Here is a 124,911-nt window from a genome sequence, read left to right as displayed (position 1 = left end):
AGAGGGTTGCTCTCCCCCTGCTAAATTTATGAGGACACTATTTTAAGAGGTGTCTCTTTGCCCAGTTGGCAGGGGTAACTAGTACTCCTACTTTACACTTATCTACTGTTCTCAGAAAGACTTGCCAGGACTTTCCATCTGCCTCATATGTTCTTACAATGAGTGGCTGCTTAACCCATTTCTACCCAGCCCACAGGTGTACACATTTGATCCCTGTTAGATATATGCATAACAGTTTACTGTAGATAAGACATCCTTTGGTAAGATCATTGACATTTCTGTATTCATTCATAAATGTAATCATAAATCTGAGGCAAGCTTTTTAGTGGTTCTGTGACATTAAATGCAGAAGTACCTGAAAAAGACTTCCGCCTTCAGATGACAGTTGAGGCCAATTACGGCCTGGGAGTGTTCTAAGCCTGCCATTTATTTGAATGCTCATTATTATTGAATGCTTATTATTATTATTACTCATTTTCCTCTACTCATACAGGTGTGTGACTAGAATTCTTCCTGGATGCCTATTTGGATTTACCTGCTATGTTTGCAAAATCTTCAGTCTTTATAGAAACTAATAGTCTCTCAGTAGAAGGCAACTTCCTGCCTCTCGATGGAATCTAAGCTTTTGACACTTGGCAACACTGGAACAAATGTACAGTATACATTCTTTAGCAGTTGCTGTCTAGATTCCCTATAAAACCACAACAATGAAGTTGGTAGCTTTCTTAATAGTGCCCCTAGCAATACAGCAGCCAGGTAGTAATAGGCTGTGGCTAACAGGCCCGTAGAGGTCTGTTGTGAGTCCTTGGAAAGTCTTAAGTGGAGGTACATGTCATCTTGTTCTTGATTGTCTTTTACCAAGCCTGGTTCCTTGATTGGTCACTGGGTTTTAATTTTACCATGCGTGCATATCTCCCTCTGTCGTGTTCTGTGTCTTTTAATACATAGATGACAGTCAGGCAAAGCTGGTGCCTGTCTTGGGGCTTGTGTATTCTGCCCTATTAGCCGACTTAATCTGATTGTGATGTGATTAGACAGCCTACATAACTGGGGGAGAATAGTCGCTATAACCAGAACAGAAACCTCAGAGACAGCCTGTCTATGGTGGTTAGGCTTAGGAAGATAAAGAAACCACAAAGTTGAAAGAGACAAGTGGGGGGGGGGGGTGTGGAATGGGGAGAGATGCACAAAACAGTTATGCTAACAGAAAGGAAGTTTGCAAAGGATTGACAATAAATGGTGTGTATCCAGCAAAGCCCTATCTGGCTGTGATAAATGATTCAAGCCACGAGGATTGGGAGAGAGATCCTTGCAGGCTTATTGAAGGCATTTGGTTACAGAAATGCAGGTGAGCTATGAAAGAAATAGCTGATATTGTGCAAGGAGGTAAAGTGCTGTATGAAAAGTCACACAATGCTCTGGCTGTGTTCATGGCCAACTTAATCAAGTGGTGTCTCCTTGCTGCTTCACATGATGTCCACTAAGAAGGGGAAAAAAGTTCTCTTGCACAGGGTGTTGAATATTTGGCAGAAAAGCAGAACTTCAGGTGGGGGGGGTCTAACAGGATTTCTGCTCCTTGTACTTGTTTGACAGAGGGCTGCAGTAGCACACATTTTGAGTGGGAAATAGTTAGGCCAGATGTTAATTTAAGACACAGATACCAGAATGTAAACATGCATTGGGATGGGCTAACTCCTACAAGTTAAATTTCACTGAAGTGTGCAAATGAACCTGCCTTAGCTAATATAAAGGTACTGAAGACGGGCTTGTCCAACAGACACATTTGTTTTTGATATTTAGGGCAGTGTTTTCCAAACTGTGGGTCAGCCTGATGCATCATGAAACTGACAAGCTGATAGCCAACAAGGAAAGCTGACTGAGCCCCCCTATGGAAAGTGAAACTGAGCAGCAGGTGCACATTTACTCATCAATAGGCAAATGTGCCTTAGCTCTTATCAAAGACCAGATAAGGAGGGACTGCAAGGCCACCAGAAAGGTCCTGATCCAACTAACGTGGCACTCTACAAATGCTCCAGAAGACCCCCTCCACCATTGTAAAAAAGAAAAAGGGAGGCTTGAATAGCTGGTAAAGCGAAACTTTTTTTAGTCTTGTAAAGGTAGGTGGGTCCCACTAGAGTGTCATTTTAAAAAGTGGGTCCCAGTGTGTTTCCAAAGTTTGGGAACCACTGGTTTAGTACATTATATTTTACAACTTTTGAAAATGTAGAAGTGCAAAGTGAGGAGAAATCATGCAAGGTAAAAGGAGAGTGCTTTTTCTTAGGAAGTAGTGTTTTGGCTTTTGTCAGGCAGTGGGCAAGGCTTCTGGAAGAATATGAAAACCCAGAGCCATCTCAGGACAATGACCAGGTTGAGAGAGAGGACAACTCTGTTGTGGTGAAAACATAAGCACACTGAATCAGATAAGGCACACAATTGCCTTGAACTTTGTCCTTCCTTGAAGCTGCATCATTACAATGTGATGTCCAACCCTTTCATGTCCAACTACCAGCAGCAGACCATATATCATATAGCAACACATGTGAGAACAGAAAATGCTGCTAAATGTTCACTAAGAGAAGTATTATGTAGTCAGGACTACATCACCTAATGTCTCAGGTAGAAGTCTTTCCAGGTAGGGTACTATGAAAATAGATAACGTTGAAGAATTCCTAATTAGATTTTCTGTGTAAGCTTTCCAAAGATGTAATATCACACAATTTGCTATCCCTGCATTCACTATTGCTTTGCAATAAGAATGTTCAAATGTGTCCTAACATGAACCATAGGTATGGTATGCAATTTACACCGCATCTAGGCAGTATGCGTGAATGCATATGGTTTCACAGTAATGGTTTTTTTTGTCAAGCTGGAGATTGAGTTGCCCAATTGCTTCATTGCCAATAGGAGTTCCAATATATCAGCCGTATAGGATCTGTCTCCCTTGTACACAGAAGTTCCCTATGTCTGAGGACAACGGAGAAGATGCTCCTGCAGTCACTATGAAATATCTGTTGCTTAGAAGAGACTAAGGCTGTTTCCAGGACGGAGTAGTGCATGAATCTAGGTGGTCTGGAGAGCTGAAAGCTAGACAGGCAGATGGGTTTAGAGTCTCAGCAACTGGAGATAATATCTGGCAGTGCTATTATTTTTAATACATTTGTAAAGCAGCTATAAAGGGATCCTGCTTTACTAGTCACACCAGGACACAAGTCCTGTTGTTTTTTTTACTGCTGACTGATTAGTAGGAGGGGGGCAGGGGGCAACAGCAGCAAGATGCAGATTGAATAAGCTGGAGAAGCCTCACTGTTCCTGCTCATTTGTTAGATTTCTGTTACATTGATATTATCTGGCATTATGCCAGGTTGTTGGAGGTCATGGGACAAAGTCCTGTGCTTAACAGGTAAATGGGAGCATCCTGTAGATGTCCTGCAATGATGCAAAGGCCTCTGAAGAATGCTCACATTTGTAGGTGGGGGCATGTGGTGCAGTCGCAGCTGGGCTGAATAGTACACCTGTGAGCATCACACACAGATGCTCTCAGCTCTCCAGACCACCTGGGTTCATGCACAACTTTGTCCCTAAAACAGCCTCTCTGCCTTGTAATGTGAACCATGAGCCTTGCCACTTATCCTCCATCACCTTAATGCTACCTTCTCCCTGTGGGCTGTTGTTAGGTAGTCCTACATATTTTTTCCCCACCACCAGGTTACTTATGGCATGGTAAAGAGTCTAACATACACACAGAGGCCTAAAAGAAAACCTTACTTTTCAAATATGTGATAGTCCAGGAAGCAAAGGTATACTGGCAGGATGCTTTGTGCAACCCAGTTATGGAGGGTGACTGTTTTGTTTTTATAAGCACACACATAAGTTCTCACACACGCACAAGAAAAATATGTGCATATCAATGCAGAAATGATGAACCGTGTCCAAAGGCTTCTGCCTGACCGGTGCCATGAGGCAGGCCATGAAACTGTAGGCTTGCTGTGCCCACTTGCCATGCCCCTGACAATCCAGCCACAGCTGAGGGAGGCCACCCAGAGGCCTCTCTCCTAAGCAACTCCACAGACAGGAAGGTGGCGACCCTGCCACTAGAGCAACAGAGATTCCCTTCATCAATGAGGGTGGATGGTAGAGGGAGAGGGAACCTGCAGAGTGCAGCTGGAGATTTAAACCCCTGCAGCAGCCCATGATGAGGGTGCTGGGTGTGATGGCCTGGAATTCTTGCTAGGGAGTCATAGGAGAGTGAAAGGAGGCCCAGGGAAGCAGCCCAAATGCTGGGAGAAAAAGGAGCCAGGGTGGAGACAAATCCCTTCCCCCCCCTTTTGAAGAGTGATGGGGGGGAGTTCCTCCCTAGGAAATATCACCCTGCTGGCAGGGGGCACCTTTGGCTCCCTCCCCCACTTCGAATTCGCAGAAGTGCCCCAGGATTTTCAAGTATTACAAACTTAGCTCAATCAAGTTGTAGACTAGGTTAAAATATTTTTTCTTCTTCAAATGAATAAAGCAAAACTACAATGTTACCAGCTTCATAGCTAGAGAAAAAAAGGAACAATTTAATGTACTGATATTTTCTTTTCAACTTTTTTTTTAATTAAAATCATATTTGTAAAATGTCCATTTTCACTCTGTTGTCTTGGAGGTGACAACTTTTTATTTGTCAAAATATTTTTTTTCCAAAGTTCATGCTAAAAATAAAAAGAGATCACACTTTTTAATTTATTTGATCTGCATCATTCAAAGTATTCCTCGAAAAATGTGTTTTTTTTCTCCTCTCCCTGCCAGGAAGAACAAAAATAATTGCCATATTTATACAAAGGGGTGAATAGCTGTCATATACAAAGGAAAAATGTAAGAAACTGTAGAAGGGGAGAAGTTTACATCTGCTTGTACCATACCCTGCTGAAACCTGACCTGATAGAAGATTGTCCAAGAGTTCCATAAAAATTGTGGGATTTTGTGTATGCTTTAAAAAAAACATTTTAAGAATCTATACATCTTTGAGGTCATTGTTTAACAGAGTGTTTCCCCTCCTTCTCTGTGGGGAGGGTGAAGCCTGAGGACTTCAGATTACAGAAACGTTTCGTGCTGGCTCTCAACTCATGCATTTTTCCCCCCTAACAAATATTCAACTCATTCTAATCCACGCAAAATACCCACCTAGGGATGGTTTTAAGGGCCTCATTAAAGCTTAAGAATGTTCCCTTTGTGAAGTGACTCCTTTTTTTGTATTCCCAGGGTGGCCCAAAGGATTATGAATCTGGGACCTTGTTTAACTTTTGCTTTTTGGATTCCAAAGATGTGTACTTGTCAATCACTGGTGCATTTTGCTGGAAGTGAATCACTGGCTTTATCTGAAAGACACCAAAGCTTTCTTGATTCTTCTTGTTGTAAATATTCACTCGGTGTTCCAGTTCAGGGCTGGCTTTCGCAGACCCTGCTGGACTTGGCAGTTTAAGGTTGACCGGATCCAGTCCTTTTTGCGTCAAGCAAGAATCTTCAGACAAAGATGAGAGCAGCTCTTGCACCACAGCATTGTTGACCCTGTGGGTAGAAGGATCTACCTGATCGCATTTGGCTACATTGTGGGTCCTCTCCAAGGGGCAATACTCGGAGGACTCCTCCCGGGTTGTACTGCAGTCTGTGGAAGAGCCAAATGTCTGGCTGCTGTTGCTCTGGGCCCTGGTGATGGAGCTGTCTGTGGACCTGGAGGCACTGCCTGATGTGACACTGGTGGAAGTCCCGTTGCTTCCAATGATCTTCATTGGCACTTCCACTGTGAAGAGGTCTGAAGAGATGTTGGGCTGGTGCACATCAATGGCAGCTGTTGTAATAACACAAATAGCAGCTTCAGGAACACCACTGTCTGTAATGCAAGCAATAAAAGATATACAAGGTTACAAGAGCCTTGCTTTGGAATTCAGTGGAGATACCAAGAAAGCAATCAGAAAGGTACTTCCTTACCAACAGTCACCTCTCAGAGCTATATTCCTTTTTAAGGTGATTAAATTAAATGAAAAATATTAGATCTGAAGAAGATTGCAAATTAGGTGTGAATGTGCAGGGTCAATCTGTACATGAGGCTGATTAAGGTGGTTGCCTTAAGAGGTAGATTGGTGGGGCACATGCCTCTGTCCACCTCTCTCCACTAACTCCCTGAATTTTAAGAGGAAGAAAGGAATGGGGCGAGACAAAGTGTGAAGGGAAGAAACAGGCTAGAGCAGTGGTTCTCAAACTTTTTAGCAAGAGGACCCACTTTATAGAATGACAATCCCCCGAACGTGATGTCATTAACCTGGAAGTGACATCATCAATTTAGGCTTCAAACCTAAGTCACAATCAGCCAAAAGTCCCATTACACAGCCGCTCATGCTGCTATTTTGTGTAGCGCAGAATTCAAACATTCTTGTTCAAAGTAGAATGCAAACCTTGATCCTTCTCCAACCACACAGTCCTCCCCCTTTCCAAAATCCCAACATCTTCCAATCTATTCAGGGCAAAGCACCATGCCTCTTTCCCATGAGGAGCCCGCCCTGCCCAACAGCTCTGTACCTTATATTTTCAGCTCTGTGTTTTCAATGGAGGTTGAGCTATTGCTATGCGATCCACCTAAAATTGGCTGGTGACCCACAGTTTGAGAAACACTGGGCTACAGTGTTGGAGATGCTACTGCCTACCACTCTCTTCTCCTCCACCCTTCTCTTCAGTTCCATTTCCCTCTTTGTTTTCAAATTCAGCAAATGGAAGAAGTGACAGAAGGTTTGACACTAGGTAACGCAACGGGTGTTTGGTATACTATCTCAGACAGGCTGTGGGACCAACCCTATCAGTGTGTGACAGATCTATGAAACCCAATAGTCATTTCTGGAATGTTAGATTTCAGAAACCACACTAAGCTTCTCCCCCATATATGTAGACATGGGAGCAAATGTGTCAACAAAACTGGGGTGGGGGATAGAACTCTTATGAGTTGATTCTAACAGCGGCATAACTAAGGCAGGCAGGAGGGACATTACTCCAGGTACCATGCTTTGAGGGGCTGTTTTAGAGTGTTTTTCGGAGTCCTCTGTCGAATGGGGGGGGTGTTCAAAATTGGGGAGGGATGTTTGGGGGGGGTATGGGGGTGTTAAAATTTTTTGTCCCCCCAGGTGCCAGATGCCTTAGCTACACCAATTTTATTCCTACCATCTACAAAATTCACAAGTTTTGGTTGCAGTTTTTTCCATATGTGCATACAGACTCTCTTCTTCGGCTTCAAGCTATAGTCACAGAAACTTGATGCATCTCAAATTTATATATAATCTCTTCCGTTGCAGTCAAGTAAAATGGCTGCTGACTGAGGTGGTTCTGGGAGGAGAGGAGCCAAATGGTGCCTCCAGGCCAGGCTTCTCTACTTACTACACATGACACACAGATAAATGTATACACTGCATATTGGAATAGGATGGTTTTCAAAAATGAAAAATTCCACTTTATTAATAAGTTCCACCTAAAAATCGGTCGTCACCATTGGATGCATACCATCTAATTTCTTCTTTCCCAATTTCTTTCTCTTTTTTTTTTTAAGGCGGAAGTGTGGGTACTTAAGTATAAAACATGTACAGGGTATGCCACTTTCAGAACAGTATCTATTGCCCATGTAGAGAAACTATAAAGATAACCCATGGTGGGGGGACGACAACAACAAAGAAAATCCATTTCGAGTATGACCCAGTGACTCCTCCAACCCTGGTCTTCCTTGGTGTTGAGTTATTTTATCCTTCGTTCATTCAGTTTAACCCTTTTAAAAGGTTCCCAGCAGGAGACACAGCATTTGTTTCCCCCATGGAGAGTTTTTTCCTTTATTTCCGCCCGAGGCATTGAATTCATAAAATAAGCTGTTTAGACTTCAATGTGCTGTTGAATCTTACAGTCCACTCCTAAGCTGCACCAGTGCCAAGTGGAATAACAACGCCGAAATGGCCAATGCTGTATCCCAGAGGGCCAGGGCAGACACTGGAGTCTCCTCAGGGTAAGGGAACAAATGTCAAGCCCCATGCAAGGCAATGGGTCTCCTCAGATCTGTACCCGCTATTTAGCAGACACAGAACTAAGGAGGCCTGAGTCAGGCTTCTGGGCATATGGGATTTGGTGGCAGTTTGCTGTTGTCCCCACCCTCCCTCCTGGGTCCGAACCTCTCCTCAAGCCTTTCCACCCTCTCACACCCAAAAAAGCCTTGTCGCCAACCAGCAGAGCAACCTACCACTGGCACTGAGGCCCAGTGCTGACTAGCCTCAGTGCTAGCCTTATCACCAGTGCCAGATTTCCTAACAGCATTTTCGTGATGGCAGTTGGCAGGGCAGCGCAGCGGCTGTCAGCACTGCCCCAGCATAGGATTGGAGCCTTTGAGTTATTATGACTGGTTTCAAAGTGAGCATTGCCCTGCCAAAAATGCACAGCCATATTATGGAAAAGGTGGTAGCTCCTAGGTTCAAGCAGGGTACCGCTGGCTCAGGTTAACCAGGATGTTTTCATCCACAAACCCCACTGAAATGAACAGAAGCTGAAGAGCTCCTATTTATTTCTATGGCAGACTAAGTTGTGCTACTGTGTGTTCTCCCCTTTCCATCCCTACAAATATTTATTGGGTATGAATTGTAAGAAACTCGTGATGCCAAAAATGAACTTAAACTTGCCATTTCAGTTCTCTTGAACAATAAAACTCGATCCTTCTTCCTTTCCCCAAGTTAGAAAGGAACTATGTACTAATTTATGCCTTAAGCGGGTAGTCTTCAACTTGTCTGGAGATGAGACTCACCTCAAACTCCCAGGCTGCAACAAGGGACCCACTTGTAAGAGCCCATTAGCAGAGCCTAGCAGTAAAAGGGCAGAGCCCACAGAGAAATACTTGCCAAACATCTTGCAGCTATTTACTTACAAGGTACCTTTTCATCATCCTCTCCTTCTTTCTCCTTCTTTTTGCCCTGCCTGGCACTGGTCAATCAGCCTGCGTTGTTCTACCCTTTACAGGTTGGACCTCGGTATCTGAATGGGCTCTGTTCCTGGATCCCGCAGCACATACCTTAACCCACGGATAATGGAATCCATGGGTGGGATCCAACAGGGCCTCTGGACGCGCTTTCCAGTCGCATCCAGAGGCACAGAGAGGGCACACGTGGTGCTTCTTGCTGAATCTGGGAGGTCCTCTGTGGGTCCTCCAGACGTGGATTCAGAACCTGCGGTGGGGCAAATCCACAGGTTCCGAAACTGCGGATAAAGAGGACCCACTGTATTTACTACTGGGTCAACTGGAGAGAGAGTAGGGCCAGTGTGTGTCTGGCAACAACACACAATTTCATTCTGAAAGATGGAGTGAAAAAGAAAAGCAGGGTAGAGCAGAAGTGCAATTGCAGGAGAACAGGTGGACGGGTGAAGATTGGGGTGGCTAAAGAAAACACTGCAAAGCCTCCTGCAATATTTACCTCATCCAAGGCCCCTAGCCCAACCATAGGCCCATCTAGTTCAGCTTCCTGTATCTCACAGTGGCCCACCAAATGCCCCAGGGAGCACACAAGACAACAAGAGACCTGATTCCTGGTGCCCGTCCTTGCATCTGGCATTCTGACATAACCCATTTCTAAAATCAGGAGGTTGCACATACACATCATGGCTTGTAACCCCTGATGGATTTTTCCTCCAGAAATTTGTCCAATCCCCTTTTAGAGGCATCCAGGCCAGATGCCGTCACCACATCCTGTGGGCAAGGAGTTCCACAGACTAACTACATGCTGAGTAAAGAAATACTTTCTTTTGTCTGTCCTAAATCTCCCAACACTCAATTTTAGTGGATGCCCACTGGTTCTGGTGTTTGTATGTTCTAACACACCTGAGGTTTCTGGATCCAGACCCCACCAACTGATGACCTTAAGCCTGATTGCTTGTAAAATCTTAACTTCAGCTGGTGCAGAACATGGCAAGCAGGCAGTTGAATGGGGCTCATACTGTGAATATACTACACCTATCATTAAGGAACTTCACTGGCTCAATGGTCATTTCTGAACACGTCAGAGTGCCAGTTTCGATCTTCAAGGCTGTAAATGGTTGCAGACCAGGACACTTGAAGTGTTCTCAGAGAGAACACTCTAGTGTTCTCTCTAAGAGCTCTGTGCTGCTGTGTGGACCCTTGCAGCTGCTGTGCAGGAGCCCTGCAGCATTTCCAGACACCCCACAATGATGCTACATGTCATCGCTGGCCTTCCAGGAATGCTGAGCTTCAAACTGCATGAAGCTTGGTTTTCCAGGGCTTCAAGTTCCACAGCTCAAAGGGAACAGCGGTCACCTCCTCCTGTACAGGAGCACAGAAAGCTGCCATACATGGAGTCAGGATCATTTGTCCATTTGGTTCAGCTCTGCCTATGCTGATTGGGAGCAGTTTTGTAACCTGTTGAAGGACACCCACTCTGTGGCGTTTTCTGCTCAACTAAGCCCTTTTGGGTTGAAAGACTGCTTTACCTTCAAGAAGTTCGTAAGCTTCTTATTCTGGCACGTTCTGAATATTTGTTTTTCCTCAAGTGTTTGAATGTCTGTTTAAATTTAAGTGTTAAAATTCAAAACAAACTTACCACTGCTAGGCTCGTTGTAGTATTGACTGATGTAGTTGTTCATGTCGTCTTTGACCATGGCCTCTGGGGACATAAAACGGAAGTGTCAACAGCCAGATTCCAGCTAAGCAATATATTAAATTTCTCCAGCATGTAGGCCCTTAATGCAAAATATAGGGGGGACTCTAAGTCTTTCATATGATGTGGTGAAGAGGTGCATTTTGACAGCATAGACATTGTGAGTTTGCCAGATGATGCTGTAGAGCCAAATTTCATTGTTTTAAATTTCCTTTAAAAGATTTTGATGCTGCTGTTCTGTTTCAAAAAATATTCAAAGCCGCTCACAACAAACTAAAACACAAATCTATGATACAATCAAGGAAGGCAAGCAACAGTAAAACTTAGTCTTCTATTATTTAATTTTAAGATTCAAATCTTGAAAGCAGAGTTCTATAAAAGCAGCAGTAAAAACCAACCACTAAAAGCCTTGGAAAATAATAAAAGTCATTACTGCGATTAAAAAAAAATCCATTACAGAAACAACTTCAGTATTATGTGCAACATGAGGAGTGTTGCATTTTCCACAATTGTGAATATACTATTGTCCTACAAAGATTATATCCACACAGGATCATCGCATGAAAAGTTGGCCTATTCTCTGTGAATTCTTCTAATTCATTCTATTATGGCTGCAATCCCATACACACCAACCTGGGAGTATGCCCCTTTGAACATAGTAGAATTACATCTAAGTAAACATGCATAGAATTGCCATATCATGTGGCAGTGAATTCAATAAATTAACAACGGTTTGCATTACTGAAGAATTTTGATCCATCTGTCCTGAAGCTACTCTCAGCCATTTTCACCAGATAACTCCAATGGTAAGAGAGAAAAAAGAAATTTTTCTTTCTCCCAAAATGATTAATTTTATAAATCACTGATGCAGCTTTCATCAAAAGCATTACATGTTTTCCAGTAAAGATGCTAAGATATTTATAATTTTCTGCAACAGAAAGTGAAACAAAACAAAAATTACTAAATTCTTATGAAACCTACTAAAAAACGCATGCCACAGAGCATGTGGCAGGAACATCAAAACTTAAAAGGTAACCTGATATGCCACTTTGTGCATCCTCTCCTTTTAAGTGCTCTTTCTGATATAGTGTTTCAGGAGGGGAAAAAAATCCTCACTCATTTCTTTGAGCCATATTCTCCCACAGCCCCCTGGGTCTCTGTGGCTACAGCCCTGCCATTTTCACAGCACATTGTGGTTTGCAGGTGAAAGAAACAGATGTTTTTTTGTGGCACACTTCTCCACACAACAAGGCCCAAACCACTAAGCACTTGGTACCTGAAATAGCTGCACTCCTAAGATGGCAATCTAACCTGACATTGAAAGGAAACATGGCGGCCTTCCTGGTTGCATTGGCTCTTAAAAGCTTTTTTGGCCTCTGTTGATCTTTAAATGCCTGCAGTCAGAGGTGTGTTTTCTGCTAATGCCTGAGTTTAAGAAGAAGCCTCAGTTTTGCTCAAGGCAAGATCACTGGATTATGAGTACATTGCAACGCTCTTCAGCTATCTGCTGTTAAAATACACTTCATTTCAATCATCCATAATTGATACTAGAAATGCCATGTAGCCGTCACAATCTATACTATGACTACAGAGATGGCTCAAAGGCTGGGCTTGACTCTTTTGTATGTTAGCACTGCAGATGCTGGGGAGCTGTAAAATATCTGCAACACAGAAAAGACATATCTAATGTAATCCCCACCCCACAAAAAATTTGGAGAATGGAGAATTTGGAAAGCTGGGGTAAGAGATACTCTTATCACAGCAACTTGAATTGAGGAAGAATGTGTAGATTTGAATGTGCAGGCTAAATTGTTATATTACCATTAAGAAACTGTTTATAGCACTTTTCAGCCAACCATTCTTAAGGCTACTTACTAGTAAAGTAAGTAAAAAAAGGAAGTTTCTTTCTAAGGAGTTCACAATCTTAAAGATACAAGAGTGTCACTGGAAGGGACACTATGCTAAGGAAGCAGGATGGTGTAGCGGTTGCAGTGCTGGACTTAGCTCTCGAAGATCCAGGTTCAAATCCCAAATCAATCATGAAGCTTCCTGGATGACTTTGGGCCAGACAGTATCTCTCAGCCTCACCTACCTCACAGGGTTGTCATGAGGACAAAAGGCAGGAGAGAACCATGTACAGCACCCTGAGCTCCTTGGGGGAAGGGTGGTATAAAAATGTGAAGAAACAAATAAAAGCAATCTCTCTACCCCACTAAATATAAAGGATACCACTTTAATTGATTAGTTACTATCAGGTGACCCATGATCTTTTTCATAGATGCACATTTTAAAACTATTACTTAGCAGTAGTAGTGCTAGTATTTGAGCAGCGCAGAAACCTTGTGCTATGCAACTGCATTCAAAAGTCTTGCATGTAATTCCTCACATTTCTTTGCCGTTGCTAATCAGGCAAAGAGGCAATTTTTTGAAGTATCCAAAAAATAAAATACTGTTTTGTGATACATCCTTGCTATACTTTGACATTCCAAAAGAAACAGCTGCTTACATTCTATTGATTTTTCTTACACCAAACTCTAGAATCGCAAACCACTCTTCCTATGCAGGTGACAGCTTTTCAGAACCATTGATACAAGATGGTGCTGAGCCACTACCAAAAGCTGGGAAAAAGTACTTGAGAATCCTGCTCTTTGGCCCTGCTGCACATGACATTAAACAACTTCCCATTTAAAATGAGTGTCATTATCTACTAATAAAAAGACAGATGACTGATCATCAATAGCCCAGTCCCAAGACTAGGTGAGCCAGGTGCTTAAGTTGGGGCAATGTGACACCAAACATCAGAGTAAACCAGGAATTTTGCAGAGGCAGGCTAAAAAGATGAAAGAAACCAGCCAGGGGAGCACCAGAATCCTCGTGAAAACCTCGCTAATCTATATAATGTATAGGATTGTAGCCCTAATGGGGAGCTGCAGCCAGAGACCCAGTAGGTCAAGGGAGCTGCCAGTTGAAAAAGTTTGAGAACCAATGGTCTACTTTTTTTTTTTAATGAGGTGACAGCCCTGCTGAGAGAATAAGTTATTATTATTATTATTATTATTATTATTATTATTATTATTATTATTATTATTATTATTAACAGTATTTATATACCGCTTTTCAACTAAAAGTTCACAAAGCGGTTTACAGAGAAAAATCAAATAACTAAATGTTAACAAATGCTATCACATAACATAAGAACATAAGAATAGCCCCACTGGATCAGGCCATAGGCCCATCTAGTCCAGCTTCCTGTATCTCACAGCGGCCCACCAAATGCCCCAGGGAGCACCCCAGATAACAAGAGACCTCATCCTGGTGCCCTCCCTTGCATCTGGCATTCTGACATAACCCATTTCTAAAATCAGGAGGTTGCGCATACACATCATAGCTTGTACCCCATAATGGATTTTTCCTCCAGAAACTTGTCCAATCCCCTTTAAAGGCATCCAGGCCAGATGCCGTCACCACAACCTGCGGCAAGGAGCTCCACAGGCCGACCACACGCTGAGTAAAGAAATGTTTTCTTTTGTCTGTCCTAACCCGCCCAACACTCAATTTTAGTGGATGTCCCCTGGTTCTGGTATTATGTGAGAGTGTAAAGAGCATCTCCCTATCCACTCTGTCCATCCCCTGCATAATTTTGTATGTCTCAATCATGTCCCCCCTCAGGCGTCTCTTTTCTAGGCTGAAGAGGCCCAAACGCTGTAGCCTTTCCTCATAAGGAAGGTGCCCCAGCCCAGTAATCATCTTAGTCGCTCTCTTTTGCACCTTTCCCATTTCCACTATGTCTTTTTTGAGATGCGGCGACCAGAATTGGACACAATACTCCAGGTGTGGCCTTACCATAGATTTGTAAAACGGCATTATAATACTAGCCATTTTGTTCTCAATACCCTTCCTAATGATCCCAAGCATAGAATTGACATTCTTCACTGCCGCCGCACATTGGGTCGACACTTTCATCGACCTGTCCACCACCACCCCAAGATCTCCCTCCTGATCTGTCACAGACAGCTCAGAACCCATCAGCCTATATCTAAAGTTTTGATTTTTTGCCCCAATGTGCATGACTTTACACTTACTGACATTGAAGCGCATCTGCCATTTTGCTGCCCATTCTGCCAGTCTGGAGAGATCCTTCTGGAGCTCCTCACAATCACTTCTGGTCTTTACCACTCGGAAAAGTTTGGTGTCATCTGCAAACTTACCCACTTCACTGCTCAACCCTGTCTCCAGGTCATTTATGAAGAGGTTGAAAAGCACCGGTCCCAGGACAGATCCTTGGGGCACACCGCTTTTCACCTCTCTCCATTGTGAAAATTGCCCATCGACACCCACTCTCTGCTTCCTGGCCTCCAACCAGTTCTCAATCCATGAGAGGACCTGTCCTCTAATTCCCTGACTGTGGAGTTTTTTCAGTAGCCTTTGGTGAGGGACCATGTCAAACATCTTCTGAAAGTCCAAATATATAACGTCCACGGGTTCTCCCACAACCACATGCCTGTTGACCTTTTCAAAGAATTCTATAAGGTTCGTGAAGCAAGATTTACCCTTACAGAAGCCATGCTGACTCTCCCTCAGCAAGGCCTGTTCGTCTATGTGTTTCAAGATCCTATCTTCGATGAGGCATTCCACCATCTTAACCAGTATAGATGTTAGGCTGACCGGCCTATAGTTTCCCGGGTCCCCCCTCTTTCCCTTTTTAAAGATAGGTGTGACATTTGCCATCCTCCAATCTTCTGGTACCGTTGCCGTTTTGAGGGACAAGTTGCATATCTTAGTCAAGAGATCTGCAACTTCATTCTTCAATTCCTTAATAACTCTTGGGTGGATGCCATCAGGGCCCAGTGACTTATTGATCTTTAATTTATCAATGAGGTCTGAAACATCTTCTCTTTTAACCTCTATCTGACTTAACTCCTTGGTCAGGAGGGGCCGTTCGGGCAGCGGTATCTGCCTAAGGTCTTCTGCCGTGAAAACAGATGCAAAGAACTCATTTAATTTCTCTGCCATCTCTAAGTCTCCTTTTATCTCCCCTTTCCCTCCCTCACCATCCAGACGGCCAACCGCTTCTCTGGCGGGTTTCCTGCTTCTAACATATTTGAAGAAGCTTTTATTATTCCCCTTAATGTTGCTGGCCATGCATTCCTCATAGTCTCGCTTGGCCTCCCATATCACCTTCTTACATTTCTTTTGCCACAGTTTATGTTCCTTTTTATACATAGGTCTCACTTGGAGCTTTAAAACACAACCATCAAACTTTGTCAGTACAGGTCTTCCTTTTTTTAAAGCAAAGATTTGTCACTGATGCATCAGCTTTAGATAAAACACATTCTAATGTCATTATTACCTTCATTTTGGCTGCCTTATTCCTATTACTCCTTATTCCTATTCCTTATTCATTTAATGAGCTAACTAGTTGTCTCTGGGGGCAACATAAACACACAGTCAGAAGTTCCAGGAAATTGGTACAACAAGACAATAATTGTTTTAATGGAAGACAAGACAATGTCTCCTGGTGGCAGGAATTAAAAAAGGAAAAACAGGATAGCCAAAAGAACCAACCCACAGGAAATTACTATTTCCTATCCCTAAGATCTGGCAAAAAATAAAAAATAAAAAAGGAGGTTGTTTAGGAATTCTCACAACAACTCAAGACTATTCCACTTCACCTATCCTAAAGTTCACAGGATTGATGCCTTAATTTGCATATTTTCAAGGGAAGGGGGATATACAAAAGAAGAAAGTATACAAAATATGGAATTTCTAAAAATGTATTATAGCAAAGACTAAAGGATAATAATAGTTTAGAAAGAAGTATTAATATCTTCATGAGCCACCCTGATCATGTAATTCTATGAAGCCCAGGACTTCAATTTCAAAGCTCAAAGAAGACTTAATCAGAGCAAATGTAACAGAAAAAAAGTTGCTTTTGTCCTGACCGTACTAATTGAGGCTACTCTTTAGAACAGGTTCCCAAACTGTGAGTCAGGACCCACCAGTGGGTTGCGACCTGATTTTGGTGGATCCCAAAACTGAGAAGCTGATAACTGACAAGGAAAATGTACTAAGCTCTAAGGAAACCAAAAGGAACAGAATGTGCATATTTACTCATGCATACATAAATGTGTCTTGGTTCACTATGAACCAAGTTCGCTACAGGGATCCCCAACAAACTTTTGAGAAAGAAGTCGTCCCCCCCACTCCAAGCTGAAAAGAAAAATGTATTGAGCTCTACGGAAAGAGAAACTGAGCCAAAAGAAGTTGGCTATTATTCCATCTAGCTCAGTATTGTCAACACTGACTGGTTGCAGCTCTCCAGGACCTCAGAGAGGAATTTTTCTCCACTCTACCTGGAGTTGTCAGGGACTGAGCTGGGAATCATGTAAAGCATGTGTTCTTCCACCAAGCTACAGTCCCTTCCTAAAACTATTACAATCAACTAAAACCCAGATGGAAAATATAATTTTTGAAGGTATTACATGTGGAAGTTAAATGAATCTCCTCCAGTAATACACTCAGTAATTATGGGTCCATGGCTGAGAAGGCCATGAACCTGTATCAGAAGCTGGACAGAGAGCAGAGCCTGACATGATGATCTTTGTATTTGGACAGGTACCTATGGATTTTTAAAATGAAAAAAACAACCAGAAATATACTTTTAAAATATTATCAATGAGGTTTCAGACCTCATTGATAAATTAAAGATCAATAAGTCACCGGGCCCTGATGGCATCCACCCAAGGGTTATTAAGGAATTGAAGAATGAAGTTGCAGATCTCTTGACTAAGGTATGCAACTTGTCCCTCAAAACGGCCACGGTGCCAGAAGATTGGAGGATAGCAAATGTCACGCCAATTTTTAAAAAGGGAAAGAGGGGGGACCCGGGAAACTATAGGCCGGTCAGCCTAACATCCATACCGGGTAAGATGGTGGAATGCCTCATCAAAGATAGGATCTCAAAACACATAGACGAACAGGCCTTGCTGAGGGAGAGTCAGCATGGCTTCTGTAAGGGTAAGTCTTGCCTCACGAACCTTATAGAATTCTTTGAAAAGGTCAACAGGCATGTGGATGCGGGAGAACCCGTGGACATTATATATCTGGACTTTCAGAAGGCGTTTGACACGGTCCCTCACCAAAGGCTACTGAAAAAACTCCACAGTCAGGGAATTAGAGGACGGGGCCCTCTCGTGGATTGAGAACTGGTTGGAGGCCAGGAAGCAGAGAGTGGGTGTCAATGGGCAATTTTCACAATGGAGAGAGGTGAAAAGCGGTGTGCCCCAAGGATCTGTCCTGGGACCGGTGCTTTTCAACCTCTTCATAAATGACCTGGAGACAGGGTTGAGCAGTGAAGTGGGTAAGTTTGCAGATGACACCAAACGTTTCCGAGTGGTAAAGACCAGAAGTGATTGTGAGGAGCTCCAGAAGGATCTCTCCAGACTGGCAGAATGGGCAGCAAAATGGCAGATGCGCTTCAATGTCAGTAAGTGTAAAGTCATGCACATTGGGGCAAAAAATCAAAACTTTAGATATAGGCTGATGGGTTCTGAGCTGTCTGTGACAGATCAGGAGAGAGATCTTGGGGTGGTGGTGGACAGGTCGATGAAAGTGTCGACCCAATGTGCGGGGGCAGTGAAGAAGGCCAATTCTATGCTTGGGATCATTAGGAAGGGTATTGAGAACAAAACGGCTAGTATTATAATGCCGTTGTACAAATCTATGGTAAGGCCACACCTGGAGTATTGTGTCCAGTTCTGGTCGCCGCACCTCAAAAAAGACATAGTGGAAATGGAAAAGGTGCAAAAGAGAGTGACTAAGATGATTACGGGGCTGGGGCACCTTCCTTATGAGGAAAGGCTACGGCGTTTGGGCCTCTTCAGCCTAGAAAAGAGACGCTTGAGGGGGGACATGATTGAGACATACAAAATTATGCAGGGGATGGACAGAGTGGATAGGGAGATGCTCTTTACACTCTCACATAATACCAGAACCAGGGGACATCCACTAAAATTGAGTGTTGGGCGGGTTAGGACAGACAAAAGAAAATATTTCTTTACTCAGCGTGTGGTCGGTCTGTGGAACTCCTTGCCACAGGATGTGGTGCTGGCGTCTAGCCTAGACGCCTTTAAAAGGGGATTGGACGAGTTTCTGGAGGAAAAATCCATTATGGGGTACAAGCTATGATGTGTATGCGCAACCTCCTGATTTTAGGAATGGGTTAAGTCAGAATGCCAGATGTAGGGGAGGGCACCAGGATGAGGTCTCTTGTTATCTGGGGTGCTCCCTGGGGCATTTGGTGGGCCGCTGTGAGATACAGGAAGCTGGACTAGATGGGCCTATGGCCTGATCCAGTGGGGCTGTTCTTATGTTCTTATGTTATGTTCTTATCAGGAGTCAAATGGTACAAAAGTAGCAGGAAGGCAAGATGGGTTAAGCAGGACCTATGACACTGTTTAAATCAGAGTTTCTCAAACTGTGGGTCAGGACCCACTAGGTAGATCCCATGCCCCAATTTCAGGTGGGTCCCCATTCATTTATATATTTTATTTTTAATATATTAGACTTGATGCTACCATGGGATGTGACTGCATTTGGGGACATGTTACAGATCTGTACTTTTAACAAGTTACTATCTATATTCTTTTAACAATGACAGTAAATGGGACTTACTCCTGGGTAAGTGGGGATAGGATTGCAGCCTAGGATTGTTCAACATTTTCCTGCTTAATGATGCCACTTCTGCTCATGACATTACTTCTGGTGAGCCTTAACAGAGTCTCATTCTAAAAAGTGGGTCCTGGTGCTAAATGTGTGAGAACCACTGCTTTAGTAATTCATGTTAAAAGAAATACAGTGGGCCCTTAATATCAGCAGATTTGAAACCTGCAGATTTGATCATCCAAATCCATGGATCTGAGCCCATCTGGACCTGACCGGAGCTGTGTTCCAGTTGCATCCAGAGGGTGATCTGAGGCCCTTTGGCTTCCCCAGACCTCAGAATGACTTATAAGGGCATACAAAGTCAATTCTGTTTCGCCTTGAGAAACTGGAAATCACTTTTTTTGTCTGAAACAGGCATTCTGAGGGTAGAGGAGGGCGTACGCGCCCTCAGATAACCCCCCCCCGTCAGGTTTGGAGGTTTGGGGTGCCCAAATCTGCATATCTGAACATTCATGAATTTTGGTATCTGCAGGGGTTTAGGGAATGGAACCCCCACAGATAACGAGGGCCCCCTGTAAAGATGGGCAGAGATTTAAAAAGCCATTTCAAATATACATGCATTGTCTGTTTCAGCATTTAAGTTCACATTGCAATTCTTTTTGGAAGCTTAGGTCTCCACAGAGCAGCAAATACAATGAGATGCAGTGGGTTCTTGAACTTCCATGTCAACACTGTACAGAAAATTTCAGTTGCTCCCTGTGGAGCTTTAACTTACAGGCTGCCCCATAAAAATATCACATGAAGAGGTGCAGGGGGGAGAGAATCAGAAGTCTAACATTTCTTTGGAATTTGGCAACCCTGCCTGGTGAAGTCGTCCATGCTGAATGTTTCCTTTGTTCTTGATGGGCGGACGAAAAATAATTGGTTTGAGAGAGAGTATCCCATTTCTCATGAATGAAGCCATTTTAGATCACTAGCAGCTGATTGTTCAAGGCAGAATTTAGGGTCTCCAAACCTGAAAGATCTTTGGGGGGGGGGGTCCAGAAGCAAATTCTGCACAGCAAACAATTACGCTGCCCATGTTATAACGTCAGTTCTTCAGACATCCCTATAAATGCTTCGCAGGTCCCAGATGCCTAACACACAATCGTGAACTGACCCAATGCAATGTAATGATGGTTTGCCTTCAGGCACTTTCCAACATGCAGAGGTCTGAGTGAATGGGGATCGGACACAAAGATCTCTAAAGCAAGACCACAATTTCCAGAGGGGTAGTTGTGTTGGTTGTCACAAACACACCAAGAACCTGAGAGCACGCAAACCTATAGTCCAACGATTTTCAACCATTTTTATCACCATGGGCTTGGTATCTCAGTGACCAAAAGTCTTCTGGGCAATATGCAGTAATGGACTAACTACATCTCTGCACTGCAGAGATATTCAACATAAAGATTTAATGTTGTTCATTACATTTCCTTATGACAACCAGTGCAGATCTGGTCTAGAGTTCCCAACCAGCTCCTCCTGCTTTAAATTCTATGTCTAGAACAGTGTTCTTCAAACTTGGGGTTGGTACCCCAATGGGGTCGCGAAGCCTTAGTTGTGGGTCACAGCAACTTATGAAAAAAGGTTGAAGATCACTGGGCTAGAGCACCACCAGGTAAAGGGGGAGGCATGTGGTATAGCCCATCAGGTACCAGAAGATTGTGTCTCAGTCCTACTCAGACTGGATCAGGTCAAGGACCTGTGTAGATCAACATAACGTTTTCTGCAGTGCCCCCCCCCCCGTGTCCCATGGATCAATGGACTGATTCAGTAGGAAGTAGTTTCATGTATAAAGAGACAATTATTTTTACATCCTGCCGCCATTCTATACTAAATGAGGTTTATTCTGCATTCCAAAGAGGTCAAACAAAAGGTAGAATAGCACAGATACTGAGGTACCAACTTCGAACAAAACTTCCATGCCTTGCTTTAAAAAGAGCATTCATGTTTTAAAAAAACAATTATGATCCTCACATTAGGAGAAGTCTTCTCAGACCAGCTAACAACTATCAGAGAAAATGAATGAATGAATGAATGAATGAATGAATGAATAATTACTACAGGAAACCTCGACATCACACAAAGGCATGTGTACAAGACTATAATTTCTTTTTTAAAAAGGTATAGTTCATACTACCTTAAAGTCAAAGCTTTAAGCCACCTGGGTTTCCATCTCTAAACATGGAACACTGGAAAATTAAGTCCTACTGATCTCAATCAAACTTACTTTCAAGCAGCCTGTGATCCTAAGCACACTAATGTAATGGAAAGACATTCAGAAATGATTTATTTTGCTTGCCTAACTGCTATGTTTTATTCATGAGCCAGTCTCCATAAAGAGATGGAAACAACATGCGCTTGTGGCAACCTGGAAACGTAGTCTAAAAAGTATAAAAGTTTAAGGCTGACTCTCAAAAGCACAATAATTCCAGCAAACCTACTTAAAAATGTGCATTGCTCTCGTCCATTCCTAACGTAACCCTCAAGGAATATATGCATAAATTATAAAAGGATCCTCATGAGGAACATACTAAGAAATCTTATTAAAAAGGGGGAAAGAGGCTAGATGCAAACCTGGTTTGGAAAGTGGCACAGTAACAGCACAGCAAATCATGTGAGCATGGATTGCCTCTGTACTAAACTTCTTATGGGATAAACTATCAGTTTCATTGCATTGCTGGTGTTAACTGTGCACCATTCTGGGAAAACCAAATAAAATTTAAACAAAGCCAAAACAAGTTATCATTTTAGATATTCAGACTGCATCTAAACCTCAAGTTTTAGATTTAGTTTTGAACTTTAGATCAACTAGTAAGAATTACATAAAATAAAGCATGCGTTTACTGTAACAGTAGTATACTGTTTGCTACTGTTTGCTACTGTAACGGTAGCAAATCAATTCATCTAGAAAGCGAACAGGACAAAATCCAAATCAAACATGAGTACTTGACGTAGAAAACTAACAGGATCTTGATTTTGTTTAGCATGTGCTTAAATCTACAGGGCCAAAAAGGCTTGCATCTTGGCTGGATTGCAGCCACATTTTAAAAAAGTCACAGTTCTAAATAGCAGCACTACAGTCAAATGTTCATTATAGGACCATTTTATGAAGTTAAATATAGTGATTCCACTCTAAAAGAACACTCCCCCAAAAGCAACAGAAAATAGAGCTCATGGATCTATCAGTGGCTTACACCCACCCCAATGTTTTCCTGACTTCTCAGAAAGTCCTCCTTATTACTTAATCCTAATACGCTCATCAAGGATTTTGGGTGAAGAGCTCTGATGAAATCATGGTGCACCTGTGTGTGTGTGGTGGTGGGTTTTACACACCAAGCGGACTTTACAGAACAGGTACATAAACATATGCACCTGGTTTAGCAAGACAGGTACTATGTGAGACATACCCTTGCTCACTGAAAGGAGCCAATTTTGTGGATTTCTGTTGACTATATGGGAGATTAGAAGGGCCTGAAGCACCCCACACATCTTGAAACAGAATGGTTGAAACAGCACATAATTCCCTATAATAGCAACTTTGTATGATAGATTGTAGTCCAAGTGAGACCACCCACATAGAAGATGGGGGTTTCTGAGTATATACTGAACTCCAGAGGTCTGCAGAAGCCAGAAACTTCAAACCACCACAAAAACCAAGGGCATAACCACAGAAAAAAAACCACTTTGCTTCCACAGGCATCTAAGGGTTAAAGATAGAGAATCTGGATTCCTAGAAAGGCATTGCTATACTCTGGGAACTTCTTGTAGGTGGGGGGGGGGAATTGTTTCAATTACAAAGTCAACATGAGAAAAAAATCTGAACAGCAGAGAAGAGGGACACCTTGGAAGCAGAGGGAGACAAACCTGTTGCATGGTGGTCTCCAGCTCAATCCCTTCAGGGTGTGATCATGGCCATGATTACTCTGAGGTAGGTACCACTGTGCTCAGTGGGACTTACTCACAGAAAGATGTGTATACTTCATTGGGGGATCCCTCTTGTCCAGTTCCAAAAGTTAGAGCCATCAGGACATCTCATAGCAATTGGGTCTGACAACCTGCTGCTGCCGGAACCACCCTTTCCAAGTGCCAAAGCAAGGGTGCTGCTTTGAAGGCCCACTTGAGAGATAAAGTGGGATGTAAATTTGTAAGCTCTGAAATGAATGGAGACTGCTTGGCTGGGTTACATTCAGTAGTGTTAAGTCATGGCTCTACAGCTTTACACTCACCTCGAGGAGGCCGCAACTCAGTGATATTCTCAGTAGCATCATCATCAGAATCTCCTCCGGCGGCCACAACTTTGTACCTGTTACTGCTCTGTTTGTTCAGCATATGAGGGACTTGCAGGGCAGCTTCTCTCTCTGCAGCCAGGTCCAGATCCTGCTGGGCCAGGTGAGCCCTCAGTTGTCTAATTTCAAACTAGGGCAAAAGGGAGGGAGAAGAAATGGAAAAGGTCCAAAATGAACAAGCATGCAGAGGTATACGGAAATCACTTCTTAAACAGCTAGTGCACAGACAATTGAAAATTCGTGTTTGTATTTTCAACATCTGAGAGTCAGTATTATACTGCCTTTGGGATCCCCATTCAAATTTCTGAATTCAAATTCAAAATTCAGAGACTGTGGAGAGCTCAAGGTGCTAAATTTCATTATGGGAAAAGTGGTAATTGGGAATGAGCATCTTTAAGCACGTAGATTTTTGAGGACGAGAGACCACTTTGTCATGTGTATAAAATGTCATTCTCAGTTGGTTTTCATTTATTTACATATCATATATAAACAGACACACACAAATTGAAAACAGTGAGGCCAAAGGCCATGAAATGCCAGATACAGCCTCCTTCTCACAGCCATGCTTTGGCTATGAAAAATCAGGTGCCCCAAATTTAAATGGCCCATTTTCTAGGGGCTACGATTCAACAGTCATCCCTCATCATTCATGGTCAAGCCACCCACAGATTCAACTATCCACGGATGACCATGGAGCTGTTTCTGGTTTGCCTGGAGACCATTTCTGGGATGTGCCAACCCTACAACCCCGTCCCTTGGCCCCGGAGTACCTCAGAATAAATTGTGGAAACGTTTGGAAATGCTCCTGCAGTGCATTCTGGGGCATGCCAGGGCCAAGGGAGGGGGTCGTGAGCCTCGGCACAACCCAGAAATGGCCTTCAGTAGTGCCAGAAACTGAAGTGTAGTGCTCATCAGGCAACCCAGGGTAAGGAACACTATTTTTCTTTTTTTCTTCTTTTTAAATGGGGCTTCAGCATCTGTGGATTTTGGTATCTGCAGGGGGACCTAGAACTGAACCCCCATGGGTACAATGCCAAGGGACCATTGTAAAGGAAAAAGAACACTTCCATTGGCTGCATTAAATGTACACTAGAACTAACAACGTGTTACAATGTATGGCCACGAAGCCATGTATGTATCCACGAATGTATGTATCCACGAAGCCAATAGGCAGCTCAATCCTATGCTCACCAGCGACAAAATGATGGCTGCTATATCCTGCCAGCACCAGGTGTCTCCTTGAGGTAAGGGAGCGTTTGCTTCCTTAATCCAAGTAACGCTGTCATGGTGCCAATGAGTATCCTTGGATCTGCGTCTGCTTTTGAGTGGGCACAGAACCAAGGAGGTCCTTGTTGGGCTGCCTGGGCTGGGAGGGAGCATAGGATACAGTGGCAGAGCCTGCTGCCTCCCTTGGATCTGATCCTCCCCCCCAGTTCTGTTCTGCCCTCCCCCACCATCCCCCCCACTCCACCACCCAGCAGTGCCACCATGCTGAGTCCTCTTCCCAGCACTCAGGCCTAGTGTCAGTGCTCCTTCCTCTGTGTGCCGCAAATGTACTTTACAGTACATTTGTGACACCCAGTGCAGTGGTACGCTCATACTGCTGGCGCTACAGAGCTCCGAATTGGGCTCTGAAGTAGTTTGCCTCAGGCAGCATATTGGTAGGGGTGCCTTCCCTTCATTTTTCTGTTCCTTGAATATGAAAAGGAAGACTGAAATGGAACAGAAGAGGAAGTATGGAGAAGAGAGTGGTGGGCTTTAGTGAATCTCCTACAGACCACATAAGAAGGCTGGGACTGCATGGTTTTTCCCAACTCTCCATCCTCTCAGTTTGGCTAAGTGATAAGCAGGCCTCATTATCTCCTGTACTTGTCCTCTAGTGGCAGGATTTTGCTTGGCAAACTAAGGGCGCAATCCTAACCTTTCCAGCACTGACATAAGGGCACTGCAGCTCTGACGTAAGGGAACCAACATTCCCTTACTTTGAGGAGGCCTCCGTAAGTGACACCCAACTGTAGGATGCAGCACATGTCCCACTGGCATCACTGTGCCAGTGCTGGAAAGCAGTGACATAAGGGGTTAGAATTGTGCCCTGAACTAGTTTCATTGCATGCTGGAGATCTGTAACAGGGTGAACGCAACAAACACTAACCATAGGTCTTGTGCCTATAAGATAAGCTTTTTGGTCCCTGAATGACTCAGAACAAATTAGTAAAAACTTTCAAAGGAGAAAGATATACTGTATCTTGAATGCAAGCTCTCAGATGGCAGGTTACAGCTAAAGCAGATTTAGGAGTTAATTTAATACAGTGCTAATTACAGTTTTAAAGTTTGGGGTTTCCATGGTGGCATTCAATACTGCTGCTTCATTGGTGTTTTCTAAGATTACATAAAATGCTGCTGCTACAAAGATGCATTGAAGCTGCACAGAAAATGCAGTTTTCAAAAAGAAAGTTCACACAAATCAAAGTGATAAATACAGATTACATTTTAGACTGCAAACATAAAACATGCTTTGCTTTAGACTGCAAACATAAAACATGCTTTAAATGTTTTAAATTTAAAACATTTAAAGCTGCAATATGCAAACACATTTTTTGCCTTTTTTAATCAATTCCATTATATCCACAATAAAAGTCTTTTTTTCATTTAAGATACTCTTGGAAAATTTAAAATGACAAGGGCCAGCCCATCTGTCGTCTTGGGTGCAGGATCAGTGGAAATACCCACTTCTATTGCTCTTCCTCATGCAAGTATAGGAAGCACCCTCATATCCAGTCAGATCACTGGTCCAAGTACCACAGCATTGGCTGAACTGACAACACTGCTCAGGCAGGGATATTTCTAAGCCCTATCAGGAGATTCCAAAGATTGAATCTGAAGCCTCCTACATGCAACGTGTGGACTTTACCACCAAACTCCCTCACTGGAGATGTTCTAGTCGGCCACTCATCTCTCCTTCATGCTTCCTCTTCTGTTCTGTTCTTCTCTTCTTATTCAAATCTAGGTAATAAGAGGAGGTGGAACAGCAAAGCCAGACAGAGCCAGGTGGTGGGTGTGTCTTGCCAATCTGTTGCCTGCAATTGCCTCAGTTGGCCTTCCAGATGAACCAACCTTGGCCTCAAGGAGGATGTTGTTGTAGGGGCAACCAATAACTCTGGCAACAGTGCCACCAGGTCACTATCACCAGCTATTCAACTAACCCAAGATCACCTAAGTCTGCTGCAAAGCATTTATTCAGAAATAGCCTATTTCTGCTTCTCCCCTTGCATTATCTGACATGGAAACGAAAATGCTGGTAAGGTTAACTAGAAACATAATTGACAGACACTAGAAAACTTGGCATTCCAAAGATAAACAGAATAATGAATTGAGCAACTGTATAAATGAAATAAGTGGCTTTGCTGCCACCTTATGACCAACTGATAAAAATGCAGCCATGCAGTCTTGTTTTCTGATGGAGCATCTGTTAAAGACAACACTTCCAACTCTGCTGGTTCCATTACAGGATTTTTCTTGCAGACAACAGGAAATGTGTTCTCTTGTTTTATTGCCTTGATTCCAGACAGGACATACAAATAGTTCAAAGGTATGCTTATCTCCTTTGCAATTTCTCCATGTGAGGCATTAGGCTATCAGAACAGAGAATGATGTGTGCTTGGGGTTTGCCCCTCCCCCAGTTATTCAGAAGATTTATATCATATGTTTCCATTGAATGATCTTATATTATCATTGCAATCAGGAATTGTGGGAGGTGGCAGTTTCCCCTTGCCAATCTGCTGCCTGAGCAAGCTTCTATTAGCTGTGCAGGTGCACGGACTCACTCACTTCTGCTTTGTAAGAATTTTCTTTTTGGAAGCTGAGCACAACATTCATGTACATGCTCAATATTCTACACAATGCATGTCGGTATGAATTGTGCTTGTGTATTTTTTTGTTACGGCGCCTTAAAAATATATGCAACTATATAAGCATATTTGCAAAAATATGTAACTACGGATTTATTTTTCAGCAGCACTTATGTGTTCTTTAAAGCAGTGAAAAACTGCACACATGTACATTTCACATGTGCGTGAAATACAAATATTGTACATTACAAGAATAAAACCAGACTCCTATGAATGGATTTTAGCGCTCACTCTGGCAAGAACCAGAATAAAAATGCTCTTCAATTTACCCCTACCACCCCCAATAGCGCATTGCATCAAGCAATTATTTATAAATAGTCATAAAAAGACAAGGACCAAGATGGGACTGTAGGGACCACCTGCCTTTTATGACTAGACACATAAAAAGGGCCACCCCATCTTGTCTGGTGTTTTACAGCATCTATATATGGATAGCTCTATCAGTGAATCATATAGTTCTTCCCTTTAATGGCTGAGCAGCAGAGAATGATTAGCGTAACATTGGACAGATCAATGATCACTTTAAACCAGAAATCTGCTCCCACTCTAATGCAATGGTAATAATTTTGCTCCATCCTATTAGTGTTCTGTGGAGAGAATGCCCTCTCTGAAACTCAGCTGCCACTGGGAGATCGCCTAATGTTTGCTTCCATTAGGTTAGGCCACTAAAAACAAAACCCATCCAAAAGAAAAAAAGGCAGAAGACAGTTGCTCACAAAATGATTTATGGGCCAGAATTAAAAGCAAGATGATCTTGGCTACCTTCCAGTGGCTAGGAAAATGACTAGTAGTTAGAAATAAATTAAAACTATTGCAAAAAGGGCAGAGAACATTACCAACATAAATAGCACTACCATTTAAACCAGAAGCTGTTTCACAAATTACCTACCATGTTGAAAGGGAACAAGAATTCCTCAACTACTAGTTATGGTTATTTTTTGTATAAAAAAAATTAAAATGAAAAGGGGCAAAGTCATGTGGATTGACCAAAGGATTGGGACTCTCAATTACTGCAACAGTTTGCAAGTTGTTTTAATTGTATCACTCATCCTCACCATTTCTGTAGGAAACAGTATGTTCGTCTGCAGCTGTTGAGCTCTTTCCCTTCAAATCCTTCCTCAGAACTCATCTATTCCACGAAGCCTGTGAATCGCAACTGAAAATAAGGCTGCAGAGCCCATTACTCAGAAGCAAACCCCACTGAAGCTGCCATGGAAAGACAGAGCAGAGCCTCCACAGATTATCTAAGTGTGTGGGTAAGCTTATACGGGAGAAGGCTCTCCATATCCTGCATTCACACTAAAGGTGGCCCATATGCAGCCCAATAATTCAGGGTTAATTTCCATCTTTGTAAACGAAAAAAGGTTTGACCAGAATTCTTCACCAACACATGGTTATTTCTGCCCAATATTACAAATACGCAACAGGGACCAAATGTGTACACCTGTGGGCTGGGTAAAAATGGGTTAAATTGTTAACTTTGGCAGGCACACACATACAGAGTGAACATGCAGATGTGCCTTACCCCTTGCTCTTGGCAGATCTGTGTTAGTCTTTCCAGTTGCTCATCTTGAATGATCTTTGCCTTCTCATATTGCTGAATTACCATCTCCATCTCCACCTTAACTGGCAGTACGTAGGCTAGAAACCATAACAAAGTCTTTCAGGTTTATCAGAAAAAGTTGGCCCTGCACATGCTACAGGCAGCTAATCATGTGATACATTTCTGAACCATCTGAAATTGTTTCTGAAATGACTGCCACAGACTTTAAAATGCTTGAATTTGGCAAGATTGTACCCATATTGAACAGATGACCTATACATCTTTATGCAGCAATTCCATATGTTTCCAGGCTCCCCCCATGCACCATTCACAATTCCTATATTAGGTTCCATAGAAAAAATATATTTAAAATCATATTTCACATTATCAACACAATCCCCTGCCCCACCGAATGCATTATGATTGTTTTTAGGATAACATTCTAGATAATCTCTCCTTATCACTGCTTTGATAAAACTGGAATCCTATAAAAGAAAAAGACACAGGAACACAAGAAGAGCCCTGCTTGATCACACCAAGGACCCATCACACAGTGGCCCTCCAGGTGTCTCCAGAAGCACACAAGCCAGCAAGATACCTGAATCCTGCTACCACTCCTTTGTATCTAGAATTCAGAGATACACTACATCTAAAACCTGGAGGTTGCATATGGTCATATCATGGCTTGTAACCTGCGATTGACTTTTCCTCCATAAATTTGTGCAGTTCCTTTTAAAGGTATTTAGGACCAGGTGCTACCAGCTTTCTGGGGTGAGGAGTTCTACAGATTACACACAGTAATTTGTCATGATTTTCACTTCAGTCATCTGACTAAATTCTGGTTTTATACCTAAGGCAGGGCTGTCAAGTATAAGGCCCATGGGCCGGATGCAACCACCGGAAGTTCTTTATCTGGACTCTGATATAATTGGGTTCTCCCAAGCACCTATCAGCTGCTGAGCTGCAAAGTGGGCACTGCAAAGTAGCACTGCTGAAAAGGTGGCCACATTCCCCGACATCTTGACAATATGATCAAGATCTGCTTATTTTCCCTTCTGTCATTTGCAGCTGATGAGTTTCTACTTCAGAACAAAATGCTTAATCCTGGCCATCTGCTTCATGACATCACTTCCTGTTTAATGACATCTCTTCTGACTCTCAGCAGGAGCAATGAATGCTATTTGGCCTGCTATATGAAATGAGTTTGACACCCCAACCTAGAGGGTACAGAGTAGCAGGCACCAAATACTGGCCTGTGGGCCAGGTTCGGTGCCCACTGCAATCCTTTCCAGGTGAAGAGAGTTTACTGTTTCCCCCAGGGCCCTCTCTGTTGCACTGCAGATTGCCCCCAAACTTCACGCTGGCCAGCCACTTATGGGATGTGTCACCTAAGCAGGCTTTGCACCCAGATTTCCAGGCATGCATGGCTGGTCAGTGTGAAGGTCGGGGGCAAGCTCCATCCACACCAGGGACACCTTTACCGGCAAGCAGCAGTCTCCACTTTGAAGGCTGCTGGTATAGAGTAATTGAAAAATATTTTACAAAGAACTAAACATCACACCCACAATTGTGGCGGGATACGAAGTTATTAAAAAATTTAAACCAAATTATTATGATGAGTTACCGTCAATAATTCTCTTAACTCTCCAAATACGTAGAGTGATAATAAGGCTGATAGCATCCCATGGACTGCTTGGACCATTGGCCACTGTGGATGCCACCATAGGAGCCAAGGATAAGATGATCACAGCACCATCAAATACCTAATATGAGAAGAATTACACAAGCAACATTGACACATATTCTTTAAAGCAAAATATCAGATTTAGAGCACAATCCTAAAAAGTCAACAGGCTGGTGCAAGTCCCTTGCACCAGTCTACCGGTGTCATGAAAGAGCCGTAAAGCACTTTCGTGGAGGGCTGGCACACAGACGTGCCCTGGCCTCTGGAGGCTTGCACGAGCCCCACTCAGCTGGCTTAAAAGGTAAGCCCACACCGGCCAAGCTAAGCCAGCGTGGGGTGTGGGGGGGGGACTCTGGGAGGATGGGAGGGAGGGTAGCAGGGCCAGGAACCAGCACTTATGCTGGATTCTAGCCCCTTTCCTGGGCAGCCTGGGGCAGCCAAGTGGCGCAGATCCGAGTAACCCCACTGGGGCTGCTGCAGCGTTACCCAGGGTAAGGGGAAGCTATTTCCCTTGCCCTGGGTTGAACTGCTTTCGGTCACAACCCTACCTTGGATGAGGGGGCAGGCCCATTGGCCTGCCTGCTCCAGGATAGGTTAGGATTGGGCTGTTAAGCAAATGTCAAGCGAGGTTCAATCATCCCTCTGTTACAATTCAATTCATGTTTAAATCAGTCAAACATGGTTTTCAGGAGTAGCTGCTCCAACTATATTTTATTGCAGGGCTCAAATTCTAGATAAGATATAAATCAACCATCAGGAAATGGGAGGAGCTGCTAAATGAGATGTACTGCATTAACAAGACCCAACAGAATCCCCTGAAAGGGGTTGCAGTTTTGGAGAACTGTGCAACAATATGCTTATGCTATGGATTTGAAATGTACTACATGTTTGATTGGTTTATAACATGCTTTGAAGCCATTCTAGACTACTTCATTTTAGATAATCTCATGCAGGGTCCATGGGGCCAAAGATCTCCCATATCTAATCATATAATTGGGTTGTATTCTAAATTATCCTTTCGCTTGCATAAGGGGGCTTGCCCATATTCAGGATTCTAAAATGGCTTGGCAGCATCTACCTCACTTTAAACTAAGTTATTTTTTCTACAAAGATGGTAACGAAGTCAGGTGTTCATCAGATAAGAAAACAACTCCAGCAGATGCCAGTGAAATTTTTTTCCCTCAGGTCAAAACATCCTTGATACACTCTGTTAAGAGGAACTGCTATAAGATACGACTAACTGCAAAATCTAAAAGCAATCCTTAAGAGCTTTCAGATCTCAGTCCTGATGTGTAGAGCATCTCAGCCCAATGAAATTAGCAAGTGGCAAGGACTGGCAAGTGACAATATATGGCTGGGCAACCCAAAAGTGTGCCAGGTTTTCCCTAGAATTATCTTAGTGCTTCATGTTGCATATTACAGTACCCCACTGGAAACATGAACATCTGGAATGATCCCAACAATCACAGCCAAGGTGCAGAAATCACTTGACATAGTCCAGGGGTGTCAAACATAAGGCCCAGGGGCCAGATATGGAACATGGAAGCTCTTTATCTGGCCCTCAGCTTCTCCCAGTACCACCATTAGCTGCTGCTCTCAGCTGCTGAGTTGGGTTCGAGGTGTCACTGCTAAAGAGCAGCCTACATGATAATTGAGCTCTTGCATATCCAATAAACAGGATCAAGATTTGCATATTTCTGTAATCTGCAGCTGAATTCCTAAGTGAGAAACAAGTGCTTGTTTCTGGACATGACCTGCTGAATGATATCACTTCCTGCTTAATGACATCATTTCCGGCCCTCAGTAAGCATCATTCAGCCCACTGTAGGAAATGAGTTTGACACCCCTGGTGTAGTCCATCATGCTCCTGAACTGCTAACACAGTGGAGTCCCAAACTTTACACAATATGGGTATGCTGTTAGGATTAATTTTACTTACCTCAATTTTGTTTTCAATGTAGTCCCATATACCAAGAACCACAATTCTCAAAATAGTCTAAGAAAAAAACATATTGAAAGGAAAGGGGGAAAAAAGCAATTAATATGCATTCATAATAAAGGACTTATTTTAGCAAAACAAAAATGACCTTTGTCATAAACATGGGTGGCTTAAGGAATCAGCCAGGTTGATCTACGACCTGCACCAAGTGGAGGGCCCATCTAGGCAGGCTGACCCCTAAACCCTCAACTCCTGGTGAAAAGCGAAACACCCAATGCACCATCAGGGATCAGGTGTGGGATGCTGTATGGGTCCAACTCAAGGTTTTGTCCCAGGATTTCCTGCAAACTGGGGCCAGCTTTGAATGAACTATTAGATTGCGATATTTTCACAATGATTAAAGGGTTGTTTTTTTTAAGCACAAGTCTTCTAAAGAAAGAGCTGTGTCAATCTCTCTTAGGGAAATAAGCCTCAACAAACAAACCAAAAAGAAAGTTTCTGAAAACAGGAGAGCAAATGGAGAATTCCTATGTAAAGTTCTCATTGGCCTTCCTTGACAGATGAGCAAACTTTCATTATTGTATTATAGAAGGTCAATGAAACGTTTAAACAAAGTTGTACTGAACTCTTGCAAATTTACAGAGTCTCCATACTTTATGTGCAACCATTAACCCCCAAATTTAAGAATACTATTTTATTGAAAAGGATTAAAAATTCATACAGCTTGCAAATTACACCAGTACACCATTTTTAGAGAAATAACTTAGTAACTGCTATATAAGCAATACTGTTGACAGAAAAAGGCAGTGTGGTATCAAAATGACTTGGGGCTTCCAGAAAATTTTGAATTTTTCAAAGTCTTAAATCGACTGGGATCCAATTTAGCTAACTCTTAGTCAAAATAAATATGCTAACAAAACTAAACACATATGCCCTGTTAATTTTTTTCCGCACTAGATAAATATTAAGACCAACTACCATTGGAATAACTGTTGAGAAATTTACACAGCCTATAAAATTGATAAAACACACTTCATGGCATTTAAATATAATCAAATACATTCAAATCCTTATTTTTTTAGTATTAAGAATATTTATATACCACTTTTCAATGAGAGTAGTTCACAAAGCAATTTACATAGCAAAATAAATCCATAAATGGACCTCACTATTTGTGCTATTGGATACATCTAGATGAAAAACATGGTAGTAGGAGAAGAAGCATTTTGGGTTGAAAGTAGGACCTGAGAGGCAAGGATGCACTTATTATCTTATCTGCCTGATCTGCTTACAGCCATCTCAGTTCACACTAACTGCAGGACCTGTTGTAAAAGATCAGGAACTTACAATTGCATAAAAGAGAAGCTAAGGAATTGGCATAATGATGATGGTGATGATCAGCACAGATTGCAGCACCTCTTCTGTTACACTATTTGTTTCCTTGTGATGAACAAGATACTTCTCCCAATATCCTTACCTCAAAAACGTGAGTGCAAATTGCTCCAGCTGGATGTGTATTGTAACAGGTACTCCAAAATCACCATGGCTCTTTCAATAACCACAAACTGATTATGCTGAGAGCCTGGACTGAAGACCCTTGGAGTAAAACTACACATGATTTTACAGTGTTAATAGCCCTGACCAATGTAATTTTCTTGCAGTCAGTAACAGGCATCCAGACAGTCAATTCCAGTCTGAAAACCAAGAGATCCCCTAAGTAATAAGCATGCTTTTGAAGCTCCTCAAAATCATGGCACTTCGAAGCAAGATGCAAAAATCAGACCTGTGTTTCCTGCTGGCATCATTCCAAACACCCTACTATTTTTCTCTCCTGACAAAAAGGCAGAAAACAGAACAACAATTTCAGTCCTAACTCTTCTAGTAGGTATTACTTTACAGATACTAACTGCTCAAATATCTTGGATCATTCAGAAACATTTGCATTTCTCTTAGAAAAGGTTATACTGTTGTGCCTCAGCATCAGCAAGCGTTATGTTCTTGGAACTCCCAGATGCTGAAACCCGAAGATAAAGAAATCTGCGGATTAGGGTACACCAGACCTCTGAACTTCCGGAGGATGTTACATGCAGCTGCATGCAGCCTCCCCAGGCCTCAGAAGACCCTCTAAAGCAGGGGTGTCAAATGTAAGGCCCGGGGGCCGAATGCGGTCCCCAGAAGCTTTTTATCCGGCCCTCAGGCTCTCAGATGCTGAGGTGTTACTGCTGAAACAGCAGCTCACTTGAAAATTGGGCTTTCCCAAATCTTGAAATATGATCAAGATGTGCATATTTTCTCTTCTGTCATTTGCAGTTAATGAGTTTCTCTGAGAACAAGGTCTGGCTTCTAGCCATTAGCTGCTTAATGATGTCACTTTCTGTTTAATGATGTCACTTCCAGCCCTCAGCAGCAGCCCTGAATGCTAACTTCAGCCCTCTGTATGAAATGAGTTTGACACCCCTGCTCTAAAGCCTCTGGAAGGGTTTGGAAAGGCACTTCTGGTTTTTTGGGAAGGGGGAACGGAAGTGACATTCTAAGGCCTTGCAGAGCCTCAGAACACCCTTTGGACACGTTAGGAGTACAACATCATTTGCATTTGGAGGGTATAGGCTGCGGGGACAGTAATTGAGTCAAATCTGCAGATGCAAAATCCACTGATGACAAGGTCCGACCTGTACATGAATGAAACAGCTGAATAAACTGGTCATTCATCAAACTGGTCATTACCAAGCATCAAATACAATAGATATCACTTAGGCATTGCATTTCTTGAGCACCTGATTTCTCCTAACCCTTTCTTAATGTTCAGTGGTCATCTCTGATCAATTTCTAACTTATCCCAGTCTAACATCCATAATGTTGACTGTAAATTCTCTGGACAGGTTCAGTATTATTTTTTTCCCTCTCTCTTTCAGCATCTAGCACACAACTGGTATTCATTTCACAAATCTCATTGCTGGGACCAATAATTATTGCTTGTGCTTAATCCTCCAATGAAAGCGACAGAAAGTGTTCATTAGAATCAATTCCTCATTTTCCATTTCCTTTGGCATCCATAATGCATTTGCTAGTTCACTAAGGACAAGTGCAAGCAGGACATCCAACACCACCCAGACCCCTTCTTCAGAGAACTTGTTTCCACTGCTATTTTTGAGACCCTTCCAAGCAGCTAGGGAGCTGCTCCTCACGGTCTCCATATCTTACTATAAATGAAAGAAGAATTCTGCTGTCTGCCAAACTTTCTGCACATGACAAAGGACTCTAAGGAGAAGAGGGGGTTCGAAGCAGTCACAAATAATTACTGTGAGAAAGTTACAACCACATTTGTGGACTCCTGAACTTGTGCATTATCATAGACAGAGAAGATACCCTGATTGGGTCCTCCGCCTTTTAATGCCAATGCAGTTTTTAAGCACAGTGGTTATATAAAAACTACCATCTGAAGGCTGATGGGAGAAGAGAATTCGAGAATACAACAGCTTCAGTGATGTGCAAAATGTTCTGGTTTCTCTGTAATATTGTGCTATTGTCAGCTCTAGTTCTCTGCAGCAAATGTGACAATTGACTGCATGGTTGTGCAGGATGTGTAAAAAAATTCAAGATGGGGGAACTTAGCCATGTACTTTTTGAACCAATCTTGTGAATTCCCATCATCTGTGTGAATTAGCCACACTAATTAGTTCACCGTGCTGGACATTCAGTAATTTAAAAAGAAAAAGAGAGGTTTTGTCCAGCTAATGTATAAATTGATGACTCAGTGATATGCCGAGTCAACTTCATGCTTTGCTTAAAGTACTGGAACAAAAGCATTTTCTAATGAGGGATGATTCCGATTTGATATATTTTGTTTAATGGTTCAAAACCAGTTCCTGAGCTGCAGAAAGAAGAGGTCACACTCACCAGCTCAAGAGTTTGTACCCACAGCCTTGCAGCAATCGCTAACACAGGGCCAGTCCAAGACCTTCCAGTGTCGAAAGTTACGTGCCAAATTATTACTAATTATTAACAGTATTTATATACCGCTTTTCAACTAAAAGTTCACAAAGCGGTTTACAGAGAAAAATCAAATAACTAAATGGCTCCCTGCTCCAAAAGGGCTCACAATCTAAAAAGATGCAAATGCACTTGCCACCATTCTTCTTGAGTTGGGCATTTGCAGCTATCAAATGGATTTGCTTTGTTTTACATTCTGGCTTAGTTTCGGAAGGGCTTCTGGTGAGGTTAGCATCCTAACCTAAGGCAGTGGTTCCCAAAAATCTCAGGGAGAGTCTGGGAACCAGTAAGTGTTTGCAGGGGAGGAGAGGGAGCAGCAAGGCAATTGCCATGATCACACTGCTGCCAGGGAGGAAAGGGTGTTTTTTTTAAAATTTTCTTGGGGGTCGCTATGGCTCTCTGGAGGATCTGGGGAGCCCTCAAGCCCCTCTGCAAGCCTCCCTGAGCCTCCAAACTGCTGTAAAATACTTTAAAAAGCCACTTCCAGTTTTGTCGGGAAAACAGAAGTGGCTTTCTTACAGCAGTCTGGAGCACAAGGGGAGGCCTTCAGAGGTTGAGGGCTCCCTGGACCCTCCAGAGAGCCATAACGACCCCCAGGTAAGAAATTAAAACTGTTTCTTCCCCTGCAGCAGCACAATTATGATGACTATGTCACCACTGTCACTCCACCCTTAAGGGGGCAGCGACAGAGATTCCCTAGCTGGGGCATTGCAACACCCCAGTTTGAGAACCTCTGATGTTTGGGAACCACTGAGGAGTAAAATGTGATATCTAAACAATATTAGCAATTATTTGCCACCATTTCGCATCTCTTAAAATATCATCCGTGGCAATCCTGGGGTACTGCTATTATATTTATCATTTATATAGCACCATCCAAGTGCGCAGAGCCTACAGCTTCAGCAAAAATACAAGTCCCTACCCAAAGGAACTTACAGTGTAATGTTTTGATGGGGGGGACAACAGAGGGAGAGGAGGAAGACTGGAGGCAAGGGTAACAGTGGAAGAATGCAAGTAAGTAAGCCTCAGGAGACCAACAATTCTGGTAAACAGAGGCGCCAAAGTAAGCACTCTGTTATACTTCAGAGGCCTACAGTTCTGATTGCGATTGATCATATCCCCATTTCCGACGCTTTGGGTGAAAATGGAGTAAGAGGATAGATCTGTCAATACATGTAGCTATTTATGGCCCTCTCTGTGTACTTCACCAGGACATTGTGTGATCTTATTCTGAAGCGCATCGGTACAATTTATGTGTTCCCATCTCCTCTACCACCTCCCCTTGTAACATTAAGGTCAGCCGGGGAAATCCTGCTTGGGGAACTAAGCACATCTCAAATCTCAATGAAAAAGATTTATGTGGGAAGGGACGGAACACTCTCTGCCCACTTTACCTATGTATTCATACTGGCTTACAAGTAAGATCAGTAACTTCATTAAAAATTGTAACAAACCAATAAAATATCACTAGCAATCCAGACATGCACACAATGCACAGAGAAAAAGGAGACAGCAGATTAATCAAAGAGCACCTCAACAGGCTTACTGGAAGGGAAAGGCATAGAAGCCCATCTAAACTTGTAAGATCTGGGGTTGATAGGTTTTATTGAGAAGACTGTTTAAATAACAATCCTGAAGCTGCTTACAAATCCATACACATTACTGGCTGCGAATGAGACTCCGGATGCATCTCATTCTTTCCTAACTTCTTACAGAAACTGATCATAAATTTGTTTTAAAAACCCAGCAGAGCATATCAATTCAAAGTCAAGGTGCTGCATGGTATCTCAAAAACTTGGTTTGTTACAGAAACAGGGAAAAAACACCCACACTCAAAATATTTGCAAGACATCTTGCAAATTTAAGGCAACCTTAAGGTCGAAAACCTTAAGGCCTTTTCAGCCACACTGGACGCTGTGCCAGAACCACCTTTCAGAGCGCGATACCATAGTCTTTCGAGACTGAAGGTTGCCAATACCAAGGCAGAAAACTGTATTCATTTCAATAGTTAAACAGACTAAATAGTTAAATAGTTAGACAGAAAAAGTGCTTATTTCTCTAGGAAATGGGCAGATAATCACATGTAGTTGTATAACAGTAGCTCTTCATATGTGCCAAGAGACAGAACAGCCTGACCTCTGTACACACCCTGCTCCAACAAGAGTCTTGATGAATGAAATCAACAGAACCAGCCATTTCAACATCCTGCTTCCCAAAGAAGTGAACTAGGTATCTCTAAAAAGCCCACAAGTAGAAGACAACAGTGTTTCCCTGTTGTTCTCCCCAAGCATCTGGTACTCAAAGTTAAGCTGCTTCTAAATCAGTGTTCTTCAACCTTGGGTTCGAGACCCAAGCCTTAGCTGTGAGGCCATGGCAACTTACAGGAATGAGAAAGGTTTAAGAACACTGGACCACTGTTTTACTGGAACACTGAGCAGGACTTGGGACACAATCCCCTGGTACCTGAAGGGATACTCCAGATGCCTTCTCCTTTACCTGGAGTACCCGTTCAAGTACCAGGGGATTGTGTCCCAAGTCCTGCTCAGGTTCTTAACAATGGGGCTAAAATAGCTTTCATTAGTGCCAGACTTCATGGTAACTTTTTCTGCTCTCTCAAATAAGACCAAATATTTGGTTACAGTGACAGTGCTGGGAGGGTGTTATAGGGGTGGGGGGTCGATGGTGATGGGGGTGGGATGGGTACATAGAGTCCCAGGAGGGGGGTGGGATTGACTTTGGGTACAATCTTTGACTATATGTATGTATTTATTTGGGTTGTGGCACAAAAAATGTTGAAGACCACTGTTCTTTTAAACCATTTAGCTCTCATGGAAAATAGCTGCTGACAGACCTAACCACTGTGAATTTGTCCCGTCTCTTTCTAAAGTCAACTAAAGTTAGTAATCATCAGAACATCTTGCAGTAATGAATCCCATTAAGTTAATCACATGCTGGGTGGAGAAATGCTTTTAGGGTAGTCAAAGGGGAAAAAGTACCGCAAAATCCATTCTATTGCATGAAACCAAAGTTCTATACCAACCCAAAACCAATATGGGAAAGGGAGAAAAGTTCTTTCCATTCACTTTCTCCACACTACACTTAAACTGTGTACACTACCTCTCGTTCATCCACCACCTTTAACCGTCTTTTGTTCTATGCTAAAAGCCACCCAAATGCTTTATCTTTTCTTTAAAGGGTAGGTGAATCAATCTCTTGATCATTCTGGTTGCTTTTTCTAAACCAGCTTCAAGGTATCTTTTTGAGGTGCTATGATCAGTACTATGCACAGTAATCTGGTCAAACTACAGATTTCGATAAAGACAATACATTACTGGAAGTTTTTCATTTCCAGTTCTTCCTAATAATCCCCAACAAGTATTACTTTTTCCCACCACTGCTGTTTCGTCTACCATGGCCCCAAGATCTCTTTTCAGATTAGCCACTACTTGTCAGACCTGTCAGTCCATATGTGAAACTAGGATTATTTTTGGCCCCAGTAAATCTAAAGTGTTACCTACTTGGTCATAAGACTGACTAGGGGAGGTGTCTAGGACCTGATACAAGAGGTACTCAATAAAGCCATTATGTGTAACACCTAGGGTGCAATCCAGAGACTCCCTTGGACCGATGCCAGTACCTTGCACTGGCCCAACATTGTTCTGAAAGTGCCATAGAGCACTTTTGCACCAACATAAGGGGAGATAGGCCAGCACATATCTGTGTGTCTGCGCCCCCCGTGCTGACACTGGACTCGGGGATGAATGACTTGTGTTGGCCAAGCTTGGCCAGCACAGGGGTCTGGGGGGAAGGTGGGAGGGGCTTCAGGGGAGGGGGAGGGCAGGTGGCGGGGCTAGGATCCAGCAGCTATGCCAGTTCCTAGCCCTGTTCCTGGGTGGTCCAGGCTGCTTGGATTTGCACCACCTCCTTAGGTAGCATAAATCCAAGTAGCCCCATTGGGGCTGCTGTAGCTCTCCCCGGGGTAAGGAGAAAAGCCTCCCCTTGCCTTGGACTGACCCATGAGCAGCCCAAAACTTGCGCTGGATACAGCACAGGCCCGCTGGCCTGCCTGTTCCAGAGCAACTTAGGATTGGGCTGCCCAATGTATATGCGCAACACCTAGATGAAATCTCTCTCTTCTCCATTTGCATAGAGAGGCCATGGAAAACTCTGGGAACATTTTCACATCTTCTTTCTGTTATCTTTAGAGTTATTACATTTATATGCATCAGTTCAACTGTCTTCTGTTCTCATACAATTGACTTACTATTCACACTTCACTTACCTCTGAAAAGAACACAGAGAGGATAACTAGACTGATCCAGTGAATAACTCCAGCAAACTGTGATGCACTTGAAACTGCAATTAACATAATACAACAGACAGTTTTAGTACACCAGCAAGCAAGTTACAAATTCTATAAACATCCAGCACTTTACTGTTCAAGAAGTGTCAACCTCAAGCCTGCTTTGTAACAGCTGGACCCAGGAGCATACAGGTGGTCACTGGAAGAAGAAACAGTAAAAGAAGGGACAGCAGGCAATACAACTAGCATCAGCATCCCCCCCCCCCATATCCATGGATTGGTATCTGCTGATTCAGTAATACGCAGATCGGGGCGGGGCTGCAGACACACCATGTACTCATAACACTACCTTCGTTTTTGTTTAGAAGCAATGGAAGCTTTGGGTGTTCCTTGATTAACAAGGAACATTCTTGCTTAACTGAATTTGCAGGCAACCACCCTGCACACTAGAGGGAGACTAAATGAACATTAACAGGAAGCAGGAACCGTCCAACTTCCTGTTAAAGTTCAGTTAGTCTCCTCCTTGTAATGTGCAGGCTTGTTGCCTGCATGTCACGTTCAGTGAAGCAAGAATGTTGCTTTGTTAAGCAAGAAACACCCATGCTTCCATCACCTCTAAACAAAAATTAAGGTAATGGGAGCAGTGGTGCAGGGGAAGAAGAGGAACAGACAATTTGTTACTGCAGACAGTTACCCTGGACACAGCCACAGAACAGGATGTCAGAACAGAACAGGATGTGACATCACAAGATGCAAAGACCATAGAGGTCACTGCTGTGTGACGAAAAATGTTGAATATCACTGATTTGGAACCTTGGGCATTCTAGAGCTCAAACTGTGCAAAGAAAGGGTACCCAAACTCAGCATTGCCTTCCCTCAGAAGCTGAACTTAGGGACAATGCAGCATGGAGACACAGTGCACATGTAACCCTAAACCATGCATTAGCAATGCAACACCAAACCATGTTTAGAGCAGGGCTGGCTAGCACACTCCTGTTCCTCCTGTATCTGGAAACAGTGTACTCCGATATATGAAAGCTGAACAGATCTACTGTTGGTACTAATTATGGTTTGCAACCCCACTTCAAACCTGTGGCTTCCAACTCTCATTTGCTGGCAGTTTGGTAATCACTGTTTGTCTAGTCCAGGGGTTTCCAAACCCCGGCCTGGGGGCCAGATGTGGCCCACGACAGTCCTCTATCCGGCCCACGGTCAACCTCTGATCCCGAGAGCCTCTGGCCCAGTTGACCCAACACAACCAAAGAGTTGTGCTTGTGGGGTGGGGGAATGGGGGTCCATTTAAGTGTGCGCTTTATTTCTTGGGCTGTGTTTGTGCTTGAAGAAGTCCTGGACATTTGAGCCCATTCATCCATCTCTAATGTATTTATTTAAATTTTATATTTAATTTTTCTTCTGGCCCTCGACACTGTGCCAGCTATTTGATGCGGCCCTTTCGCCGAAAAGTTTAGAGACCCCTGGCTAGTCCAACATTACACCTAACTACATAGTTAACTCTGTTGGACTCTGAATTGAGCCACAAGCTCCAAAACCTAGTGACTGGCTACTGAAACAGATTATTGAAATTAGCCCTGGCTTACATTAAATGCATCACACAACTACTCCCTGAATGGCCCTTGCAATTTCCATTTAGGAAAATAAGTAGCATCCGAAATATTAATTGAAGGGATCACATTGAAATGACCAGGGCAAATTCAAAAATGCAGGGAAAGTAGATTTTTCGCAAAGCATAATGCTCATTCAAACCCAGAGACAGAACTGATAAGAAATGTTTAGCACAATGGCTACAGAGGTAGCCAAGACCCCTTAGTGCCTGAGGTAGTGCACCAGCGGCCATCTCCTGCACTGCCACTCCTCTCAATCACTGGATTTGAAAAGAGGGAAATGGAAAAGAGGAAGTGTGGAGGAGCGGGCTACAGTGTCACAGTTCTAGTCCCTCATTCTCCTTCACACTTCCTCGTTCACTCTGTTCCCCTCTTCCTTTTCAATTCCAGGGAGTGGAAGGAAGAGGAGGTGTAAAGGTTGGTGGATGGAGATAGGTGCCCCCGGCCAATCTGCCACCTGAGGCAACCACCGCAGCCTCATGGTCAGTCCCAAGTAGCCCTTTGATACTTCTGAATTGTTGCATTAAAAACAATGATTGCCAGCACCAAAAGAATAGCCAAGGACAGATGAGAATTCTGGCCTTTTTTTTTGTTTGTTTTAAACTGGGTCACCTCTGTGGTGAATTCCCACTGCTGGCAAAATACCAAATCAGAATGTAAGAGTTCTGTCAGAGATTTCATTTGCATGTCCTTCGGGCCCCATGTTCCAGATGCAATATTACATCAGCTACTGAAATACAACAAAATGTTACAGGGCTATTTTAAAGACAAATTGTGCTACTTTCTGTGCATGTTCCATTACTAAGTTGTAAAGTCCTCCTGCCAATCTTACCTTAAAGTGATAAAATATTATTATTTCTCTTTAGCAGTGCAGCCTGTGCATGCACATCATGCTTCTAGTAGGCCATAAGAGACAAGACAAGGGAATCCATGACCGGGACAAAATTTTTAAAGCAGCTTCTGTGGTTTCCAAATTGGATCAGAACAGCAGCACTGAGGAAAGTTTCCAAAACTAGACTGCCACCCACAGCTGTTATAAGCCCTGCAGTGGAAAATGTAACAGCCGCTGGAGACAGCTGATTTTGATCAAGAAAACACTGAGAAAAGGGTTAACTCCCTCCCAAGTCACTGCCCCATATCTGCTTTTAAATTTTAATTTAAGGGATTCAGTCACAGATCTTCTTAATCTCGACCAGTGGTTCCCAAACTTTTTAACACCAGGACCCACTTTTTAAAACACTCTATCGTGACCCACCTAAGTTTACCAGACTCTTAAAAAGGAGACCTAGAAAGATTTATTTATAAGTAATAATATCCAGAAAAATACCCTCAAACTTTATCTATTTACACATGCTTACAAACTGCAGGAGCTCAGCTCCATGTAGAGAAATAAGCAGTTATCTGGCAAACTGCTGGAGCTCAGCTCTTGGCAGGATAATTAACTGCCACAGTATCTGATTTTTCAATAGCCTTAGATTTGAGGCAATTCATTATCTGATTTTTCCAACACATCCTGGCAAGCCACCAAAAATCAGGTCGTGACCCACCAGTGGGTCCCAACCCACAGTTTGGGAATCACCGATCTAGGCATTATGAACTCTATAATAGAACTACTATGGTAAGGCTTCTCAAAAATAATAATTAGAAGACCCTTAACTGAGATATCCATTTGCTGATTAATTGCAAAACAGGCTCTGATGGAAGCAAATTTTCAAGGTGGAAATCTACCCATGTAGATCCTGTAACAAAATGTTAACTTCCAGCATACTGTGGTTTGCAAATTGGGAGCCAGTCTCAGGGATACCTATTCCCTCCTCCTGTGAGCTAATTTCTCTCAAGCTTAACCTGAGGATTAGCATTACATGTTCACAAGCATTTACCAATAGTGAATGCTAATCAGATTCTTTCTCAAGCAGGAATTGCAAACCTTATTCAAATTGTGCTTAAGACTGGAGCTCCAATTAGTGTGAACCATTGTTAGTATTGTAACACTAAACCATGGTTAAGACTTCTAGGGAAAGAAGGATGTTTTCACCTTAGAAAGGGAATGGGGCTTGTTTGGCATCAACAGTACACCTGCACTGGGCCACAGTCCTTTGAATCAAGCTGAATCTTTTTTCACTTTTTTTCTGGGAGGCTACTTAGGGTTTTGGATTTTAAAATGTCAGAAGAAGAACCTTAAAACAAATGTCTGGTTCTAGACTAATATATTCTTTAATCCAACAGAAAATAATCAAACCACAAAGGTTACCCTATTTGCATGAGTTTCACAAACCACTTGACATTATAAGTCTTTCTGAGATTGACTTAAGAGATAAAAAAGCACACAACAGAGTGATGAGTGAGTGACCATGTTTAATTCTGAATTTTTCTGAAGCAAATATACTACTCTTCATCCATCATGCACTTTTACACAGTGTAAAATGCTCTTCAAGAAACTGGATGTTGGCCTGATTCTTAAGATGTGTAAAAGTTATGTTCAACAGCTGTTGTCTGCCAACACATCCTAGAAACACATTTGGCATTTGGTATAATAGTCTTTTTATAATTGCCAGGAGAGTTCATTCCACCCTTTTAATTCAAATTAATTGCTTGTATGCATATTTTTAAAATAGTTTTCAGAGTACATAAGAGAGCAGCTTTGTTTTCAGGGAGCAATGTATCAGGTTGTAGAAGAAAGAATGTTAAACCATTAAGTGAATATGGAGTGCAAAAACAAAACTTCATGTTAAAGATAAAAAAAAAAATTCCATAACTCAAATAATGAATGTACATATAAACTTATAGTTAACCTGCACTAGGAAAGGCACATTTAAGAGCTGAACAGCCAGATAAATTGCACCATTTCTACAGAATCCTGATGGTGCAAACATCAGAATTAGTCAGGGAGAAATGCCTACCACTGTAGAAATCCTTACTGTTCTGTTAGATCATGCCATCTTCTGGCTGCCCTCTAGTGTGCAAATAGAGATATACACAATGCAAAAAAACTATAAACAGATCCCAGAATCTCAAGGTGCATTCTCCTCTGCAACACCACTGACATGCTGCAGCTGACAGGTACACCAAAGGGGGGGATTAAATTAAAAATACATTATGTGAGAAAACACTCTTAAAATCTTCGGTACAAGGACTGCTTGACGCCTCCACAAGATAAGCAATTTTCCAGTTTTCAAAAGTATTATCAACCATAAGTTAATTGCTAAAATGGTGTGCGCGTGAATTACTTTAATAATAGTATTTTGAATCATGCCAGATGCAGAGCAAATTTATAAATATTAACATTAATGACCAGCAATATATTTATGGCCACTTGGTTTAAAAAATGTAACACAGTGAAATCATCATAGTACTTTGGCTGAATATTCAAAATGTATTAAACATTCCAGGTTACTATTCAAAAACATGAGTGTATTTTGTGCCTGAGTGATAGCTTCAGGTCAGTAACTGGAGGGATCAAACCTTCAAGAATAAATGAAATGACTGAACAGTGCCCTATAAAACCATTTCCACCAGATGACCCAGAAGGATACCACGTTCAGTGGTACAGAATGCTGCTCCAGCATACAGAAGAATCAACAGGAAGCACTCCTCTGTCTATCTCCTGGTAGAAGTCATCCATCAGGATGACCAAGGAATTTTCCATTCCAAAACATTTCACATGCCTTTTTTAGTTGTTGTCCCTTCATCTCAATGAATCCTGCTTCCCATGAAACCAGAGAGCCAGAGACAACTTCCTCAAACTAGAAGAAGGAATTGAACTGTGTTTACTGCCTGTGTCATTTCCCTACTCCAGAGATTAACCAGGGCATCAAGAGAACCAAACTTGTTGATAGCAAGTTGTCAACAGAAATCAGGGATCTATAAGGATCCATATGCGTTTGGGAATACACCATCTTAACAGGTCTCCCAAATCTGCAGAGGTCCATTGCTGTTAAGAGATTACTACTTGGAAATTTATGTTCAGAAACAAATTAGGCTCCCCGCTCCAGATTGCCATCATCTCATCAAGTACAACACAGACAGATTGAGTTGAGCATATATCCAACCAAACATGTTAGACCAGACAAAAATCTGAGACTGGCACATAGTTGCCATCAGGGCCATAAACTCCTAAGCCACATCAAACAAGGGGGCTTCATTATGTCAAACATTGTTTGTTCATTCCAAACAATGGAATTTAAAGTTTCTTAAGATAATACACTGCAGAGTTTCCAGCACCATGACTGAATTCACCTTCATCAGGGAGAGATACCAGTAGGTTGCAGAGCAGATGACATAGGATTCCTATTCTGTCTCATGAGCCCAGCAGACATTTTCTGACCAGGTACCTATCCTGTGAGATGGAATCATGATGGACAATACGCAACCCACCAAACAAATTTATGCTGAAATGAGAAACCTGGTAGGTAAAGATGGGAGAGGTTCACTCCCCCCACCTCTCTTTCGCCCAGAGTGGGTCAGCATTTTCAATCTAGGATTACTTATTTTCAAGTCCTCCTGGCATTGAAAATGAACAGCTTCCAGCTCGATGAGCTGTCTACACTGCAACTCAGGAACACAAGGTAAGATAGCATGAAAATGTCCAGAACATCTTCCCCTAACCTCACTCATCTGACATCCACCACTATATCTCTCCCTGACCAATGAATGGATAATAGCACACCACAATTTTCAGAAGTACCCCATCCCCCAGCTACCTAATTCTTCAGGCACGTATTCAGCAGGCAGGAAACACATGCACATAGAAAGCTGCTCCTGGATTCCCAAGTGGCAGCTGTTTCCAGAAGGGTCTTTGCTCAGCTTTGGCTGGTGCACCAGCTGCAACAGTACATTGATAGTGTAAATCTAGCCATGGTGGTCCATGTCACCATAACATCAAGACTAGACTATTGCAATGCGCATGAGACCACCCTTGGAGGTGGTTTGGAAACTGCAATTAGTGCAGAATGTGGTGGTCCACATAAGTCACTGGAGGTGGACAGTTCGACTCTGTCATACCGCTTCTTAAGCGACTGCACTGGTTGCCCATTCGTTTCCAGAGGGTGCTGGTCTTGTCCTTTGAAGCCCTACATAGCTCGTGGCCAGGATATTTGAGGGACCAACTACATCTGTACAATCCAGCTCGTCCTCTCAGTTCATTGGAGAAGGCCCTTTGTCATGTGCCGCTGCCTAGGGAGGTACAGGGGGCGGCAGCAAGAAATATGGCTCTCTCAGTAGCAGCATCAACTCTTTCGAATTCCCTCCCTCTTGAGCTATGAACTGCTCCCTCCTTGCAGACTTTCCAGCATGGCCTGAAGGCATTTTTTATTCAGGCAAGCCTCTTAATACCTGCCTTTTACAGGTTTGTCCTTTTTCTGTGTTGCTGTTGCTCTTCGGATGTAAGTTATGTTTTATGGTTGCTTTAAAGTTTTATGGATTTTTAAGGCAGAGTACAATTGTTTTAACTGTGTTTTTACTTTTTTGTACCTGCCCTTTTGTAAGCCACCTGGAGTCCCCCACGGGGAGAAAGGGGGGGTAAAAAATGTCCCCAAAAATAGAAAGTAAAAATATTAGAAATACACCAGAATACTTCAACAAGCAGCAAAACAAACCTAAAAAAATTCAAGCAACTTCAAATTGTTTTTCCCTTCTTAAAACTAACATGAAGTATAAGCAGACACTAATTCAAAAATCAAAGAATGGAATGGAGCAGAAGAGGAAGTGTGAAGGAGAGAGAGAAGAGAGGAGGCCTAGAGTGGCAGGGACATTTATTTAATGCTTTGGTTCAAATGGTTTAATTGTCGGCTTTCTATAGCATTTCTGCCAGGTCATCATCAAAGGATTTGCTCCCAGCCATTCAACCACAGATGCCTGTAATACCTATAGACCTAAATTGTATTCTAAACACAAGGATTACATCATGCAAGAGAGAGATTTAGAAACTACTGCCACCACACATTGCTTGGAAAACATTTGAATGAAGCATGTGGAGAATACAATGTGCAATAATATGTTGGAACTGGCCAAGAAAAAAGACCAGTGCACTGGGGCTTCACCACATTCTGAACACTTGATAATGTTATATGTTCTACAAACTGCTTATATGATAAACCCACTCCACCCACTACCCCCCTCAACCCACATTCTGTTAACCTGAATATATCAAGTCTTTGATTTTAAAAATGTCAGAAAAAAATAAAAGCCTGCTACTCACACTGGAGAAGCTTTATATCTATTAGAAGTTCCAGAGTCAGAAGAATCACCACCAATACTACACAGGCTACCAGGAAACTGTTGAGACTTGCACTGAGCAACAATACCTGCCACACAGCCGCTCGCCTCCCACAGCACGGTTTAAGCCAGTTAGATCTGAAGAAATAAAACAGGAGGGAGGAGGTGGGAAAAGAAAGAACAGAAAAAGGAAGATGGATAAAGAGAAATAGAACAGAAACATTTGGGTGGTTGGGGAGATTCTGAAGGAAACTCTCAGGAACGTTGACTTTATTCTTAGAAAAATATTGTTTATGTTTTGTTTGTTGGAATTTTCAGTTCTCCTACAGAATTAGCATACAATTCAGGTGCATGTTTCCGTATTGTAAATACAAATTCCAGAGAGGTGGAATTTAGACCCAATCTACATATGATGCAGAAGGAAGTGGTAGAATTCTGAACCATTCCACTTCAAACTGCATTTTTTCCTCTCTCCATATTTTTTAATCCCTCCACAAACAAAGAACAGATTGTATCTAGTAAACCAGCAAAAGAGGCAGAGTGCTCTAATGTACTCCTTTTTGACATGCAGTGAATGGTCATTTCTTTTGCAGCTGGGAAGCATTTTAGAAATATGATCCCATACTTGCACCCTTAAGTGAAACAGTCCAGAATTCTATGATCTCAGTTTATTGCTTCACTTTGCATAATGAACAAACTAGGTCTCAGTCTGTTACAGCGCGCACATGCACAAGAATCTTGCAAAACTTTGAAGACTAGCAGATTTAGCATGGCATAAGCCTTCCTGAACTAGATCCAACTCCATCAGAAAAGTCCAATTGCGCCTGCAGTAGAGATAATACAGTCATTCCACAGCTCTTCTGAATTCTTCCAGCTTTTCCACAGCCAATGCAATCCAGGACACCTTTATATATTACAATTTAAAGATACAGAAATTTAAATATTTTCTCCTGTCTAAACAAGTCTCTTACTGGAGCAATTAACACATGCAACTCTGTATTATTACATACGTTTGGCTCTGCAAGCATGGGAATGTATACCACCAATTCAGATTGTAGTATCTGATGAACCCAAGTTTTCCTGTAATTAGCATGGGTGGGTTCATCTGTTGCAACAAGAACAAAGAAGTCTTATGGCATCTTAAAAGAAAATCAGACTGATCATAGCAGAAGCTTCCTCGGACTATCTCCCACTTTATCAAACGTACCAGCCCTATCCTCTGTTAGCAGATATATAAATTTGTACGCTCTTTCTTTTCTTCACTGTGCTGGAAAAAGCACGGTCTGCTGGAAGCTTAGAGACTAGAAGCATGGGGCCTGGATATAAAACTCCAGGAGATGGAGTTTTATATCCATATACATCTACAGTTCCTTTTTGTTTCTTAGGGAGGGGCTTTAAATCAATTGCAGACCTTATGGCTTCGCAAACAGAAGCGATACCAGGTTGTACCAGGTTCAATCCTTGGCATTTCTAGATAGGGCTGGGAAAATTTCTTGCCTAAAATCCTGGAGAGCTTCTGCTAGTTACTCAGACAACATTGACCTTGGTGGACTGAGGCAGTTTCCCATGTTTCTCCAAGACCAATCAGTGCATCTTCCTGTCAATCACTGAGGTCAATGGAAGCTGATATCTAGTACCAAGGTGTAGTCATTTTCATCAGGGCCACAGCTGAAGGGAAGGCCCCCCAACATCTTAATCCCGATTCCTCCACCACCCGCAGCTTGTTATGTTTATCATAACAACCTCAAAACCAGAGATGAGTCTCAAAACATCATGATATGAAAATCAGAATCATGGAAGCCCAAATTAAACACAATACATATACTCAAATACATTATCTTTGCATAAATTACTTCTACTGTAAAATCTAAAAACAAATAGAAAATAGTATTTTGGAAGAACCAGGGGCTGTGAATGTGTGTGGCACACACGAAATCCTTTAGACAACTTGAGCAACACAAAGAAATGTGAATTGTACAGTGACTTCTAAAGTGCTGGATTTGAGGAGTTTCTGGAGTTAGCTGTACGAACGGGGGATTACAACAGAAGGATTACCATACCTTTTAGTGTCCCCGTGTATTTAAATCATGATGTCAGAAACAGCCCTCTGACCATACAAACATTGTTTTCACCCAGATGATCAAGGCCTGAGTTGTGGCTGCCATTCCTTCTCAACCTCTGACCATATTTAATAAGCAACATAACCACTATATATTATAGGACATAAGCCTTTACTCTTCAATTTAAAGTTTTAAAACAAGTATTATCCAACTACTACTGTCACAACTGCATAGATTACAAAGACCAACCATTCTGCAATGGGATGCTTAGTTTCGATTTGGAAACCCTAGATTCCAATAATAATAAGTGTTTGTATACACTTTCCAAGCATGCATAAGCACTTCACATGCATTGTCTTGATGCTCACAACAGCCCTGTAGGGGAAGTATTTTTATTAGCATATTGCAGCTGAGGCTGACAGGGAATGACATGCCTAAGGTCACCTAGTGAGTTCTCTGCAGAGTGAAGATACAAACCTTGGAAATTCTGACTTGCAGTCCTGTTTCTTCATCGTCACAACATTACATGAAATTAATGATGGATTTGCTGGGTGACTTTGGATAAGCCACTCTCTCAAGGTCTCAGTACTACCTATCAAAGAGATACAACCTTCATGGGTCTCCCAGGCAGGGTTGCAAAGATTAAGTAAATAAAAGTTTCAGTTAAAGTGCTAGACAAGAGCCAACACTAGAAAGAAAATTACTAATATGCTTTGGACAGGGAGACTCTTTACAAAGCCCAATACTTTTATAGATCTCCAATATTATTTCTTATTAAATCAACATTCTCCCACATTCCTAAATTCTTGGCTTTGTGACTAGCTGTTTAAACGTAAACAAATGGGTTGGTTCTGTACACATTCTTTGCAGTATTTCATTCTTGATTTTTCTTCTTCCTGTTTTACTACTGTGGCTTGCATCCTAAGTTTAGTCAATTATGACTAAAGCCCAAATCCTAACCAACCTTTCCGCACTGACACAGCTGTGCCAATGGGGCATGTGCTGCATCCTGCAGTTGGGTGGCAGTCATGGAGGTGTCCTCAAGATAAGGGAATGTTTGTTCTTTACCTTGGACCTGCATTGTCCTTACCCTAGTGCTGGAAAGTTCATTAGGACTGCACCCTAAGTCCCACTGATTTCAATGGGGCTTAGTCACAACTAACTAAATATAGCATACAACCCAACATTCACATCCTGCCTTACCTTTTAAAATCATTTTTCATAAAAAAATTCCAAGATTGGACAGCAGAGGACAGAGGTGCATATATTTACAGATACATTTGCAAACATTTTTTATTCTAAAGGAACATAGGTTCTAAAGTCAATCTGCCTAAGACTGCTTTTTGCCAAAAAGTTGAGAGTGGAAATGAAATTGGCATGGGTTTGTAATGCCAACAACAAAGATATAATAGCTGGCACCGATTGAAAAAACACATCTGCTACTCACTGGGAATGCTCAAATCGACAACGCATAATCTAAAAACAGCTAATTAACATAAACAGTAAAAACAGCAGAGCAGCACAGATCCAAGATATGTCATCTGTAAAAATCACCACAAACTTTCCAGAACAAAAAATATTTCCAATTTGTGGTGAAAACTGTAGAAAGAAGATTCTCCTTGGCAGCAAATTCTAAAGTTGGACTCAGCAATAGGTACAGATAATTGATCACAGTAAAAAAAAAAAAAAAAAAAGTGAAGCACAATTTCTGCTGCTGGTTATAGAATATTTTATGCACTGCTTTCCAACAAAAAAAAGTTCACAAAGCAGAGTGCATAGCTAAAGGAATGAAACAATGGTCCCCTGTCCTAGAGAGGCCCACAGTCTATTTTTAAAAGAGAGAGACTAGACTGGTTGCTACTTCTCAATACAAGGTCATATAAGCGAGTTTTGCGGTTTAGTGGAGATTTGAACCTAGGCTTACATGATAAACGTCTATTACCCAACCCACAACATAGGACCTCCCAGTGCCCGAGTCAAACACCACCACCCTGTACTCAGCAATGAATACAGTGTTCTCCCTCCTGCTTCCTCGATTTGAAAAGGAAGAGAACGAGCATAAAAGGAGGAGTCATGGACTAGAGCGTCACTTCCCCTGGTGCTCCATTTCCCCCTTCCTTTTTTGATCCAGATATTAGAGAGAGAGAGGTACAGCAGCAGTGGAGAAGACAGGAACACCTGCCAGTCAGTCATCTGAAGTACAGGTGAGTGCTGCTTAATGATAAGGGTGCATTCTCCAATCCCTGCCACTAAGCAACCTAGGCAGGGGTCCCTGAACTGTGCATCATGATGCTTGTTGCAAGGTACAGTTTGGGGAACCTTGAAGTCATGCTTCCCTTGATCTGAAGCCTCCAGAGGTTTTTCTGAGCCTCACAGAGCCATGTATGTCCACCCACTGCCTTTGCAGGGCTCAGAATGGCCATTTTGGCAAACACACACTCACACACCACCTGGTTTCCAGAGGAAAACTGGAAGTGACGTTTGATGCCTTATAAGGGAAGCCCTTCAGCACAGCTTTGCAGTGTTCTTCCAATCAATAATGGACCATCGTATATGCAGTCTGTCACTGATTGGAACATCACTAAGTAACACTGACCTGTACCTTCCTCAGCTAGCCTTATGGATGGGCAAATCTTGCCACTGCACTACACTCACTGTAGCTCAAGCACCAATAAGTGACAATTGTTAAGAACACTTAATAACCAGTGAGTCACGACCCAATTTTTGGTGGTTTGCAAAACTGACAGGGTAGATTAGGCTATGCATCAAGGGTTAAACAACCTGCTACTTGGGGGAAGCACTGCTGCCCAATAACTATTATAGCCACAGAGGCTTGAGCAGCTGGTAAAGTGAAAAAGTTTTTATGTGAGTCTAATGCTACAAAGTTTGGGAACCACTGTACTAAGAGGTAAAGATCAGGAAGAACTCTTTCAGAGGAGTGAAAAGCCCAACTTTCAGTCTGCCTCTATACAGAGCTGTTACCAGCTGACACTTTTGTAATAACTGCCTCCCTCTTTAGTCAGCCCTGTGCCAATAAATCACCGTAGATATAAACCTCTGGGTTTTGCTATTATAAACCCCTGGGCAGAGACCTGTCTTTTTTGCTTTAGGTAAAACACCCTGCATATTGATGGTGCAATAATGATAATAGTTACTGCAACAATATTATGGTGACTGTAAAGATTATCCTTACATATTAAGTTGTATGTAATTGGAAGTTGTGCCTCACCTACGCAAATAGCAACACTGGAAATAAATACTTGGCTGTCCATTCACCATGCAGCCAATGAACCCTAAACTGGGTTTTCATGGCACATGGTGGTGAGAATCTTCCATACGGTGTATGTGCGTAGTTATGGCATAGAAAATAGGAAGTGATTGAGAGAATCAGCTCACACAAATACAAGCATAGAAAACATAGGGATTCTAGGACTACAACTGTTTCTTGTTCTAATCCTAAAGCTAAATATGGCATTCAGCATTGGCCTGAGATCTGGCGTCTGAGGCAGTGTGCCAAATGGTGTTATCCAACCCCTTCCCTTACTCGACAGCACACCAGCTGTCACTCCTCCTCCTGCTTCATTCAGGATTTGAAAATGTAGAGATGAAAAGAACAGAAAAGGACATGTGGAAAAGAGAAACAACTCTTGTCTTCCTCACACTTCGTCTTCTGCTCTATTCATGTTTATCTTTTCAATCCAGGGGGTGGGAGGAGGTGTGGAATGGACAGAGGTGGGCATGCCAATTTGAGGCTACCTGAGGCTACCACTTCAGTCATCTTCATGGACAGGCCGGCCCTATGCTCTGCAGAGTTTGCAATCATCTGAGGTAGTCTCAGTAGGTCTCATGGATGGACTGGACCTGAAAGAATCCCACAATTCTTGACCCAATTCTATATACTCCAACTAGTTGCAGATGACCTGGAAGATGAAAACTACTAAACATGATGACCTGGAAGAAGCAATGATACAACAGTAAGAACACTGCATTCCAATTTAAAGCACTGCTTACTGACTTGCAACAGACAGTATTGAAAAAACAAAACGAATCCATATGTGAAGTTTCATCTTATACTATAGATTTTGAGCTGGTTTGCTTTTATACTCGTTTGTTGTTTGTCTGGTTTTTGGATTTTTAGCATTGTTTTTGTGCATTTTGGGGGGCATTTTTTTTTTTAAATTGGAAAGCCAATATTATGTACTTTAAAAAAAAATTATTAAGTTCAGATAGAGGTTCACCGTAGCTTTTCAAGTTAAGAAAAATCAGAGCAAAACACAAATGACTGCAGTCCTTCTCAAGAGTCTCTGAAATTTAGGGCAGTGGTTGCGAACCACCAGTCTGGGAAGCACTTGAGCCTGGTCCCTTAAGGGATGGGGAGGGAGAGAAGGCAGCAATGCTATTTCAAAGATCATGCTGCTGACAGGGAAAGGGGTTCCAACTTACTTCCACCTGCGCTGGCCTCTGGGGGGGTGCATGGAGTCCTGCAGACATCTCTGCAGGGCTCCCCAAGCCTTAGAAATGTTAAAAATAGCAATTGGAAACCATTTGCAGTTTTCGATCATGAAACCCGAAATGGTTTCCAATCACTATTTTTAACATATCTAAGGCTTGGGGAACTCTGCAGAGATGTCTGCAGGGTTCCCCGCATCCCAGAGGCCAGCACAGGCGGAGGTAAGTTGAAACCCTCCTCTGTCCCCAGCAGTGGGATGATCCTCAGGATCATGTCACTGCCTTCTCCCCGCCCCTGCGAAGACTTAAGTGCTTCTCAAATTTCCAAGGAGAAGTTTGGAAACCACTGTCCTGTTCATGTTTTTTCCACTCAGGCAACACAACATAACTGGAACATGGAAGCTGCCCTATCAGATCATCAGTCCTTCTAGGTCAGGTCTGGCTGCAGAAACTTGCAGCAGCTATCTAGGATTTCAGTTAGGGGTGTTTTCCCTATCCTACCTGAAGATGACAGGAACTGGACCTAGAATCTCCTGCAAGACAAATAAGTGCTCTGACAGCAAGCTATAGTTCTTTACATCGTTTCCTGTTTCTAGCAACGCCCTTGGATTGACAGCACTGTTGTCATTAAAACAGGGGGAAAAGTCCTATATAATGGCTGTTCTCAACACTCAAGGTGGGAACAATGTCAGACAGAAGACAATATAGCGCTTCCACTCTCTAAACACTTAAAAAAAATCTACCCTAGGGACAGGTTCATTCGGGAGCCAGAAATTAATAGATCGGAAAACACCAGAGATTAACAAAGGAGAAATGACATCAGAAGTCACCTGCACTTGGCATTGGTGGTTTTGCAAAACCTCAGGAAACTGTAGAACAAACTTGCCTTTAGCAGTTTAATATAATTTATAGTAGTACTTTATTGTGATTCTGACTCTCTATCAAAATGCCCTGTCCTTCAATTGCTTCACCAAGTGTAGTTCATTGAGACAGGATAGGGATTCTGCTGGTTCACCCTGTACCCATGACCCCAGTGCACAGTGGCCTCCCTTCCAGAGTTGGCCAAGGTGGTCTCAAGGATGGCGGTAGCATCCCCTAGACTTTTTTTTTGCAGGGGGGAGGGACGGACATGGGGAATTTTAAGATCCCCAACATTCCTCCTCATGAAGGCTTAAAAGTTCATGGCTCCCCAATAACCATGGGCCTCTTTCATCCAATATCTGTGCTGGGTTTGGTGTTTGTTGCTGACCAGGGTAATAGTAAATAATGATTATCATAATAAATGCTGAACATTGATATAGCACTCTCTGGACTAGATGGGCCTATGGCCTGATCCAGCGGGGCTGTTCTTATGTTCTTAATGAGCAAAGTGATTTATGTGTGCTATATTTTGATGTAGTTCATACAACAACCCTGTACAGTAAGTTACTACCACTCCCATATTATATTTAGGGATGGCTGATAGACACCACCTCTGATTCACCACTGCTGCCTTCATGTGTGCACCCCACCCCCCAAAAATGCTCCTTACCTCCTCATAGCGCTCTATCCTCACACAGGTTTATGTGATGTGTTCCCTTCAAACCTGTGCAAGGAAGAGTTTGGGGAGGGAAGTGGTTGATCCTATTCCCACTCACTTTTAGTCTGAGTAGATCAATGTGGCTCATGTCTTCAGTGGGGGTGGTAGAGGGCAGTGGCAAACTCAGGGTGAAGGGAACGCCAAAACTTCTATCACCCGTTCCCCCCTACCATCTACTGCTGATGCAAGCCACAACAGCCCGTGTCTAGATTGGCCATGCTTACACTGCAGATGAGAACCGAGGCTTAGAGGGAAATGGTTTGCTGAGGCCACCTAGCGTATTCATGGCAGAAGCAAAATTCAAACTGATTTGCAACTCAGTTTTTTAGGCACTATGCTGCACAAGCTCTAGTGCAGGATGGTGATCGGTACATAGGAAGATAATAACTGGGATCCTTGGGCACAGACAAATCACTACTTGATCAGGTTCAGATTTGACAGTCCTCTTACCCTGGAAGGGTGGGATGGCATTTAAGATGGTCTGCCCACAGAGACAGACAAGTTTGGCTACGTTCCTGAGTACTCTGGAAGACTTTGCCATCACCATGGCTGGCAGCTTCTACTAATGCCTTGGTCAACTGCTAGTACAGGGAAATTGATACTATCACTTCTATACATCCTTTCCCATCTGGTAAAGTCTGTGTTCCTTGGTTTTTTTGAAAAACTTGAATAAAATCAGGGAAAACAATGCTAGGAATAAAATCATCTAGATGACAAGAGTGATACTGCAGAAAAACTCACAATAAGCCCAACTGAAAATAGACTAAGGCTTGGGTTAGTGCGTGGAGGGGAGGGCAGCAAAGAAATTTTCCACCACCATAGCACTAATAGTGCTATACTTGAGATACAGCAAGTGCTTAAGGACCCTTTGAGATCTGGCCTCTTGTGGAGAGCAGAGGAATCATTGGTGGTCTGCTATGATTTGTTCTCCAGAGGAGAGGGGAGTGCAGCTCCCCTTGCATTTAGAGGCTCTGCATAACATCAAGTCTCTTTTGGCAAGAAGGATGCTGGTCCGCATTCCTGTCGCTAAGTGATGTATGACTGTATTTTAAATGAGGCAGTAATAAAGGTTGCTATTAAAAAATAATAATAATTACTGACCTGTCTCCAACTTGCAATTCACAGGCAGTTATTCACAGATAAAGGTAACGCACATCAAGGCTTTCCTAGATTAAACTAATTATCTCAGTCATTTTCAATGCAGACTTCATTCCAGTTTTGGGGTTGAGACTGGCTTATTTACTTGGTAGACAACTTATGTTGGTAACTAAACAGAGAAAGCATGTCCTTGTTGGTTCTGCTGAACTTCTCAGCAGTTTTTGATACCATCAACAACTGCACCTTCCTGGTTCACCTAGTTGAGAAGGAACTGGGTGGTGCAGTGTTGCTATGGTTCCAGTTCTACCTAGAGGGTAGATTCCATAAGGTGGTACTGGGAGACTGCTGTTCAACCCCTATATAGGGTTCCATCTTGCCCGGTATGCTGTTTAACATTTACATGAAGCCACTATAGAACGTTGTCTGCAAATCTATTTAATGCGGACCAGCGTCCTTCTTGCCAAAAGAGACTTGACGTTATGCAGAGCCTCTAAACGCAAGGGGAGCTGCACTCCCCTCTCCTCTGGAGAACAAATCATAGCAGACCACCAATGATTCTCTGCTCTCCACAAGAGGCCAGATCTCAAAGGGTCTTTAAGCACTTGCTGTATCTCAAGTATAGCACTATTAGTGCTATGGTGGTGGAAAAGTAAAATTTCTTTGCTGCCCTCCCTCCCTCCATCAGTATGATGATACCGCATAAAACAAATTTCCAGACAATGTCCTATAGTGGCTTCATGTAGATGTTAAACAGCATACCGGGCAAGATGGAACCCTATATAGGGGTTGAACAGCAATCTCCCAGTACCACCTTATAGGATACACAACACTCCCTCTGTTTCATCTGAGCCCAGGGAGACAGAAGAGGTTTTGAAACAGTGTCTGAGCTCAGAGACAGAACTAGATGTGGGCAAAAAAAAAACCTGAGACAATCCAGACAAGACAGAAGTGTTGCTGATTACAAGGAAAGCAGATCCAGAATTGAGAATAAAGCCTTTTCTGGGTGAAGCTGCACTTCCCTTGAAAGATCGAGTTTGCAGTTTCAGAATCCTGTTGGAGGATCAGGTGGTGGCGGTGGGGAAAACTGACACGGCACAGTTTTGCCTAGTGCTTAAGCAGTGCCCTTATCAGAAGATGGTAGGTCTGGTTAGTGTGGCACATGCCTAAGACCCATGCTCTGCATAGGACTATCCCTGAAAAGCATTCAAAAACTTCAACTGGTACAGAATGTGGCACTTGGGTTTTCATTGGGTTTCTTAGCACACTACTTTCAAACTAATCTGCATTAGTTACCAGTTTCTTTCTGGATGCAATTCAAAATTCTGGTACTTGCCTTTAAAGTCCTAAATGGTCTGGAACTTGGTCATTTGAAGGACTGCTTTTCCCCACAGGATTCTGCTCGCCTACTTCAGCCAACAGAATCCCTGCTTTGCATTTCACTGCCTTAGAGGTCCAGCTGGTGGGCTTAATGTAAACATTAATATATGTTTACAGCCCTTTCCATGAACGTATCCAGTCTATGGAATTACCTCCTCAGTAAAGTCCACTTGGTCCCTTTTGTGGTGTCTTTAAAGCATCTTGCCACAGCTTTTTATTTTACTATGCATTCGTTCTGTCACACTATCCCCATATGATTTTAGGATCCGCAAGATCTCAGCATTGCTTTCTCAGTTTTAACTGGTTAATTAGTTTTAACTCATTATTATTGTAATTATGGATTTTTAATATATCTTTTAAAATATTTTTAATCTTTAATTTTTTAAATATTAATGTTTTTAATATTACTGTTTTTAAATTTGACCTGTTAGGTCAAGGGGGCCAAAAGGTGGAATAAAATACCTCAATAAATAAATTTTATATACAAAAAACAAATCTCCTGTTTTCCTACTGCATTGCAAGCTGCCTTGAGCTTATGGAGAAAAAAAAACCAGAAAGGTTCTGTGATAGTCATTTCACACTTACCCTTCTCTTTGGTACTCCTCGTCCAAATTTGACAAGAGCTGGGAACCTGCTACAGACAGATCTAGCGCAGCTAGTGGTAAATCCCGATAAGCAAAATTAACAAGCTGTACAGGAGCTATGCTTTTGGTTTCTTCTTCTACTTGTTGTGAAATTATTTCAACTTCTGAAACTCCACCTTCTATAGGAAGCCTAATGAACAAGAACAAACAAAATGTGAAACATACAATTAGAAAAATATGGCAAACTTCTCTCCACTAAAATCAGCCCTCAGATCTATTTTATACCATTAAGTAACACAATTTTCATCAGTTATAAAGACAACATTGTAACAAGCTACCTAAATGGAGACAGAATGCTTCCCACAACCATCAAAGATTGCAGCACATATGCAGGAGTGCAACATTGGATGAAAGGTGTGAAGCCAAAGTCTCTGCTTGAAAGTATCACTGTGACTTGGATATACAAAGGAATGTGGTGCACAAATGCATCCATCCACCTAGTTTGCACCCCAAAAGGTCTCAGCTACTACAAAACCAATTCCAGATTATTGTGGTTCATGGCACTGTTATGGAGTAAGCTGTGACTTATGACCAATTCATGCAACTCATCTGCTTGTTAATAAACGAATCTCTCTGGCAGTCATTACTTGAAGAACACCACATCAGAATCCACTCACTGATATTTATAGCAGACTTCATCCCAACACATTACTGCTTGATTCTTTTATACAAAGAGATACAAGACAAAGACATACAAGTACTAGTATAGTTACAGTATTTGGATTTTTCAGGATTCCATCATTGTAAAGTCTGAAAATTGTACTCAATGCCAGATCAATTTGTCCTAGCCTTAGGACATTTAGCAGGAAGAATCTAAGCTTTTGAGAGAGTAATCTGACCTTTTACTACTCCACAGCCAATAGAAACTTTAGGACCAGTTTAAATCAAGAAAGCAGCACAGAGAGAAAGGGTTAACGTCTGTACGCACACACCCACCCACCCACCCACCTTAAGGAATAAACACCTATTGGGAAAGACATGATAGATCTCCCACATGTCATAACCAGTTTGGCCCTCAGTAAACACAGGTAAGTTTATTAACATTTTGAAGGAACACTGAGCCACACTCACATTTTCTCTGAAACAATACAATGGCTGAGAAGGTCTATTTGTTTCCTTGGGGAAGCGGTTACAACAATTCTTCACATCTGACTTTTCCTTTTATGATTTGGCTGCAGACATTGCACCAAATCCTCTCTGAAGCAGGTGATCAAAATTCTCTACTGATTTAAAGTGACCTAGATAGTCATCTGGATAATATTAATAGTTTGCGTTTTACACAAGGGACCAAATAATTTGAACTTTTTATTGCAGGAACAAAGTTTCTGATATAAAAGCCAGGAGCAAAAATGCAACTGAAAAACTGGAAAAAGTAAATGCCACCCAGATAACATTTTTTAAAAAAAACATCTCATTTTGCTAGATTATTAGGGAGGAGAAAACAAACACTTGGATCACAGGGAAAGAACACAACAAAACAGAAAAGCTTTTTTTGTGATTTATGCACAACTAGGATTACCTCATAGGACATAGCTGAAAGTGCTAAAATCTGGTTAAAAGAAAGTCACCTGTATCACAGCAAAGAACTACTGCATTGCTTACTTTAAGATGCCTCAGAAAAACAGAACCTCCAAAATGTCCAAAAGAAAAACATTACATTTTTCACTGACTTTGTATTGGAGGCCAGCCAAAAGCATTTGGCTGGCTGGCCATTTTTGGAAACAGAACACTGGGACTTGGATAGACAAAAGGCCATTCTTGCACTCCCAGGAGCAAAAAGACCAAACAGACAAAACTGCACAGACAATATAGACATATCATAAGAAAAACAAACAAAAAACTTATTCAATTTTATAAATTGTGTTTCCAGTTTTGCAAGTGCCCTAAGTGATGTACAAAGGGAAAAAAAGATAGACAAACACTTAAACTTCAACATACGTTAATGCTTTAGAAAGAAAATCTGGTAGATTTTTGTTCACTGATTAAATTTGTGCAAAGCATCACTGAAATTGGGAATTCTTATTGATGTACACAGTAGTGCAAAAAAGTGCTATTAAAAATTGTGGCTCAGTCACACATTTTGGAAGCACTTAATTTTATCAGGCAGTAATTGGTATGCAATTACTCATACATAATCTCTCATACGTAGTTGTACTTACTGGGGATTGGTCATGTTGGAAGATGCAACCAAAGCAGCACCTGTTTAGCTAGGTCCAGCTCCTCTGTTGTGACTGGCTAGCATGACAAAGGGAGGTTTCTTTAAAAGAAAAAGAAAGCATACAGGAAAATAAGTAACTCAGCGGCAGTCTCTTGTTACGCCATAAATATGAATGCAAGTGCAGCTATATATACAATTTATTTTAAAAACACATGAACATAACTGACATTTATAGGACAACAAAAGGTCAACCTGCATGGGATTTTGGTTTGTGGCGCTTTGTAGGGCCAACCAGTTGTTGCTCTCCTGCTTGTAACGACATGCAGAACTGAAATGGTGCATCCACATATCAGTATAGATAGGGTACTTTGGGGACACAGTAGTAGACTGACCTTCCCCCCTCCTGTTTATCATTCGGTTTGCATAATCTGGATGTACATCTTTCAAATAAGGCAAAACAGTAGCACAATGGCCTGCATCTCTGGCTACTGCACTGCTGTACCACATTGTTCATTAATGAACTTTTCCCACTAATGGACTTCTTCCAATAAAAAAGGCAATTTAACTCTGGGGAAAATACAGACAACAACATCATGCGAACAACCCATAAACAATGTGTCAACAGTGCATACAAAACATCCCACCTGGAAGTACCCCTTCTTGCATAGTGGGAGTTCATGTTTAAAGTCAACAGGCTCAGATGCTATCAGCAGAGTGAAATATTTGCTAGTACAGCCCCCCTTATCTGCGATCTGTTATCTGAGGTTTCATTTTTCTGCAGGCAGTCTGAATGGTTGAAGAGACTATGAATGCTAACAGGAAGCAGGAAATTAACTGCTTCTGGTATTTGTAGTCTTTTCAAGTACTCTGGCTGCCTGCAGCCTGCCTGTTGCGCAATAAGCTTGGAGGATTCTAGCAACCTGTAAAATGAAGAAAGCTTGCCACCAGTGATAAGCCTCTAAACAACATTAATGGGTGCAGGAGGCCACAGAGATAGGGTTCCCCCATATCAGCTGTTTCAGTATCTTGCGGGGGGGGGGGGGCTCAAACAGATCCCCTGCAGATACAGAGGGACATTTGTATTCTCCTTGCCTCTGCCTACATCAGCAAGGGCTAGTTTAATCCGTATTCCTGCAGCCCAGAATGATATGGGACAAATACTAGGGTTCTTAGAGTTTGCCATTAATCAGCTTCCTCCTTCAGAATTGCTTCTAGCAAACTGTGAGAAGTACCTGTTCCATCTCAGGACAAGGGGAGCTTTCACTTGCCTTAGCTGAAATCTGCAGTGACATTGGAAAGCTTTTCGTAGCCAAGTCTTCTCCTTTTGCCAGAAGCAATCTTTCTCCTACAGGAAAAAGGAAAGAAAAACAAAGTTTGTTTAAGGCAAACTGGGAAGACATCATTCACCTCTGGTCTAAACAACCTTGAATTCAGGTTTCTGACTGTAGAATACCGCTGACCCACAGAGAAGATGGAGGTTTCTGGGAACACATGAACGCCAGCAATTTTGAACTTAAAAAAAATCCAAACAGGGAAAAGCAAGCGCTAAAACAATTTGCTTTTTGGGAAGTCTAAGGATTAAAATGGAGAGTCAATATTCCTGGACAGACATCACTATGCTTCACAACATTAAGTTTGCAGACGACACCAAACTTTTCCGAGTGGTAAAGACCAGAAGTGATTGTGAGGAGCTCCAGAAGGATCTCTCCAGACTGGCAGAATGGGCAGCAAAATGGCAGATGCGCTTCAATGTCAGTAAGTGTAAAGTCATGCACATCGGGGCAAAAAATCAAAACTTTAGATATAGGCTGATGGGTTCTGAGCTGTCTGTGACAGATCAGGAGAGAGATCTTGGGGTGGTGGTGGACAGGTCGATGAAAGTGTCGACCCAATGTGCGGCGGCAGTGAAGAAGGCCAATTCTATGCTTGGGATCATTAGGAAGGGTACTGAGAACAAAACGGTTAGTATTATAATGCCGTTGTACAAATCGATGGTAAGGCCACACCTGGAGTATTGTGTCCAGTTCTGGTCGCCGCATCTCAAAAAAGACATAGTGGAAATGGAAAAGGTGCAAAAGAGAGCGACTAAGATGATTACAGGGCTGGGGCACCTTCCTTATGAGGAAAGGCTATGGCGTTTGGGCCTCTTCAGCCTAGAAAAGAGACGCTTGAGGGGGGACATGATTGAGACATACAAAATTATGCAGGGGATGGACAGAGTGGATAGGGAGATGCTCTTTACACTCTCACATAATACCAGAACCAGGGGACATCCACTAAAATTGAGTGTTGGGCGGGTTAGGACAGACAAAAGAAAATATTTCTTTACTCAGTGCGTGGTTGGTCTGTGGAACTCCTTGCCACAGGATGTGGTGCTGGCGTCTAGCCTAGACGCCTTTAAAAGGGGATTGGATGAGTTTCTGGAGGAAAAATCCATTATGGGGTACAAGCCATGATGTGTATGCGCAACCTCCTGATTTTAGGAATGGGTTAAGTCAGAATGCCAGATGTAGGGGAGAGCACCAGGATGAGGTCTCTTGTTATCTGGTGTGCTCCCTAGGGCATTTGGTGGGCCGCTGTGAGATACAGGAAGCTGGACTAGATGGGCCTATGGCCTGAGCCAGTGGGGCTGTTCTTATGTTAACATATACATCCTGCTCTGAAACCTGGGGTGGAGAAGAAAAGTCTTTCGGTTTCAAGGAGAATACAAGAAACAATTTGAAGTGAAGATGTAAGGCTGAAATAAGGAAAACCAGAGAGGTAAATAACAGAGAAAAGGAACAGCCTGAGAAGACTGATAAACAGAGAGAGGCAACACTGCCTGTTCAATGTGAAAGACTTCCATGCAGACCCTGCAGCCTTACAGTTTGACAGGGCATGTTTCCGTTGAAATAAGGCCCCTTGAGTCTAGTGGAGCTTACCCTTCAAGACGATGTGCATATAACAACATTTTGTTGCATGGCCTGCCTTGTTACCACCTATTGAATTCATCTATTATCAACTTGCGGCTCTACTACTTTATACATTAAACTCAACTTCTCTGTATTTTTTCACTTTTAAAACAGGGAGTTTTAAAGTCACTAGCAGTTTTTAACCCAGCTGCAGGATTCATATCTATATCATTTGCTTGCACAATTTATACTTACATTTATGTACATTACTTTGTTTGTTCTGAATAAATTTGTGTATGTTGGATAGGATTTGGCTTGTTATCTTGCCCTTGATGATAGCTTTACTTATTTGCATAAGGTCAAGGTTATCTTTTTATTTTGCAAGCTTGCCAGCAGCACCTAGTAGTTACTGCTGGATACAGTGCGGGACTACATGAACTATTGGTTTGACCCCAGAAAGTAACCCATGCTCTTTGTGTTAACAGATTTATGGCCCAATCTTATCCAGCATAAAGTTCCACTGGAACTTTAGAGGATGCACTAAATTTACAAGGAGATATACAAGGATGAAATGCTGATGATTGGAGGCTCTAGCCCCCCCCCCCCCAACATGATAACTTGAGAGATGTACAGAGTCTCCCACCACATGTAGTTATGGGACTTTCCCAGTGCCAGGCCCTCCTGGTGCCTGAGGCAAAGTACCAAATGCTATCCCCACCTTTACCAGGTGATGCACCAGCCTCTGTTCTTCCCAGTGGAGGAAAGTGCAGAAGACAGAAGTGGGTGCTTCCCTACCACCACCAATTTGCTGCTTGATGTGACTGCTTCAGTTGGCCTCATTGATGGGCTGGCTCTGGGTCTTCCAATTGTACTCAAGAGGGCACTGTGGAGCAGCAAGGTCTAGGTAAGACAGCCTTTTACTCCTACAACCTTCCTGAGTACTGCTGAGAGCAAGATGCCTGCTACCAAAATGCCAGACCTAAGTCTAAGGAAGCTTCCAAGGAGGAGAAGCAAAAGGAGCAGATCCCTACATGAAGCTCTTGCTCTGACCACAGTCCAGCAAACACAACAGCCTTGGCAGACGATTCAGAGGAGTTCCTGCAGAACTCACATTCCAGTAAGTTATTCCTTCAGTTGCTGCTGTTGAATCCATTGCTCACATGCAAGTCAGAAATCACTGTTAGCTTCTCCATTTCAGGTATTAACCAAATCTTAATAAGGGTTTCATTTACATGCGGTTTATCATTACATTTTTTTAAAAAAAGTTAAATAGGCAGAGTGGGAGAAGCCACATCTCAGAGGTAGAACGTGTGCCTGCAGAGGGGCTCAATCCCTGGTATCTCCAGGTAGGGCCAGGATCCTTGCCTGAAACCCAGAGTTGCTGCAAGTCCGTGGTGACAATAATTAGCAAGACAGATTAATGGTCTGACTCAGCAGCTTCTTGTACTCAGACTGATCTTTTATTGTGGAATATTACAGACTCTAGCCCTAGCCCCCAATTTGTATTAGCTGTTTATTACTGAAGGTGGCAATTGATAGCCTCCATCTTAAGAAAGCAGGCCTTTGGTTAGAAGGGTAAGAAGGACTGATTAAAGAGTGACTCAACAACACAACTCTGTTCTTGAGCTAAGAAAAACATCCTTAAAGAGTCACAGTTATTACAAGTCTCTCTCTCTCTCTCTCATTACAGAGTGTTCATACTTCTGGCCCCAGGACATGGGTTCTAGCTGAATAGCTCGGAACCTTGAAACAGTAAGATGTGAGTATGAATGAAAGTTAAAAGATGCATTTAATGCAATCTGTATTGAACAAACAATTTATAAGCTGTACACTTACAGTCACACTGTTCTGCTGTGCAAAGTGGGAAAAAGGCTCTTTCCAGAAATTTGAACGGACTCATAGTTGATGAATGGCAGTAGACTTGCTTAATGGATAATTTGGCTGCTCTCGATCATAAGTCAGCCTGGAATTTACCTTGAGAGACAAACTACATATGACTTCTAAGACGTTATTAGCCTCGACAGGCTGTTTTTCCTTAAAGAATAGTAGCTAGATTGCATGCATGCATGTATATACAACTGCAGATCAGGGTTGTGACAGATAGGTCGGAGAGCTTTAATTCTATCCACAGTACTGAGATAAGTAGAGTGTCGGGGGGAGGGGTATGGGGTCCCAATCTGGCTGCTATTCACCCCCAGATAAAATCTCCCATTGGAACCACAAGCGAACTGCATTCACTGTAGGACAGGAGGGGGAAGGAACCAGAGTTTGTGGAACATGAAGAGGGGAACAGGTTGTGTTCTTTTTTTAAAGTCCATTTTGCCTGTGAGCCAGTGTTTGCTCTACGACTGACACAGATTTCCTATATACTGTACTTGTTTTTGTAATGCCTGCCCAACTTATAATCACTGTAAATAGTAATCATTGTAAATAAATTGATTATTGCAAAGAAGACAATGTCCTCTACAATGTTCTGTCCTCCCAATGAAACTGATGTTGAAAATATTTCCCTGAACTTTTCATTGAACAGGTGCAAAACGATAGTGACACCCTAAACATTTCTGGGAAAAGAATGGTTGGGAGACAGCACTAGGCCCCTCCCAACAAGCTTAGAGCATCCAAGAATACTGCTCCTCTATTTTCTCCCCCATCAATCAAGACAACCAATTCCAGATGTTTCCAGATGCAGACGTACTCCAGCAGCTACTTTCTTTGATTTCCAAGACATCCTGCACATCCCATGTGGCCAGAAAGCTTAACAGACTTTGAAGGGAATTGCAAAATATTATAGCAGAATTGCCTCAGCTTTTGCTTGAAATGTGACCATTCATCAGCGGGCCCTTCAGTGAACAAATAAAGGATTAAGAAAGAGGAGATTCTCCCTTGCAGCTAGAAAGAATCTATCTGCCTATTTGTATATGATGAAATGTGAGGCTGAATTGAGGCATGTCAACAGCAAAACTACAGAGAAAATAAAAAGAGTCCCCGCATAGACCTGTTTTGCCACACATATAAGCTTTCTCCTCACATTTGGTGGAAGGTGTGCATTTCTTTTTTAAAGAAAAGCATTGAGTTTGGAAGGATTCCCATTTTTATTACTTTTTGTCATTGGTTTACTTGGATTGAATTCGTTCCTCTTGAAATTGTTTCATGAATGGTTCAATGTGGCCCTTGAGCTCAGGTTTACAAATCTTCTGACCCACAGACTGATCTATGGGCAGCCCAATCCTGAGCTGCCCACACCCAGGGGTGCAACGGTGCCAAAATAGCTGCCGCAGCACCCTAAGCAGGCTGGGCAGCCACTAGTGGCTCCTCTGGGAAAGGAGACATTTGTCCTCTTCCCCCAGGTAAGGTAAAAATGTCCTGCAATGGACCTACTCGACTGTGTGTAGCTGGCGCAGAGTAAAGAAGCCCCGATGCAGGGCTAAGGATCCAGCGGTCTCAACCCTCCTCCCCCACCCCGGAATGCCTCCCCCAATGCCCCCACTCACCTCTCCGCTGCCCAGCGCTCACAGAGCGCCTCCATCAGGCACCAGCCCAGTGCAGGCTCACACCAAGCCTGCTCCAGCACTGGGCCAGCACTAACTGCCGCAACTGTGCCTTACAGTATATTTGCAACAGTGCAGGCTGGTGGTGGGACCAAAAGTGTACACAATGTGAGCTGGGCAAAAAATGGGTGAATGCCACTCTCACTTCTAATTTAAAACAAACCAATCAAACACAGTGCTGTCTAAAATCATTCCTACCAACCAGTATTTACCACCTACTCCCAAATCTGAACTGATGAAACTACCAAAAGCCAATGGGCCAGCTAGAGCACTAAGTAAATCCTAACTGGTAACTGGGCTAAAAGTACTTGCAAACCGCTATAGCGTAGTGACTATTAGGATTTTCCTGGTTCAAATGACACCCTTGACAAAAATTCACTAAGGGATCTTAAACAAGTCAGTACCTCAGGTACAATACTTGGCCTAATTGGGCTAATCTTGTACATGGGGGTCCTTTTATAATTTAGCAAGGAGAGAATTGCACCTATTCACTAAAGCCCAGCCACTGGAAAATATGCCAGCCGTTAGTATCTCTTTTGTAGGGTGGTTGTTTTTTAAATCGTGAAAAATTTCTGGGATAGGGAACCATCTTTCATTTATTTTACCATTTAAACACTTTATGAACTTTTGTTGAATGCGGTCTATAATTTTCTTTTTTTAATAACAATAAATGGTAATAATAATACTTATTGTTGTGGGAATTTCCATAAAAATAATTCACGTGAAGCCCTTCGCACACTCAGAGAGCACTGTACTAAAGTGTACTAAAGTAAATAGAGCACATTTATAAAGTGAAGTCTTATAAATGCCACTCTAAAGCATCTCAGGGTTGCTTCCTATCTGCAGTTTGAGTGGGCTCTCAGAGACTGCATTTATTCCCACTTGTACCTTGTGGTGCAAGGTGGATACACCTATTTCTCTTTGAGCACAAAGACAAACTGAAGTGAACTACAACTGCCCTAACAGACTGCAGCAGGTTGTGTTTCTTTCACACCCCACTGCCCCCACCTTTGTGCAGGCATAATTTAAAGTAAATGCAACATGCTAGTTCAAAAGTTAGAAGGGTCCACTTTGTGTGCAAGTTAAATCTCCAAGGTATGCATTTTAAAATTGATGTTTTTTTATATATATAAACATTTTTTTAAAATGGTTTTCCAAATTCTGGTATCTGATGAACTACACCTCACACCTGGGGAAGCTATGCATTTTATTACTGAGGTACAGCTCATTCAACAAAGAGAGGGACTAGAAATGAGGAAAAAAACAGAACATATTAACTGCATGAGTAATGCCCCACACTGCCAGACAGACATCAGAGAGACATGTTTTTTCACAGTAAATGAGGTTTGGATTGAGGCAACAGGTGTTGCAAGCCCAAGCAGTACAAAGGATTGATGCCAGATTTATTCCCATGCTCTGCAGCTGCTCATAAAGGTAGAGACAGCATTGTCATCCTTCTCCCCACCACCATCCTGTACAAAGAGGGACAGGAACAGCTCATTAACCAACGCTACTAAATGCATTGATGGCTGGGAAACTGCAGAGCCCAAATGCCTAAGAGAAAGGGGCATGGGTTGTGACAGGAGGAAATTTATGAAAAGGGGAGAAACCAAGTAGGAAGGAACAAACAAGAGGAAGTAAAGATTCACAATACTTGAAAGAAATCTCTTGGAAGGAAAACACAACGGCAAAAGTAAGTAATTTACCAACTGATGAACCGGTTTAAATGATTATCTCCTAATGCTTTTGTTATACAGCAAGAGAAAGTTCCATGACAGAAGTAGCTGAGCCTCCATCTATCAGAAGCAAATGGCATTTATTTTGCCGCCCTTATCTTTTGTTTGCACATTAGAGGGGTGTTGCACAAGAATACTGGGAAATACAGCCCCCTTCCTGACAATACATCCCCCCCTTCTGACACAGTGCACAAGCTACATTGAGTATGTGTCTTAAAAAGAACCTAAGCAACTAATATTTTTTCCTGGAGAGTCTTTTCATCACATCTCCTAGTCAGCCCTTTACCCAGATAGGAATGTTTTGACCTCCACTGACATATTCCGTCTCCACCCCAAGGAGAACACAGGAGGAGGCATCACTATCTCTGCGTGAGTACAGATGGTTTTCATGTTACTACGTGCATATACAGGTCTGGGCACACTGCAGGGTGTGCAGGTGACAGCAGGAAGGCATGCAAGCAGGGGATCACTTTGTTTCTTGGTCTTATGTAAGTTCAATTTGTTTTTTAAAGTAGGTGGTAGTATGATAAATAGGAAAGTCATTTTCCTTAGAGATATGCTTGGCACTGTAAAGCTTGTGGCCAAAATGACTACAGTGTCATCCCAAGAAGTCTTACTGCTTCTGTCCTCTTTAAAACATGCTTTGTTTGAAGTCAGCAGTGGCTCAAAATCTGTGGGGTTGAATGTAGTTATCATTCAGTGAAGAGCAGCCCTTAACTTTTTGTGATGCAACTGCTGCAGAGGTGACTGCACATAGTCCAATTGAAATGCAAACACCCTGTCTTTTTTTGGAAATAACTTTGGAATGCTACAACAACTGTGTGGATGTGCTACCCTCGTGCATAGCAGACACTCCAGAACACTCCTCTGTATCCTGCTGCTTACGGAGTACAAGAAGAATTTTGATGACACAGTTTCACTCCATCTGTGCTCATCAACAGAAATACATTCAGTGAGAGTCAGGGAGGGGTGGGCAGTGTGCACTTTGAAACATTTAGGTGAAGGCCTCCGAATGTTAACCTTTCTTAGAGATGTGGATAGCAGAAGGGCATGAGCATATATGGACATATGCAGCTGCCTTTTATTAAGTCAGATGGCTGGTCAATGTAGCTCAGTGTTTTCTGCTCTGATGGCAGTGGCTCTCCAAGGTTTCAAATCATGGTCCTTTCCCACCCTACACCTGGAGATAGCAGGGAATGAAAGTGAGGCCTTCTGCATACAAAGCAACTGAGTGTTCTACCACTCAGCTATGGCCCCTTCCTGAAGAGTGTAGGGTTTCACTGCTCATTGTCTTTGCCATAGTGAATGTCCCGATGCTCACTGGCAAGGGTAATGAGAACAGTCCCACTATCCTTTCCAGCCTGAAAATGGGAAGGGGCTGGGATTGTCCCTGCCTACCTCAGCTATTAGGAAGACCTACACGCCCTGTCCTTTGGTTCCAAGCTGAAAGAGGAAGCTAGGGCTGGCCATTTTGGCACTGGGTTACAGAGATGCTTGGAGCCCTTATGGCCCCAGTTCTCATAGTAAGCCCCAGCCTCTCTCTTGCACAGGACTACCAATAGCAGAATTTATGGAGGAGGAGAAGTCTCCTTCAGCAGGAAGCAGGTAATGTGTATGCCTTTATTCACATTTTCTGAACACTTTGCCAAAATAATATTCATCTTGAGGAAGTCAGTGGAACTTGAACACTTATATTTTATTTCAGTAACATTTCAGCATTTATTTTTTTCTTCACATTTTTAATACCACCCTTTCTCCAAGGAACTCCCAGGAGTGTACATAGTTCTTACCCTCCTTTTGTACTCTCAACAGTCCTGTGAGGCTGAGAGATAGTGACTGCCCCAACGTCACACAGGAAGCTTCGTGGCCTAGTGGTGATTTGAATCTAGGTCTTCCAAGGCTAAGTTCAACTCTAGAACCACCATCCTGGCTCTTCCTAGGATGCACCGTCAATTTCCCAATATAGAAAAACTAAGTCTCTTTCAAACTGCTCCAAACCCCTCCACTCATCACCTCAAACAAGTTCTGTGAAGCTAAGCCCATTCTTGTTCAGTAGATTTTAGCTGGAAAAAAGAATCTTAGAACTGCAAGTGTTACAAGAATGATTTTTAATGCCAATATGGAGCTTTGAAATGAACAAGACATCAAGTTGTAGGTGGGAGGGGTTACATCTAGTTGTTATTTGCAAATTTAAAAAAATGTACAGTCTAAATTTAGAAAGGAACCCACAAGATCAAAGTTAGATTAATAATGTTCAGAGTAGGCAAAACTACAGTATTTAGCCCATAAGAGGAAGGGAAATAAATTTAGAAATACTAACTGTTGAACAAAAAAGGAATATTCTTGTGACTTTGACTTCGTGTGACTTTGAGATGGCAGACACTTTACTGCGGGGGGGGGGGGGGGGAGAAAGCTACCCACTCTGCCTCCCCAAAAAGGTTCTATCATTTTCAGCAAAAAAAGTTTAGACGAAATACAAAATACAAGCATCTATTTTTATACCCAAGGACCCCAAACAGAGTAGAATTAACCCTCTTCAATCAATAACCTGCTTCAGTTGGTTTAATTCAAACACTATAATACAAATGGATCCATGCACTTCCACCATGGGTCATGGGAAAGGAAATTTGTGTATCTACTGTTGCTTCTTTTTCTCTAAACAAGCAAACCACCTGGAGTCACAATTAACTTGTGTGAGCATGTTTTCAGAAACTCAAATACTCTTCTAATATTGCAGAAAAGATGCAAAAAACCACCAAAAGCCAGTCTGGTGTAGTTTTCAGAGTGGTTAAGGAAGAATTGGGTTCAAATCCATGCTCAGGCATGAAGCTTACTGGGTGACCTGAGGTCACTCACAACCGCTCTGCATAATCCACTTCAAAGTGACTGCTGTGAGGATAAAAAGAACAGAAAGGAGTTCCATATGTTGCCCTGAACTCCTTGGAGAAAAGCAGTACCTAAATGTGGAAAAAATACACAGGTGTGCCCCAGTACCCACAGGGGTTCCATTCCAGACACCCCACCCCTGTGGATACCAGGGATCCGCAGATACTGAGAAACCCTTTTAAAGGATAGGGAAAGTGAAGGGGAACATTAAAAAAAAAAAAGCTCTATTTACCTTAGTACAGTGAAACTGCTGCATTTTCAGGGTTGTAGGCACCCTTTCAAGCTGCCTACAGCCCCTCTTTTCCCCCACTGTTGCCCCAAAACGCACTCTGACCAGAAAAAAAATGCATCACAATGTGCATCAAGGGTTAAACAACCTGAGGGGGGGGAGGAAGCACTGCTGCTCAATCATCATTACAGCCACAGAGGCTTAAGCAGCTGGTAAAATGAAACTTTTTTTAGGTGGAATAAAAAGTTTGAGAAACACTGCTTTAAGAGACTCAGGAAATGAGGCAAAACAATTAAAGAAATAAAACCCAGGATTACCAGACCCATACTTCAACTAACAGAATCTCTTACATTTGGACAAGCAACATCAAACCTTTGGCATTCTAAACTATTTTGTTAAAAATATTTTTGTTTTCAAACCAGGCAAAGCGAAATACTGTATACAGCTTCAAAGGGATCTTGAATCCTAACTGGTTTAAAATCAGTAGAGTGAATTTCTTGCAATACTATATATTACCAGTTTTGAGATTAACTCTTGTTCCACTTCAAGCTTTAATATCTCCAAAGACTGAGCAATCTGCTCTGCTATACACAGTCATCATGAACAGTTCAAACACAATAATAACCTTTGATTATTAGCATTTATCCAAAAGGATGAGGGACATGACCATTGACTATATGAATTTTAGGTAGTTACCACTTAATGTTTGCTGGTTGACTGTACTTTAGAACTAGTGTAAGACAGCAGCTGAGAGACTGAGCTCAAGAGGAGGTCACTGCTTAAAATAGTGCCTCTGCTATAGACCCGATAGATGGCCTTAGGCAAGTCACTCCTTCAGCCATTCATCTCTAATACTGGGACAACAATAATGACCTACTTTACATGTTGAAGAAGCACAAGATAACATGTGTGAAGCACTTGAAATACTCTGAAGCTTTATAGAAGTGCTATTCTATAAATAGAATAGAATAGCAACCTTCAGTCTCAAAAGACTATGGTATCGCGCTCTGAATGGTGGTTCTGGAACAGCGTCTAGTGTGGCTGAAAAGGCCAATCTGGGATTGACAATCCCTTCCACACCGGGAGCAAGTGCAGTGTGTCCCTGGTCTGTCTCCCTGGCTATGGGCCTTCCTTCTTTGCCTCTTTGCCTCAGACTGTTGGCAAAGTGTCTCTTCAAACTGGGAAAGGCCATGCTGCACAGCGTGCCTCCAAGCAGGCCACTCAGAGGCCAGGGTTTCCCACTTGTTGAGGTCCATTCCTCAACAAGAAGACTTCTATAGAAGCACTTCTATAGAACAAGAAGAATAAACAAGAACAAGAACAAGAAGACAAGAATAAACAAGAACAAGAAGAACAAGAACAAGAAGAATAGCACTTCTATTCAACAAGAAGCACTTCTATAGAAGTGCTATAGAAAACCTAAGTAGTATTATTAAGAGGCCAATAAAGTTTATTTCAATAGCTATATAAGGCCAACATAAAGCATTAAAAGCATGTGGTATAATCTCTTCTGGGACTGCAACACTCGAACAGGGACGTAGAGGAGGAAATCATATGTTGGAATGCTCTCCCACATCAGAACTATGCCAATGAAATGCTATCATCAGGGCCAAACAGAGAAATATTACCCCAACTGCCCTTTGTTACTAGACAGATATCAGTCTTTTTTATAGCGGCACATTCTGAAGTGGCACAAATCCCCAAAGACCATGCATTTTCTGAACATGCAGATCAGCTCTGACCTGTTCTGAGGTCAGAGTTCTTCCTAGTACATTAGGTTCTCTCTTCAAATTGTCAATACTTTCCATTAATATGTAAAACTATGCAGCCCTTTAAAAACCTACAACATACAAGAAATTACATGCACGTGCACACATGTGGAAAATATTACATATTAGACTGTTCAATTGATTCCAATTATTTTGTTCTTAACAATAACATTGTCAGTCTAATCTGTACAACTCCAATAGCTGTTGAGATGCTCCTCAATTTAAAGTTGGGATACTCCACCAAAAGATGGCATTCTATATAAAAATACTTCAGGTGCTACATATGGCCCATACCTGCATCTGTAGATCCAATCCACAAATTTATAAAAATATGTTTAAGAACAGTGCAGTGACTCTATGCCAAAAAAGATTCTAATACTGTATGCTACACAACTTTTCAGTAATGATCAGGTTGAAGCATCCTTTCCTGTTGTGGCTGGAAAAAAAAAAAAGGAAATGAAAGTCAGATTCAATAAGAAGCAGCAAACACTTTGAGTTAAACAGCCACTCTGCTCCAAATGAAATTTGCTAGTACTGAGAAATAGCTAGCTTCCATCATCTTTCATTTACATTATGGGCAACTTTCCAGGCAGGATGCATTTAATCTCTATGAATTTGTAGCATAAAATGTATATCTTAAAGGCCAACTGCATAACATCACAAGGTCATGCTATTAATATGAGGTATAGTGATCTTCTCTCCAACACGATTCACTCTGCAGCTTAGCTCCTGATGACAAATATTCTTGCCTGTTTTAGATTGTAGGTTTGCAAACAGCTACTGTTACTTCATCCTGGTACCCCATATGGTAAAGCATTTGCCAGACTAGACTAAGCAATTAATCAAAATGTGGTATGCCATCTCTTGCCTTCTGCTTCAGAAGAAATCAGTGGCTTATAGCAGAACACAAAACCCAAGCTGCAATTAGACACTGACAACTATGGGATTAGACTGCACCCTGAAATACAAGGTCTGATTGCCCCTGTCATGCAACATGCCAATGGTTAACCTGTGCATTACATGCTTGCTTCAGTACCAACAATTTCTCTCATATAAGATAAGGATAAAGTTAGCATCCACAAGGGCAAAAATCTGGGTCTCTGGCCTACTGCACCTGTGGTTAGGCATCACTTGATACAGGCAACCTTCCAGTGCTAATCTGGACCAGACTGGACCAGTCCAGATGCCTGTGTCCCTCTCAGATACCTCAAGTTGTGGTGCAGTGGGGTTGGGGGTGTGCTTCCACCTGCTTTCCCACTTCCTTGCATCTCAAATGGCACATTCACACATTCAGTTTCCTGAGTCACTATACCCACACACAAAACTTAAAAGCCTTCCAAGGTCAGCTAAAGATCCCTCCAGTTCAGAGGTGCCCAAACCTCGGCCCACGGCCACAAGTGGCCTGCGGTGAGTCCCCATCCGGCCCCCACAGGGTTCCCCCATCTTCAATGGGCACCCAGCCCTTACCACAGCCCACACTGGCCTGACACACGAGCTCCGGCTCTGGTTTTCCCTTGCTACCACTGTCAGCAGCAGCGAAGGAAAGACCAGTCAATTGTGCATGCAGGGCCTTTTATAGTGGGAAGGTAACGTGAGACTTGCAGTCTCGCATTAAAGCCTTGCAAGTGTCGTGTTACTTCCCACTATCAAAGCCCTGCGTGCACGCTGGGCCTGTCATTCCCTGCCTGGCCTGTTGAGGGCGGGCAGGCAGCTGGAGGGCCAGCCGGGCGGGTGGGCAGCAGCACAAGCCACGCGAGGGAGGGAGAGAGGGTGGGCAGACAGTCGAGCAGGCGAGTGGATGAATGGCCAGGGAGCAGCACATGCCACCCGAGCGAGGGAAGGAGGGAGGATGAGGAGGCAGGCAAGCTGGCAGGTGTGCGTAAAAGTGTTTAAGAACTGGCTGGGGGATGACCCCCTACCCAAGTGTGAAAGTGCTTAAGAACTGGCTGGGGGTGCCCCCCTTCCTGTGTGTGAAAGTGCTTAAGAACTGGTTTGAATTCATTCATTCATATGAGTTCCACCTCTAATACATTCATTTATGTAAATTATGCAAATTTGAAATGCAAATTAATTTTTTCCTGGCCCCCGACAGTGTCAGAGAGACGATGTGGCCCTCCTGCCAAAATGTTTGAGCACCCCTGCTCTAGTTCATCCTCCTGCTCCTTTCAATGGCACAGAAGGCAACAGTCACAAGTGACTCTTTGGGGAATATTTATTGAATTTGCACATCACTTTTCCAAAAGTCTTTTAGAGAGAGTCTCCAAAGGGTCTTACAACAAAACAAAAATTCCAATATTATTATAAACTACAGAATTAACACAAAAACAAACAAAAAAGTAGATTTACATCTCAGCAAGATATAAATAAAATTAAACCACCAAGCAGACATGCAAGTTAAAAAGAATAATACCTTTGAGAATAAAGATCTGTCAACTTGCCACTTAAATGCCAACAAATCTGGGAAAGATATAGACCCTTACCCCAGTTATCAACTAAGTAATCTCTGAAAGGCATTTGAAATACATGCTACAGATCCTACAGGTTCAGAGGGAGGGAGAAATATTCTATATCAAGGGCTTGGAACTGTGGAGTGGAGACAGGGAGTGTGTTTTGTTTCAAGCTCCCCAGATTTATCTGTCAGTAACTGCCCCCAATAATACACACAGTATTCCCTCCCTGCCTTTTCTTCTTCCATGCCCCACACACAGAGAGGAAGAACAGGAACCACCATTCCAAAAGCTCTGGATAACTTGGAAATGGATGCAAAATTAGACTTTGGGAAGGCTTCTGTGCTTTCTAAGGGTTACTCAAAGCACACCTAATCCAAGGATAACAATTTGGTCCACTAAGGATGACAATTTCCTACCATGTGTCTCATCTTTGCCTGATGTAACATTAACCCCAAGATAAGACATTAAGCATGTGAGCCTTGTCTCTATGTGCTCCCCATACAGGTATGCAGATTCCTTCTGTTAGTTCTGTATTTCCAACAAATCATGGTTCCAATTGCAGCAAAACAGAATTATAGTTTGCAACTATATCTGCAACTGAACAACTGTCATATACAAAGATGAAAATTATTGTTTGAAAATGATTTGTGCAAAGTCATCATTTGCCTGGATTCTGACAAAACTTCATACTATGGTCTAACACAGCCATTTTCAACCACTGTGCCATGGCACATTGCTGTGCCATGAATGGTCTGAAGGTGTGCCGCAGGAGTTTGGGGGAGTGTCATTTATTACTAGGGACATTGGGGGATGCGAGCCCCCCCCCACCGGCACCATGGCGTGCCTTGACCATTTTAGCACCTTGTCAGTGTGCCCTGAGATGAAAAAGATTGAAAATCACTGGTCTAAAGTATCATAAGGTATAGTACAACCCTATGCATACTTACTTAGAAGAAAGCCCCACTATGTTCAATGGGAATTAGTTAGAATTAGATTAACGAATCTCAGGTTAGTATGCATAAGATTGCAACCTAAGAAGAAGAATTAGCGCACAAACAGGAGATGGGAATATGGGGGGAGAAAGCTCCTTCCCAAATGGTTTAGCACCAAATTTCAGAAGACATAATTTTTAACACATTCTTTCATTTTTCTTCTACTAGACAAGAATTCAGCTTCCCCTCCCACCCACAAAAGTCACTTTCAGTGCTAAGAGACTTGCTTGAATTGTATTCTGAAGATGTTGTTTTTCTCTCTGGAGAAAAAAAGCATGCGCTCAATCCCTTAGCTGCCATTCCATACCCCAACACCCACATACATACATATCCATCTATCCAGCAATGATTGGATATTCCCATATATAGCATATGAAATAGGTTTTTAGTAATTGGGGCACGATCAAGTTTTCACAACCTGATCATGTCTCAATTAGCAAAGTCTAATGATGTTAATTGACTCATTAGTTATTTGGGTAATGTATAAAGAGAAGCAATGAAGCTACAGGAAATAATTTTTGGAAGCACAGAAAATAGAGGGCACTGTGCAAACTGAGTGTTTTTTTTTTGCAGGTATAGAACTGGTATTCTTTTGAAAAAGATGACAAAAATATGAAGAAATGAATATTTAAATAATCCTGTTTCTTGCTTAACAAATACAGCACACTGCAAGAGAAAATAGGACTGATGTCTCTCTTTGGGCACTCATGAAGCTCTGTGCTGACATTTTCCAGCCTTGTGGAAAATATCCTAAATAAAATTTACTGGAGGGAAAACTGCAGCTTTTTCAGATACCCTCCCAACTAGATAACTCTAGGACAGGGGTATTCAAACCTCTTGGCAGGAGGGCCACATGCTCTCTCTGACACTGTGTCAGGGGCCAGGAAAAAAAAAAAGAACTAATTTACATTTTAAATTTGAATAAATATACATAAATGAATATATTAGAGCTGGAACTTATATGAATGAGTGAAGGTCTTGCAATAGCTCAAGGCCTATAAAAGGTCTTGCACAAAGCAAGGCTAGCCTTTCCTTTGCTCCTGCTGCAGCATCACAGATGTGAAACAGCAAGCAGAGGAGGGAGCCCTCATTCCACAGCTCACGCAACAGGTTGAACAGTTGGCCGTCATGCTGAGAGCAGTTGTATCAGGCCATCATGGGCTCCAGCAAGTCTCCAGACAGCCAGAGGCTTATTGGAGACTGGGAGCTTCCCGTGGGCTGGATTGGGAGTCCTCAAGGGCTGCAAGTGGCCCCAGGGCCAAGGTTTGGGCACCCCTGCTCTAGGAGAACAAACAGAAAGTAGCTACTTTTCAACTAGCACATAATACAGCAATTCCTTCTGGTAAGAACTATAAGCAATGCTTCAGACTGCGATTCAGATATGCCTTTTGGATTCTTTTAAAAATGCATTTAACAAGAAATATAACATGTAATGCGTAAATCATGGATACAACCAACAAAGAGGTTGTGGGATTACAACTCTGGAAAAAAGGTTACACAGCTGAGAAACCCACTATGAGCTCCTTGCAAGATCACATACAGGGCCAGCCTGACCATGGGAACAGAGATTTTTGCCTTAGAAGGCAGTTTGGTGGAAGGCACCCATCTCCACAATTTCACCTCCTCTGTTGCTCCCTGGATTTGCAAAGGAAGGATGCACAGGGTAGAAATATGAAAGAGAAGGAATCCAAGGACTGGGGGGTAAGGAAGTTGGTGCACCACCAGATAAGTGCTGGCAGAATTTGATGTGCTGGTTTTGAATTGGCCCTGGTCACACATCACATTTCTCCTGGGGGGGGGGGGGAATGAATGAATGACTCAAGTATAGAAAAAAGTACTATATGAACTCTTTGTCACCCAAGTTGCATAGGAACATACATACATATTTTTTATTTTTTTTTTTACAGTACTCAGTACATATTTATAGTGCTCTTTAAATCCTGGCCATCTCTTTTATCCTGGATTAAATTTTTTGTGCTGTTCTTACAGACAGTAACCTTAGAATCACCACTTGACCCTTTCAAATGCTCACTGAAAAAGGAGATGTAATCCCTTTTGCAATGTCATCGTTTCTCCCCTGGAAGACTCTACTCCCTTATCTGTATTCATATTCCCATTTTGTTCACCACTAGCAGGAAGGGGTAGTTTTTTTTCCCCCTTGAGCAAATAAAACTGATTACAGCAGGTTCAGGACAAAGAATAGAAAGTATTTCTTCAGGCACCACATATTTAATCAAGAGTAATTTATCAATTTTTCACAAAAGTTCACTGGCAGTACAATTCAAACCACGCTTAGTCAAAAAAAGTTCCACTGTATTCAGTGGGCTGTACTCCCAAGCAAGCGTGTGCAGGACAGCAGACTAAGTAGTTAAGTTAGGGACAAAATGCTCTCCCTCTCTGCTAAATACAAGAGTCACTACTTAAAAGGTGCCTCTCTTAGCCCAACTGGCACCGTATCTTTTAAAACCATTTATTTTTCACCTTTCTGCAATCAAACCTGCACACTCAAGGTTTAAAAACATTTTTTTTAAAAATACTCTACCTCCAAAGGAAAAAACCCAAAACAATGACAGAGACTGCAATAAATCATCAGTATAAAACACCATGAGCAGACAGCAAACCCACAAATCCAAACATTTGCTTTTCTAGAGCCGACTGAAACAACAAAGTCTTCATATGATGACAGAAAGTCATCAGGGAGTGATTTTCCTGATTAGGGTGTTCTGGAGTTGGGTGCTGTCACAGAGAAAGTCCTCTTCCCTGGTCCTCAGAGGACAATGAGGCACAAAAGAGGAACTCACTAATTAGTGGATGGGAAGGTTCATGTTTTGCTTCAAGCAGTTGGAAAAAGCCATTCCTGCACACACACAAAGTTCAGAAGCAGATCTAGAAGAGCCTGAAGGGGCAAAGCTGCTCCTTTAGGAGCATGATCACATTTAGAGCAGGCCATTCACCTTTCCTAATCCATTACTTGCCCTCCTCCAGTCCATTAATTGATGGACAATTCAAGGATTCCCCTATATCTATTATATTATTAAATTCATTGCCAAAAGAGATGGCCATGACCACTATTACAATTGGTTAAGTGTCAATCAGTCACAACAGACTTCCATATTTAGTGATAGTATAGCTCCAATGATCAAATCTAGGGACAAACAAGAGGAAATGCCTGCCTCCATTTCAGTCTGTCTGAGGATTTCCTGGGAGCATCTAACTGGCTGCAATTAAAGAATGTGCTAGTCTAGATGGACCCTTGATCTGATCCAACAGCACTCTTTTTACATTCTTATGATTTTCAGTGCCTTAATTCTCCCTGTTACAAACACAGGATTGTCTGACTAAGCCTATATGATTTACATTCCATTCTCAGGTGAATTCCAGAATAATCTGATTAACTGCTCCCATGTTCAGCCTGTTATTAGTACACTTTGATCTTCTATCTGAAGAAAAAGAACCAAAATTTTTATAACCTATTTGGAATCATGATCACAATTCTTAAAATGATCCAAAGAGAGCAGGGCAAAAGGATTGGGGAGAGGTTAGCCACACACCAAGAAGCCAACAAGCAATGGAGCCTCTAATATTTCAGGAGAAATTGTATTCTTACCCCAGTTTTGTTTCTACAAGGTAAACAAATTGGGATCATATCAGATGGCAATATTTTAAGGCACATGTATGCAGGGGTTTCCATTGCACTAGCACAGAAAACAGTAATCCAGAACAGAAGTTTTTGTGTTCTGGTAAAAGATTTTGCATATCCAAATAAGGTTATGCACAGGCAGGAGGTCAGATAAAACTAAATGAGTTTTTAAAAATCAAATTTTAAATTTCTTTCAACTTAAAAAAACAACCTTGTTTAGGATGAAATCCTAATACAAACATGTTACATTGTACCTAATCTCTTAAAATTGAATGATGACTGGCTATCAAACAGTTAAAGCTTCTTTATATTGAAATATGGAGTCAGACCATTGGTTCATTTGATGCAGCACTTTCTAGGACAACTGGCAGCAGTTCAACAGGGTTCTTAACAGGAGGTCTTTCTAAGCTCAACCTAGAGATGTCATGGGACCATCTGCATGCAAACCAGGTGTTGTACCACTACAGTTTCCCACCCCCAACCAATTTCTCTCCAGCATTATCCACCATCATTGGCATCCTTCAGTCTCGGAAGACTATGGTATCACGTTCTGAAAAGTGGTTCTGGAACAGCGTCTAGTGTGGCTGAAAAGGCCAATTCAGGAGTGACAATCCCTTCCACACTGGGGTAAATGTAGTCTGTCCCTGGTATGTCTCCCTGGCTATGGGCCTTCCTTCTTTACCTCTTTGCCTCAGTCTGTTGGGCAAGTGTCTCTTCAGCATTATCCACTGAAGCAATAATGAGCAATCTTATACACCAATTTCATATCCTTCCATCCACCGGAGCTTTCCCATGTGTTAAATTCTCAAATGATGAAGTATCTGTGATTCTACTATCAATCAGTAGGTAGAACTGTAAGTAATTATGCCTACATTTTGGTCAGTAGATCACAGATATTTAAAGCACAATACTGCCAAGGAAATATGTTTACTTGAAGGCAAATGATACAATCCTATAGAGTGGGAAGTAAATTTCACAGAACAATGTCGGACTTGCTTCCAAATAAAACATTTATAGGATTGGATATAAGTGCCTGGAACTTTCCATATGAAGGAGCTGGCAGTTACAGGGCAAAACAATAATTCTCAACAAGACTGAAAATACCCCTGGCCAATCTGCCACCCAAGACAACTGCCTCAGTTGGCTTCATGGACAGGGTAACCCTGCTCAACAAACCAACAAACCATCTTGAAGTAGAACAGCTAAAGCTATGAGATGCAAATTTCAGGTTGAATTTCACATCTTAAAACATTTACAACACCACCACCTCTCAAAAGTCAAATCTAAACAGACAAAAATTTGTTAGACCTATCAGCACAGTAGAAGGAGAAAGGAATACATAGTTTGCATAGCCTGTGGTCATTAACCATTTCCTTGAACATGCTGCAATGTTCTTATAGAAATTACTCAGTTCAGTTCTTATAGAAATTGAACAAGACATTTGGAGTCCAAATATGCAGTGCGGAAACATTTCAAAGGGTAACCTTTGAGGAAAATGCTGCTACCATCTGAGAGAGACAAATCAGTCAAGCTAAACTCAGAACTCTTATGAGTTCAGAATATCTGCAAAAGCTCAACTGAATACGAGGTGTCTTTTGATCCTGGACTAGCAAGTTATGATGCACTGTATAATCAAAGCTTTAAGAGATACTGCTAATCTAGATAGATGATGTTCCATACACACATAGTAAAGCTAATAGCTCAATGCCACCGTTCAATTGGGAATCACCTTCTTTAAAACTCTTACAACACATGAATACAACCACATCATAGGATGTGGAATTACGACCCACAACATCTGGCAACATGCCTGGCATCAGAGGTCAGACAACTATGACACTGGCCAACGGTCAAAGACTTGATGGCCAAGACCTTATTGGTGGCTGGAAGCATTCTTCAGCAGCCACGGCAAGACCATTGCATTATAAGGCACTAAAAAAATGGCAACCACCAGAGAAGTGCACCCATGCCCACCACCACTTAAGGGATTCCACTAAAGTACTTGGCCCAGGGCCCCCACAAACCGGATTCCAGCACTGTCCTGCAACTTGCACTGAACCTCAGCTTTTAAAAAAGGAAATTAATCTTGTTTCATATCAGTTGAAAACCACAAAACACAGAGAGCTAGCTTTTTTCTCTCTATATTCACTTGTGTGCACGTCTCAGAGAGAAAGAGAGAAAGACTGACTACAGTGGTACATGCATTGGTAACAGATTATTACTGTAGTGCATTCTATAGGGGCTGCCCTTGAAGACCATTTGGAAACTACAACTGGTGCAAAATGAACTGGAATGTCTGGTGACTAAGGAAAACACTGACATAGTGGGCATAATGGAAACCTGGTAGAATGCGGAAAATCAGTGGGATACCGTAATCCCCATCTATAAACTCTACAGGAGGGACAGGGAGGGGTGTGTTGGAGGTGGGGTGGCCATTTACGTTAAGGAAGAGATAGAATCCAGCAAGGTAGAGATTGAAGGCGGGTCAGACTCCACCGTAGAAACTCTGTGGATTAAATTACCAGGCCTGAGGAGCAATGTAATACTGGGGGTGTACTATCATCCTCCAGACCAGAAACCTGAAGGGGATCTTGAAATGAGGAAACAGAACAGGGAGGTGACAAGGAGGGACAGAGTTGTAATCATGGGGGACTTCAATTATCCTCATATTGACTGGGTCAATTTGTGTTCTAGTCACAAAAAGGAGACCAGATTCCTTGACACGCTAAATGACTGTGCCTTAGAGCAACTAGTCATGGAGCCCACCAGAGGACAGGTAACTCTGGATTTAATATTGTGCGGTACTCAGGACCTGGTTAGAGATGCCAATGTTATGGAGCCATTGGGGAACAGAGATCATGCTGCAATCCGTTTCGACACGCATGTCGGGGGAAGAATACCGGGCAAATCTCTCACAAAAACCCGGGCAGACTTCCCTCAAATGAGGCGGCTGATTAGAAGGAGGTTGAAAGGGAAGGAAAAAGAGTCCAATCTCTCCAGCGTGCATGGAGGCTCCTTAAAACAGTAATAGAGGCCCAGCAGAGGTGTATACCACAAAGGAAGAAGCGCTCCAGGAGAAGAAGTAGTCCAGGAGGGTGCCTGCATGGCTAACCAGCCAAGTTAGAGAGGCCATAAAGGGCAAGGAAGCTTCCTTCCGTAAATGCAAGTCTTGCCCTAATGAGGAGAATGAAAAGGAACATAAACTGTAGCAAAAGAAATGTAAGAAGGTGATACCGGAGGCCAAGAGAGACTACGAGGAACACATGGCCAGCAGCATTAAGGGGAATAATAAAAGCTTCTTCAAATATATTAGAAGCAGGAAACCTGCCAGAGAAGCGGTTGGCCCTCTGGATGGTGAGGGAGGGAAAAGGGAGATAAAAGGAGACTTAGAGATGGCAGAGAAATTGAATGAGTTCTTTGCATCTGTCTTCATGGCAGAAGACCTTGGGCAGATACTGCTGACCGAACGGCCCGTCCTGACCAAGGAATTAAGTCAGATAGAGGTTAAAAGAAAAGATGTTTCAGACCTCATTGATAAATTAAAGATCAGTAAATCACTGGGCCCTGATGGCATCCACCCAAGATTTATTAAGGAATTGAAGAATGAAGTTGCTGATCTCTTGATATGCAACTTGTCCCTCAAAACGGCCACGGTGCCAGAGCATTGGAGGACAGCAAATTTCACACTGATTTTTAAAAGGGGGGGACCCGGGAAACTATAGGCCAGTCAGCCTAACATCTATACCGGATAAGATTGTGGAATGCCTCATCAAAGATAGACTCTCAAAACACATAGATGAACAAGCCTTGCTGAGGGAGAATCAGCATGCCTTCTGTAAGGGTAAGTCTTGCCTCACAAACCTTTTACAATTCTTTGAAAAGGTCAACAGGCATGTGGATGCAGGAGAACCCGTGGACATTATATATCTGGACTTTCAGAAGGTATTTGACACGGTCCCTCACCAAAGGCTACTGAAAAAACTCTACAGTCAGGGAATTAGAGGACAGGTCCTCTCATGGATAGAGAACTGGTTGAAGACCAGGAAACAGAGAGTGGGTGTCAATGGGCAATTTTCATAGTGGAGAGAGGTGAAAAACAGTGTGCCCCAAGGATCTGTCCTGGGACCTGTACTCTTCAACCTCTTCATAAATGACCTGGAGACAGGGGTGAGCAGTGAGGTGGCAAAGTTTGCAGATGACACCAAACTTTTCCGAGTGGTGAAACCAGAAGTGATTGTGAGGAGCTCCAGAAGGATCTCTCCAAACTGGCAGAATGGGCAGCAAAATGGCAGATGTGTTTCAATGTAAGTAAGTGTAAAGTCATGCACATTGGGGCAAAAAAAATCAAAACTTCACATATATGCTGATGGGTTCTGAGCTGTCTGTGACAGATCAGATCTTGGGGTGGCGGTGGACAGGTTGATGAAAAGTGTCAACCCAATGTGCGGCAGCAGTGAAGAAGGCCAATTCTATGCTTGGGATCATTAGAAAAGGTATTGAGAACAAAATGGCTAGTATTATAATGCCATTGTACAAATCGATGGTAAGGCCACACCTGGAGTATTGCATCCGTTCTGGTCGCCACATCTCAAAAAGGACATAGTGGAAATGGAAAAGGTGCAAAGGAGAGCGACTAAGATGATTACTAGGCTGGGGCACTTAACTTATGAGGAAAGGCTATGGCATTTGGGCCTCTTCAGCCTAGAAAAGAGATGCCTGAGGGGGGACATGATTGAGGCATACAAAATTATGCACCGGAAGGATAAAGTGGATAGAGAGATGCTCTTTACACTCTCACACAACACCAGAACCAGGGGACATCCACTAAAATTGAGTGTTGGGAGAGTTAGGACAGACAAAAGAAAATCTTTCTTACTCAGCGTGTGGTTGGTCTGTGGAACTCCTTGCCACATGATGTGGTGACGGCATCTGGCCTGGATGCCTTTAAAAGGGGATTGGACAAGTTTCTGGAGAAAAAATTCATTATGGGTTACAAGCTATGATGTGTATGTGCAACCTCCCGATTTTAGAAATGGGCTATGTCAGAATGCCAGATGCAAGGGAGGGCACCAGGATGCAGGTTTCCTGTTATCTGGTGTGCTCCCTGGGGCATTTGGTGCACCACTGTGAGATTCAGTAAGCTGGACTAGATGGGCCTATGGCCTGATCCAGTGGGGCTGTTCTTATGCAGCTGCACATGTTGTGACTAGGTCAACATGGTTTGACTATTATAATATTGCTATTCCAGTTGTACTGGCCGTTAGTGTGTTTCTAGGTACAATTCAAGTTTTTGGTACTGACTTTTAAAGCCCTCAATGACTTGGGGACAAAGGACCATCTTTTACAGCCTACCCCATACAGACTTCTGGAAGGACCCTTCTTTGGCCATCACCATTATCCAAAGCTCATTTGCTTGTGACTAGAGGGAGGGCCTTTTTCATAATAGCATCACAACTGCAAAATACCCTCTCTCTTGAGTTGAGACTGGCCTTGACCATCAGGATTCTGAGAAGGGCTGAAGACTCTCTTGTTTCATTCTACCTTTTCTGTTATACTGTAATGCTGTTTGCTCCACTTTTACTGCAGTTTGTTTTGGGTGTTCAGTTTGAAAGCTTTTAATTTTTGGTTACTGTATTTTTAACTTGTTTTAAATGTCATATGCTGCCTGGGGAACCTTCTTCTTTTTTTTCTTTCTTTTTTTTAAGGTGGAAAGACAGAACAAAGGTTTTTCAAAAATAAAATAAAAGATGGGGCCAAAATGCAACAGAAGAACTATCTGTGGCAAGCCTATGCAAAGCTTATATGTATATTAATGCAAGCACAGCAACAAATCACAAGCTGCAGTAATGGGTGATTAAACAATTATCCTAGTTTTGCTAACTTAACACCTGCAGTGAAAAAGGAAACTATTAATACTGTGAGCTATCTTCAGCACATGGTGTACAAAGGTGGGATAGAAATCTAGCGAAATAAATATCTCAGTTCAAACTTAAGCACATGGAAATTTCTACAGCAGTTTCACAATGAAGTTGCCCTTCAATATTTTCGTTGAAAAATAGCAACTTGCAGGTCAGCGGCAGAGCATCCTAGGAGACTGAAATGTTCTCCCACTGATCACTGAATCCTGCTATTTTGTTATCAGGGGACCAGTCATTTATTCTTTTGCATGGAGACTGAAGTGTCTATTGCATGCAAGAGCAAAAGGACATCTCTGCAAAGCAATAACACACATCATATTAAGATGCAAGCAAGAGAAGTTAGCCTTCAACTGTACAGCTGGTGTCACTGGGTCTTGTACTAGTGTTGCCCAAATATATATACAGATGGAGTTGGCATCTGGGCTTGCTGCAGGGCTGGTTCCTGTGTCTGTCTCACATAGCCTTTGTTTCAGATTAGAAAGCTGTCTCAAAGGAAGGACAAACATACTACCTAAGGTTTAGGAACAGGAAAGGTCATTGTCCAGGATGGGCTATAGATCACTAATGATATGCTGGAGTAGTTTTAGCTGGGAGCAATAAGTAATGTAAGTGATCTTTTGTCACTTTCTCTTCCAAATTTGTCCTACCATGAGTTATTCTGCAGTAGGTTAATCCAGGATACCAATCTGTTTTTCACCTTGTTGGGCAGCTACTGTTTTACAAATGCCTAATGTAAATCCTTACAAGCACAACAAATACTCAACAAGCTAGATAAAAAGGGTCTCTTACAGCTTGGCCAGAGAAAATAGAAGGTTTTAGTGCAGTGGTTCTCACACATTTAGCACCCAGACCCACTTTTTTAGAATGAGAATCTGTCAGGACCCACCAGAAGTGACATCATTACTGGAAGTGACATTATCAAGCAGGAAAATTTTTCATAATCCTAGGCTGCAATCCTACCCACACTTACCCAGGAGTAAGTCCCATTGACTATCATTGTTAAAAGAATATATATAGTAGCTTGTTAAAAGTACAGGTCTGTAACATTTCCACAAATGCAGTCACATACCACGGCAACACCACATCTAATATATTAAAAATAAAATATTGAAATGAATGGGGACCCACCTGAAATTGGTTTGCAACCCAACTAGTGGGTCCTAACCCATAGTTTGCAAAACACTGGTTTAGTGTATTCTGAGTGGAAGCTCAGAATGGGACACAGTAGTGTCCAGAAAATGAACCTGCTGTGTTGACTGGTCCAGGATCAGGCTGATCAGGCTGATCCTGTTGACTGGTCCAGGATCAGGATGGAGTGGAAATTGGTGACGTTGTGGTGGAATTTCTCAAATGCCTCCTGTCTGTGGGTCAAGAAGATGAAGGTATAATCAATGTATGGTACATGAAGGTATAATCAATGTATGCCAGGTGCATGAGACAGTGTGGACATGCCTTTGTGAACAGTGGTGTGTGTACACACACACCCTTCCTTGCACTTCGGTCAATGATGTTAAAAGGACTCAGACAGAAAACTGCATTGGCTCGCTTAAAGATTGGAAGTGTAGTCTCCCCACAGAGGTATCTGTTTATGAGGGAGACCCCAGCAGTGTGTATCCTGCACTTTCTGCCTATCATACGTCTCTCAAATAGCCTCGTTTTGGAAATGCTTGTCATGCAATTTTGTGAACCCCCATGACCAGGCAGCAAATGGACCTAGCTTCAGTTCTTGGCAGAAGCAATAATATGTGTACCTTTGCAGTACAAAAAATGACTGGCTGCATTGCCTCCTCTTAAGACCTTGAGGGAATTGCTTAGAACAATCTTATTGTGCACACAGAATGCTGCATTTGAACAGAAAAGTTATAGTAGTCTAAAAAACACAGCCTCCACAGAGCGCTGTAACCAGGAGGTTATGCAGTCATTAGCTGTCCATCATGAGAGCTGTGACCCACATCGACCTCCAGTGCTGCCGTTGAGACTCCAAACGGGCCTCCAGACACAACCTGAAGTTGCACTTGCAAAACCAGAAATGACCCAGCAGTCACTTCCAGAGGTGTGCAGAGGTCCCAAGCCTGGCACAACATGGGAGTGGCTTCCAGAGGTGTTTCACAACCCAGAATTCGCCTCCGGTTGCATCTGCTTGGCTCCAATTTTGGAGCCAGTCAGAGGCAAGGTTGGTGGGTGGGCCCAACTTGCAACCCACCTGGCCTCCAGTAAGTCCAAGAACCACTGCTATATACTATGTGGGGGGACTTCCGGAGAGTTTGTCTATCTCCACGTTCATTAGATCAGGATCATTTTGGTGGCCTTGTGTTTCCCTTTGCCTGGCTTTTGAGTCAATGCACACTTGCCTACTCATGTAATTGTGAACATGTGACCCACTTTCCATACAGCTCAGTAATTTTGCTTGTCTGCTTGGAGAAAAGGACTTCCTTCTTGAGAGTTTGTTGGGACCTGCGTTCATCAGGCTGCGACACACCAGGTGGGTTGTGACCCACAGTTTAAGAAATGCTAGTATAAAGGATAAAAACAGAGGCTTGAGCAACTGAATGTGAAACTTTTTTTGTCTCGTAAAGCAAGGTGGGTCCTGACAGAATGTCATTTTAAAAAGTGGGTCCCAGTACTAAAAGGTTTGGGAACCACTGAGCTAAATGACCTACAAGCTAAAGAACAGTTATTGTTTCAAAGGCTCTATTCTTCTAGTGTCAAAAGTGCTCATCTGAGTTCAGGAGCAAAACAATGGAGAGAGAAACACCCAGCTCCACTGTGCAATTTTTTTCCTTTCCCTTCATGTCTGTCTGTTCTGCATGCTTTCACATGCTTTCTCTTGTTCTTAGCCTGGTCTATGGGCTATCTCTGATAAGCAAAGCTGAGATTGTCCCTTTCACTGCCTTTTCATCAAAGTAACTTGTTATCTTCTTGCATCCTAAAAAGTATTACTAATGATTCCAAGCAAACAGTAATAAATACCTAATTTAAACTAAAGCCTGCCTGAAGCTCTTTGTTGTTGGCTCAGTTACACAACTTGCAGGAGTTGCGTGGCATATTTTTCAATTGGTTTTATGGAATCCTAGTTAGATACAGGCGTGCTAGAACCTTCAACTCTACATGGTATATAGCAGGGATGTCAAACTCATGTCATACAGAGGGCCAAAAAGCATTCATGATGCCTGCTGAGGGCCAGAGGTGATGTCATTACACAGGAAGTGATGTCATTAAACAGGTCAAAACCAGAAATAAACACTCTGTTCTTGTGTAGGAACTCATTAACTGCTAATGACAGGAGAGAAAATACACAAATCTTGATCATTTTGCAAGATATGGGAGAGACCAATTATCATGTGGGCCAGCCTTTCAGCAGTGTCACCTCAGCATTGTTCAGTAGCTGAGAGCCCAAGGGCCAGACAAAAAGCTTCTGTGGGCTGCATTTGACCACCCGGCCTTATGTTTGACATCCCTGGTATATAGTATCAAATTAGAACAGCTTTCTCACAACAAACTGACAAGGCGCTAAAATTGTCAAGGCGACTATCAATTTTTTGACAATTGACAAGACACAGCACACTGCCGGTGCGGGGCTCACATCCCCCAATGGCCCTACTAATTAATGACCCTCCCCCTAATCCCCATGGCACATCTTAGGCTCATTCATGGCACATCAATGTGCCATGGCACAATGGTTGAAAATTGCTAAATTAGAAAGACAATTCACAAGATATAGCTGTTGTGCAGATATATATTTAGGGCCTCTTTGGGGGGCTCTGTGAGTAGTCCTTCAATGACACACTTCTCCCATGCTATGGGAAACACATCCTACATATACTTTCTCAGAAATAAGTCCCATTACAGAGTGGCCACAAAGTCCATATGCATTCAGTTGTGTGGATTTGGGACTGAATCCATTTAAGCTTCCATAGGGATGCTGCCACCGCATACAATCTTAGAAAAACATTATTGGTAGAAGGCATCAATGTAGACAGATTAGAAATTATAAATCAGTGTTGTAACGGGAACAAAGCAGATTTCCTATGTTCCTGGTTTGATCAGAGACTCTTACTCAAAACAACATTTTGGGCCATTCTGAGAACCCTAAGTGAAGAATCTTACATGCCGAAAATCTAGTTCCACCATGAATCCAGAATACAAAATAAAGCTCATGCTACAGTTTTTCTAAACCCTGTGAATAGTGAGCTGGGAAAATTGCATTTGTTTTCGATTTAAGTCTATGAGTATTCATGCTGCAAAAAAAAAAAAAAAATGGTGGTCAATAGGATAGAACAATATTCCTTTTTTAAAAAAATAGTTATTGTGTCTTCACTTTTGTTCAACAATATTTGTTGGACAGGGAATTAAAATATGGCATGTCATTGGCCAAACCTGTCATATATTTGGGGTTTCACATCAGAAAATGTACAAATATAACATTAAAGTTTTCAATAACATTACATAACTATATTCCCCTCTTAAAAATTCTTAAAAATTAGAATGGAAAGAAAAATGGTCAAAATCCAGAAAATCAGAGACTAAAAAAAATTGTGTTCATTAAGCTAGATAAAGCCTGAGTTACGAAGACTTCACAGTGAGATTAAACTTCACTACTGGCTAGTACAAGGGGAGCTTGCTACCAAAGCCAGCCAGAATTTGTGAATCTCTGAACACAACCTCAGAACATCTTGACTACAGGAAGAATCTGAAAATAGGTGTACATCTCATGAACAAAAGAGGAGGTAAGAACTGTAATGCAGGTAATTAAGGCATTAATATGCCTGCTAGAAAACCAAAGTTTGGTAGTTACACAGTCAGGGTCTCTTAGAAAAAAACCTGAAAACTGACCAGTTATACAACTTTCCTTCTAATTTAGAAGTACAACTTCAAAAATAGCTTGGTTTTACTTTACATATGGATAGTTAGCAACAGAACACCCTGATCCGTATTGATAATAGTGACAGTTAACAACCTAATCCAATGGTCTCCAGAGTGGATTATCTCTTCCTGTCCCAGTCAGCACTATTAGTTCCACTGTGCTGTTGCTGCTCCTGGCACCCAGTCTAATCACAAGGATGCTCTAGGCCAGTGTTTCTCAAGCTGTGGGTTGGGACCCACCAAGTGGGATGCAAGCCAATTTCAGGTGGGTCCCTATTCATTTCAATATTTTATGTTTAATATATTTGATTTGCTGCTACCATAGTATGTGACTCCACTTGGGGAAATGTTACACATCTGTACTGTTAAAAGGTTACTATGAATATGCTATTAATAATGATAGTCAATAGGACTTACTCCTGGGTAAGAGTGGGTAGGATGCAGCCTAGGATTATTAAAAACCTTCCTGCTTGATGATGTCACTTCCAGTCATGAAATCATTTCCGGTGGGTTCTGTCAGATTTTCATTCAAAAAAGTGGGTCCTGGTGCTAAAAGTTTCAGAACCACTGCTCAAGGCAGTCAAGTCCATTGCCAATAGCTCCAGCAGGCTTCCTGGCAGAATGTCCAGGTAGACACGACTGCCCAGAGCATCATTGGGACGAGACCGGGTGCCAGGAGCAGCAGCAGTGCAGTGGAACTGTAAGCGCTGCTCACACAGAGGAGGGCTATCTCCAAACTCCAGATCTGGCCAGTGGACTGGGGTTTGGAGAACCCTGGCCTAATCTAACAATTTTTTTTTTACTTGTTCAGAAACTGAGTCCCATACCACCCATCATTTGGTTCCCAAATCCCCAAGGGGTATGGATATGCCCAGTTAAGAATCCCTGATCTAGACAGTGGACCAAGGCAACTGGCAATATGATATATCAGTGATTTTCAACCATTTTCATCTCAAGGCACACTGACAAGGTATTCAAATTGTCAAGGCACACCATCCGTTTTTTTGACATTTGACAAGGCACATCATGTTGTTGGTGAGGGGCCCACATCCTCCAACTGCCCTACTAATAAATGACTCTCCCCCAAACTCATGCGGCACACCTTCAGACCATTCATGGCTTACCAGTGTGCCACAGCACAGTAGCTGAAAATGGCTGTGATATACAATGTCAAAGGGGTCTTTTTGAACACTAAGTTTATTGACACAGGTTTAAACTATTGAACATGAACAGTATTTTTTTTGTCGCATTCTAGTAATAGACTTTATATTGTAGATTATCTTGCTTAGTGGGTTTAATCTTGCTGGTTTTCAAGGCCTGATCCAGAAAGGGAATATGAATGAAATGAAGCAGAGTTACAGAGCAGGTTGGTTCCAATGCCAGCCAAGTCAAACCTGAACTCTGACAACATCACTGGTTCTGTTCATTTCCTTCAACAGGACTATAGCAGCAATGAGTTCAATGAGTTTCCACAATCTCACAGTCCTGCAAGGAACCTATCAAAGTTGTACCAGCATAACTCTCTTAAGAGTTAACATTCAGAGCCCAATGCCTCAGAATATTTACTCTTAAGTATGTACCACTGCGACATATTCCCAATTAAGTATGGATAGAGTTGCAGCTTTTAGGCAGGTTTCTCAAAGACTGGAAACCCTGCACAGAAAGTAGAAAGCCTGCTCAGCATTACTCTTGGACATTCTATCACCTAAAATCTTTAAAACAGCAGGCACCTACAGGGTGAACAGGAAAAAAACAAGATGAAACTAGATCAAAGGTTTTGCACGCTCTGCACTCACCACAGACGCACACCTATAAGTCGACCTCACAGATAAGTCTAGGGCAGGTTTTGAGCCAAAAATCATGAAATTTTCTATGACCCTCGGATAAGTCGGGGTCTTGTTTTGTCTGATTTTACCTGAGGCCAGATCCTGAAAAATAACCTCCCAGTAATTGTTGCCTAAGAATTATACAGTCTCCAATTTATTAAAAACACAGCATACATACATAGCATATACAGTATGTATACTTAGCATAGAAAAAAACTGTTTTTAGTACAGACTCTAATTTATTAAAAACTATGATCTAAAAAACTAGATCAGGTTTCTCCAAACTTTTTGGCAGAAGGGCCACATCATTACAGATATTCTTCTTTGATAAAAACACATGGGAGTGAAAAAACTCATCTTGCCCAGGGAAGAACACTGCAGTGGGAAGATTTAGCTGCACATGGGGTTTCATTTCATCAAGCAGGGAGTCAAATCCAGAAGGGGGGGAAAGAAGAGGAATGAAAAACTGGAAAGAACACCTCTTGCCCAGGGAAGACACTGCACAGTGGGGAGATTTAGATGCACATGTGGTTTCATTTCATCAAGCAGGGAGTCAGATGGGGGGTGGAAGGGGAGTGAAAGAAACTGGAAAGCAGCACCAGATTTACTCAGATGTAGACCCTCTTCAGGAGGAGGTGCAGCAGCACCTCCTGGGGTCTTGTGTGGGGTTTTGGGATTCCTGGCAGCCTCGACTCCCGCCCAGTCGGAGGAGTCCTGGAGGAGGCAAGGTGGTGGGGGGACAGCCTGCTGGCCCAGCACTCCCCCACGCCCACTCAGAGCTGCTGCATGCGCTCACTTATTAATTATTATTAACAGTACTTATATACCGCTTTTCAACTAAAAGTTCACAAAGCGGTTTACAGAGAAAAATCAAATAACTAAATGGCTCCCTGTCCCAAAAGGGCTCACAATCTAAAAAGATGCAAAAGAATACCAGCAGACAGTCTCTAGAAAAGATACTGCTGGGTGAGATGGGCCAGTTACTCTCCCTCTGGTAAAAAAAAGAGCACCCACTTGAAAAAGTGCCTTTTGCCCAATTAGCAGGGGTTAAAGTCCTTAAGCCACTTAAGTCCTGCCACCCGCAGAGGCAGGAAGCGGAGCAGGGGTGTCCTGGCTGCTGCCGCCCACTGCCATCACCAGACTGATGGAGGGCAGGGAGCAACTTGCGCGCTGCCTACTCCCAAGCGCACGACTGCGTCTGTGGCAGGCATGGAAGGAGGCACGCTGCCCCTGCCCAGAGAGCATCTGGTGGGAAGCAGGCAGCACAGGACACTCCCTGCATGCTCCCTGCCCTCCATCGGTGTGGTGCTCCCGCTCCGCTCCCTGCCTCTGTGGGCGGCAGAACTTAAGTGAATGCATGCAGCAGCTGCGTGGGGGAGCGCTGGGTCAGCAAGTTGTCCCCCCACTGCCCTGCCTCCTCCAGGGCTTGCGCAATGGGGGGGGACCTGACGGGAGGTGAGGCTGCCAGGAATCCCACAACCCCACGCAAGACCTCAAGAGGCGTTGCTGCCCCTCCTTCCGAAGAGTCCCTCCCTGACAGAGGCAGGGTGCAGATGACCCCCTCAGCCTGCTTGCGTGACTGCACAGATAAGACAAGGGGCGATTCTCCTATCAGGCGCAAATTTATCACCTTTAGGCGAGTATCTACGGTAATTCTTAAATCGAAATTCTGCACAAGAACTTTATTGCTCATTCTGGAATGATATTAGAATGACTTTGCGTGGCCTTTTCAATTCTTTGATACGTGATGGTTTGAAGATGATTATGCAGATCTTGTGAACCTTTACATATATTTGATTACTTCTTTGTCTAGATTACTACGCTTACATTTTACTAATAATTCTTTTTGCTTTTTTAAATCTACACCAATTAATTGTAAGCTACTGATAAATTGGCTGTACTTGTCACAACTCTAAACACACATTTTGCAAGTTAACACTCAATATGCATGATGGTTATTTGCCAGAAGTTAAGCAATAGTAATTTTTAATCCTCCCTTGGTTTGTCTATAATATGTTATTTCTCTTACCCAAGGGCAACCAAGGCTCATCTATCCACAAGGTCAACTGAGGCAGTCAACTCAGGCAGCAAATTGGCAAATTCAAGGGAGGGCACCAGGATGCAGGTCTCTTGTTATCTGATGTGCACCCTGGAGCATTTGGTGGGCCACTGTGAGATACAGGAAGCTGGACTAGATGGTCCTATGGCCTGATCCAGTGGAGCTGTTCTTATGGCAGCAGGGCACCCACCTGCCTTTACCACTCTGCCTCAGAAATTTCTGTTTCCAGAATTTGCAAATAAAGTTGAACAGGAAGTTCAACTGGAGGAGAAACGAGCAATAGGACAAAATGTCCTCCTCCATATTTCTTCTTCCACTCCATTTCTCCCTTCCTTTTTGAAACCTGGGAACTAGAGGAGGAGGAGCAAAGGATTAGCTGCCAAGCTAGCAGGCTACATTCTGCCAGACAAGGGGACGGGTGCACATTTTCAAATATCCGTGTAAAGCAACGTACAGGCTGCTTGGGATATTGCAAAGTTTATGAAGCTATGGCAAAATAAGGCCCACATGGAAACCCACATATGCCAGCAGGAAGCTTTGCTCACTAATCCCAGATGTGAAATAGCAGGCTATGTTTCTTCAGTGAGAAAGGAAAGCACCCAGCACATACTCAGGGGCTCTCTGTTGATTTAAATAATTTATATCCTTCCTTTCAGTTAAAAGTTCCAGGATACCTTTCAAACTAAGAATAATCATTAAAACACATACGCACACAAAACAAACTGCAAAACAGCACCTATATAAAATGCACAGTTAAAGCGAAAGAACATCAAACGTCAATGGTTTTAAAGGCCTGTATAAATAAAAAGGTTGTCACCTGGTTCCAAAAATGGTTACCTTTGGCAGTAGGTGAGAACCCATGGGGAGAGCATTTTGAAGTGGGATGTCAAAGCTGAAAAACTACTTTCCCAGCCTTATTTTGTGATGGCAGAGGCACCCAGAGAACAATCTCACATGAGGAGGAGATGCTGAGTGATTGATCGACGGAGGTCCTTTGAAAACCGCAGTGACAATTCCCATACAGCAGTGGTCTTCAACCCTTTTCATGCCACAAGCCCAGTATATAAACCAAAAATATGAGACTGAGGACCCCACTACTGATCCCAATCCCCTCCCATGACCCCATCCACCCACCCCATGTCCCAACCCCAAGGTAAAGAACGTTGCCATAGGGCTTACTTGTTGCCATATCCAAGGGCTCAGTATTGGCACATAGAACAAGATCTAGAGTTGCACACTAACATAATCAAAAATGATGACAAAATATCCCACTCTGGCAGGAATGGCCAACTCCACAACCTTTACAGAATCACTTCTGCTCATGTCAGAAGCTCTTAAGTGAACAACGCTATTTCCTAGACCAGGGGTATCCAAAGTTTTTGGCAGGAGGACCACATCTCTCTGACACGGTGTTGGGGGAAAAAGGAATAAATTTACATTTAAAATTCAAATAAATTTACAGACGTTTACATAAATTAATATACTGGAGGTGGAACTTATATGAATGAATGAAGGCCTTTCCTTTGCTGCTGCTGCATCACACATATGAAACAGCAAGCAGTGGAGGGAGCCCTCATCCTACAGCTTAACGCAAGAGGTCAAACAGTTGCCCTCACGCTGAGAGCAGTTGTGTTGGGCCATTGCGGGTTCCAGCAAGTTTCCAGAGGGCCAGAGGTTCATTGGAGACTAGGGTCTCCCTGAGGGCGACATTGGGAGTCCTCGAGCGTCGCAAGTGGCCCCAGGGCCAGGGTTTGGGCACCCTGTCCTTGACCTTTGGTTATCCACTCCCCACCCATGTTTAACAATGAAAATACAATATGGCAATAGATTACAACTCTAAGCATTACAGGTGGGACCTCATCGGATTACTCATCTGTGGATCTGGCTCAACACAGGTCCCGCGTGGGGCTAGACTTGGCCACACCTGAGCACTCTGGTTGCCTCCACAGGGCTTTCTGAAGCCCATGAAGGCAGCGGGTGGAGAACTGCTGCCACTGTGGGCTTCAGAATGGCCTTTCCAGTGGAAAAAAAAAATGCTATTTCCAGTTTCCTGAAGTGACATTTTTATGCCATATAAGGTATTCTGAGGCCCAGCACAACTCCGGTCACCTCCAGAGGGCTCAGGTAGGGCTGATCACGGATTTAATTATCCATGAAAATCTGCATCCGCAGGGGGTCTGAGAACAGATCCCCCACAGACACCAAGGCCCCACCTGTATTCGCTCTTTTGATAAGTCTAAAATATAGTCTACATACATATTGTGCATTTGTATTCTGTTCATCATTTCCACCCAAAAACTCTTAATAAATTATCAGCCAGAGTTCAATTTGTCTTCTACAAGGGACAAAAAATCTGAGAATTCTTCTTAAAAACACGTATATGTAGAAACTGCACATAACACATACTTCAACACCTCACACACATTTCCATTTAAAATAAATAGTACACTCGGGAACACACACATTTTATATGCACTGATCACAATGTGTTAATTTACCAGAAGAGAGTCACAATACAGGCTGTTTGACAGAGAAAAATAATGAGTTTCACATGCCAAAAGTTCATATCCTGGTATTTCTTAAAACACTTTCATTGCTGCTGAAAGCCATGATGGTTCAAAAAGATTCAGAAACAAGTCTATTGGTACTGAAAGATCTACGAAAGACAGTGGAACCACTAAATCTGAAACGTCTGGAGGTCAGAGCTGGAGAAAGCCCAGGTGCCTTACTGTCTGAAATCTTGGTGTTGCCTATTAGGCTTCAGCTCTGCGCAGACATGATGCCTAGAAATTCAATGGGAATTTGAAATAGGCCTGTGTGCTTGTAGCCATGGTCAGAACCCTAAACTGGATCTTGAAAAGTTTTTTCAGATTTTAAGTGCTAGCATCAAACTTTCAGCAACAGTACACTGGTTTATAGAACACAGGGGCCTGAGGGCCCAAACCTATCCAGTGTGCACTGGCTCACTGCCTGCACGCACTGTCGCAAACGTGCCAAAAGACAGTCCTCAGCGCCCTCTGCAGCTCTCAATGCCAGCCAGTGCTGAGCTAGCACCGGTGGAGCATCGGTGTTGCTGCTCGTGCAGACTGCTCAGCAGTGGAGAGGTAGATGGGGGCGTGGGAAGACGTAGCATTCCAGGGTGGGGGAAGGCAGAGGGAGGGCAGGGAGGAGACATGCCGGAGGAGAAGTGGAGCAGGAGGGAAGCGGGATCCTGAGCCTCTGTTTCAAGCCACTGGCCTGACACAGAGGTTTTAAATTTTACGCCAACTCTTGGGTCATCATAGAATTGAGTAGCCCCATTGCGGGGCTACTCGCCTTATCCAGGGAAAGGGCATGAAAGTCCCCTTCTCCCAAGGAGTCACCGGCGCTGCCCACGGAGTGTGCAGGATGCAGCGGGGGCCATTTTCGGCATCACTGCAGCCCTGGGCATCAGGCAGCTCAGGACTGGACTGCCCGTTACCTAAAAAATTTTAAGGGGGGGCGGAGCCAACACTCAGCGAAGTAGCAGTGAATCTCGGAGGGCTCCCAGGGGGACTGCTAAATAGATGTGTTTTTCATGTGCCTTAACAACTGAGGCACGCTTCATTGCCAAGAAGATGGTACAAAGAGCTGAAGAGCTTGAACGGGGGAGTCTTTTGAAACAGACAATTTCTAAGATTTCTCCCCGTTTGCTCTGTGCTGAATCACATCGTATCCCGGTCGCCATCTTGGATACGATTCAGAAAGCTGGGAACTCCACCTCCCACAGCCTAGATATAACATGACAGCGAAAAAAGCTTTAAAATGTGAGTAACCTTGGCTCGTTAAAAGGCTATAACAAGAACTGCAATCAAGAGGCTGGAAGGAGGAAAAGATCATTTTAAGATTATTTACATTGGCTGGTAGCCACCCAGAGGGGAAATGAGCGAATCTGGATCTAAAGAAACCCCTGCTGGAGTAAACATAAGATTACTTTGCTTAATGGTATGCATGGAAAATAAATAAATAAGGAATCTTCAACGGCTGAAATAACTTTTTGACAGTGTTATTGACCTGGATTACTGATCCACCCTTTTTGGAAGAAGGGATGCAAGATAAAGATTTGGATGACTCTCTAATTGTTGACTGAGTTGACACGGTTATGGACTGGACATGGAATATTGATTTATACTTTTTGGATACAAAAATTGGAAATTAGCCCTACAAGAAGTGGCTGGATTTGATATTGACAAGAATGGCATTTAAAAATTTAAAGGATGTTAGTAAAAGCCAGTCCTTATTAATGGATTTCTTGATGGATTTTAGAAGTGAAATGGAGCAACAGGTCAGAAAATTATCTGAACAAATGAAGCAAACAAACTCCTCCCTGTTAAGCATGCAGGAACAAATTACAAATAACAGACAAGAAAAAAGAATGGATCAAATGCCAGATGAAATTAAACAAGTGGAGTATTTAGAAATGAGACAGGAGATGGAAAAAACAACCGTCACTATATGAATTAAGAATTTTAAGGAAGAAAATAGAGGGAACGTCCAGAGAGCATGCTGTCTCAACAAGAGGAAGAATTGTTGGATTAAATCCAAAAACAGAATGAAGAAAAAGAAAGAAAAAAAAGAGAGGGGCCAAGAAATTTAAGAGATTTAAGAAGAAAAAGAAGAAATGGAAGGAGCAGTGGAAGGAGCAAGAAGAAAAACACCAATAAGACAGAACAAAGCAAGCACTAAGACAGATAGTTAAAATGGCTGAACAGCAAGTAGAACTTTTTTTTTCTTTTTGTAGATATTAATGGTTTAAATTTTTTTAGAAATGATGAGTATTCTATTAATCATATTAAATCAAAGTAGATGTAAATGGAAACTTGGAACACAAGTATTGCGAAAATTAAATTGGTATTAAGATAAATAAAAGGGTTATTTTTTTAAAAGAGAAGTCATATAAAATAATTTATAGATAGTATTTTATTCCAGAGAAAATAACCCAGAGAAAAAGCTTATCCTGGGTCATCAAACAAGTGTTGGATGAATAAAGAATTGAGGGAATTTTTTATTATATGTGGTGGATAGGCAAAAAAAAAGAAATTTTGGAAAATGATACATAACATGTTATAAGAGCTATTGAAGTCTATATTACCATTGCAACTGGAGACATTCCTCTTAAATGCGATATTAGAAACTAAGAATCAGACAAGAAAATTTTTATTTTAAATATTAGTTTAGTGGTAAGAAGAGTGTATAAGTAAAAATTTGAAGCCTTTTAATGAGTGGATAGATAAGTTTAGAGAAAAAATATTGATTGTTTAGTTAAACTATTAATCAGTAGATTTATAAATATGATAATTTTTGTATTGGTGAATAATTTTGTTTGGACCAATCTATGTTGTAATCAATGGCCAATACCCTCATGTGTAACCTATGCAGTCCCACACCTAAGTCTATCCAATGTTCCTTACCTGTATCTGTAATAAATAAATAAAGTATTGCAAAAAAAAAAGTTTTAAGACATGTATTTTGCAGGGGCAACACAATTTTTAATTTAGAAGATGGAAAGGTCTGTAAGCATATCTTTACCTAATAACTTCTATAGCGGCGATTTTCAACCAGTGTGCCACAAATGGTTCACAAGTGTGCCACAGGAGTTACTTACTTACTTAGGTAAACCTTTATTGGCATATTGGAAGACCACAGACAATAATAAACATAGCAAATAGATACACTTTACCAGGTATTAGCTTCTGGCCTTTGCCATAGAGACTACCACTAAAAATTCCGCCACCAAGTTGGTGATGGGGGGGAATAATCGCTAAGAAGAATTGGGAAAGGATCAACAAGGGAAACAGGAGGAGAAGAAAGAAAAGGGCCAAGTAGTTGGGACCTGAGATTATGATGGGTGGAGCACCGAAGAAGGATGTGGTCCAGGGTATCTGGTTCAGCAGAACAAAACAAACAATCTATTTGAACGGGTTTTTTTAGAAAATCTCCCTTGGTGTATTGCCGATGGAAATATGTTCAGTCTCACCAACATGAAAGCCCTTCTTTTGCTCGGATTAGTGAATTGGACAAAATAATTCTCAGGGCGGCCAAGGGAGGCGGACAATCCAAAGAAAAGGGGTGAAAAGGTCGGATTTAAATTTGACAGTAGTGTTACGTATTCTTGCTCCCAGAATTTGAGTTTGATGAGATGATGCGCTTTTTGAAGGTCCATATCTGCTAAAAGTTCAGGAGAAAGATCCAAGGAAGATAATTTGGCATGAATAAGTTTAGACCAATTAGATAAAAAAGGGTCTTTTAATAAATCTAAGATAACAGAATTCGGATGAATATTAAGATGGAGTCTGAGCCAAAACTTAAAAGTGGAAGTCCAAGCTACAGTGGTGGGAAGATGAATATCCAATTCCAAAATCATAGTGGACAACCTAATTAAGTTTGGGACTCCAAGAATTCTTCTCAAAAATTTAGCAGCTGCCTTATCTGTCTCCTGATTAGCTGCTTCAATCCAAACAGCTACTCCATATAATACAAGAGGATAAACTTGTATTTGGAGAACATGAATGGCAGCAGGGATATATTGGTTACCTTTATAGAAGTGGAACGGAGCAATCGCATTCTGAGATAACAGGGCTGAGGAGATGGCAGATCTACGGTGGAACAACCAAGAATGTCTATAATGAAAGATAATTCCTAAATACCTGAAGGATTTAACTTGCTGAAATGTTAAACTGTCAATCCTCCAGGAGGACAACGTCCAAGATTTAGAAAAAACTAAAATCTTTGTTTTTTTCGGAATTAATTGACAGAAGATTAGAAAGACAGTATTCTTGGAAGGAGCTCAGCAATCTACGAAGACCCAATTTGGTGACAGATAGTAATACAGCATCATCTGCGTACAGGAGGATTGGGATAGAGGAACAATTTAGGGAGGGGGCAGAAATTCCTAAGGTAGGAAGAAAAGAGGGGAGATCAGCAAGATAAAGATTGAACAAAAAGGGAGCCAGAATACATCCTTGCCGGACACCCTTGTTCACCGGGATACTGTCAGACATGACACCTGAACGATCCAAACGGATACAGCAGGTGTTAAAGGAATTCAATCGTTGGATCAGGAAGAGGAGGCGGGGGTCAATCCCCCATTTAGTCAGTTTCCTCCACAGAATATTTCTATTAATGGAATCAAAGGCACCTTTAAGATCAATAAAAGTAGAATATAATTTGGTGCCATAATGCACAGAATACTTGCTAGCTAAAAAAGAGTAAATATATGATCTATAGTGGAGGCTCCCAGGCGGAAACCAATTTGTTCCCTACCCGGGAGATGCCACAGGAGTTTGTGGGAGGGTCATTTATTAGTAGGCCCATTGGGGGATGTGAGCACCCTACCGGCAGTGCAGTGTGTCTTGCCAATTGTAAAAAAAAACTGATGGTGTGCCTTGATCATTTTAACACTTGTCAGTGTCATATGAAAAAGGTTTAAAAATGCTATTCTATAGGATGTTAGTTCCTCTGGCTATCCTTCCCCACCAGAAATGATGCATCAGTCCTGAACCAATAAAGTCTTTGGGAACTGTGGCTTTACATACTTATATATAGCTACACAGCAAAAGAGAGAGGCCCTGCCCTGCAAGATTACAGATTACAGTTTAATCTGATCACACTAGCAAAGCGTCAGCACAGGATGGAAAGGAGGGGCAGATTCTTACTTTGACAAGCTGATGCTTTTGACCAGCCAAGCAATAAGCAGATATTACATCTTCTAATTAAATGCTAATCAAATCTGAACAACTGAATTGTTTCCCTATTCACAATCCAGCCTCACGCAACACCCCTCCAACACCAATAATTATGGCTGAAATTGGCCCCAAGAAAATGCACCATCTGCAAGGTTCCACAAATGTTGGCTGAGCCAAGAAGCCAATAATTTTTTTCTAGTAGCCATTAAGGCTTGGTTCTCTCAATTCCTGCTCCACAGAGAAGCTCTCAGCTCAGGGTGCCCCATTTGTACGTGCTACCCGGAAAGGGAATTTTACAGGAATGGGAGGCAGCGCACATATTTCAGCAATCCAGTCAACAGCATTGACCACAGCCTGGCACAAAACAGAGCTTGGTGCCATTCTGAAAGCAGCACTCAGCATACTTGTGCTTTTGATGATTTTATGAAAGCGTATTACTCCTACAATGAGATATACCAGAGACTTTACCTCCTAGTCAGAAGAATAACATTTATGAAGACCATATTCATGGACTTTGTGGTGAAAGACATTTTTTGCCACAGAATTTAAAAGAACATAGAGGGAAAAAGCAGCGCACAGAATTTAAAAGAACATGCAGGAAAAAGAGAAAAAATATAATTTCCTTTCCATCACAGGGCACGCAGAACATCACTTTGGAGCTACTGATGGTTCTGATTGTGATCCATCACCATCAATAATACTATTTTCTGGAAATTGAAATTGTATGACATTTCTGATAATGCATATGGGAGGAAAAGGAGGCTTAAAATACATTCATGCGACTGTACAGGCATAACCTAATAACCTACAGATTTTTCACTTTTGGTTTTATCTCAACACAATGAGAAGGGCCCTTTCAATTAAAGGAAAAAGTTATTTAACAATAGCCTCATTAACGCGAGAGAGGGCCCACTGATAATCCATCAATCATTCTCTCTCCAGGCACTTAGAACAGCTTCATTCCAAGGCAAGCAACCACTCCCTTCCCCCTGAAAGAAAGACAATCACTTTGCATTCTTTCCCAGTGCAGAGCTCTGGGTGAAGGGAGGAGTTACTGGCTTGGAGTGAAGACTTTTTAAGCTCCTGGAGAGAGACTGATTGATGGATTGTCTGCCTAATGACTGTGTTACCTCACAAAGGTCAGCAAGGCTGTTTTTAAAATCGTCCAGCAAAGGGACATTGTTTTTTAAAAGGATTTGCTTTAATGCAATTTTAGCCATCCATAGGAGTTCTGGGAATGGAACCCTCAGGAACAAAATGACTCAACCTGTATTAACATGTCACTTTGAACAACAATGTCATTGTTGTCAATGTCATAGCTTTTTCAACAGCTATACTGTTGTACGCCGCTTGATGACAGAGATGTGGACCAGCATCCCTGTTCTCAAGCAGGGTTTGACCTAATGCAAAGCCTCCGAAAGGTGAGGGAAAACTCTGCTTCCCTCCAGAGGCTTTTCTGAGCCTCCCAGAGGCAGCACACATCCAAATGCCAGAATCGTGTAAGAGACACGACTTCCAGTTTACTGGAGGAAACCAGAAATTGCATCTCTTGTGCGATTGAGACACTCTGAGTCTTGCAGGGGCAGCGCACAGGTGCACGCTGTGTCTGGGAGGTTCAGAAAAGCCTCTGGAAGCAAGGGAAACAGAGCTCCCCTCGCCTTTGGAGGCTTCGGGGGTTTGACCAGGTGTGACCAGAAGCGGCTGTTGCATATGCGACCCGTCGCTGGCCAGAAGGTCATTAAGGGGCACATGCTTGTACTGTCACCCAGAGAGCCATTGTTTGCAATCCTGCAACCAGGTGAGTACAGGCAGAGAGGAAAAAGTCCTTCTCTGGCACAGCCGTTTGCACTGTACAAAGTTAAACAGTTGCAGATTTTGAATGTATAGAGTGACTACTGCCTTAGAGATCAATTTCTGCAGAATACCACTGCCTAAAAAGCACTTGCAAATTGTACACACACACACACACACACACACACACACACACACACACCAGTAAATTTCTATGCCAAGAAAAGCTCACTTTTTCCTACAAATCATGCAAATGTAATAAATTATCAAAGATTTACTTTGCACAGTACATTCTGCTTTCAACATTCATTACAGCTTTCCAGGCAACCAACTGATACACAGTATTATTAAGAATATTTATGTACCACTGTCTGGAGCTAGAAAATTAAGGTGTATGATTCAGGGAATACCAAATCCTGTGCTGGATCCATACCAGCCTTTGAAGAAAGGTGGGGCATCCTAGATAAGTATATGGTATTAAGTCAGTGCTAGATATACTTGTATGTGATGATCATGTTCACAAAAAAGACATACCCTTAGACGCACATTAGTACAACCTTCTGTACCACAAAAGTTCAGAACAAGTGGCCATACTTCATTCATACTCACCACCACCCTGAAAGCAAGACAATGTAATAGTATAGTGCTCTGTACATATCTATACTGGGGTGTCAGTGAAGACCTGTTTGTCAGACACAAAAGATAGATGGTACAAACAGTAGCCTTTGGTCACTGCCATCCAAAGCTGACCTTTAAGGGACAACTTAAATGTTTTCAAATCAGAAGAGCAGATCAGAACATATTTTTACAAATAGTACAAAGAAGTACAGAATGATTCAACATCTTTGCTTTGCCTTAAAACAGGAATATTGGCACTAGTCACCATGTTAATGAAACACTTTTCCTGTTTTATACTGGTGTGGTGAAGAAAAAAACAAGTCAAAACAACTTCTCAAAGATTACCATTTGAACCCTCCCATGGCTGAGTTTTGCAAATGGCTACCACACCAAAGTCTGAATGTGCGGTTTGACTATAAGCCCAAAATCACACATAACATAACCCCTTTACTTAATCACATTGAGAGCATAAGCCTATGCATGTCTACTCAGAAGTAAGTCCCATTACTGTCAATGGAGCTTACTCCCAGGTAAGTAGGGAAAGAATTATTGCCTCAGGCAGTCAGGACCAGACTGCAGAAGAACACTCTCTTAATTTGCTCCTCCAAACTGGAAAACAAAACTTTAAACATTATCTTTGCACTGATGTTAGCCAAGGCTTCCTCTTAACTAGGCATGAGATTTTCAGCATTAGAAGTTAACCATACCAAAGCTCTTGATCACCCACAATCCTAAACCCATGCTTCCACAAATCTATTCACCAACTTCCCTGGGGCGGGTTCCCCAGGACTTCCAAAGAGCAGGACACAATGCAACACAAAGAGCCCCTCCTCAGAGTTCTCCTTTGAGGAAGGCAAGACATTTCAAGAGGCTCTTTCAAATAGTGTGATAGACCCCTTCTTTCCTTTGGTTTATCTTCTCCATACTCCTTGAGAGCAAACTGTGCATGCAGGAGGAAAAAAGGAGGACAGTGATCACTACAAAAAATGACTAACTAGTAATCCAAGCCAGCATTTGTTGACCTCTGTTCACACTTATTTGGAAGTAAGTTCCATTGAAATAAATGAGATTCACTGTCAAGCAGGTGTCACTGGGATCAGGATGCTTTCAGAAATTCTGGCCCCAGTTCCTCGGCAATGCTTTAATCCTGAGTTCCAGAATGAAAATACAGTACAAGCAAGAGAACTCCCAAACAAATGCCACCACAGAACTTTTTGCACAGTCCTGTAACAGAAGTCCTTTTCAGATTTGACAGATAGCCCATGGCAAAGAGCTCTGACAATTGACACAACAGCCTAGGTAGGCACTGATTTTGCCACTGTATAAACTAGGGCAGGGAACATACTTATGATGTGATTTTTGTGCTGAGTATCTGCTGAGCTGGTAGTCTACGAATACACATCTTTAGTAAGGATGCAAACAATCACATTCACAAGACTATGATAAACACCAAAACACAGCCAGTCTCTTGCTTTCCGACAAATATTCTTCAGTAGATACGTCTACCCATATGAACAGAAGGATTGAAAAACCAAATCTCAACATTTTACATAGCTCATTATTTCTGAGCCTTTAAGTCTGAACATGCCACTGCAAGAATCTTATGCACTGGAGTCACAAACACTAGATATTGTTTTAATTAAAAACTGGGATCCCAAGAATTCCCAGAAAAGCCCAAAAGGCTGCACAAGAGCACTTTAGGGAACATTTCTTAGCCACCATGGGCATAACAGATACACAAAGGGACAGAAATTAACTCTCCAAAGCAATTGATAGGCTAATGCAACAGAGTTATTAAAGTTAAAATGAAAATGCAGTAAAAAGGGCAAGTGAAAATGATCAGACTATCAGAGCAGCAGAGAGAGAGCAAAGAACCTCATTAGCTTCACTAGATTCATGTATGCGGGCATTAAATGGGGGAGTGGGGCCATGTTCTAACAACAATTACAGGAAAGGAGGAATTCATTTGACTCAAGGAATTTTCCCTGCCACAAAAATTGGCAGAAATAATAACATTTTGGGATAGAATATCAGACAGGACTATCATCAATATAAGGATTACAGTCCTAGTATATGCCTTCCCTAGTTATAAGAGCTGAAGGCGACTAATAAGATCAATTCTTGCCTCAAGAAAAATCAATAGAACAAAAAAAAAAAAGACCACCTTTATTTTTAAATGATACACATGTGTGCCACTGCAGGCAATGTCTTAAAGAGGCATTCCTACTACCCTCCTGCATAGGAGAGAATGCCTCAATTTTTACAAGTACAGTAAACTTCAAATTTAATGGACCTCAATTTAACAGACTTTGGAAATAACTGATTTTTCAAATCACATATATGATTTGCATATATGAGGGGTTTTTTAAAATAAATAAATGCAAATAAGTGTCATAAATGCATTCAGTTTTAACAGATTTTTGGCATTAATGGACACCCCTTTGCCCTATCAGTCTATTAAACTGAGGATTCAATAAACAGTAAACAGTAAAAGACAAGTTATCTGGAGCATTTAAAAACTGGGTAACTGGCAGATGCCATAGAGAGCAATACAATTTCTCCTTCATCTAAGTGGAAAGCTTGATAGCCACCTGGCATCACATTCCAGAACATGCAGAAGTAGTCTGTTTCTGTTGCACTTAGTTATTTTTAAAGACATTTGCTCAAGTAACCACCACATTTGATTAACCAGTAATCCCCATTCCCTGCGAGTGTTGGATAACACAGCTTTTACTGTACTTTTATATACTGTGTAACTCCCCCCCTTTTCATTATGCAGCTGATTGATTAGTTGGAGGCGCCTTTTTAATTGATGGTTGCCTCTGACTGCAAACATGCATGGGGTTGCAATTTCTACCTGCCCACACTCACTGCTCATCCTTCTACTCACCTAGATTCAAAAAGAGGAAGCAGGGAGAGGTGGACTAGAGCAGCAGTTCTCAAACTCACTGGGAGTTCTCGAACCACTTGTAAGTGCTTGCAGAGGCAGAGACTGGGGGGATGCGAATGCAGTGCCATCAGCATCCAGAAGATTGTTTCCCTACCAGGGAGTGTCAGAAAGCCTCAGAGAGGGTATGGGATGTTCACGACCTCCCCTGCAGGTATCTCCCAAGCTATTTATCCCTCCGATCTGCAGGTCAGAGCAACTTCTTGTTTATCCTAAACGTCTCCCAGTAAACTGGAAGTTGCTCCAACCTAAAGATCAGAGCAATAAATTGCTTGGGGGAGACCGAAGAGGGGGATGCAGGTCTCCTGGACCCTCTCCAAGGCTTGCTGATTCTCTCCCCCCCCCCGCCGCCGCCGCCGCCGCCGCCCCAGGTAGTGAGACCAGCATCTGTGGCACTGCCAGGGCACCCATTCCTGGGTTATTCCTCTTAAGGGGGAATGACCTGTTTTTTTTCCTATGGTGGGTTGCGACCCACCACTTTGAGCACTGGAGGAAGAACAGCAGAGGCAGTAACTGGCGCACCAGAACATAAAGAAGGGCAGAATACACCTCAGGTGCTAGGAATTCTTGGCTCAAACTTGAGGAAGGTCCCCTCTATCAGACTGGCAGGGACATACTGTTAGTTGATTCCATCCTTTCCAGAACTCTCTTGTGCAATGGCTTTCATATCTGAATTTAGCTTATTTACCCCCTTCCTTCCTCAACTCTTTTGCCTCATCCTTAGACAGCAAACCATTATATTTTGAACTATGAACCAACTTGAGAGCACTGACAGAAACATAGCATATAAATGTAGTGAATAAATAAAACATTGCAGGATGATATAGGATAGAACTCTAGACTTGTCACAAAATCACTCAGCCACCAGTTCAAATTTGCTTCAACTTTACCACTACTGAACATTTATTTGGTGTCAGTAGGATAGAAGCTCTGAAGGTCAGTGGGGCTATGACTGCAGATATGGTCCTGCCCACTTTCTGAAGGTGAAGGGTTCTTGCTTAGATGAAAGGAAACAAGCTGAAATGTCATTCAGATAAGATGGAGGTGCTGTTGATCAGAGGGTCCACTGTGCTGAATGGAGGAATGCAGTACATTTTAGACAAGGTTGAACTGTCACTGAAAGAGCAAGGACACAGTTTTGGGGTGCTTCTGGACCTGGCATTGTCCTTGGATGCCCAGGTAATTGCTGTGGCCAGGAGCGCCTTTTCCAAATTCAACATGTGCACCAATTACAATCTTATCTGGTAACACAGATCCAGCCTTAGTTACGCACACACTGATTGCCTGCAGGTTGGATTACTACAATACTCTTGACCTGGGGCTGCCTTTAAAGACACTATGGAGGTTTCAGTCAGTGCAAAATGCACTGTACTGTACCACAATGATAACAGGAACCCAGTTGTCTACATTCTTCTGGTTACATTTCAGTTGTTATGGCTGACACTTTGTTTCTCGGTTCGGTTTAAAGTGTTCATAATAACTTTAAAATTTCTTAACCTTTGGGAACCAAATTACCTGAAAAACGGCTTTTACCCATACGTATCTGTCCAGGTTTTGAGATCGGTTGAAGAGGCCCTTCGCCCTGGCTCAGCTGTAGCAGTTGTTTGATTGTAGGACACCACAGACAGTGCTTTTATGGTGGTGGCACCAGGATTTGTTAACCCCAGAAAGATCAGACTGGCCTCCTCTTTCTTTTCAGAAAGAATGTTAAAGAAAGATCGGAAAGCTTTTCAAATGCTTTTACATTGCTTCTGTTTAACTTATTTAATTCTGTTTTGTCATTTTTACTACCTATTTAAAACATTTTTATTCCCTCTCATTTGCCACAGAGCAAGCCAAGGTGAGTTACAAAATACAGTCTAACACACAATTAAGTGAAGGAAAACAGTATGAAGGCTGTTCACAACAAAAAAAAATCTAAACTAAAGGCTATCCCTGCACCCTTGTCAAAAGTTGAACAAAATAGCCAGGTTTCAAACAATCTCCTGAAAGAGTACAGGATAGAATCCAACCAAACCTCAGGGTCTGCTGACACTACAGAAAAGTTCCTCCTCACACGGTCATCCAGAGCAAAGCCTGAATTGATAAGCAGAGCATACAGGATGGCATGAGAGAAAACACTCTTACAAAACTCAGATCCTCAACCATTTAGGGCTTTCAAAGACATAAACAGCATCCTGAAATATGCCCAGAAACAAACTGGCAACTAACAGCCCAATCCTATCCACACTTTCCTGGGAGTAAGGCCCATTGATTCTAATGAGACTTGCATCTGAGTAGACATGCATAAGATTGGGTTGTAAGGCTGCAATCCTATCCACACTTATCTGGGAGTAAGCTCCATTGACTATAACAGGACTTGCTTCCGAGTAGACATGCATTAGTTGGGGATTTAATTCAAATCACAGAGAAGTGAGGTGATGTAATCTCACTAAGCAGGAAACTGGCTGTCACATTTTGTACCAACCGAAGTTCTCAAACATGGGCAGCCCCACAGAGAGACCATGACTGTAGTCCAACCAGGTGACAAGAGCATGGATAACAGTAGCAAGATCAGACCTCTCCATGAAAGGGCCACTGGTTGGCAAATCAGAAAAAAGATGCTTGCCACCACTGAGGTCATCTGCATTTCTAAGAGAAGCCCCCAATCAACCACCCTACACTGCAAATTTGATCTTTATGGGAAAGTGCATCTTCATCAAAGACAGGTTGCACACCCCCTCCCAGACTGGTAGAACAGCCAACAGCACCTTCATCTTGACTGAATCCAGTATGGGTTACAAGTCATGATGCATATGTGCAACCTCCTGATTTTAGAAATGGGCTAAGTCAGAAAGCCAGATGCAAGGGAAGGCACCAGGATGCAGGTCTCTTGTTATCAGGTGTGCTCCCTGGGGCATTTGGTGGGCCACTGTGATATACAGGAAGCTGGACTAGATGGGCCTATGGCCTGATCCAGTGGGGTTGTTCTTATGACTGGATTAAGTTCCAGTTTGTTCTACCCTATCTAGTCCCACACATCTGTCAGGGTGTCCACTGTGTCAACTGCCTCCTCAGGATCAGATGAAAAAGTGAGAGAGACTGGGTATCGTCTGCATATTGGTGACTCTACAGCCCAGATTCTAGGATGAGTTTACTCAGTGTTTTTATACAGGTGTTAAAAACAGCCAGCAGTGATTCCCAAACTTGCTGGGAGAGTTGGGTCACTGTAAATGCTTGTTGGGGGGGTGGGGTGGTAACAGCACTTCCACCACCACCAGGAACAAAACAGCTTTCTTAAAATTTACCAGGAGTTGCTATGGCCCTCCTGATCTTGCAAGGAGCTCACAGCCACCTCTGCTAGCAACCCTGAGGTGCCAAACAGCTCAAAAATGTGAAACCCACTTCCGGTTTTTGGACAAAACAAGGCAGTTTCGTAAGCTGCTTTATGAATTCATATTTAAAAGCAGGATATAACTACATTAAATAGATAACTTTCCTAACTGAAGAAGCCATCCTGAAAAACTTGTGAAAATGAACCCAACATGAGGTTGTTAATTTAGGATAATCACCCTGAATTAATAAATTCTGGAACGACTTTTGTATTTGGAATCATTTTAGCAAGCCCTATGGTGGTTAATAGGAATGCTTCATTAGACATGCTTTTACCACAACTCAAGAGGATGTCCAGATGCTTTTTTTCAACCCTACAGTTCAACAGAAAATTTACACACTACACAGTTTCTGTAATTAATTATCTGCATAGGTATTGACTCAGAATGTCTCCACCCCTCCTCTAATTGACTTGAAATACATGAACATTAAAGGAGCAAGTCATTCATAACAGTGACAGGCAAAATTTTATAAAATAGGAGGGAAGGAACATATAGTATAGAATAAGAAAGAACCCAATTGTAAGAATTTTGTTGCAAGCCTAAATACTTTCAGATACTTGGAAGCAAACTGAAATAAGGACTATTTATTTCTAAGAATTACAGTACTTTGAAATAAATTCTGGTAAAATCGGGCCTGCCAAGTATGTATATATAATATCAGAATTTGTAGAAGCCTTTCACACAAAACTCTGGTTGAGAGGTCTGTGTTACTTTTGCCATTTGCTATAATTCACAGAAGCAGAGACAGAAAGGGAGAATGGTAACACATGTAACATGGTAAAAAGTGAGCATCTCCTTGGAATAAGTTTGCATTTCTCATGCAAAGTGGTTTGCTCATTGGGAGGTTGCAAATATATTTGTTAATTGAGATGGAAACATTACTTCACAATCAAGATGATATTTATTAGTTACTCTGGAATTATTCCTTGAGTGGAATAGTTCACTCATATTGCTTAAGGTCGGTGAACACAAATTTAAAAACAGTTACAGCATAATGAAATCACTGAAACAGCTCTGTTAACAAAATCATGGACCTAAAGTACGCGTAGTCTGGCAGTAGTCACCACAGACAAAACTTACCAGACCCACTGCTCAAGAGACCCTCTGACACATGCAGGTTGACAGGTGCATTTTTTGCACTTATTCATGGGGAAATAATTTGGGAAATGACAGCTCCCAAGACAGACCTGCGGATCAAAGCAATAGCATATGCATAAATGAAAGCATGACAACAGGGGAAATCCTCTTTAGTCACAGGAGTTTCACAAAGCTTATCTTCTGATGGATCTCCAACAACTTTATTCAAGATAAAGTCAGAGAAATTAGGCAAGGAATCAGATAATCTTAAAAAAAATGTCCTTATGAATTTGGCCTATGAGAACCAGTGGACTGTCATTCTCAGAGGGCCAAAACATTGCTGCCACAATGTGCATCATCATTTTAGATACTAACAGCCTGAGAAACAAAGGCATGATTTAAAAGCCACCTAGGAAATGTCAAAAAGATGGAAATGAAAATAAAGAAGAGGAGAGCTATCACTCACTTTGATGAATCTGGGGGCAACCCAAAAATAGTGCTCCAACAAATGCATAGCAGTGCACATTCATTATACAAAACTGGTTGTGAAGTGTCTTTGCTCATGTACTTTCTAAACAATAATTAGTTTCATGATGAATATCTAAAATATATTAATTTAGAATCATGATATTAACAAAAGCTCCTCTTTCTGGTTTCATGGATGCCAACATGGCACAGTTTCAGGAAATACTGTACACTCATCACCATTGGGAGTTAAGCCTAAGAGTGAACAATCCACATCTTCCTCTCATGTAGAATATTGCTACTAATCCCCCTTTTTACTACATTATAAGACAAAATGACTGGGGTGATAACAGTTTACAGATACCTGACCACCTTTCAAGAAACTAAAATCTTCTTAAGGGGTTGTCCCCCTCAGATAATCCCACTCATAAAAGGCACCCAGTGAAAACCACACAAATGAAAACCACTCTGAAATGCAAACCAAGCATAACATATATGGATCACTGGGATGTTTCTCATAGGTTTGGAAAGATTAACATAGATTAACTCCTCACTAGACCCAGGATAACATGCATATGCTTTTACAGTGACAAAGCAATGGAAGGCTTGCCATACAACCAACTCCAGGAATTCAATAGCAAATCCAGTCATCTGATTTGGTAGTGGAAGGAATGCAGAAAGAATTTACAGACATCTCAGCATGCAAGGAGGGATGCCTACCTAGTCCACTTTACCAGTGGGGTAACTCATCACCTGTTCTTTAAGGCAAAAATGGTCTCCATAAGCACACACTTCCCTATTTCCTGCTGAGGCAGAATTTGGAAATCCAGTATGAAAAAGATTAAGAAATATCCTTTGGGGAAACTATCAAATGCTCTTTTTGGACAGTGAGCAAAGTAACCCTACAGAAAAACCCTGAAGTTCATTTTTGGGACCATGGTGGTGAGGGAATGAAGAAATAACTGCCCTCTGTTCACAATGCACCTTTCTGTGGAAACTGACAAGAGGGAAATTCACTGCCCTAATCTTTACCTCTGCAGCCTGACTTTAAGAAGGGAGAGGGATGCTTGGCTTCTCTTCCTACAAAGCCATACCATCTCTGACCAGGGTAGGAGAGACAATAGGGAATCCCCTGCCTCAAGTCCCTTGAAGATCTCTATTATGAGAAATGCCCCCATTTTTATGAATTTTTTTGCTGTATTTTTGGCAAGGAGGGAGCCCCAGAGACCGCCCACAGAGAGCATGCCCCCCTTTCCCACCTGGAGGTAGCAATATGGGAGAGATGTCCTGCTCTTACTCAGTCCTTTATTGCAGGAGGAATGCCCTGCTCCTTTAGCAGAAGATACCCCACTCCTCTCCTCTGCAGTGGGGGATGCCCTGCTCATTGGCACCAGATGCCCATTGCCCAGCACTGGAACAGGAAAGCCCAGGTCCTAGCCAGAGAGACTTCTCAACACCCCCCTCCCCACATACACACACAGAAGCTACAATCCTATCCATACTTTCCTGGGAGTAAGTCCCATTGACTATAATGGGACTTACTTCTCAGTAGACAAGCATAGGGTTGGGTTCTCAGGCTGCAATCCTAACCACATTTTCCAGGGTGTAAGCCAGGAACGGGGAATTTTAGTCAATGGGGCTTACTTCTGAGTAGGCATACATAGGATTGGGCTCTGATGTTGCAATCCTAGCCCCACTTTCCTGGGAGTAAGACCCACTTACTAAAATGGGACTTATTTCTGAGTAGGCATGCATAGGATGGGTCTCTGAGGCTGCAATCCTATCCACTCTTTCCTGGGAGTAAGCCCCATTGACTAACATGGGACTTACTTCTGAGTAGGCATGCATAAGATGGGGCTCTCAGAAGGGATGCTCTGCTGTCTCTGAGGCCAGGCTCTGCTTGCTCCCCCCCCCCTTTTTGCAGGACTCTATAGTGCAATAGGAATTGGGGACCCCAGCGCCTCCCATTGCAGGTGAGCACTTGAGCCTTGCAGAGGCCATGCATGGGGAGGGAGAACTGGAGGGGTCAGAGAGGGAGAGGGAGGAAGAGGTGAGTGCAGGAGAGAGCCACATACCTGCTTGCCCAGGATCCTAACACAGGCACGCCGCTCCACTCTGCTGCAAACAGCAGCAGCAGGAGCTGCTGCAGCTCACAAGGATCAGGCTAGCGCGCGCCCCTCCCCTCCTAAGTCCGGGGTTCCAGCTCGCGCGCGCGCCCAGGCAGGCAGGCAGGCAGGCGCGTGCTGCTCTGCTCTCTCCTCTCCTTCCTCCGCCTCACACATACCCCGCTCGTCGAGTGCACGCGCCCCCTGGCTTCTCCTTCCCCCCCCCCACGGGCTCCAACGTGCGCACTCCCGCCCGCACTCTCTTTCTCTTCTGGTCCCCCCTCCCTCCTTCTCAGGTCGCCTTGGAAACAAATCCGCCGTTGGGGAGGGGGGCTGAGGTGGGAGAAGGCTCAGCGCGAGCACTCGAGGATCACGTGTCGGGGTATCGCGGACCAATCGCGGCGACGGATTGAGGAGCGGGGGGGAGGGTGGCTCGTCGTAGTACTACGGTTGGGGAAGCTGAGGGCAGATGAGGATGGAGGGAGAGGGAAAAAAAGTGGGAGGGGCTGTCCTGAGGAGAAGCTCCCCCCTCCTCAGATTTGGTTCGATGGGCGGGGTTGAGGCTGTGAGGGGTTTAGGCACTCCTGAGGGGTTTGTCCTGAGGGGAGAGAATTGGCACTCTACCCATAATCCTTTGGGTAGGTTGACCAAACACTGAGGGGGCAGAGTGGCTCAGCCTTTGGCCACTGTATGGAAGGGGGAATGTGGCCTGGTGCAGCTCTTTCAGCCCTTTCATGCTGAGCTGCACCTGCCCACATCCCCTCTTCTATACAATGGCCAAAGGTTGAGCCACTCTGTCCTCTATTGTAGCTGGTCGCCCTACTTATGGGTCACTATGTATTGAGAACTGTCTCCATAATAGGTGTGGGGGGCCACATATAGTACACCACATATAGTATAGTGTTTTTAAATGTTTTTATCTGCTATGTATTAATGTTTTTAAAAATCTGTTTTTTAATATGTTGTTAGCTGCCCTGGGTCCCGTTAGGGAGAAGGGCGGGATAAAAATAAATTTATTATTATTATTATTATTATTATTATTATTATTATTATTATTATTATTACTACACAAACATGTTGTACATATAGTGCACATGCATGTTGTAACCACTAGGGACATGTGGTGGGTGGGGAGGCAAGTGAGGCAATGCCTCCCCACTGGAGTCCTTTGAAAAGCATAGTCCTCATGTGAGGTACCCAAGCACCCACAACCCATTTGCTCTGAAAAACACTGCCGTCGTGTGAGGTGCCCAAGCACCCACAACCCATGCACTCTGTGCACAGAGCTTAGTTTAGTTGTTTAGTTGTAAAATTAGTTGTTTTAAAACTAATGAGCAAATAACAGCGCTATCCTATCCATATCTCCTCAGAAGTAAGTCTCATTGTGTTCAGTGGGGCTTACTCTCAGGAAAATTGTGGCATGGATTGTTGCATAAGGGTGATTTGTTTCAGATGAAGAATAATAACAAAAGTGATATTATTTAGTCAACCCTGAAAATGGAATGTGGGGTGTAGGGCTAATAAGGGGCCACACAAAGACCTTTGCAAGCGTGACTCCATATTTAATCACTAATGTGACAGTAGCAGGGTGACCAGATAAAATGGAGGAGAGAGTGCCTATAACCTCTTTATAGAAGAGGGAATTTTTGTAGGTGCAGCTCAGCATGTTAGGGTTTAAAAAGCTGCACCTGCCAAAATTCCCTCTCCTATACAATGGTTAAAGGTTTAGGCACTGTATCCTCCATTGTATCTGGTCACCCTGGATAGTAGCAGTGATTATACATCAATAGAGCCCTTGACATCTGCAAGTTTTCCCCAAGGATGTAATAATTTGACTATAATATTTTCTTTGTGTTAAAATTTTGCCTGTTTGTTCATATACACACCAGGCAGATTATATAACCACTCAGAGATAGAGAGAGAGCAGCTGCAAGATTAGATGATACAGATTAGAGATTATGTTAATTCATCAGATTGTCCTATCAATGTTTGAGGAAGATTACACCATGGGAGGAAAGGATACCTGTTTCTACAGGGCAGTCCCACAAGAAGAGGGAGATGACTAACTGAAGTTTGACACCTGTTGAAGAATTTAAAGGGGTGGTGGGGACTTGATAAGCATTCAGATTCATTTTCAAAAATAATAAAAAGTTACATTTTTAAACTATTTAGAATGGTACTGATCTTGAAGAGGAGCAGTTAGGTCACCAGTTGTCATTGATCTTAGTTGGCAACCTTCAGTCTCGAAAGACTACGGTATCGCGCTCTGAATGGTGGTTCTGGAACAGCATCTAGTATGGCTTAAAAGGCCCATTCAGGAATGACAATCCCTTCCACACTGGGAGCAGATGTAGTCTGTCCCTGGTCTATCTCCCTGGCTATGGGCATTCCTTCTTTGCCTCAGTCTGTTGTCAAAGTGTCTCTTCAAACTGGGAAAGGCAGGACAAACAACACAGTCCTGGAACGAGCTGGAATCCCCTGCGTGTATACACTGCTGAAACAGAGACACCTGCGTTGGCTTGGTCATGTCATGAGAATGGACGATGGCTGGATCCCAAAGGATCACCTCTATGGAGAACTTGTGCAGGGAAAGCACCCTACAGGTAGACCACAGCTGCGCTACAAGGATATCTGCAAGAGGCATCTAAAGGCCTTAGGACTGGACCTCAACAGATGGGAAACCTTGGCCTCTGAGCGTTCTGCTTGGAGGAAGGCTGTGCAGCATAGCCTTTCATTGATATAATGGGAACAATTTACTATCACAGTGTATATCTTTATTGGGTCAAGATGTACTATTCTTTCTAGTGCCGTCCATTAGCCAGGGAAGGGGCAACTGCAGGGGGCATGTTTCCTGGTATCCCATCAATAAAGAACAACATTCAGAGGTGTTTGGAAAAAGCGTTATCTTACTCAGAAGCAAGCCCATTGTGTTAAGTAAGACTTAGGGCCCAATCCTAAGGTCCACACCACACCTCCGCAGCACGGACCACAGTCGCAAACGTGCCCTAAGGCACATTTGTGAGGCTTACCCCTGGTGTACCCCTGGGGCTTATTCCAGCAGGTGCCCGCGTTCCACAGCTCAGCGGTGCCTGCCACTGCCGGGCTGCGGAATGGCAAACGGGGCAGGGATGGGGGCATTCGGGGAGGGGTGAGGCCAGCGTGACGTGGGGAGGGGGCAGGGAGGCCGGCATGACGCAGGGAGGGGGGAATGCCAGAGGCATGCCTGGGGGCAGGCGGGAGGAGGACTGAGGGCTCTGCTCCGCAGGATCCTTGGCACTCGTGGAGGCTGCGTGCCTTACACTGCGCCCTTTGGGAGCCGCTAAAGAGAGTAGCCCCATTGCAGGGCTGCCTCCCTTACCCGGGGACGCAGGAGGCACTGGATGTGGTGACAACCCTCATGCTGCTGCCAAGCGGGGGCGCCCCAGGTAGCTCAGGATTGGGCTGCCCCTTAGGATTGGGCTGCCCGGCAATAATCTTATTTTACGGGGAAACAAACACCTAACAACAGCACAATCCCATGCATGATTACTCAGGAATAAGCCTCATTGTGCAGTTAAGGTTACTCTGTAGTTAAGACTTATGCATGTTCAGGATTGTAACCCAAGTCCCCCAAAGGGTGGGAGAGACAAAGGAAAGCACCCTCTTGCCATCCCAGCAGTCAGTAAACTTTGCAGAAACAACTTACACCAAGAAAATGGGAAAAATAACTTCCCCCTTGTTCAGGGGGACTAGATGTCATAACCACAAAAGAGGATAAGGCACTCCAAAATGTAGGCCATCCAAGAAAAATGTAGGACATGACAAAATAAAAGCTAAAAACACTCATATATTGATTTCATGTGGTTAATTTAAACCTTATATTACTTACTATTAAATGTGAATATACTGCATATAATTTATTATTCATTATTAATTACAAGAAGGCTATGAGCTGCCTGCAGGAACATGCTCCAAGGGAAAAGAAGGATATTTAAGTTCTTTTCCAGGACACGAGGTTTAAAAAGAGGACATGTCCTGGAAAAAGAGGACGTCTGGTCACCCTACCCTTGTTTTTCATTCTGCTTTTGTCTGCCTGGGATGCCAAAGCTTCTGCTCTGTTACATTGCTTCCTGTTAAAAAAGATTCTAGTACTGAATATATTGGAGAGTATGTGCAGGTTTACATGCATGAGGGAATACTTGGTAGGGATACAAAGACATGGCTGAACAGTTCACATGTGAGTCTAAAAAGTAGAATACTATACCCATTCTTTCATCCTTCCCTATTCCAGTCATTCCAAAAATGAGACAGACACAAGGTGGAAAAGCAGCAGGACTAGTCCAAGAGCAATGCAGACCCCTACGGATAATTGGTCAGGTTGCAAGAAGGAATGAAGAAGCACTAAGCTGTATAAAACTGTGGCAGAGGGAAAATTGGGATGTGGGATGCTTGCTAAAGATGGGGCCTCCTATGAGAGAGGGAGACATAATGATTTGAAATCATTACAGGAGCAACGGAACTGTCTTAGCTATATAAAAGTGTTGGTATGTGGCTCAAATGCTTAGAACATTGACCATCCGTTATCTATTTAACATACAGGGGAAAAACTAAAATGTATACAAAATGTTTCTGAAAAGTCTATAGGGCATTGTACATGTGATTGTATACATCTGTCAATTAATTTGCAGATTATAGTATGAAATCAGGCACTCAGAAATAACATGACAGCTGTTCTTAGTTGCACTCATGCATCCCAACTGAATGCAGCTGGTTTGTAGTCTGTAATGTGTAGATTTATTTTATTTATTTAATTTATTTATTTATTGGATTTGTATTCCGCCTTTCTCCTGGAAGGGCACCCAAGGTGGCTAACAATCAAGTTAAAAAATACAGATAAACATTAAAAATACAAAACACTTAAAAACAATTAAAACAAGGTAAAATACATAAAATACATAGCAGCAGACTGAAAGCACGAAGTAAAAGACATAAGTTATAAATTTATAAAAACAGCCCTTATGGTGCCTCGAAGGCTTTCCTTAATAAAAAAGTCCCCGCCAGAACGCTAATAATGAGGAAGCTGCTCTCAATTCAAAGGGGAGGGAATTCCATAGTGCAGGTGCCACCACCGAAAACGCCGTTTCTGGCCGCCATTCCCTTCACCACTCTCAATGACGGCACAACCAACAAGGCCCCTTCAGATGACCTTAGAGAACGGACCAGATTATATGGAAGAAGGTGGTCTCTCAAATACGCTGGTCCCAAGCCATTTAGGGCTTTAAAGGTCATAACCAGCACCTTGAATTCAGCCCGGAAACAAATGGGCAGCCAGTGCAGCCGCTGGAGTTGCGGCGTGACGGAATCAAACTGCCGACACCCAGCAACTACCCAAGCCGCCGCATTCTGCACTAGTTGTAGCTTCTGGACCGTCTTCAGGGGCAGCCCCACGTAGAGCACGTTACAATAATCTAATCTTGATGTCACTATGGCATGGACCACTGTGGCCAGATCCGCCTGAGACAGGTACGGCCACAGCTGGCACACCAGCCGAAGCTGGGCAAAGGCACCCCTGGCCACAGCTGACACCTGGACATCCAGGAGGAGCTGTGAGTCCAGGAGAACCCCCAAGCTGCGAACCTGCTCTTTCAGCAGGAGTGCAACCCCATTCAGAGCAGGGCGATAGTCCAGCAACCACATCGTGGATTTCTGCACCAGGAGGACCTCTGTCTTTTCCAGATTTAATCTCAGCTTGTTCGCCCTCATCCAGATCCCAACTGCCTCCCGGCAATGCTCCAGGACAGCGACAGCCACCCTGGAGTCAGGTGGAAAGGAGAGGTAGAGCTGAGTGTCATCAGCATACTGATGGCACCCAACTCCAAATGACCTCTCCCAGCAGTTTCATGTAGATGTTAAACAACATGGGGAACAATACAGACCCCTGTGGCACCCCACATCTCAAGGGCCAGGGTGCCGAACAGGAGTCCCCCAATACCACCTGTTGGCCAAGAAGGACTGGAACCACTGCAAAACAGTGCCCCCGATCCCCACCTCGGCCAACCATCCCAGAAGGACACCATGGTCAATGGTGTCGAAAGCCGCTGAGAGGTCCAAAAGGACTAGCAAAGATGCACTCCCTCCGTCCAGTCCTCGGCGTAGGTCATCCACCAAAGCAACCAAGGCAACCAAGGCCGTCTCCGTCCCAAAGCCAGGCCTGAAGCCAGATTGAAAGGGATCCAGATAATCTGCTTCATCCAGGATCCTCTGGAGCTGAGACACCTCCACCCGCTCGATCACTTTGCCCAGAAACAGGAGGTTTGAGACTGGCCGATAATTATCCAAAATAGAGGGGTCCAGAGAGGGCTTTTTCAGGAGGGGGCGAACCACTGCTTGCTTTAATGCCAGAGGCACCACCCCCTCCCTAAAAGATGAATCTACTACCCTCACTGTCCACACGGCCAGTCCCTTCCGGGCAGATCTAACCAGCCATGCTGGGCACGGATCCAGCGGGCAGACAGATGGCCTCACACTCCAAAGGATCCTGTCCACATCTTCAGGTTCTACAAGCTGAAAAGAATCCCACAAAATAGGATTGACAGGTGCCACAGGGACATCACTAGACATTGTCAACATGGAATCCAAGTCTTGGCGAAACCGAGCGATTTTATCCGCAAAGTGCCTGGCAAAGGTGTTACAGTGGACCTCCGTGTGGTCCTCCTGATCCACTGATGGGGTCTGATGGAGGAGACCCCACACCACATGGAACAATTCCGCTGGCCAGCTATGTGTGGATGCGATAGTGGCAGAGAAGAAGGAGTGCTTCGCTGCCACTATCGCCACAGAGTAGGCCCTGTAGTGGGCCTTAGCCTGTGCCCGATCTGACACAGAGACTTTCAGAGCCCAAGATCTGAGACTTTCAGAGCCCAAGATTGTCCAGTGTGCTCATCAACTGCCATTAACCTTCAGTAATGGTTAATGCTCAATATTATTTCTAAGTATATATATTTTGAATTCTGGACATGTGCTTATACTGTACATTAGGTTTGTAGTTTTATATTGTCTATCAGTCTTCTGATTTATTAATGTGCATGTGAAAATCTACTTATTGGTACTAAAGTGCTTGGTTTGTGATTTCATCCTAAACAAAAGAAAGCCATTTTAAGACAATTTGTTTCTGACTACTTTTTGTCTTCCATCTTCTTGGGATACAAATGATGTTAGAGGTTTGTAATTATCTGGCTGTGGGAAACTACACCTGCCTAGATATACATTAATAACTGGTATTAATGATTAATAATTTGTTTGGAAATTCAGCAGGCTTGCACTGTGTCCAGTGCAAGTTTGGAGCTGACTGCGGGCTAGCCCAGGGCAAGGGGAAATACCCCAGGTAACACTGCAGGAGCCCCAATGGGCAGCCCCTAGAGAAGTGGTGCAAATCCAAACAGCCCGGAGCTGCCCCGGGCTGTCCAGGAACAGGGTTAGTATCCAGCATAACTGCTGGATCCTGGCTCCACCTCCCACTCCCTGCCCACAGACCTGCCCTCCCCCCCACCTTGTTGCCTCCTTCCCCCCACACCCTCCCCCCACACCCCTGGAGAGGCCAGCACAAACTCACCTGTTCTGAGGTCTGTACTGGCCTCCCTGACTCAAATGGAGGCACAAATGTATTTTCCCTTTGCTACCCTCCTGGGTCGTGCAAGGAACCTGCGCCAGCTCAAGGGCGCTTTAGGATTGTGCCCTAAATTGTTTGTCCTTTTCTTTAACTTTCAACGTATCAGATAGCACCTAAGTAAAAGTTATGGGTCTGATTTTCTTATGGGTCTGATTC

General features: G+C 42.7%; 1 protein-coding gene across 2 annotated transcripts; it reads right to left on the bottom strand.

The window, feature by feature from the left end:
• Positions 1 to 4,570: 4,570 nt before the first annotated feature.
• On the bottom strand, positions 4,571 to 117,191 carry TMEM266 (transmembrane protein 266). Of its 2 annotated transcripts, XM_066635958.1 has the most exons (14): positions 117,078 to 117,191; positions 114,541 to 114,647; positions 75,574 to 75,715; positions 63,489 to 63,565; positions 62,222 to 62,319; positions 60,004 to 60,192; positions 48,839 to 48,993; positions 41,000 to 41,073; positions 32,728 to 32,784; positions 30,729 to 30,867; positions 29,087 to 29,202; positions 23,594 to 23,783; positions 10,602 to 10,664; positions 4,571 to 5,866 (listed from the first exon to the last, which is right to left on the bottom strand). In XM_066635958.1, exons 5-14 carry the CDS (start codon positions 62,233 to 62,235, stop codon positions 5,253 to 5,255), a joined length of 1,611 nt encoding a protein of 536 aa, XP_066492055.1. In that variant the 5' UTR covers positions 62,236 to 62,319; positions 63,489 to 63,565; positions 75,574 to 75,715; positions 114,541 to 114,647; positions 117,078 to 117,191; the 3' UTR covers positions 4,571 to 5,252. The 2 variants fall into 2 exon arrangements, with proteins under 2 accessions (XP_066492055.1, XP_066492056.1); XM_066635959.1 differs by lacking the exon at positions 75,574 to 75,715.
• Between the last annotated feature and the right edge of the window lie 7,720 nt (positions 117,192 to 124,911).

The sequence above is a fragment of the Tiliqua scincoides genome, chromosome 8 (assembly GCF_035046505.1).
Source record: "Tiliqua scincoides isolate rTilSci1 chromosome 8, rTilSci1.hap2, whole genome shotgun sequence".
NCBI classification, from domain to species: Eukaryota; Metazoa; Chordata; class Lepidosauria; order Squamata; family Scincidae; genus Tiliqua; species Tiliqua scincoides.
Note: the sequence above shows the minus strand (reverse complement) of the source record. Positions and strands in the feature narration are given on the sequence as shown.

Bases quoted from the DNA above. Each gene is read 5' to 3' on its own strand.
- TMEM266 (XM_066635958.1), bottom strand. The intron at 48,994-60,003 runs GTAAGTGTGAAA...TTATTTCTTCAG, and splicing joins GAGGAGTACCAAAGAGAAGG to ATCTAACTGGCTTAAACCGT. The intron at 29,203-30,728 runs GTAACTCATCAT...TATGGTTTCTAG, and splicing joins AGTTAAGAGAATTATTGACG to CCTACGTACTGCCAGTTAAG.